Source organism: Elephantulus edwardii, unplaced genomic scaffold, assembly GCF_000299155.1.
Source record: "Elephantulus edwardii isolate Elephantulus edwardi_28Jun2011 unplaced genomic scaffold, EleEdw1.0 scaffold00133, whole genome shotgun sequence".
Classification (NCBI taxonomy): domain Eukaryota; kingdom Metazoa; phylum Chordata; class Mammalia; order Macroscelidea; family Macroscelididae; genus Elephantulus; species Elephantulus edwardii.
In genome coordinates, this window is record NW_006399883.1 from 6,841,332 (window position 1) to 6,970,298 (window position 128,967).

A 128,967-nucleotide genomic window follows, 5' to 3' on the forward strand; every position below is an offset into this window, starting at 1 on the left:
GCCGGGGTCCGGGCACCGCCACCCCGCGGCACCTGCTGCCCGGCGACGAGCGGGGACCTGGGCGCTAGTGCGCAGCGCCGCGCTCGCCAGAGCCGGGTGGAAGCGCCGTGCTCGCCGGAGCCGGAGTGGGGGCGCCGCGCTGTGAGCCGGGTGCACCCACTACCCCCAACACCCGCAAGGAGGGAACAGTCTTCTTTTCCTTGACGGAAGTACCTGAAATAAGGAGCTAGAAAATTAGCCTTTGGCGACAGCGCCCGGCATCCGCTCGCCCAGCCCAGCCTCCGGGGGTCTGAGGGGGCGGAGGCAGGGTGAGCCTAACTGCCCCGGCCGAGTCCCCGCCCGGCCGCGGGGATTGCGGGGGGAGGGGGCCCGGGAACCGGCGACAGGCCACCTCGCGCATTGTCTGCCTCGCGATGGGGCCGTGGGCGTTCCCGCTGAGCTCGCCTCCTCCCGGGTCCGGAGGGCCTGAAAGGAGCCAGCACAAACCCTCTCCAGCGGGTGCCAGCGCCAGCACCCTGGCTTCTGGGTGCTTTTTGGCTGAGCAGCTGGTTCCTGCGCCTGCGACCGTTCTGGCAAACTCGGAATGAGGGCTACCTCCGGGGTTTCTGAGGCTTAGAACGCTGGAAAGTCCCTTGGCTATTGGCCTCCGGCTTGTTTGCATCTTCATCCCACTTCTGGGCCTCGCTGCTGCGGAGGGAGGGCCGGGTTGCCTGAAGAGGTAGGGTCTGATGATTTGCCTTTGATAGAAGGACGCTGGGAAAGCCCCTCCCTCTTTCCTTACTCGGAAACTTCAATTGTGTGAAATCGTTTAATCGAGTTGCTAACTATATTAGATTAATCTCCCTTCAGGTCAAACTTTAAAAACCCAAGGTTGTATTTGTGTTCAACCATGTGTTTGTTGAACTTTGGGTCTTCTGTGGGTCTTGGGTGTTCTGGGTGACAGAAAGAGTACATTAAAATTCAGATCTGTTGTTACCTACGTGCCAAGAGAAAAGGAGGGCTATTTTTATTAATCTTTAATGACTTTTAAAGGTACAAAACTATAGGAAGTGTTTACCCAGGGACAGAAATTCTTGTCTCTACCTCTTGTTTAAAAAGAAAAACATATGAAAATGGTTCTTGGGAGGATGCATTTCCCACTCATTTTTGCCTTTAAAATGAGTCACACCTGAAACATTTTGTCTTTAAATGGATTACTTAAAATATACATGAGATTAATTTGATTATTTGTGGTAGTGGCTCAGACCTGCATGGACTTTTTCGGTATGACTTAATTGGTTGGTTTTAGTCTCATTACTTGAAAATATTCTAGGCCTACACATCACCCAGTTTAGTACCTGAGGGCTTGAAGGTTTATATTTGCTCAGGTTAATTTTTTTTTTTTTTAATAGTTGATTATTGCCGGATGGGCAGTCTCCTCCCATGCATTTAACTGCTTCTGAAAACCCTCTAGAGAGTCAACTGTAGGTTGGGTTCTGATTACACAGTATACAACAACAACATTGTTAGTTGCTAGCCATTTGGCCATTGACTCTTGGTGACCTCATGTGTTAAAACGGTGCTCTAGAGTTTTCTTAGCTGCAGTCATCATGGAAGCAGATTGCCAGACTTCTCTTCTGCAGCACCACTCGATGGGTTTATGCAGTCAACCTTTAGGTTATTGGTCAACTGCAGGCTCTTACACTACCCAGGGTCCTACAGATTGACCACTTTGAGCTCTTTCAGAAGATTGGGCTAGAGCTTATGCTTCACAGGCCTTTATGCAGATGCTCCAATAGGATATTTCTTGCCAGCTGCCTTGCCAGACAGTAGAGTGAAAGTAGGCTTACATTTGTCCCCTAGTGGGTTTATAAGTTCAAGTTACTGTTGTGCAGAGTACTGAAGAGCAATGATGTCAGTCTAGAGACTTAGTTGTGCCTGATCCAGGCTATGGTCTTCGCAATTAATTATGTGCTTGCTATATGAATCAGAAAGCTGGACAGTGACTAAGGGTGATAGAAGGAAAATTGATGCCTTCAAGTTATGGTGCTGGAGAAGAGTATTGAATATACAATGGACAGCTAGGAGAACAAACAGGAGAGGGTGAAACCAGGCTCCTTGGAGGCAAGAATTCTGATTCTGTCTGGCATTCTTTGGGCGTGTTGCAAGGAGGGACCAGTCCTTGGAGAGGGACATCATGTTTGGGAGCATTGGAGGGACAGCACAGGAGAGGAAGACCGTGGATGTGATGGATTGATTTACTTATTGGGCTAATGAGGGTAGGTGTAGCAGAAACAATAAGGTTGGCTCAGTCAGGGCAGAGCAGGGTTGAGAGCTGTTGTACATAGGATCGCTATGAGTCGTGCTGTGAACAACTGATGTGTACCTTTCCCTTTCCTGTGCCATCTTAATCATTTTCAATATAGTTGAGCCCATTGTTAAGTCACTGTTGTTGAGGGTCTTCCTTTCTTTCACTAACCCTCTAGTACTCTTCTTCAGCATCATAATTCAAAGGCATGTTTTTCTTTCATCCTTATAAATTGTCCAACTTTCAGATGCATAATAAGTAATTGAAAAGATCATGGCTTCTAGCAGATGTACCTTAGTCTTTAAACTGATATCATTTCTCCTTAATATTTAGAGAGGACCTTTGACAGCATATTCATATTCCCCAATGCAATATGTCTTTTAATTTCTTGACTGCTGGTCCCAAGGGTGTTGATTATGAATCAAAGCAATATGAAATAATTGAGAATTTCAATCTTTTCATCATCTATCCCTTGTCTGTGATTGTGGTAAGGATTTGTTTTTTTCCCCTTGATGCTGAGATTAATCCATAATGAAGGCTATAGTCTTTGATCTTCTGTATCAAGCAATTCAAACCCTCTTCACTTTCGGCAAGCAAGGGAAGGACATCTATAAAAATCAACCAAAAAAACCCTGAAACCCGCACACCTACAAAACCAACTTTGTGTTTGGCCAAAGATAAGTGGCTTGCTGTGATTTAACTGCCCTGGGGCAAAATCTTTTGGGGTCGAGCCCTGTAAACAGGGCTGGTGGGAGGTGTGGAATTCAGGAAACTGGACAAACAGGAATTTGCCTCACCATATCTACCTGACCCTGACTAAGCTGCCAACCTCCTTTTTTTCAATTAAAAAATATAGAGAATAGCTTTTCATCAGTGTGCAGTTAGAGGTCTCAGATGAGGTCACCTGAAGAAAATACACTTTAATAAAAAAAATATCATTATCTTAGGTTGGATGGTTGCTTTATAGTGAGAATCGTGGCCATGTTTATACAGTTAAAACCATGACAACCATAACGAAAAGAATTGAGCGATAATCAACATTTCAGGATGTAGTAAATGATCAAGAACCCAGAGGTATTAAAGAAGTCCAGACAACTCTAAAGATATTGGGTAAAAAAAAGAAAAACATTCTAGGGAACCAGTTCGGAAGTTTCAACAGATATACCAGTGAAAGTACTTACTTACATATACCACAAAATTTGGAAGACAGCTGCCTGCTCACTCAAATGGAAGGGATTGATGCCTTTTTTTTCTATTGTGAAGCTTAATAATCCAATATAATGCACACTCTATTGAACAATATTACTACTATGGGAATTCTGGTGGTCTTGTGGGTAGGAAATTGTCCTGACAACCCAAAGCTACATGGTTCAAGTCCATCAACTGCTCACTTATGGGAGAAAGATGGGCAGTCTCCTCCAGTGCGAGGCAGTGCCCCTGAAAACCCACTAAAGGCCAGATGTGAATCAGTTCCAACTCCACAGTACCTAGCAATAATATCATTAATATTTCATGCACATAAAATCTTGCTGAAGGTTATTAAAATACGGTTGGAGCAAGACATTGACAAGAACTGCCAGAAAGGTAATCTGGATTCAGAAGAGGCTGTGGAACAAGGGATATCATAGCTGATGTCAGATGGATCTTGGATGAAAGCAGAGAATACCAGTCATATTGTTATTTGTTTTACTCTCTGTGCAGAGGCATTGACTGTGTGGATCATAACAAATTATGAATATAGCATAAAAAAGAATGGGAATTCCAGAACATGTAACTGTGCTCGTGCAGAACCATAGAGCAAGAGGCTGTGTTTGGACAGAACAAAGGAATACTTCAAGGTTAGAATCAGAAAAACTGTGTGTCAGTGTTGTATCTTTTCCTTATACAAATTCAGTCAGTATGCTGAGCAACTAATGCTAGAAGCTGAGCTGTGTGAAGAACAATGTCAGGACAGAGGAAAGCTTCATTGATAATTTGTGATATGCAGATGACATAAGCTTGCTCTTTGAGTTTGAAGACGACTTAAGGCCCTTACTGACAAAGGTTGAAATGTGCAGCCTTCAGAATAGATTATACCTCGACTTAAATAAAACAGAAATCCTCCCAACGAGACCATAAGCAACATTATGAGAAAGAGAAAAAAGATTGAAGTTGTCAAAGATGCCATTTTACCTGAAACTACCATCGACACCCATGGACATAACAGTGAAGAAATTAACCAACATACGGCATTGGGTAGGCCTATTGCAGAAGATCTCTTTAAAGTGCTCAAGCCAAGTGGTCACTTGGTGAACTAAAGTATGCCTGATCCAAGCCAGATGTTTGAAGTAGCTTCCTATGGAGGCAAAAGCCAACAAAGGAGACTGAAGAAGAATTGTTGCCTTTGAATTATGATGTTGGTGAAAACTATTGAATAGACTGCCAGAAAAAAAAAATAAACAAACAAATTTAAGCTGGATTCTGAAGAGGCTGTGGAACAAAGGATGTAATTTCTAATGTCAGATGGATCTTGTCTGAAAGCAGACCATACCAGAAATATATTTGCTTGTGTTTTATTGATTATACAAAGGCATTTGACTCTGTGAATCATAACAAATCATAGCATTGAGTATTGCTGTGATTTGAGTATAGCATAGCAATGATAGCATTGAAAAGAGTTGGAGTCCCAGAACACTTAATTGTGTTCATGAGAAACCTAGCCATAATCAAGAAGTAGTGGCACGTACTAAACAGAGGGAAACTGCATAGCTTAAAATCAGGAAAGGTGTGTGTTTGGGTTGTATAATTTCTTCATATCCATTCAGTTGGTATGGTGAGCAAACAATTTGTACAGTCGGTCTGTATGAAGAGGAATGTGACATCAGGATTGGAAGAAGACCTATCTATCCTTGCTTACAAAAAGTTAAGAAGACTTTGAAGCATTTAGAGTAGAAGACCACAGACTACAGCCTTCAACGTAGATTACATATCAATATAAAAAAAACCAAAAATATCACCACTGAGCAAATAGCATCATGATAGATGGAGAAGGAAAGGATTGAAGTTGCAACGATTTCATTGATTTGGATCCACAGTCAACATCTATGGTAATAGGAGCTGTGATGTTTTGTTTTGGGGAACTCTGCCATGAAGGGCCTCTCCAGAGTGCCAAAAAGCAGTGATGTCACTTTAAAGACTAAGATGTGCCTGCTCCAAGCCGTGGAATCTTCATTTGTTTTTAAGGCATCTGAAAGTAGGACAATGAATAAGGAAGACTAAAAGAATTGATGCCTTTGAATTGTGATGCTGAGAAAGAATGCTCAATACCCCAAGATTGCCAAAAGAATAAACACAAAAATTGGGTTAAAATCAGAGAAGCTGGGGGTGGGGGGAAGGACTGTGATAGTTATATTTTAATTTTCATTTGCATCAAGGAATTTTTAATTATACATTTTATTGCCTTAAAAAATATAGGAAAAAAAGAACCAACAAGTTGGTCTTGAAGGAATCACAACCAGTATGCTCCTTAAAGTAAAAACAAGGAAACTTTTTCTCACCTACTTTGGACTTGCTGGGAAAGGTAGGAAGTCAGAGAAAGAGAGGAAGACCCTCAGTCAGACAGAGTGAAGACGTGACTACAATAGCGGGCTCAAAGATGGCAGAAGGACGGCACGCAGTAGTGTGGGGTTCAGATCTGTTGCTATGAGTGGCAGACAACTCAGACAAACAATAGATTTTAAGGAATAATTGGTGTTTAGTGAGGACTATCTGGGGAGAGCAAACTGTGGAGGGCTTGATTCCAGTGCTCGATTTTTCATTGCAAAGGGGGCTCTGGTGCTGTAGTTTGTAGCGAGCTGCACTGCTAACCCAGAGTCATTGTCTCTCTGGTGCCAGAAGATCTGAGTGAGAAAGATGGACCGTCTCCTCCCACTCAAGATTACAGCCGCTGAAACCCCACCGGAGGGTCACCGATTATGAGGCAATTCCCAGTAATTGAGAGGTTGATAGTTTGAATGTTGATATTTTGCAAGAAAGACTTGGCAATCAACTTGTGAAAAATGAGCAATTGAAAACCCTAGTGTGCACAGTTCTACTTTGCATGTGGAGTCCCCATGAGTTGCAATCTACTTGGACAGCTGTTGGTTTCCTTTTTCTCTGGTGCAGAGAGAAATAATATTTGAATGGAAGAAGAATTTATATTCTGAATGTCATACAGTAGCCAACCCATGGATGACCTTCCACTGGGATTCTGAGGCTGTAAATCACACAGGATGAGGTTACGCATCTTTCTCCTGCAGAGCTGCTGGTGGATTCAAACAAGCAGAGAGCTGTGGCCTTTGGTTTAGCAATATGATTCCCCATGGACTAGACCGCCAGACTGAACATTTTCAGATCTTGTAAATTTTATTTTGAAGCCGTACCAGAAGGAATTGGCTGACACAGAAGAAATTTCATGAAATAACGTATGAGCCAGAGCCTGTGGTGATGAAGGAGGAAGTTCAAGTTGTTCTGAAAGAATTGGCAAAAAACAAGGCTTCAGGAGTTGACGGCATACCAGTTGACATATTTCAACAAACAGACACTGCCCTGAATGTGCTCACTAAGCTGTGCCAAGATATCTGGAGGACAGCCAGCTGGCCAACTGACTGGAAGAGATTGATATTTATTCCCATTCCAAGGAAAGGTGACCCAACAGAGTGTGGAAATTATAGGACAATATCATTAGTATCACATGCTAGCAAGATTCTGCTGAAAATTATCCAAAAATGACTGGAGCAACATGCCAACAGAGAACTACCAGCTGTGCAGGCTAGATTTAAAAGAGGTTGTGGTACTAGGGATATTGCAGCTAATGTTAGATGGATCTTGGCAGAAAGAGAATACTAGAAGAATGTGTGTGTGTTCTTCATTGACTATGCAAAGGCTTTTGACTGTGTGGATCACAACAAGTTATGGCTGACTCTGAGAAGAATGGGAATCTCAGAACATTTGATTGTGCTTATGCGAAACCTATACTTGGACCAAGAGGCAGTCATCAGAACAGAGCAAGGAGACACTGCATGATTCAAAATTGGGAAGGGCATCTGCAAGGGATGTATTCTGTCTCCATACCTTTTCAATCTGTATGCAGAACAGACCATCTGGGACACTGGGCTGTATGAGGAGTAATGTGGCATCAGAATTGGTGGAAGATTCATCAACAACCTGCATTGTGCAGATGACACAACCTGAGGAGGACCTGAAGTACTTACTGCAGAAGGTCAAGGACTGCAGTCTTCAATATGGATTGAAGTTCAGCAGCAAGAAAACAGAGGTTCTTACAACTGGGCCAATTGGCAGCATCACATCAGTATGGGTGTGAAGAGATTGAGATAGTTAACAGTTTTAGTTTGCTTGAACATTCTTGGTAGCAGCAGCCAGGAAATCAAGAGATGAATTACATTGGGAAAGTCAGCTGTCAGGGACCTCTCCCCTGAACAGCAATGATGTCATGCAGGAGACTAAGGTGCGCCTGATCCAGGCTATAGTCTTTGCAATTGTGTTCTATGCATTGGAGAGCTGGACAGTGACTAGGGATGATAGAAAGAAAATTGATGCCTTTTGAGCTGTGGTGCTGGAAAAGAATGTTGAATATACCATGCACTGCTAGGAGAACAAACAGGTTGTCCTGGAGAGGGTGAAGCCGGGCTGCTCCTTGGAGTCAAGGAATCTGAAGCTTCATCTGACATACTTTGGGCATGTTGCAAGGAGCAACTGGTCCTTGGAGAGGGACATCATGTTTGGGAGAGTGGAGGGACGGCGCAGGAGAGGAAGACCCTCGATGAGATGGATTGATTCAGTGATTGGGGGAGTGTAAGTAGGTGTGTCAGAGACGGTGAGGTTGGCACAGGATAGAGCAGAGTTTAGCTCTCTTGTACATAGGGTTGCTATGAGTTGCAGGCGACTCGATGGTATATAACAACAACATTTAGGCTCTAGCAAGAACTAATGCATTTTGAACAAAATTTGAGTAAAACTCTTTCTTTTTCAATCTAGGGATTTGAGCAAAAGCAGTTTTGTAGTATCTGTGACCACCCAGTCAACACAAGGTTTCTGAGTACTTGTTATGTGCTGGTCCTGATCAAGGTATTGGACATACGGCACTTCCTTGCCTCCCAGCATTGCAGAGTTTATAACAAGGGTAGTCCCAGCCAATAAATAATGACCTGATAAATCTAACAGGTCCCGGGCTAACTGCTCTCTGTTTATTATCTTGTTTCAGTGATGGAATGTGGATATTTTCTTTCCCAATTTAGTCAGACAAAAGCAGGAAGGTTAAGTAACTTGTTTCTAGTTAGGAGGCCAAGGTCAGTTAGGAGGCACTGAGTCAAAATGAGTGGCATTTGCTGAGGCCTGGCCAGGGCTGAGGGCCTTTGTGGGGCACAGATAGGCTGTTTCACAGTTAGGGGCTCCCGTTCAGCTTGATAATGAGAGGCTATAATGTAAACTTGTCAAGGGTTGTGTTGTTGTTTTTTTCTAGAAGTCCTAATAGAGGAAAATCATGAATAAAGATGTTTCTTTTCAAAGCTCCTTCTGAAGGAAACAAGCATAAATGTACTGAGACCACTTCTGTTTTGCAAGATGCAAAGACTTCTGAAGAAGAGAGCCTCTTCTATTCCCTGTAGGGTTGCTGGGAGTGGTAAACAGGCTGGCCTGGTGAAGTGGCACCCTTTCCCCAACTCTGCCTTTGGTCCTAACTTTTTGATTTCCATGACCTTTGTGGTGACCTATAGGAATGAAAAGGCAGAAGGAAGAAATTAGCTCCCACCACATAACATAGATTTAGATTAAAATTGCAAAGCTGCAATGAAGTGGTTGACTTGACAACATGCCATCTTGGCAAGTTGCTCTTCTCTGTGGCTCACAGGTGGCCTGGCCCGCATGGGTGGGCTGGAGCATGTCCAGTTGCCCTGGCACACTCTGTAATTGAGCACATGGCATGACCATTGAGCATGTACTTGGTTTCGTGTGAATCATGACTCTCTTTCTTTACTGGTTCGCAGTTCACAGTGAGTGGGCTGATCTCTGGCTCCCTTCCAGGTGCAGCTGACTTTCATGGTCCCTCTAATACTTCATCAGAACATCATGTGAAGTTCTTCTCAATCCCCTTTGAACAAACTGCCTCAGGGATGGACACTGTCTCCTCTGGATAGTGCCGTGGAGGGAGTTCTGTGTCATATTGCCCCAACCCAGGCCAAGTAACAGTCATACTTGCAGTGACATCTTCCAGTGACACTTCTCTTTCTCTTTATAGAGTGCCAAAACACTGAAGAGGGGACACAAGACCCAACAGGATATTGTAACTGCATGTTCCTGGCCTGTGTGAGCTTTAGGGGTGAGAGAGGTAACTTGGAACAAAGATTAATCACCCGTGTATGAATCATCCTCTTTCATGAAGGAAGCTCCGTGGTCTGTGGTGACGTCAATGGCTCGGCTCCCTATTGGCATTCGTTTCCTTGTCTCATTCTCAAGAGATCAATGGTAAGTCCTGGTGTCCAGGGCCTCTGGTGTGGGGCTGTGTGCAGATGTGGGTGGACATACACAGGCCAGCTTTTGCTTTCTGATGTCATTGTAAAACACATGTTGACTTATTTCCCTGGTAACCGTTGAATTGCTTATCAATGGTAGAAGTAGGAACCACGAGCACTGAGTTGCCCATCTGTCTTCATTTCTGGAGGGGATAGGGAATGTCTGGACTTCCTCTGTGGTCTTTGGTGGTTTCTGTAATAATTATGGTCCCCACAGGAACATGATATGATTACTGTTGACCAGCAAGATTAGAAAGTGGCTGTAGATGAAGTGAGTGTATTAATGCTGAACGCAAATGAGTGGCCGTGGCCTGGTTTTCAGTAGTTGCAGAGACAAAATGAAATTTAAACAATGTCATATGCAGACTGGAACATCAGCTTTTCTGTTCAGGGAGCTCCTGTCTCAAATGTTCTGGAAATCCTTCTCTTGGGAGGATTCATTGACCTCCATGAAGAAAGCAAACAGTGGGGCGGAGGCTGAGCAGGTGCTGTGCTTTCCCATCAAGGCTGTTGGAAGTTTCTCCCCATTGATCCTTCCTGCCCCCAGCCCATTCCTGGGTTTCTGCACTTCACAGCTTCTAAGGCCCCTGCTGGTTGGAGATCCTGATCCAAGAGCACTCAGGTCTATCAGTCTGACTTGAAAACAAGCCTCTTTCTAATCAGAAGTTTCCCTTATTGACTTTCACTTCATTCCTGTTGCAAATCTAGCCACAAAGACATGGTTAGTTACATTTTATTTCCTGCTGTTTTATCATTGACTTCTTTACCTTTATAACTTTATATAATTTCACCCACACAGAGGAGGATTGTCAGAATGTTACAAAGAACTGTAGGATGTATGCTGTTAACATTTTACCTAATTTGTTTTTCCATTTTTCCTGCTATCCTCCCCCCATGCACTTTTTCTGTACTGTTGAAAGTAAATTGTAGATAACATATCTTTTCCTTCTACCCTCAGTCCTCTCCAAATTTTAAATCTAGGGGATTTTCTTTCTTTCTTTCTTTTTTTTATTTTGTTTCCTTTAAAAACAATAGTTGATTGTGATTTGAGTGAAAGTTTACAGAGAAAATTGGTTTTTCATGTAACTGTTTATATACTTTTGTTTTGTGACATGTGATGTAGATTATAATGCCCACAACGTAACAGCACTGTCCCCAGGCCCTGTCCTTGTTTCCTGCCTCCATTTAGCTTTCTTTCTTTTCTTTTCTTTGGGGGTGGGCAGGTTTAGGCAATTTTTAAATTAATATTCATATAATCATTCATATACAGGTGTTTCATGCATGCATATTATGTTTTATACAATCATTCAAATACATTAATTACTATCAACCTCTACCTGCTACCATCCTGTCTTTTCAAGTCTCTATTGAATCTTTCCTATTCCTTCAACTCCCCATCCACCCACTAACCTCTGCTAGCCTAGAATTCCCCCCATCCCTATTTCTGCCCTCTTCCTCCCCTTTAAACATTTATACACATCTTGCTCAGTTATCCTCCTCTTTTCACAATAGTAGTCTTATGCAGTATTTTTCCTATGTAACTGAGTTATTACACTTAGCATAATGCTTTTTAGTCTCTCACATGTTATACTTATGGAATCTTTCTTCCTTAGTGCTGCATAGTATTCCATTGTGTGATGTACCACAGTATCTCAGTCCATATGTTTGTTTATTTGGTTTTTTATTGGTTTGCTTAAACAGTTTATTATACATTGCATTTCACACTATTCTTCATCCACACTGTGTTTCATACAGTCATTCTTATGCATCATTTTCATAAAATCAATCGCCTTTGGACACTGCCCATCGTCTTTTCCCCCTTCCTCCACCCACCAAACTGTGCTTTCTTGATCCTCCCTGCCTTCTGAGTTTTATCTGTGGGTAAATGTAGTTTTTTGATCTTGCATTGTTGAGTGTTCCTCCCTGATGTTATCTGTCACCTCACAGGCATGTCAGTTATTTGGCTTAATGTTGAATCATGATTCAAAAAAAGTTGAAGATTATTTCAGTTTCAAGCTTGAAATGTGACTAATGTCCATAGTCTCAAGGATTCCATTAATTTCTCTTGGACCAGTAAACTCAATCATTTTTTTTTCTTTTTATGGTTTTAAGATGTTTTTTTTTTCACATTTCTCTCTCAATCTATTGTTGTTGTTAAGTGCTGTTGAGTATGACTCATAGTGACCCTATGCACAAAAGATCTGAACCCTGTTCTATCCTGCACCATCCTCACACTTCCTGACACACAAGACCCCATCGCAGTAGTCACCATATCAATCCATCTGGTTGAGGGTCTTCCTCTCCTTCATTGATCCTCCACCCTTCCCAGCATCATGTCCCTCTCCAAGGAATAGTCCCTCTTAGCAACATGCCCAAAGTATGTGGGACGTTCTTGCCTCCAAAGAGCAGTCTGGCTGCACCATCTCTAAGGCATCTGTTTCTGTTTGTTCTTTTGGAGACCTTCTATAGTGATCCCTAGGGAACTCTGGTGGCCTAGTGGTAAGGAATAGCATTGCCAACCAGTGGTGTTAAGGGTTTATTGTTCAAAATGGCCTCCCCAGCCATTGACTTACTTTGCTATGTGAATGGGTGGGGATATGTGAATTGGTTGTGCTAGCCTTTCCATAAGAATATTCTTATTCTATAAGAATAGTCTCACCACTAAATAGAGCAGATTCAGCAGCTGAAAGAGAGAACAAGACCACTAGCAAAGAAGCAGCAAGAAAATACAGTGCATCTTTTGAGGCCAAGATCTGTGCACCAGTCAGACCAAGGCCTACAGCAGCCATAGAATCCACAGCAGAGAATGAGAGACCTAATGTGAGACAGCGTGGACCTTGGTACTGCTATGCCATTGAACCAGAGCTAAGAGCCTTTTTTCCACATTTTATTGGAGAACTGGGCAGTGGGGAGAGCCATGATTGGCAGGACTGAGAACTTTGTAACACTGGCCTAAAGTCATGAGGCTCAAGGCTGAGGTGCCATTGAGTACATTTTGGAAGCTGTCCTAATTTTGTGATTATATACTGCTACTAACTCGAACTATAGCCTGTTGACTTTTCTAATATGCTTGGCTCCACAATTAACACTCTTGGTACCAGCAGCAAGAAAATTAAAAGATGAATTGCATTGGGAAAGTCTGCTGTCAGAGACCTCTCCAAAGTACTGAAAGAGCAACAGTGTTAGTCTGGAGACTAAGATGCGCCTGATTCAGGCCATAGTCTTTGCAGTTACTTGCTATACATCAGAAAGCTGGACAATGATTAGGGATAGATAGAAGGAGAATTGATGCATTTCAGCTGTGGTGCTGGTGAAGCGTATTAAATATACCTTGGACTGCTAGGAGAACAAATAGGTTTGTCCTAGAGAGTGTGAAGCCAGGCTGCTCTTTGGAGGCAAGGATTCTGAGGCCTCATTTGACATACTTTGGACATGTTGCAAGGAGGCACCAGTCCTTGGCGAGGGATGTCATTCTTAGGAGAGTGGAGGGAAAGTGCAAGAGAGGAAGACCCTAGATGAGATGGATTGATTTGGTGACTGGGGTGTATCAGAGATGATAAGATTGGCACAGGATAGAGCAGGGTTCAGAACTGTTGTACATAGAATTGCTATGAGTTGCAGGCAGCTTGGCGGCACATAACAACGAGACAACAACAACAGCAACAATATGGTTCTATGTGGTCTGTGAGATATCACAATGGATTTTGGACCCAGTAGAGTAGTAAAGAAAGAAGGACCCAGTAATAAGTAGTAAGCTGGAGATGAATGGACAGTCTCCTCCTGTTTTATTAACTGCCTCTGAAAACCTGTTGGAGAATTAGCTAGGAGTCAGTTCTCACTCTGTGGTACACAACTACAACAGAGAAGTAACAGGGGTGTTAGAATGAGTAAAAAGAGGTGTGGGAGCATGAGGGCCATGTCACACCTCATGAGAATTGGTTTTGTGTGGTTCATGTTGTTAATGGGGACAGTTTCTCATTGTGGAGTTGGTAAAAGTCAGATATGGCTGTCCTTATGTGACCCTTGCTCTTTTTACATACTCCAAAAGCATGTGAATTTAATCCACTAATTGCCCAACAGGAGAAAGATGGTCATTCTCCTCCTGTGTGATTTATTGCCCCTAAAAACCTACTGGATAGTCAGCTTTGAGTCAGTTCTAACTCAACAGTACTTAACTATAACAATAATATTATGATCCTGGAGTGGTAGGTGAGCACTGTCTATCTAGTGCTTCTCATGACATCATCACCATTGTTGTTGTTATGTGCCATCAAGTCACCCATGACTCAATATGACCTTATGTACAACAGCTCTGAAGCCTGCCCTGTCCTGAGCCAGTCTCACTGACTCTTGACACACCTACCCCCTTTGCGCTAGTTACTGTATCAGTCCATCTCATCCGGGATCTCTGTCTGTCCTTCCACCTTCCTGAGTATGATGTCTTTCTCTAAGGATTGGTCCCTCTTGGGCACATGCCCAAAGTATATGAGATGGAGCTTCAAAATGCTAGCCTCCAAGGAGAAAGTTCATTTCACCCTCTCCAAAACAGACTTGTTTGTTTTCTTGGTGGTCCATAGTATGTTCAAGACTCTTCTCCAGCACCACAACTAAAAGGCATCAATTATTTTTCTGTCATCCTTAGTCATTGTCCAGCTCTCTTATGCATAGAAAGTAATTGCATAGACCATGGCCTGGATTAGACGCACCTTGGTTTCTAGACTGAAATCGTTGGTTTTCAGTACTCTTGCGGCAGATTTACCTAATGCAATTCCTCTTTTGATTTCCTGATTGCTGGTGCCAAAAGTGTTGAGTGTGGAGCCAAGCAAGCTGTAACTTAACAACCTCAATCTCTTCTCCTTTCATCATGGTGTTGTCAGTGGCCCAGTTGTGAGAATCTTTGTCTTCTTGATGTTGAGCTTCAATTCATATTGTGGACTACATGGCATCATACTTTTTAATATCTAAGTACTTCAATGTGTGTTGTGTATTTCCCAGAAGCAAAGCATTCTCTTACAAAGTCATAGCACAGTCATAAAAATGAAAATAATTTGAAATTCTATTTCTTATCCACACTCTCTCTTCAAAATTATATCAAATGTCCAATAATAGCCCCAATGCATTCCCATCCCTGCCCAGGAACCCGTCCAGGACCACATGTTGGATTTAGTTGTCTTGTAGTGTTGGTCTCCTTTAATTTAGAAGAGTCCCTTGCCTTTCTTTATCTTTCATTTTTTAAAAGGCTAGGACGTTCATGTTATAAATGCCTCTTGTTTTGGTAATATCTGATAATTAGTCATGATCATATTCAGATTATGCTTTTTTTTGGCAGCAGTTTATGGTAGGAGAATTCACAGATAGAGAAGAAGTACTCATTCAAGTACTATTCCATTGGGTCAGAGCTGACTTCTTTTTTTTTTTTTTTAGTTTTTTTTTTAATTATTTTTGTGTGTTAGAGCTGACTTCTAGCTGACCCTCTAGAGGGTTTTCTGAGGCTGTAAATCACACAGGAAGAGACTACCCATCTTTCTACCCTGGAGCAACTGGTGGAGTCCAGCTTCTAGAAAGGTATCACCCTTGGGTTAGCAGTGCAGCTTCCTGTGGACCATGACAACAGAGCTCCCTAATATATAATTGAATAGATACAGCAAGAAATAGGAGATATGTTTGTATAAAAGTGAGAGATCCTGGGAACAATTCCCTAGTGGCACATTGTAAAAAGAACAAGGACCATGTGAGGACAGCCATGCCTGACCTTTGCCAACTTTACAAAGGGGAACTGTCCCGGCAACAACATCAGCAACACAAAATCAATTCCCATGAGGTCAGCCATGTCCATCATGCTCTCGTACTTCTTTTTATTCAACTCAACACCAATATTACTGCTTTACTGGACCCCAAATCCAAGGTGATAGCTTGTGCACCACATAGAACCTTGTTGGGGAAGGCAAGAGGTTATAATCCAGGTTTGTAGTAGAATACAGTCAGGACAGCTTCCAAAATGTGCTTGCAGGCACCTCAGCCTTGAGCCTCATGGCTTTAGGCCAGTGTTACAAAGTTCTTAGTCCCTTCAATATTGGCTCCCCACCTCCCACCCCGAAGTTGTCCAACAAGCTTGGACAAAGACTCTTAGCTTAGCTCTGGTTCTGTCCATGAGGGGTAGTGGTCCCATGGTCAATTCCACTTCATGTCAGGTCTCTGGTTCTCCATTGAGCTGCTATGGTTGTTGCTGTGGTCCTGAAGGATGAGCTGCATTCCCTTGCTTGTCCTTCTTTACTGGTGGTGAGTTTTCTTTCTTCTGCTGTTGGATATACTCAATTTAATGAAGTGACAAGCCAGTGCTCTTATGGATTGGTGAGCTAGCCAGTCCCCTTGTGGATAGAATAACATGCCCTATTCACATATTCCTGTCCAAACATATGACAAAGTCAGGCAAGGGCTAGAAAAGCCACTTTGAATATACTCTTAACTCCACACACATCTAGTGCCAGATATTAGTACCTTTCCAACTATAAAGAAGCACTGATGATGTAATCTGTAGGGAGTTGTGCTTCTAACCCAAATGGTAGCACCGCACTGGCAGTTCAAATCCACCAGTAGCTCCATGAAAGATAGATAAGCAGACTTATCCTGTGTGATCTATAGCCTCTCAAAACCCATTGGAGGGTCAACCATGAGTTGTTTACAATGAGTTTTCTTAGTGATCCCTGGAGACATAGAAGATGCCAGGAGTAAGGAGAGAAAATAAAAGATGAACTTGCAACGTCTTGTGACAGAAAATAAGGAAATAATTATGAAAGGACCTTCACTAGCCAGGTCTGGATTTAAACAAAATGATACTAACTCATTATAGTTGAGTCAAAACCAATCCCAGCAAGTTTCCAGTGGTTATAATTACTTAAGAGGAGATTGCTCATCTTTCCATCATGGAACACCTGGTAGATTCGAACCACTCACCTTTGGGTTGGCTATGCAATTCCCTACTGACTAGGCTACCAGAGCTCCCTACTAATAGGGTATAAGTAACATAAGAGCCTAGTGAATCTGTACTGACAGGAATAAATGACCAAATGAGAGAACGGGAAGCTCTTCCTTTTAGCAGAATGCTGGCTAATGAGTTGAGAAGGAATGCTGGAGTCAGAACATCACCATTCTGTAGCCATCAGAGTAGTAACTAGTCAGAGGGGAAAAAAATCAACAGATTCTAAGATTATTGATGAATGTTTGAGGGGCAGGACACCTGCAAAAACTCCAATTCCCACAAGTTCATTATTAATTGCTTGAAACATGATAGCAACAGACAGTGCTTTAGCTAAAGGATGAGCTAATATTATTAACTTAGGAACTTCCTGGTGTAGGATATTTGAAAATGATACTTTAGACGCTTCTGAGTTTCATGTCTGTCATTTTTTCTTTTTTTTAAATTGAGTTTGTCACTTTGGAATAATTTCTATGTCAAGCAGTCTTGCTCAGTAATTCCCACCAAAAAGTATATGATTATTCTTCATTGGTGCATGACTGAGATACACACCACTCAAACACATTGACAGATTTTCTTCCTGGATTCCCTGAAGTTGGAGCCAACTTGCATCTGAAAATATGCATGATATCCTAGAACGCTTTTAAGAAGGCTTAGAAAACAAACAAATTTATTCTGTGGTCTATTGCTAAGTCATGCTTTAGTTGCTGGAAACTTGGGGTTAACTCTTATTGTGTTTGTTGGCAGCTGTGGAGAATGCTGTAGTTTTATAGAAATAACAAAAGTACGTGGAGCACTGATGAATCGAAGCATTAAAGAGATTTCTAATTGTATTTGCTACAATATTCATAAGCCTAAATGGAACACAAAACCACAATAAAGATAGTGAGGGATAAAAGCAAACAAAAGTCTTCTCAAAGCCTTGCTTCATAAATAATGGAAGAAGAAAGAACAACATAAGGGTAGAATTACAAAATGGTAAAAAGGGTTTGGGTAGGTTGTTGGGAATGTTAGATGTGCCCCCAGGATTCAAGGTGTTCCTGCAGAAAGGAACGGTGTGCTCCCTCTCCAGGACAGGCTGTTAAGGTGGCCTCCAGTTGGCACCAGGCCCAGAACACTGTGTCTGTGATTTAAAAGGGCCTGGTGGGAAGCTGTGGTCAGACACTGTTTAAGGGAAACACACAACCTCAAGTTGCTGGCTCCCCCCCCCCTGCTTCCTATGTAAATAAGATGGAAAATGAGGGAGGAAGGAGGAATTTTGAAGTAAAGGAAGGAGGTTTGGTTGGTCTGATCCTAGCTAAAAGGTTTTCCTCATTAGGAGGCCTATCTTCTGTCTCTAGGAAAAGTCCAGAGTGCTGTGTCAGGGGGTCCTTTACCTGATCCTGCTGGACAGCTGCTCCCACAGAACCCGGGGAACCTGTTGGTGGTTTCTTCTCCCAGATGGGCTAAGTTCTCCTGGTACATTGGGACTAGCAGTCCAGAGGCCCTGGTCATGCTTTCTTATCCCCTGTGTTCACAGGGCAGCATCCGAGGGATGGGGGACAGCTCAGCTTCTCCCTTCTCCCACTTAAAGGCACGAGAACAGACCAGAGACCCACTAGGTCAGGGCTGCCAAAGCGGTGTGCAAACCTATCAGCTCGAGAAGAAGGAGGACCACTTTCAAACGACTGCTGGCACTGATGACCTTGCTGACCTAAGAACTCAGCACAGGGCTCCAGGACTCATGAAACCATATCTAGTCACTCAGAGGCTGTTCTTCCTGGGCTGTCTGGGTAGGGTGGAGAGCAGGGCCTAAGCTCAGAGTTAAGTAGAGATACTCTCTTGTTTCCTGTGGTAGAAAGATGGGGAATCTCTTCCTGTGTGATTTACAGCCTCTGAAAACTTGCTCAAGAGTCAGCTATGAGGTGGTTTGGTTCAGACTGTCTGGCAGTGAGTGACTCATTCTCTTTACCATCGGAATAAAACTTTAAACTAAAAAAAGGAGTAAATTCTGAAAAAATGTATCTGACACTTCCCCACTTGTTCTTGAGGCCAGTAAAGCAAACACCCTCTTTGGGAGCAGGAAAGCCTAGTGGTTGTGTTTTTTCTCTCATTGACCTTATTCTTACCTGGTCAGCATCACCAAGTTTTTCTCATTGAGGCCAGCCAAATATTTATATTTCTGTCTTGCTTGTGTGCTTCTGAAAGCTGGAGAGAAGTAAAAAGTTAAAAATAAATATGATCTTAAGTGCACAGAATAGCAGGCTGCCTAAGAAACTTGTGGTTGATTTCGTTGTAAAGTAAATAATCTCATTTGTCTCCTTTGTAAATAGGTATGCACATACTCTGAATCCCAAAATGACTATAGTTTTGTTTTTGTAAATAAAAGTTTAAGTGGTTTGGTTTCAAAAGCAAAAATAGTACATTTATTAATGTTGTAATCTTGTAGCAGTATTATAAATAGAATGGATACTGGCTGAATTATAAATAGCTTAGAAAGTTTTAGAATGCAGTTAAAGTCTATTTTTAATGTATCATGTATCATGCTCTTCCACTGTTTTGTGTTTCAGGTTCAGAGCCTTCATCTTTTTTTTGACATTTTTGCTGTATGCAAGTTTTCACTTATCTAGAAAGCCTATCAGCATTGTTAAGGTAAGATATCATGAAGCAAGCCCCTCAAACCGCAAGCTGTTTACATCATGCTTATAACCTGGGTAAGAAAACAGTTGCTTTACTGAGATCATTGGAGGAGAGGTGGTAGATAGAGAATTGAAGAAAACAGATTTGTTTGCAGGGAGAGCAGCAAATAACTTTGTTGCTTGCTGCTTGAATATTCAGTTTCCTTTTCCTGAAATTAAAAATATTTACATTTAAATCTTCTGTTGTAAATAGAATAACTGAGTTGGAGCCAACTCCATGGCACCTAACAAACTGGTGCAACACACTTTCTTTTAGAAGTTGTTGGATGGTGCAGATGGCCAAGTGATCCTCTGCTGGCTGAGAGGTTGACAGTTTCCCTAGAGGTGCCTTAGGGTGCTCTGGTGGCCTGATGGGTAAGGAGCTGTGCTGCTATCCCAGTGGCATGTGGCTCAAATCCACCAGCTGCTCCTTGGCAGAAAGATGAGCAGTTTCCTCCTGTGCTGTTTACAGCCTCTGAAAGCTCAACAGCATACAACAACAACAACAGAGGTGCCTCAGAAGACCTGGTGCTCTCCTTCTGAAGAGTCAGCTATTGAAAACCCTTTGGAGCACCATTTTATGCTGACATTCACAGAGTCTCCTTGAGTCAGTGTTGACCAGTGGCAACTAGAACAGGAAATACTTTCATTTACATTAGTTGATAGTCTCATAATCGGGAAGCTTAATGAAATACGTTCTTTTCCCTTGTGCCATTATCCCTCTGAAATAGATTCAAAGTTATATTGTTTCCTAAATTGTTTCAAATCTGATTACATTTTTACCCTGGTGGTGAGTCTCCATTATCCTTTACAGCACCACATTTCTTTTTTAATGATGGGGGAGCAGGAGATTGATAATTAGGTATTTAATTAATCTTTGAGAGGAGAAGATGAAAGTAGATAAAAACCAGAGTGGCTTGGAAAAAAGGCAGGATAATTTTCTTACCCTTTTGAAAATGACATTGTTTTGCTTATGGACCAGTGTGTAGACTTGAATGGCTTTTGACTATTTTAATGTACAAGGAACAAGGAAATTGTCCAGTGCCAAAGAAAGCTCATTTACTCTTACGTAGCCCCTTCCTTCACTTTCCTGCACTTGGCAGGGAACCAGAACCAGGTCTGTAATTGTGTTGACCTTTGTGTCCTGCTTCCTCCACGCCCACCCACCAGGCACTTGAGCTCTGAGCAGCTGCTGTGTCCTGGAGCCTGTGAGAGAGCCAGCATGGACATGTTGCTTCTGTGGACACCAGTGTGTTCCTTGTTTCCAGTAAGGTCCAGTGCATAGGAAGCATCACTCATTCACACACACCCCTCCGCTGCACCATATCTCCAAATTCTTCCTTGACCTCAAGGAAGCAGAAATTTTCTATGCCCTTCAAGTTGTATAGGTGACTGTACTATAAAAGCACAGAATGTTATTTTCAAAAGAGAGATAAGGGTGTTGAAAGAGGTGTGCTGACCTAATAAACTTGTCATTTAATGACAAACAGCTCTAAAATCCATCATCTTTTATGATGCTAAATATTCAGTTTTATTTCTTGGATAACCTGAGCCGCCAGTAGTAGTTAGCCGATAAGTTGTGTTCTTCCCATCATCTTGCTCAAGTGTTCTAGATTTTCTGTTCTCTTCTACAGATTCATGCCAGTACTGTAATAACTGGATTAAAACCAGTTGTCATGGAGTTGATGCCAACTCAGAATGACTCGATAGTCGTGGAGTAGAACTGTGCTCTGGCAGGTGTGGAGTAGACCTGTGCTCCGCGCAGTAAGGTTTTCAGTGGCTCGTCTTTTAGTAGATCACCGGGCACTTTTCTTTGGAGCAGCCTCTGGGTGAGCTGAAACCTCCACCCTTTCAGTTAGTTAACAGCTGAGAACATTTCACTGGTTACACTACCTAGGGATTCCAGTCATTTTATTATAATGACTTAAACTTTGTGTTGCCTTTTTCATACCTCTTAGATATTGTGTCATATAAATACGAAGATTTTTTCCCCATTTGGGCAAAATCTTGCTGAGTTTTTTCATTGGACAGCATTATACTTAGATAGTAATCAATATGGAGAACCCTGGAACATTCAAAATGGCAAATTTTATAACTCAGTATGTTGTTCTTGTTGTTGTTATGTGCCATCAAGTTGCCTATGACTCATAGTGACCCTAGGTACAACAGCTCAGCTCTGAATTGTGCTGTATCCTGAGCCAACCTGACACACCTACCCTCATTACCCCAGTCACTGAATCAATCCATCTCATCTATGGTCATCCTCTCTTGTGCTTTCCCTCCCCCTCCCAAGCATAATGACCTTCTCCAAGGATTGGCCCTTCCTTGCAACATGCCCAAAGTATGTCAGAAGAAGCCTCAGAATCCTTGCCTCCAAGGAGCAGCCTGGTTTTACCCTCTCTAGGATGAACTTGTTTATTCTTTTAGCAGTCCATGGTATATTCAGTGTTGTACTCCTCTCCAGCACCACAGCTCAAAGGCATCAATTCTCCTCTCATCCCTAGTCACTGTCCAGCTTTCTGATGAGGAGAACCTTGGAACTTTCAAAATGGCAAGTTTTCTAATACAAATTTAGATGTATTATCAGTGTATCAGATTTTATTTTCTGACGGCCACTGAGGGCTTTGTCATTGTGTGTGGCTGACAAGAGCTGGCCACACTGTCCCTGGTCCATGTCACCGTTTTCCTTGGTTCTAGCACATGATTTGAGACCCCAGTAGCCTAAGCTCTTCCCAAGAATCCTATCCTTCCTTGTAAAAAATGATTTGTAGATGGAGGAAAGGTTTAAATGTTTAAGAAAAAAAAATAGCCAGGGATAAAATAATAATCATTTTAGGAGTGTAAAGTTCAGAAACTCAGGAACAATAAACAAAGGCTATGACTAGGCAGTTCACAGACTTGGGATTCAAGTTTCCAAGAAATACACAAGCTATGTTCAAATTTATTAGCATTCAAAAATGCAAATTAGAACAAAAAAAGATTAACCACAGCACATATAGATCCTGAGGCCCACACTGTAGGGCAAAGTCCAACTGCCTCATGTGATTGTGGAGGCTGTGAATCCTGCCGGAAGCCGGAAGCCGTTCATCTCATCTGCCTCCCGCAGAGTGGCTGGTGGGTTCAAGCCACTGACCTTTCAGTTAATAGTCCAACATTTATCCCAATATTCCTTCACTTTATACCTATCACTGGGTAAAACATGTAGGAGAATGACAGTCCATTTTGTTGGCTATAATAGAGGAGCATTTTCGTCAAATCAGATCTGGCTGGTACAGGAGGAGATTGTCCCTCCTTTTCCCGGCAGAGCATCTGGTGGATTCGAACCATCTGCCTCTGGGATTTTAGTTAGAGGAGCATTTTCATGCATTGCTGATAAAAATGGGAAAGTGCCTTACCCTTTGGAAAGGGAACATCCATTGAAATTAAAAATTACACATGACCCTCAGCCCTACTCCTGAGAATTTCACCTATAAAAAGAAAATTGCCCATTGTTAGGGATATCTGCATAAACATCTTTATTGCCATGTTACTTGTAGTGACCAGAAAAAGCATAAAGGGGTGGGTGTGTGTATGTGTGTGTATGTGTGAGTGAGTGAGAGAGGTGGAACACCAAAACAACCTAGATATTAAGTGAGTTTAATTAGCAAGTGAGAAGTTGACTAAATGATGGTAAGTCCATCTTATGAAATGTCCAATTACTGAAAAGAATTAATTGACTCAGGAGGATTTCCAGGAAGTCTTTGAGGGAGAGGAGTTAAGATATACAGAAGTGTATGTGATGTGACCCATTTCTGAAGAATAATCCTCTTCCTTGTGTATTCTGTTTCCGTATACATTTGTGAGCAGGGTTTGTATTTGTATATACCTCTGTGTGTGAGAATTTCTTTTGTCTCCTGGAACTGACTTGAACAGAATCTGCCCACATTGAGGTACTTCTTTCTGTAAATCTGCCTGGTCTTCTGCTTTGAGAAACTTTTATTTCTTTCCCTTTTAGGATTTTTTCCTAGATGATTCTTTGGCGTGTTCTTTAACTCGGACCTTATTAAATAAAGTATTAACTAGAAAAATGAACCCACCTTGCCTTAGGAACCATACAGAGTTTACTAAACATGTCAGTTGTTCTTGACCTTCACACTGGAATTGACCTATAATAGCTGGGCCTCCAGAAGGTTTTCAGACACAGTAAATCACTTGGGAGGAGATTGTCCATCTTTCTCCCGTGGAGCAGCTGGTGGATTTGAACCACATTCTTTTGAGTTGACAGCACAATTTCTGACCCTTTCTCCAAGTATATAGAGAGACAGCTCTGGTGGCCTAGTGGCAAGAAGCTGCACTGCGATCTTGGAGGCTCACTGTTCCAGACACCAGCTGCTCCGTGGGAGAAGGATGGGCAGTCTCCTCTTACATGGTTATCTGCCCCTGAAAACCCACTCTGGTTTGGTATGGAGGGTCAGCTATGAGTTGGTTACAATTAAGTGGTACAACAATGACAACATATATATACCATCAGTTGAGTCAGAACCAACCCATAGCTGACTCTCCAGTGGGTTTTCAGAAGCAGTAAATAGCATGGGAGGAGATTGCCCATCCTTCTCCTACAGAGCAGTTGGTGGATTCAAACCTCTACCTTTGTGTTGGCTGTGGGATGAGGATGAGGATGGCACAGGATAGGACAGGGTTCAGATCTGTTGTTCATAGGGTCAATATGAATTATACTTGACTTGATGGCACGTAACAGCAACAAGAAGCCATGAGAGCGTGTGATCTGTCTATTTATAGATATGCAGACACATACACATACATCCCCATTGAACTCTTACTTTATGCATGATCTGAAGGCAGATTGAAACTTATAGCCCCCACCCCCAAGGGAGGAGGAGGAAAAGGAGGAGACTTAATGAGGCCTAAATCCACAATCTAACTATCCTCTTCCTCCTTCTGTTCGCCTTGAAACATCCTTGTCCCTTCTGTGTCAGGCCCAGTGACTTCCTGTTAGAGGGGTGGGGCTGCGTAGGAGAAGGAGCCTCCAAGGCTGCAGCCTCAAGGCCCAGGTGGTGCTGAGTGGAGTTGCTCAGTGGGAAGTTAGTTTCTCGAGTACAGATTCTGAAGACTAGTTTTCATTAGATATTTATTCATATAATTGATGTTTCTGCTTAAATGACTACACAGATCTGCTCAACAATAGAATGGAAAGGGGCTCATTGTTTTCTAGTTTATTCTTTGGGGAAAAAAATTGTCCATTGTATTTTCCTTGGAATCCCTGGAAGTGGTTTCTTTTCAATTCCTAGTAGTGGGGTGGGGTGTGGGGGAGGTGTATGTGTGTGTTTCAGGCAAGATATATCAGTTTGTGATCAGTAGGCAAAGCAAACCCCTTTTTGTGGAACTGACTACAGTCCATGGAAACCCCAAGTGTCAGAACGGAATTTTGCTCCCTAGAGTTGTCAGTGATTTTTCAAAAGCAGTTAGTTAGGTCTTTCTTCTGAGGCACCTCTGGGTGGGTTGTAGCCTCTGCTCCTTCAGTTAGCAGTCATTTACATTAATCATTTACATCAAGCAGGGACTCCACAGGTAAAAATAACATCCCACTGTCTCCCTAACAAACCCACAGCACCAGTACTACCATAGCACCAATACCTCCACAGCACCAACACCTCCACAGCACCAACACCTCCACGGCACCAACAGCTTCACGGCATCAACCGCTTCACAGCACCAACACCTCCACAGCACCAACATCTCCACGGCACCAACACCTCCACGGCACCAACACCTCCACGCACCAAACCTCCATGGCACCAACACCTCCATAGCACCAAACCTCCACAGCACCAACACCTCCACAGCACCAACACCTCCACGGCACCTACCAGGGAGCTCTGGGCATATGGTTAGTAGACAGCCCCACTAGTAACTCAAAGTCTTCACCTCTTCGAACCCACCAATGGCTTCACTGGAGAAAGCGGGGCAGTTTCCTCTTGTGTAGTGTAACACTTCAGATACCCGGTGGAAGGTCAGTTGAGTCAGTTCTCACTTGATGGTAATGAGTTTAATATCTCACTTCCCTGAGTATATACACGTTACATAGGACTTGAAGTTTATGTTGTGTATTCTGCCATGATGTAGTCCCCTTTTCTCTCCCATTCCCATCTAACCTTCTAAATTCTGGGTTTGACGAGGCTGTAAAACAAGGGATATCATTGCTGATGTCAGATGGGTCTTGACTGAAAGCAGACAATACCAGTTGAATGGTTATTTGTGGTTTGTTGACTGTTGAGCCATTTAACTGTGTGAGTCATAAGAAATCATGGATAACACTGAAAATAATTGGAATCTTTGAGCACTTAACTATGATCATGCAGAACCTGTATATAGACCAAGAAACAATTGATTGAACACAACAAAGGGATACTGCATGATTTAAGATCAGGAAATGTATATGCCATGGTTGTATCCTTTCACCATACTTAGTGAATCTGTATACTAAACAAATAATGAGAGAAACTGGACTATATGAAGAAGAATATCACATCACAATTGCAGGATGATTAATTCATCAACAAGCTGCAACATGCAGATGACACAACCTTGCTTGTGGAGAGGACTCACTTGAAGCATTTACAGAAGAAGGCTTCAGAATGGATACATATCAACATAATGAAAACAAAAAAATCCTCAAGACTAGACCAATAAACACATCATGATAAATGAAGTTGCCAATGATTTCATTTTCCTTGCATTCACAGTCAGTGCCATGGTAACAGTAGTCAAGAAATCAAACTATATGTTGCATTGGACCAGTCTGCTACCAGGGACTTATTTAAAGTGCTAACAAGCCAAGATACCAGTTTAATGACTAAGAAGCACCTGACTGAAATCATGTAATTTTTGGTTGCTTCATGTGCATGTGAAAGTTGGACCATAAACAAAGAGGACCATTGACAAGAGGTATTGATTGACACAGTGACTTCAAGAGTGGACTTAAGCACAGCTGAGATTGTGAGGATGTGGCAGGATCAGGCAAAATTTCGATATATAGAGAGGGTCAGTGAATTGGAACCAACTCCCCAGCACCAGCAACTCCACAGTATCAACTTACCGCACCAACAACTCCGCAACACCAACCAACAACTGCACAGCATCACTAACTCTGCAGCACCAACTGTACTATTGCACCAACAGCTCCACAGCACCAGCAACTCCACAGCACCAACATTGCCACAGCATGAACAAGTCTACAGCACCAACAACTCCACAGCACCAACAACATGATGCTAGGGCCTGCTGACAGTACTATATCCTTCTTTTCTTTCCTAAGCATAGCTTAATCATTTTTTCTACATTGTCATGTAGTCTGTGGTATTGTTGAAATAATTCAGATAGAATAATATTAATAATTCAACAGTTTGTGTGTGTACAAATAAGTTATTTTTACTACATTCTTAAAGTTATGCAGCTATTCTTACCCTCCTTTTCTGAGTTTTCCCTTCCCTATTAACATAAATTTACTGCCTCCTAAGATTTTTATTTAATCTTTATGCATTGTCAGTTTGATCCTGTAGAGATGAGATCTTGAATGAACACCCATAGCTTGGTTTTAAGATTTAGGGGATAGTTTTGGTTTAAGGTTTAAAGTGTATCTTAAGGCAGTGATTTCAAGGGTTCATCCAACCTCAGTGGCTCCAGAAAGTAAATTCCATGAGAGTTTACATGGAAATAATTTGCATAAATTCCGCTAATGCATTTCAATCCTTGCCAGGTAGTCTTTCAAATTATTTCATTTTCAATGAATATCTGATGTAACATGTTGTTTAATTTTATATATAAATTGACAGAAGTCACCTGTGTAAGAATTTTTTTGCAAAGAGAACGGCTGACTGTTATGAAAACTATCATTTCCTAGGGGAGTTGATGCCCTCACCACAGAGATTTTTCCAAAGATCTAGTGGCTGTGGAGAACTGATGTTATTTCACTGAAACATAATGAACACGGTGAGAATTCACTCACCTTGAGATCTTTATATGATCAGTTCATCTTAGTTTAAGTAAGTCTTAATTGTCCCCCAAACACCAGCGTTTTAGGATGAAACTTGTCAAAATACTGAAATTCAGTAAGATTGTTGAAGATTTATGTGTGGCTATTAAAAAACTCAAGATACTGTTTACAACAGTAACGTTAAATTTTTTTACTACTTTTGTGGCTGCCTTTAAGAAAGGAACACTTATGTTTTCTCTAATGCAGAGGAAAGTCTGGGAAGAGGTAGGTTGAGAGAGCAAATGAGAGCCGAGGTTCAGAGGAGGCCCTCCAGGGGCAAGTGTCTATGGGAACCATCCCGCTATGCTCAGAGCTGCAGTGCCTGAGCACTTTCCAGGAGGGGTAAACTCTCTTTCTGGGAAGAGAGTCTAAAAACACCTTTGAAAGCCCATAGGGCACAGGATTCCAGCTTGTGCCAAAGCTCACGTTCCTAACCGAGTACTAGACTGCCTCTCAACATGCAAGAAACCAAACCTAGAAAGCCTTCTTGCTTGTTTGTGAAACAAGAATCATTCCTTGGGTTTCAGTGGAAGGTTCCTTCCTGAGAACAGTTGATAATAAAAAGTGGTTGTGAAATTGCAATTTTAAGCAGCAGTTACAAACTTCCTTTGCCCCTTGCTTCCCTAAAAGGCTAAGTTAGAAGCCTCGGTGCTCGCATTTAGCCCTGCAAGCTCAGAGCCTGAGAGGACTTCCCATTCGTCCGTCCTTCAGCCCCTCGTGTCAGGGAATTATGGTCACAGCAGTAGCAGTGAGGCCTCATGACACAGCCAGATTGGCTTCTATAACAGCAGGGAAAGGTGGGCAGAAGTGACCTATACTGATAGAGGGGAGGCTAAGGTAACATGGCCCATGGATGGGGACATGCTGAGCGTGCTGCTATACAGAGAGGGAGGGTACTGGTCAGCTATTCTCACGTAGGCTGGGTGCAGGGACACAGATGGGACAGAAAGGGGCATGTGGCGACAGAGCAAGGGCATACGTGGGGAATAGAGTGAGGCATAAACAAGAACAGAGCAAGGACAGAGATGAGGACAGAAAAGAAGCAGAAGGCACAGGTGGGACAGAGAAGGGACGTAGGGAGAAACAGAGAAAGAGCAAACGAGGGGAACAAGTGGGAACAGAGAATGGGCTTATGTGCCTGGGAAGAGAATGATTGGTCTGTTTACCAAGGTAGAACACCTTGGGTCTCCAGGGAGGATGAGCTCTGGGGAGGGCAGCTGTCTGACAAATCACCATTTGACTGTAAAACTGAACCTATGCCAGCCGCTTAGTGTGAAGTGTAGATTTCAGCAGAATAGACCACTGGTAGATACTGTAGCATGACCGTGACCCGCCTGGCTGGCTCCCTGCCTGTTATACCAGGACATGTTTCTGTGTGGCCGTCTGCAAATTCAGACAGTGTCCAGTGGGCTTGATAGGAAGGCAGCCTTTCAGAGGTGGCTGGCTGCTTTTAGCTGCTTGCTGTGGAGAGGTGTGCTAGCCAGCAGCCCAGCAAAGACAGAGACAGAATCTGGCGGCTGCTGCCCTCAAGTGCAGTGTGGACCTCTTTGACTGTTGTTGTCTTGGGCCCTGACCCACAGGCATCTTCTGGTCCCCTCCTTATCTGGGCCAGCTTTGCTCACTGTCTGCTAGGTCTCCAGGCCTCTCTCACTAAAGGATAGGTCCTGTAGTCACTAAAGCACATCTGGGCCCCTTAGAGGGCATCTCCCTAGTCACAGGGGGACCCCTCCTTTATGCCCTCACTCCCATTTTGTGGATTATGTGATACAAAGTCTTTTTTTTTTTTGAGGAGGAAGATTTAATTTTAAACAAAACCCTTTGAGGTTGGTTTTCATGTACAGTGTAACAATGCTGAAAATCATGTTTTTAAGAGACCTGATGTTACCTCTCAGCTGTGTTATTTTAGACAAATAATTTGAGGTAACTTCAAAGTTTATCATCTGTGAATGCGTGATCACAATATCCATTAATTTTATAATATCTGTTCATTTTAGAATTATTTTAGTGTTTTTGGCTTATTTTAGTCTTTCTTAAAGAAAATGCCCAGCAGGAGGGAGGTAGCAGTGAGTGGAAACCCCTGGAGAAGACTTCACACTGGAAGGTGGAGTCTGGTCTGCGTCTTTGTATGTTACGGAGCTGGCCATCTGTCTGTTCAGCTAGCTGTTTCCCCTGCATCAGTTCTGGGCCCGGCTACCATCTGGGTGGCTGTTTCTCCTGCTTCAGTTCTGGGCCCAGCTACCATCTGGGTGGCTGTTTCTCCTGCATCAGTTCTGGCCCCTCAACCCTGTGGGTGTAAGTGGGTATGAGCAGCCCTCTCTGCACATGGGGGAACTGAGATGGGGCTGGTTACTTTCTCAAGCCTTTGCTGCAAGTGTCATTTCCTCTTCTGATGAATACATGGAGCACGAACCCTGCTCACGTCCTCTTGGTCTTTCCTGTTACAGTCCTGCTTCTACATCCACCTGTAATGACTGTCTTTTCTCAAATACTCCTTGTACTAGCACTGTGCTAATAATGACCTGCTAGTCACCATCACTGTAGTCAGAACCTGCTATACATAGAGAGTTGAGGCTGGAGTGGTGAGTAAGCTTCCTACAGCTCGTGCAGCTGATTCAGACATCACATTGGAGTTCCAAACCAGAGCTTTTGTAACCAAGGTCTTATAACTTTCATTCCACCTGCTGCCTCTCAGACGAGTGCCTAGGCCTGTAACACTGGATAACATGATGGACTAGTGACCTTGTCTCCCAAATATCCATTCTTATTAAAGTATGAGGTGGAAAGGAAGAAGTTCAAGCTTCACTGATGGTGCTAGCAAAAACAAAACAAACAAACAAACAAACAAAGCCCCAGGTGTTGATGGAAAAGCAGTTGAGGAGTTTTAACAATTAAATGTAGCCCTGGCTATGCTCATTAGTCTGTGTCAAGAAATTTGGGATGTGAACGTCTCTGACCCATCCTGCCAGCCTGTCTCTCTGTCTCTCTCTCTCTCTCTCCCTCCCCCCACCCCCTTCCCCAGCCTGGGTCAGAAAACTGAATCCGAAAGCCTAAAAGCAACAATAAAGGCTTCTTTGCTTAAAAAAAATAAATAACTTAATTACAAATAAAAAGAAATTTGGAAGACAAACTACTTGGCTAACTGACAGGAAGAGATCTCTATTTGTTCCCATTCAAAAAAGAAGGTTAATCCAGCAGAGTGCAGAAATTATTTAGCATTATCATGAATCATTATCATTAATATCACATGCAAATAAAATCGTCATAGAAATTATTGAATAGATAAAACTGCCAAATGTTCGACTAGATTCAGAGGAGGTTGTGGCACAAGGGGGCACAAGGAGTATCATTGCTGATGTCAGTGAGAACACTAGAAATAGGTTTGATTGACTATAAAAAAAAATTTGACTGTGTGGAGAATAAGAAATTATGAGGAGTGGGAATCTCAGAACACCTAACTGTGCTCATGAGAAAACTACACCTAGACCAAGAAGCTGTTCAGAGAGAACAAGGGAACACTGCATGCTTTAAAATCAGGAAAGCTGTGTGTCAAGACCGTATTCTTTCTCCACACTTGTTCAGTCTGCATACTGAGCAAATCGTTTGAGAAATTGGACTCTATGAAGAAAAATGTAGCATCAAAATTGGAGGGAATACTTAACAACCTGCATTATACAGATGAGACACTGTTGCTTGCAGAAAGTGAAGAAGACTTGAAATGCTTAGTGCAGAAGATCAAAGACAACATCCTTCAATATAGATTACATCTCAACACCAAGAAAACAAAACCCCTCAGCATTGAACCTAATCTATCAACATCATGATAGATGGAGAAAAGATTGAAGTTCTCAGTGATTTAATTTTACTTAGATCCGTAATCAGCCCAGCAGCACCAGTCAAGAAATCAAGACATATTGCTCTCGGAAAAATCTGCTGTGAGGGACCTTTCTAAAGTGCTTAAGAGAAAAGATAACAGTTTAAAGACTAAAGTGAACACTATCTAAGTGTGATATTTTCTATAGTGTTGCATCCATCTGAAACTTGGACAAGGAAGAAGAGAGACCGAAGAAGAACTGATGGCTTTGAATTGTGGTGGTGGTGAAAAATAATGGCTATACCGTAGACTGCCAAAGGAACAAATAGGTCTGTCTTGGAGGAAAGGGTAACCAGGATGCTCCTTTAAGATAAAGATGGTGAAACGTTGTCTCACATACTTTGGGCCTATTACCAGGAGAACCTGGTCCTTGGAAAAGATATCATATGGGAAAAGGTGACTGAAAGAGTGGAAGACTCTCAGTGAGGTGGATTGACACAGTGACAGATGCCTCCATTCTTGGCCTTCCCTCCATACTTCCTTTTGGGGGCAGAGGTGGGGGCGGAGGTCCATCCCATTTGGGATGTAACTTTCTAATAAATCTATTATTACTATTTTACCCTGAAAACAAAACAAAACAAAAATGTCTTCATTCTTCTGTTATGGACTTTCCAAAGATCATAGGCTATTAGCTCAAGACTCTTGGGAACAAAGCTGGTGCAAGCATTCATCTTGTGTAATGCGTGTTTTTGTTGTGTAAGTACTTGGGTTGACTTTCTCTATAGTCTCACCTACACTGTGACCTTAGCAGTAGGTGTTCTTGAAGGTCCCATGGCCTTTCCCCAGGGTCCCCTTCCTAAAATGCAGTGATCAGAGGAAGGCTGGCCAGAGGGGAAGAGTGGCAGTCTGCCCTGCATCTCATTCCAGTTCTCACTCGGGTACATGTTTTCTCTCCTCTTGGATGTTCTAGGGTGAGCTCCACAAGGACTGTGTCACCGTGACCGAGCATGAAGTCCAGCTCAACAGTCCAAGCAAACAAGCTGGTTACCTACTCTCTTCACAAGGACCCAACAATGGGACCGACTGTGGCTGGGCGCCGTTTGGTGAGTCCCATGTCAACAATCCTGCACTGGTCCTGCTACTGAAGCAGTTCGTCCCGGAGATACTGGGTAATGGCAGCGTCGCCAGGCTCTTGGGGCCTTGCTAATTTTAGCAGCAGTTCTGCTGTTCTGATGGGGAATGCGTCCCCAGTGACGGCTCCCTCCCATCAAACAATTACCGTTACTTCAGCTGCTAGAGCTCTGCATGACTCACTTAGCAGGCCTTGTCATGCAGCGGTGTTGCCTCCCGTAAGAAGACTCATGGATTGCCGGAGTCAGCCAAGGGTGATTTGCATTTTCTGTTTGTCAGAATTGGAAGTTTAGGCTGATAGAGCATGAGTCATGGGTGGAAAGAAGAGATCACAGGGCCGAGGTGTGGGGAGTCGAGGGAAATCCTGGTTCACGTTTAAGACAAAATCAGTCATATACCACTGTTAACAATGGGATTTTATGTAATCTAGATGATGCCTATTTAGTGATTATTTGACAGTATGGTGATTTTATTTTCCAAATGATTTGCCAAGAAGCCAAACAGAAGCTATTCTGCACTATCTTCTGTATTCTAACCACTCCACTGCACTTTGGGAGCGTCTCACACAAACGTTGAGAACAGATGTTTTGTATATCATTGCCCTGATCCAGGATGTAAAAATAAATAAATGACCTTTTCCTGTTGATTCTCCAATCAGACAAGGACAACTATCAGCAGCTGCTTGGGGCCCTGGATTACGCCTTCCTTTGTGCGTACGCCATCGGCATGTACCTGAGGTAGGTTGCCTGGGGTGTTCTAAGGCTCTTTCTTGACCTGTTACATAGTCTATGCCATTTAGAAGCACTGTGGTGCTAACAAGGAGGCCTGGCGTGGTACACAGGGTATTCAGCTATTGTACGAAAGGGAATCCAGCAGCCACTCTTTAGGGAAAGATGGGCAGTCTCATCCTGTAAGGAGGGAGCCTCTGAAACCTGATGGAGGGCTGATGTGAGTCAGAACTGACTTGGCTTGACAGCAGTGGGTGGGTGAGTGCTGTGAATAGTTAAACACTCCACAGCTGGCTGAAAGGTCAACAGTTCCAACTAATCCAAAGGTTCCTGGGAAGAAAGGCCTGGTAGTCCCTTAGGTAGTCTGCTTCCTCAGGATCAAAACCTTGCAAACCTATGGTCTCTGTACACAAAGTGTTGCCATGATTTGAAGTCAGTTTAATGACAAGTAACAAAAGCATGCACAGGACTGCACGGCTCCCCCCTCTCGCTTCCCAGCTAGCATCTTCTTCGAGGTGACGACAGAGATTGCAGGCAGGTCAGGCACCGTGTCGTCAACGTGAACCGCGAAGTTCACTTGTCCCTGGTGATCTGCCTGCTTGGCTGTGTGCTCATGATGCAGTGTGAATCTGCAGGGTAGTATCTCTCTGTGGTATCCCTCTGGTGCCCTTCCTGTCCTGTGGATTCAGTGGCCATCATCTGATTATGTATCTCAAGTCACAGATTCCAAATTACTATTAGCTCTAAGGAGCCCAGGTAGGTCAATGGTTCTAGTGAGTCAACTGCTCCATGAGAGAATGATGAAACTCTGTTCCCTTAAAAATTGTTGTTAGGTATGCTATTAAGCCAAGTACAACTCACAGCAACCCTGTGAACGAAAGATCTGAACTCTGCTCTTTCTTGTGCCATCCTCACACTCCATGACACACTAGAACCCATTGTGGCAGCGACTCCATCAATCCATCTGATTGAGAGTCTTCCTCTGCTGTGCCAACCCTCCACCCTTCCCAGCATCAGGTCCTTCTCCAAGTAATAGCCCCTCCCAGCAACATGTCCAAAGTATATGAGGCAAAACCTCATCATCCTTGTTTCCAAAGAGCACTCTGGCGGCACCTTCTCCAAGACATAATCTGTTCATTCTCTTGGCCAGTCAACACTCTTCTCCAACATCACAACTCAAAGGCATCAATTCATTTTCTGTCATCTTTATTCAGTGTCCAGCTCTCAGATGCATAGCAAGTGATTGGAAAGACTATGGTCTAAATCAGATGCACCTTAGCCCTCAAACTGACATCATTACTCCTCAATAATTTAGAGAGGTCCCTAACTGCAGATTTTCCCAGTGCAGTGCATTTCCTGATTTCATGACTGCTGGTACCAAGGATGTTAATTGTGGACCAAGCAAGATGAAGCTGTTGACAGTTACAGCCTTGGAAGCACCACAGAGAAGTTCTGCTCTGTCATCTAGGATCTCTGTGACTTGAGATTGACTCAGTGACCACGGTTTGATTTGGTTTGGGTTTGAATCAGATCGGTTTGCACTGCATGCACTGGGTATCTCCGTTTGCATGGCTTTTCAGTACCACACATGACCTTAAACAGACGTCGTCTTCTGCATGCAGTAGAAGGAACATGGCAAGGTGGTTAGGGGTGTAGACTCTAGGAACCCACTACTTGGGATTGAGTCCTGGTCCTGCCACTGGTTAGGGTATGATTTTGGAGGATGTACTAGATTTTTTTGTGCCTCAGTTTCCCCTTTGCAAAATGGAGGAAATGTTAGTTCTCACCTCATAGGGTGGCAGGGAGTTTTGGTAGCTAGTGAGTAGGAAATTACACTGCCAGCACAAAGGTGTGAGGTTCAAATCCACCAGCCACTTTGCAGGAGAAATATGAGCAGTCACTTCCTGTGTGGTATACAGCCAGCCTCTGAAAATGCGCTGGGGTCAGCTGTGATTAGGAGGTTCTGGTATTTAATTTGAAGGTTTTTTCATTGGGTTGCAGTGAGGTTAAAGTGAGTAAATACACATAAAGTGCTTAAATCAGGGCCCCATCCTCAGCTACTGTTAGGTGTAATTGTTACCCACAGACCCTGCTCTTGATCCCATTTTTGACAGTGACCTATGCAGGTTGCAAGGATGTGGTTGGTGGGGCATGTGGTTGGTGTATTTAAAATTGGGATGTTGAGGCATCTGGATCCCAGAGCTTTTATTCAGGGACTTTGAGATCTTTACAGTTTAGAGAATCACAGGGCTTTGCACCCAGAGGGTGGGATCACCGAGAGCTGGGCTCCTTGTGTGTGGTTCGTGCCCAGGCAGACAGGGCCCCGGGAAAATTGGAAGTTCCTTCTTCATGTTGGATTTATATATTTGCACAGTATTGCAGAGTCTGTCAGACAGAGTAAATGGGTGATAAAGGAGCCCAAATTCCAAAGCAGGTGGATATAGTGAAACAGGAGCCTGTCCGAAGAGAAGCCCCAGGGGGCATTACTGGAGCTTATGTCTTGATCAGGTGTTAGTAGGGCAGAGGCATGGCGCCTGCTGGCCTCTAGTGTGAAGAGGTCACAGATTTGGTTGGTCTCCTCTAATTCACAGGGCAGCCCCTCATCAGAGAATGTTCCCACCTAAAATGTCAATGTGCGGAGACTGAGAAAAGCTGGTGAAAGGAAAGGAAGTGGTTTTATTGTTGTTTCTTAATTGGCAAAGATAATTTTTGTGCCAGCTTGTCTATGAAAGACATTAAAACAAAATACTGCCTAATGTGAAATTTGTAAATAGACTCATTACCAAAGCAGGAACACAGCAGATGAGACTGTTAGCGTGGCAGAGCTGCTCCAGGCCTGGTGAAGCCGAGTGTGCAATTACTGCCCGAGCTCTCAGCAGTGAGCATGGCTTCACTTACCACAAAAGGTGCGTCAGGTTAATAGGGCACATCCGTTAGTCCAGGTCCTGCCTGCCAGGCCCCGCGTGGCATTAAATGTCCCATAAGTCTGAGGAAATGCCATGGTACTCATCCCATCCATCAATTCTTTTCTTTCAACAACCTTAATAGAAATAGAATTTGGGCCCATTATTGTATAGTGAGGCTTGGAGTGTTTCTGAGCCCCAGTTGATGACCTTTGTTCCTAACAGTAGCTCTCTGAAGCCCCAGAGACGTGACCTTTTTTTCTGTTGACCTTGCACAAGTCTGCCAGCCTCTTTCAGACACATTTCCTCATCCAGTATGGCTCTAGAATTTGTAATTCTCTGTGACTAGTTTCTGTGCAACCAAGAAAATTTGGTTAGTCCTCTAAGATTTGACCTGAATGTTGTGCATAGTCTTCAAGTATTTTCTTTTGTGCTAGTGGTTTTTAAAAAAGTTGGTTGTATATTTACTTATTCACTGTCACTGAGTCAGAACCAACTCCTAACTGACCCTCCATTGGATTTCCAAGACCGCAAATCACATGGGAAGAGATTGCCCAACTTTCTTGCTTGGAGCCACTGGTGGATTTGAACCACCATGGCCACTGGGTCAGCACCACAACTCCCTACTCCCTCCAGGCTATGCCGCCAGAGTTCCCTTGTATGATTCTATTGTTGTGTGCTGTTGACTTGGAACCAGCAGGTGTTCTGAGGCAGTTAGTCACACAGGAGATTGTCCATCCTCCCGTGGAACAGCTGGTGGATTTGAACTGGGTGCCTTTAGGATTGCAGCTATTTATACTAGGCCGCCAGGGCTTCCTTGTCTCATACTTGGCAGATCTTTTTCAACTCGTATATTCAGAAGGAAAAGCCCTATGGTGCATTAATTCTTTCTTTAGGTGAAATCCCAGCTTTCTAGGGAGAGAGATTCCAGAAGTGCTGCTCGTGGACAGGTGGGAGTCATTGTACATTTTGCTTTGTGTTTATCAGATAAATGATTTTAAAGATGGGCTTGAGGCACCTGTAGAACTTTTAGTAAATCCCAAAGATTCACAGTCGTCTATGGTTAATCTATAGCTTTTTTAAATCCAGTTCCGGCACCATGTTAAGTTGCTCCATAGAGACAGCCCGTCAGAAGCAGTGACGAGGGCATTTTATATGACACTAGGTAGTGTGTCCTGATTGTGGTAAAAGTCCGTCACATGTGTGCTGCTGTGTCACTGGGAGCCTTCCCTCGTCCTCACCACCATCAGAACTGTGTATGTGAGTCCTCATCGTGTACCAGGTACTAAACTCACTTGATCTCAGTAACTCTTTGAGAACAAGACTCCAAAGGCATTACTTTTCCTTGAGCCATGCTATTCTGAAGAACCTTAAAGATTCTGCTCCTGGATTTCAGACTTCATCCTGAAGAAAATCTTCTGTGTTTAATAGAGCAGAGAAAAGGAGCCATGGCCAGGCTGTTGTTACTGTGTACCGTAGTCAGTACTGATTCATAGCTGACTCTCCGGCAGATTTTGAGAGGCAGTAAATGACACGGGAGGATAGTCCATCTTTCTGTTGTGGAACAGCTGCTGGGTTTGAACCGTGTTTCTTTGGGTTGACAGTGCAGCTCCTTACTTAGGTGTCTCAGTGTAGGTGACTTAATTACTGGCCACCTTGCTTCTGGTGGGCTAGTGGGTAAGGAGTTGCTCTGTCATCCCAAAGGCAGGAGGTTCAAATGTATCAGCTGCTCCATGGGAAAAGGATGCGCCGTTTCCTCCCATGAGATTTACAACATCTGAAAAACTGCTGGAGGGTCAGCTGTGAGTTGGTTCCGACTCATTGGCGGAGAGTGTGTGTGTTTGTGTGTGTGTGAGTGTGATAAAAGCTAAGTTAGTTTCACTGTCTATCAGTGTGTTCTGTTGCCATCAAGTTGGACCTGATTGATAGCTGACCCTGAGCAGGTTTTTGGAAGGCTGTAAATCGCATGGGAGATTGCTCATCTTTCTCCGATGGAGCTCTTGGTGGATTTGAACAGCCAGAGAGGCGTCACCTTTTAGTTGGTAACTTAGATCTCTCTGGACTAAGCTACCAGAGCTCCCCAAGTTTCAGTGTAGGTGTGTTGAGCTGTGAGACGTATTCAGGATCATTAGTGATAATGACATTTATCCATTAGTTGGAATACTTGGCATTTAACAGTACTCTATACACTCACGAGGTGGTGTTTATACAACAGCAGGATTAACTAGCAGTACAAATTCTTGTTTTTGTTAATTGGCAGCCCTCTTAAATAAAGTCATGATGTTTTAGAGGTTTTGTTTGTTTGTTTGTTTGTTTAATTTGACAGCTGATGACTTTTACTAGAAACAGAACTCCTTGTACAATTCAGCAAGTTACCAAGTTCCAGTTAATAAGTGCTCAGTCAGGAAATAGTTGTGACTCAATCTTCCTGGAAATGCTTATGCTTTTGCGTTCTCACAACTCCAAGAACAGCCTCCGAATGTCCGGAGAGGAGCCGGCTGTGGACATTGTGGGTGGGAATATCTGCTCACGTGAGCCTTTCCCTCTTCTCCGTCCTCAGCGGCATCATAGGGGAACGCCTGCCAATTCGGTATTACCTGACCTTTGGGATGCTCGCCAGCGGAGCCTTCACGGCCTTGTTTGGGTTGGGCTATTTCTACAATATTCACAGTTTTGGATTCTACGTGGTGACTCAGGTAAGAGCTCACACTCGTGGCTTACCACATGTGGAGTTGCCATGATATATGGGACAGGTGTTTCTCTCATATGCCCCCACGTCTACGGAGAGAGAATGGAGTTGGACAGAGAACCTCAGCCTGTCAGGAGTCGGGGTCTGCCCTGGTGGGTAAAGCCCCCACTCTCTTGTCCTCTCTGACACTGCAGCAGCTGTGAAGTGCTCCTCGGCTTCACACTTGACTTCTGTCTGTCACTGCCTATCTCAAGGGTCTTGAACATGAAGCCCTAACTCATCATTTTTGCTTCATTTTGATGAGTTTGCATTATTCTACTATGTGATAGGAGTGGGTGGTATGTGGGCCTTTGGCACCGGTGGGAGGAAGGGATGACTTTAGAGCCATTAGCAGGGATGCAAGGTGGTCAGTGGCGAAGAAAGAAGCATCTCTTCCATCTGGCTTAGCCCTTCCAGCATAGGCTGGGTCAGCCCCTGCCAACAGCCCTGTGAGTGAAAACAACTTAAAATAAAGATGGGTTTGTGATGCTTCTCAGCCATTCCAAAGAGGCTAGGGAGTGTTACAAAATCAGCAAAAGAAATTTTCCTTAGCTCTGCTTTTAAGTAAAGAATCATTTACCATAATACTTAAAAAAAAAAAATAAAAAAGGATCTTGGCTTTTCAATTGCAAAACTGACTCCTGCTTGTATAGTGATATATGCAATTAGGAAGAAGGAAAAATAATTGCCCATAGTCCCTGCATGCTGTGGACGTGAAGACGCAGTCTAGGAGCTCAGCCTGGTGGACGTACAAGACAGCCACAGGCTGGATCAGAGGTTCCCAAAGTATGTTTTACTGGACTGGTCTTGTGCGAGTGGAGGTTGTAGGAAGAGCCAGACTTCACGTAAAGCCGTCCCTGATTTTCATTAGGCTGAAGTAGGCCTACTCACTGATGCATTTCTAAATCCCTTCTGAAAATTGAAGCTCAGGGTACTCTCTTTTCTCCAGGCACCAAGTCAAGGTTATGTTCATGTCAGAGAATATGTAAAAATAATACCTTGTTCATCGTATTGTAACAATCCCATGTATGTAAAAAAGAAGGGGAAATGAATGGAAATTAAAAGGTTAAGTACCATCGAGTCGGAACTGACCCATAGCTAACTCTTCAGCGGGTTTTCAGAGACAGTTAATCACACAGGAGGAGATTGTCCATCCTTCTCCCGTGGAGCAGCTGGTGGATTTGAACTGCAAGCCTCCAGGATTGCAGTGCAGTTTCTTACCACTAGGCCAGCAGAGCTCCATATTTAAAAAAAGGAAAAAAATAACTTATTAGGAAGCTGGTTAGCTTGACACTACCTCTCCTCTTTGAACCCCATTAGTCATCCCTTAGCAGTGGGAACTCAGCTGGGTGGTCTGTCTGGCCTTGTCTTTTTCCCTACTTATTCTAAATTTTATATAATAATACCACAGGTTTTAAAACCCATCTTTGTCTTTTGTGAGTCTTGAATGGTTTTGTCCCATTCTTTGATGAAGTCTAGCTGTGCCTAAACTTCAGACCGAAGGTAGGTAGCAGACTCTTAGGACCCTCCTGTGAAGAAGAGTGTGCGTGACTTCCCACAGTGAATTTCTGTCTTGTCCATTTTGCAGATCATCAATGGTCTGGTGCAGACCACCGGCTGGCCCAGTGTGGTCGCCTGCCTTGGGAATTGGTTTGGCAAAGGAAGGTGAGACAGTACTAGCCCTGTTCCCAGAAGCAATTATTTTTTTAAATGATGATGATGATGAAAGACCACTTTATTGTTAGCTTTTCCTTGGGTGAATTGTAGGAAAAAAGCAAACAAACAATAGCTTTTAAGTGATTGTTCTACTCTGTGGAATAGTGGTTGTAATCTCCAACATTTGAGGCTCTTTGTACTGGGAGGAAGTAGCACAACTCAGAGCCAGAGGTGTTGTGGGTGGAGTGAGGTCTGTGTCACACAGAGACTCCTGGACCAGAGTCTACTTTTTAACCAGACTCAATTGAGAAGTCCTGACCTGAGTCTTCCAGCTTGTAAGTCACAGAGCTGGTGCGTGGCATCTAGTCGCTTGACTAAAGGTCATAAATGTCTGAGTGAAAAATGAGACAGTTTAACCTGCCCAGCCAGGCCAAAGTTGAATAACAGGAAGGATACCACACAGGATGAGGAAATGAATTCATTATACCTGACGAATTCATTATTTGAGTACTTTACCCTCTAATGTGTCCTTGGCATACATTCTTATTACTAATATGACATTTTCCCTGATAATTTTATTTAGACGCACGTTGAGGCATACGTTGAAATTTGAAGAGTCTTCCACAGATTTTAGGAAAAGAACTCTTATGTTGGCCTTGGGTACAATGAAAGGTTGACATGCTCAACTGGTACCCCAAAGGTAGCGGATTTAAGTCTTCGCAGAGCTGCCTTCAAAGAGAGGCCTGTCCGTCTATGTCCGAGCATCAGCCACTGCAAGCCCTGAAGAGCATGGTTTACTCTGTCACATGTAGGGTCTCCGTGAATTGGAATGAACATGACTGCAGCTAGTTTTTGTGGAGTAGGAATAAGCTAAAAAAAAAAAAAAGACCAAGCTCCAAGAGCATGGCAGCTATGTAATTATAAATCCTAATGCAAAGGAAACATTTAGTCCTCTTGTAAGCATCCTGGCCCTACATCTTAGAGACAGTATCCATGTTGCTTGTTTATCTGCATCTACGCTGATTCTTCCAGGGACCAGCATCCCGTGGCCCCCATCACTCAGCTCGCTGCAGCTTCACCATGCTATTTGCTATTGCCATTTTGTTTTCTGTTGTGTTGCAGGCGAGGTTTGATTATGGGCATCTGGAATTCCCACACCTCTGTGGGCAACATTCTGGGGTCCTTAATTGCTGGCTATTGGGTGTCCACCTGCTGGGGCCTGTCCTTTGTCGTGCCGGGGGCCATCGTGGCAGCCATGGGGATAGTGTGCTTTCTCTTCCTCATTGAACGTGAGTACAAGCAGCCTTGGTGCGGGCCCACTAGCAGATGCAGTTAGCTTCTGTCGGTAGGAATGCTCTGGGGGGTGAATCATTTCGAAGGCTGCAGCATCATGCTGGGCGTACCTGTGGTTGGTTGGTTACATGGCCCCTGCCTTTGCTGCGCTGACTTCCTTGTCCAGGTATAACACTCACTCAAGCAGTTACCCTGAAGTCCGTTTTGGCACCTGGCAGCCTCAGGTGTAGAGAGTAGAACTGTGTTTCTTTGGGTTTTCAAGGCTGTGGCTTTTCAGAAGAAGATTGCTAGGCCTTTCTCTCAAGGTACTGCAGGGATTTCTAACAGCCAGCCTTTTGGTGGGTAGCCACAGACTTTATAACTATTTGTGCCACCTAGGGACTCCTTGTCAGGTCTGAGCTGTCATCAAGACAGCTCTGATATATGCTGGGCTGTGTATTACAGAATAGAGCTATTCTCTGGAGCTTTCTTGGCTGTAATCTTCATGGGATCAGATCATTAGACCTGGTTTCCATGATTTGAACCTCCAGCCTCTCTGTTGGCAGCCAGTCACGAGCCACTTACATCACCCAGGCTCTTTGTTGAAGTGCAGCACTGTTCAGTTTAGGTGCCGTCTAGACAACGCTGATGCACAGTGCCCGTGGCCAACAGAACAAACCCTGCCTGACCCTGCACCGTCCTCACAGTCTCTACTGATGCAGTCAGTGGGTCAGTCCATCTCACTCACGGTCTTCCTCTTTCTCACTGACCTTCTGCTTTACCAAGCATGATCTCCTTCTCCAGGGACAGGCTCCTTCTGATAACATGTCCAAAGTGTAAAAGACAAAAAACTCACCATCCTTGATTGTAAGTAGCAATCTGGCTCATCTCACTCCATTCATTCCACATTTTATTAATGGATGAGTGCAGCTCGTTCTTCCCATTTTGAGCCATACCACATAAGAAGAGGAAGTTCCCTCACTGAGCAAAAGCCTTACTCCATCCACATCAATGCAAACTCTAAGAAGACAGCGCTTTCCTAGTCATATTGCCTTCCAACCTTAGGACCTCATCTTCCAGAACTGAATTAGTACATTCGGCTGTTACTAATAGGGTTGTCATGGGCCCAGTATTTCAGAAGTGGATGACCAGTCCTGCTTTCTAGTCTCTCTGAGCCTGGACGTTCCACTGAAATCTGTCCACCATAAATGATTCTGTTGGTGTTTGAAATACTGATGATACAGCTTCCAGTCTCACAGCAACACGCAAGTTACCACCATATGACAAATTGTCAAAATGTGAAAATTCCATGCACTCTGCCTGCCTGGCTGCAGCTCTTATCCTCAGCTTCAAACTTGTATTCTTTTTCTCTTGTTGGAGAGTCTTATACCTCGAGTTTGAGTTATCCACGTTGCTCAACTCAGTGTGTAGTACTGCGCGGTGGGGTTGCACTTGCTCACCCCACTCTCGTTGCCACAGCCTCAAGTGTCTCTTGCTGGCCTGTCTGCTTTACAACAAGGTAGACTTCAGCCACTGTTATAAAACTAGAGCAGACCAAAGACCCAAGACCTTATTTATATTCTAACTAGATGAAAGAGTGTTTTACCAGAAAATAAAGATCCATGTTCCATTCCATATTTAATGCTAGAACTTTTAATTTCACCAATGTTTAAAATAATGTTTTAAAGTAGAGATAGCGCAAGAAAAGATCTCATGAAAATTAGATCAACCATCCAGCTGTCAGTCCTGCTTTGACCAGTATATGCCGGGGCTCTCTAAATTCACTGCCAGTCTCATGAATTATATTTGGCAGTTTACTTTTTTTTTTTTTAAATCTAGCTTAAAGTCAAGTCAAATCAAGAAAACTCCCTGCTGTTCCTTCCGGATAGGGTTCTCAGGAGTTAAATCGTTGGGCATTAATAGTGGCTTCACCTTTGCATTCAGAGCTGCCAGCTATATCATCCAAGAAATTAGTGTCATGTTCTATTTAATTTCTCATTTCTTTTTTTCTCATTGTTGAGCTAACCTTCTTACTGTTAAAGTGACCACCAAAAAAATCTATGCAGATAGGGGGCTTTGTGGCCACTTTCCTCTGTGTCTGAGGTGAGCAGGGGTCACAGACCGACTGCTGGAGTAGATGGAATGTGGGGTCCCTGCCATTTCCACTCTTTGTTTCAGAGACTGAGTAAACCTGGAGCAGTGTCTCAAAGTGACCACACAGGTGCCTCCCAGGGCAGGTGGGAGGTGTGTGGCTCCCTTTCCAGCTGAGCCCAGCGGATGTCAGTCTACTGGAATGTCCCCACATCCTGGGAAAGTGTTCCTTTCATGCTTGTCACATGGCCCCTGGGTGTTCCTTAGACATTGTCACTTGGGATGTAAGGCCTTTCTCTGCTATCTATTGTCATTGGCTCCCTAGTGCTCAGTTCTGGGCTATAAAATTCACTGCCAAGATCTGTCCTAGAGAAGGTGAAACCAGGTTGCTTCTTGTAGGCGAAGATTTTGAAACTCTGTCCCATATAGTTTGGGGACATGTTGCCAGGAGGAACCAACCCTTGCAGGGTAGAGGATCAGCTCAGGAGAGGAAGACCCAGATGAGATGGGTTGACACAGTAACTGGGGTCATGGGGTCAGGTGCATCAGAGACAGTGAGATTGGCTCAGGATAGGGTAAGGTTCAGAGCTATTGTGCATAAGGTTGCTGTGAACTGTAGTCAACTTGACAGGCACATAACAACAACAAGGGGATTGAACAGCCCACTAAGAATGTAGGTAAGGTGCATGGAACTGCTGTGCGGTTGTTGTTTGTGTAGACTCTGACTCCTAGTGACCCTCCCAGTGTACAACAGAAGGATGCACTGCCTGATCCCGTGTGGACCTCACAGGCATTGCTGTGTTTAATCCCCTGTTGCAGTTACTATGCAAATCCTCTTCATTGAGAATCTTCCCTTTTTTTCAGTGACTCTCTGCTTTACCAATCTCAAAGCACACCTTTCCTGATTTTAAAGCATGCAGTGTTACTATTCCCTTGTTCTTTTTGAACAACGCTCTTTGTCTGTGTATGGGTTCCAAATGAGCACAATGAAGTATTCTGGAATGCTCATTCTTTGCAGTGTTAGCTGTAATTTATTCTGATCCACACAGGTGAACGGCCTTGCACAGTCAGTAAAACCCAAGGAAACAGCTTTTGATACTCTATGCTTTCAGCCAAGATCCAGCTGGCATTGACAATGATATCCCTTGCTTTTCTTCTGAACCAGACTTGAATTTCTGGAAATTCCCTGTGAATGTAGTGATGGAATTCTTTTATTATCCTCAGCAATATTTTACTTGCATGTGATATTGATGATACAGTTTAATGATGATTGTATAGTTATGGTTGCTTTCTTTGAAGTGGGCACAAATATGTATCTCTCCCCATAAACATAAGTGGTAGCCATATTAACTATTCTTCCATATAGTCATATAAGTACTATTCCGTCCCTGACAGCATTGTATTTTAGGATAGATCTTTGAAATGTTCTTTCTGATGATTAATGAGATACCATTCCTCTTCAGCTTGTCATTCCTAATATAGGAGACCATATGATTGTTCAACATCCATCCATTTAACTCATCAGTGCTTTAGATATCGCTCTCTATGTGTTACATTTCATTATTGACAATGTTCCATTTTCCTAGATTCATACTTTGTACCTTCCGCATTCGAATTATTTGTGGATGGCTGTGGCTCCTTTTTCTCATTTTCAGTTATAACTGCATCAGCAAATGAAGGTCCCCCAAACTTTACTTCATCCACATCATTAAATCCAGCTCTTCTTTGAGGAAGCAGTTCTTTCCCGGTGGCATTTTGAGTGCCTTCCTGTCTGAGGGGCTCGTCTGGCACTATGTCAGACAGTGTTCGGCTAATTAGAAGGCTTTCACAGACCAGAGTTTTTATAAGTAGGTTTCCAGGACCTCCTTTCTAATCTATTTTCATCTGGAGGCTCTGTTGAGACCTGTCCATGATGAGTGACCTTGCTGGTGTTTGAAATACCAGTGACATAGCTTCCAGCATCACAGCAACACACAAACCACCACAGTGAGATTGACAGCCAGTGGTGATCGGAGTCTAGTTATTGGTCCCTAAGGTACCACTGTTGTGATTTTAAAAGTCAGGAAAGGAAGTTGAGCTTGATGGTGTGTTGCCTCTCACATTCCCTTCCTAACATGCATTTAACAGAAGACATTTCACCCTTTGTCTAGGTAATCATGTTGTTGTCACTAATATTTACCTCTAATCAATTACATAACATTCAGTAACTCATCTGTAGGTAGCCTCACTGCTCTCGGATGCTTGCTGTGTCTATTTTCTTCTGAGATTTGTGCTTTCCATGCATTTTATGTGTCTCCACAAGACAGTGGACATGCCATGGTTATTTTTCCTTGATGTACTGTATACTGTTGTCCAGGCTGCATAGTCTTTTTGGCAGTTTTTGCTGATGACCTTTTAGAGCCCTCTGAAGTATTATCAGCTGGTGGCCTTTCCAAGTGAATCCATACTGAACAGTTAAGCTATATGCCTCTGTGTGGCGGGAGGGCAGGGTGGGCTCTGGGTGGGCCCTTGGCATGGAGGCTGAGCTGCTCCCCCAAGGCAGAGTGCACCTCTCTTCATTCCCCCTTGCAATTTTTTTTTCTTACATTTTGGCTTTTTTTAAAATTTTAGTTTGCATTTATTAGTAGAAATGGATTTACAAATATTTTTGTTTGTTTTGACCTTTCAGATCCTAAAGACATCAAGTGCTCTTCCTCGCTGTCAGCGGTAAGGACCTGTTTTCTCTTTCTTGTCATCTGCTGGGACAGTGTACCTTTGGTGGGTGTTCTGATGGCTGGCCCACCTGTGTCAGTGGGATGCCGATGTGGCCTCCATCCTTAGGATACTGGCCCTGTTGGGAAAGGGCAGGTAACCGTTGCAGCACAAATGAAATGCAAGATTGCTGCCATCTACCCTGAGAACCACAGTGCCGCGGGAGCAATGTGCTGGTAGGCTGACAGAGCCTGGCGTGGGCAGGGACACCCTGGCTTACCTGTGAGGCGATAGAAATGTGACTGGAGAACACATGGCTGAGTAGACTTTAAATTGATCACTTTCAAACAGTGATCACAAATCTCTGGCCAGTAAAACCACTGGTTCTTGACCACAGTGTTCTGTTAGTTTAACTGTACACTGCACCTCTCTCCCCCAGTCTCTGGCTCACAGTCAGTTGACAGTGATCCCATGTTCTGCATTGCCAGGAAGAACAGAAACAAATTAAACAAATCAAAGAGCGCTTGCCCGTTTTGACTCCTCATCCTCCACATCCATGGGCATGCTTGCACCCTTCCTGGAAGCACTGGTGGGGATGCACCTGCCTCTCCTGACTCCTGGGACCCCAGCCAGGCTCCGCCCATACTCTGCCACTTCCTGTACTGCCATTCACCCAACATTGCCCACCATTCTCACCTGCCACCAGGTGTGGTACCGCTCATCTCAGAACAAATCCTCTCTTGCCCTCACTCATGTCCTACTCCAGGCATCTCCCTCACCTGTCTGTTGTTCTTACTTAGAGATCTCAGAGAACACTCTCTCTCCCTGCTGTCTTCACTCATACCTCCTTTGTCTCCTCCACCTGCTCCCACCGCCCATAGACGTACTTTAGTCAGCGTCATCCCACCTCATTGCGCCCCACCTATGAGCAGCGGGGGCACAGGTGTTCGCTCCTCTGAAGTGCTTCCTTCCTTTGGCGTCTGGGAGGCCTACTGCCCTGGTGTCCTTGTAACACACTAGCTGCTCCTGCCTGCAGTGTTTTGCTAGACCTCCAGACGTGGGGGCACTTCAGTCCAATCCTCGACCCATTCTCTCCTTGGTCCACTTTCTCCATTAGTGATCTCCCCTAGGCCCATGTGCATTGATTCTCCCAATTCTCTGCCTCACATTTCTCTGAGCTTCTTAATCCTAGATCAGATTCACCTACTTGCTATTCCCACTTACACAGCTGTATGATTATCGTCTTAGACTTTACATGACTGGAATAGACCTCTTAGTTAAACCCTCAGACTTGTGGTTAAACATCGGCATTTCCTGTTGTGGTTATGGACAAGCTATCCCAGCTTCTCCTTCCATCAGCCCCTTGCCCAGTCCATTGGCAAGTGCCATCAGCCAGCCCTGCTTTAGTTCATGTGTTGTGGGGTCTGTGGGTGTGTATATAGTGGAAGCACTCAGCATCATCTCCGCCACCATCCTTTTGACCACATCATCTTCAGAAAGATTTTCTGAAGTCCGCTCGGATCATTGCCTTGCTCACCACCCATTGGTAGCTCCCGCTTTGCTCTTCACACAGCCTCATCTTGTACAACCCATCAGGCTCTACACACAGAGACCTTCTCCCACCACAGGGAGTGTCACTTCTCTGCCACAGGACTTCTTATCTGTTGTTTCTTCTGCTGGAATGTTCTCCCCTAGATTGAACGTGGAGGATCTCAGTTCAAATGTCACATCTTCAGTGCATCTTTCTGGATCAGCCTGTGTAAAAGAGCCATGACCCCAGATTCAGGCACTGGTCCTCTTCAGACTCCTTGTCACCATGAGAAGTGAAATTGTTTCTGTTTCCTGGTTATCCTGTCTCTCCCATAAGAGTGTAAGGGACCCGAGAGTGTGCCCTTGTCCTCAGAACAGCATACAAAACATATACAAAATATACAAAAGTAGAACCATTGGTCTCCTTCATCCAACTGTGTATATATTGGGCTTTTTGAGTACAATTCATTTGTCAAGAAGGGTCCTGGTATTTGCTTTAGAAACAGATAAGGAAGCAAATGCAATCAGTTTTGAAACCACCACCTTTGTTTGGTAAAGTTAAATACCACATGAAGCCTTTGAAAGCTAGCATTGATTTCAGAAAGGCCTTCCTCCTGCCAGCAGCACACAGTTAAGTTTCACCCGGCACAGCATAGTGCCATTTTCAGCCGTGCACTATTCTACCTTAGAAGTATGGGTACCGCCAGCCTCTAGAACCGGGGAGGACTCTGGTACTCACCTGAGATGGTCTCCTGCTTGGCAACATTTCTGTCCCCTAACAAGGACTTGGCCTGCCCTGTGGGGGCCAGGCCTAAAGGGATGGGAAGCAGGCCCCACATGTACAATGGACTCTGTGTTGGAAGGAAGGATAACTTCCTGTTATCCAGTTTTTGAGAGATCAGGAGAGCATCCCTAATACGAGCCAGTTGTGCAGTTTTGTTTCTGTGGATTAGGGGCTGAGGGCTGGAGTTATTTTCTTGTGGCCCCCTCCTACCCAGGCAGCTCCTTGAACTGTGAATGCCCATCAGGCTGAACTACCCCAGGGTACTGTGTGCCAAGTGGCCCAGGAAGACAACTGCCCCTCACCCTGCCTCTCCTTGGAGGTTATGGAGGGAGAGCACTTTGGGGATGCATCTCATCCACTTCTGCAGAGTGGGAGCTCTGGGTAGAGGTTTTGCTCTTGTCCAGTAGCAAGATTGTATTGTGCCTTCTAAATCAGTTGTGGTGCAGGAAGGTCTTTTTTTGCTCACTTTTTAAGGAAAACTTTGGCCTACATTATTTATAAAGGTCACTTCATTTCACAGATATTATTTTTTTTTTAAAAAAATACATACTGGTTTATTTACAAAGCTCATATACATTGTTTTTCACACCAGATATTTCTCATTTCCTTCACCCTCCCTACACCCATCAAATTGTGCAGCCCTGTGATTCACCCCCTCTCCACCCATCCTCACCCCTCTTCTCCCACTCTCCCCTCCCTTGGATCCTCACACTCGTTCTACAATAATGGCCTTATGCAGTATTTGTCCTTGTGGAGCTGAGTTAGTTCACACAGCATAACGCTCTCCAGTTCTTCCCAAGTTAGGTAGTAATTTACAAAATCATTGCACCTGCGTGCGGTGTAGTATTCCATCGTGTGAATGTACCATCATTTCTCAAGCAATTCAGTTGTGGTTGGACATTTGGGCTGTTTCCATGTTTTTGTGATGGTGAATAACACTGCTGTGAACACGGGTGTACAAGTCTCCATTTGGGTTCTCTTTCTCTTAGGGTACATTCCAAACAGTGGAAAAGCACAGATATTCTTTTTTTAAAAATATCACGGCCTATGAGGAATGTCATTGTTGTTGAGTGAACCCTGACTTGTGGCAACCCCATGTATGTCATAGTAGAGTTATGCCCCATGGAGCTTTCACTGGGTGATTTTACCCAAAGTATCTTTGGGTGAATTCAAACCACTATTTGGTTTGCAGACAAGTGCATTGACTGTTCCCTAACCCAAGGACTGTGTAACCCACCATCATTGAGTCAGTTCTATCTATTGCTGTGTCCCTCTGAGTCCACTAGGATTTACAAGCAGCAAATTGAAACTGTGCCCTGTGCTGCTCTATCCTCATGATAAGGAGCGTTACAGTATTAACTGCCATTCTACAATGTCTGTAGACCCTGGCCTTGAAGTACACTTCAAGACAATTTTATTTTCACCCTTTATTATCTGATAGTCTAGAGCCTTGAGGTTAAAGCGTCTAGCTCGTTGTTTTGTTTTAATAATTTCTTTTCCACTGGTAGATTTTTCATGAGGACAACATCAATTACTGTTGATGTTGTTAGTTACTGTCGAGCTGACTATGACTCACAGTGACCCTGTGAACAACTGCCCTGAACCTACCCTATCATAAACCATCCTCATAATATGCTCGAGCCCCTTGTCACAGTCACTGTGTCAGTCCATCTTATAGGTTTAATTTCTCGATGTCACTTTGGCAATTGATCTGATCATACTGTTCTCTCCCAGCATTCCAAAGCCTGTGAGAACGGTACAAAATGGTTTAGACTCCCGAAGCAGATCCTAAACAACGACAAGAACAAGCCTCTGGTAAGTTATACCTGATGTCATCTTCAGTGACTGTACAAGTGCTAAGAACTCTGAGCCACAGACTCTGTCCTGTTCCTCTGCCTCCAGGGCATCCCCACAGACCTATGGGCTTGTTAGAAAACAGATCTCACTGTATTTATTCTCTAACGCATGAGTTTGCTTTTTCTTAGGTTTCTTTATTTGATTTAAAACAACAACAACAACACAAAACCCAAAATATAAAAGCAAACTTCATTGCTGTCAATTTTGAGCCAACTCAGACCTTCCCCTCCAGGGTTTTTCTAGGTCTGTAAATTACATGGAAGGATAGATATTACCTATCTTTCTCCCAAGGAGTTGCTGGTGGATTTGAACCACTAGAGAGGTGCTGCCTTTGGGATAACAGTGCAACTCTCTATGCCACCAGAGCACCTAAATTTATTTAAGCTTTTAAAATAAAATTTGGGGTTGTTTTAGTGATTCATTCATTCCACTTCTGTTAGCCCTGCTCCAGGGAGGTTCCAGCAGTGAGCAGCATTCCACCCATGACTTTGTGGAGCTGCCATTCTGAGAATTAGGCAGACAGACCGAAAGCAAGCAGGAATGCCAAGTCAAGTATGAGGAAGATAAATGCACTGAGAGGGATGATGGTGTTGTCATGTACAGCTGAGTAAGAACTGACTCATAGCTAACCCTTCAGCAGGTTTTCAGAGGCAGTAAATTCCATGGAATGAGACTGTCCATCTGTCACCCACGGAGCAGCTGATGAATTTGAACCTCATACCTTTGAGATTGCAGCACCTCTCACCACTAGGTCACCAGAAGACAGAGATAGTCAGACAAGGTGGGGTGGATGGATAGGTGGTGGTGACGGTTTAGGCCAGGCTTTCTCCAGGAGGGAGGTTTGAGTAAAGATGTGAAAGGAGTGAGGAAGCCCAAGGTGGGCCAGATGTGTGAGGTGCACACAGGGAGCTGAAGTCATGTGACAGGAGCAAGGATAACAGACAAGGAGATAAAGTAAAAAATTATCTTTCAGCCCTCCCTTCTTTGACCTCCTCCTCATTTTTCAGATGAGGAAACTGAGGCACAGAGATGCTAAATTGCCTGCCTGTCTTCCCTGGGAGCAGGGTTGTCAACACAAGATCAGCAGTCTCCGCCCAGCTTCTGACCCACCTCTCACGCACTGTGGACAGCTGATATTCTTAGATTTAAATCATATTACTTAAGTAATAATGACATTAAAATTTTTTGCACTTCCCCCTTCTTTTATGACTTTGGGAAAGTTGTGGCAGTTGAAATATTGGAGAGGGTAAAAATGATGTCTTGCCCATTTTTGGTCTTTAAAGTTTTGGGACAAGACAGGTGTAGGTAGATCAGTTCAACTGAATGTCTTCTACCCTCTTTTGAATCGGTCACAGCAGAGCCACGTCACATCAGAACTATGATGCCTTAAACTCCCAGAGGTCTCTTGGAACCCAGATTGAAAGCCGTTGGCTTGAGGTTAAAGAGAGGTGTCTCCTCACCTCAGCTCTTGTATCTTGGTCAACCCAGTGGTATGTTCACTGTGTGAGAAGGAGCCAGCAGCACATCTGTTGTTCTAGAAAGTGTACCATGACCTTATACTTGCCCTTCTCCTCCAAATTCAGCAAAAAGTTCAACTAGGTGGCTGCATGTTCCTCAATTATGTGACAGATCAGGTGGGCATCAGCCTCAACACCATACACCCAGAACATCCGCACTCTGCTTGGATGAAGAGTAGACAGACAGCTTGTGGCTTTGAGTAACTGCACAAAACAAACAAAGGGCAGGGTTCTGGTGCCCTGGATGAGTTGCAATCTATGTCTGGTTGTAATTCCCACTTTCCAAGTCAGGGAGCGCCCTGTTCCCAGCTATGTAGTATCTTTTTATCATTTTCTGTATCTAATGAATTTTATCTAATAGTTAACCTACTTACTTTTTTGGTGGTTTAAAAAAAAATCCATTAGCCCATCAGTTCTTCAATTTAGCTGTATGCTAATGTCGCCTGGGGAACTTCTAAAAATACTGGTGCCTGCAGCCTGCCCCAGATGCTAAGTAATTGGTCTGCATGCAACCAGAGCCCCCTGGAGATATTCATGCTTTATCAGAGTTGAGACTATTGATCCAGTCTCCCAACCTAGATAGCTAGCACAACTCATGAGAGAAAAATGTACACAGATATCAGATCACTGAATTGCATTCTCATGTGACTCATAGCAACCCCATGAACAAAAGATCTGAACCCTGTTCTTAACTATCATCATTTCTCTAATGTTCATAGAGATTCCAAAGGCATATGGTTTAGGAAGTCGATGCCAATCCTGTTTCCAAGCCTGTCTTAATTTGGGAGCTCCAAGAAACACTGTCTACCATGGGTAACCATTATGGCATTTGACACATCAGAACGGTGTTCAGTATTACAGCAACCCTGGGTTGTCTCAGTACAGCAGACTAACCAGTACTGTACCACGTAGAAGAATGCGCAACAATGAATGAATGGAAATGCAAGTTCTTGGTAAACTTTTCTTAAAATCTCAATAAAAAAAACTAATTTGAAAAAAAGAATATTCTACCCAGACCAATTAACACCAGGCCTGAGAGTCCCATCAACTTTTAAATACAAAGGCCCACCCATCAGATCCTGATTTACTTAAAGAAGAGTCTTTCAGCCAACAGCTGATTGTTAACTAAATCCAGGAAATTCAGGTGTCCAAATCAGTTCACACACATGATTGTGAATGGGGACGGTGGGGGGGGGGGGAAGACCAATATGTGCCTACTTTGAACTAAAAGTAATTTTCATGTAGCTTTATAAAATTGTCATTTGGAAGTATACTCTTGTGTTAGGTACTGACCATCTTTATTCTGAAACAGCCAAATATGGTTAAATGTAAAAGTGCTCATCAGTCCAGCTGTCCATGCAGAAGCCCTCACCTGGAAGGCAGCTTCTTGACGGATGTGACCCCAGGTGCTCAGCGTATGCATAGCTGCTGCCATCCACATTGCAGACTTCTCTTTCTCACTGGAATGTTGTTGTTGTTGTTGTTATGTGCCGTCGAGTCACTTGCGACTCATAGCGACCCTATGTACAACAGCCCTAAACTCCGCTCTGTCCTGTGCCAATCACACTGTCTCTGACACTCCCCTCCCGATTATCCCAGTCACTGAATCAATCCACCTCATAGAGGGCCTTTCTCTCCTGCGCCGTCCCTCCACCCTCCCAAGCATGGTGTCCTTCTCCAAGGACCGGTCTCTCCTCACAACATGTCCAAAGTATGTTAGACGGAGCCTCAGAATCCTTGCCTCCAAGGAGCTCACTGGAATAGTACTCTAAATACTGACAGAGAGAGATGACAGGGCATTATTCCTCTCTCCCTGCCTTACTTCTTTCCTTTCTAACTGCATTTTGAAACCATCTTGGTTTTCTAAGTGTTTTTTTTTTAAGGTTTACATAATTTACTGAGGGAAGCTGAATATAAAATTTAATAATAGTAGACCAAATGCTATATCAGGAAATGAGGGAGGCTTAATACAAGCTGAAGGTCACCCTGTGGCACTAAGGCATTCCCTAAGAGTCAACATTGTTCTTGGTTTGTATCAACTGAATCCCTCCCTCCTGAGATTAGCATAAAGAGGAACTTGGCCTTATCTGCAAAAGAATTCCCCATGATCCCTTGATTTTGTTTTGTACTTCCTTATGATTTTACTTTGTTTACCTTCCTAATGATTCTCAATAAATACGCAGAGAGGCCTGGCTTGAGGCCTTCAGTCATAGGAACTGTTGGCCCCCTGTTTTAAGTGTATTTTTAATCTATCTTGTTCACATTGTGGCTAAGTGAGTAAGTAGCTCTGCTTACAACTTTTAGGCAAACGGTTTGAATCCACCGTTGCTCTTTGGGTAAAAAAAGGACAGACAGTCTCCTTCCATCCAGTTTCCTGCCACTGAAAACCTGCTGGAAGGTCAGCTTTGAGTTGGTTCTGATTTCGAGGGCTGTGATTCAGTCTCTGGATAGGTGGCGGCAGTATTTTTTTAAAAAAGAAATGTTGTTGTAGAGCTAACACTACTCATGGTGACCCATGTGTCAGAGTAGAGCTGTTCTCCATAAGGTTTTTAAAGGCTGATATTTAAAGTTGTTTTATTATTACTTACATTCATAAATATTTTCCTGTATTATTAAAAGGTCATGTTCCTTTTACAACTGCAGTTGTGTCATGTTTATGGATATAATTGTTCTCATGCTGGTGTCACATCCATTCATTGCACATTTTGTTTTTCACATTTCCAAATTATTTTTACAAATCAGTTCTGACTTTTGAAGGATCTTGCATAGTTTCAGTTAGTACTTCTTAAGACATGTGAGCAGTAATGATGACTTGTAAGGAACTGCACTGCCAGCCCAGAGGCACACTGTTCAAATCCACCCACCGCTACATAGGAGACATATAGACAGTCTCCTCTTGTGCAATTAAGTGCCTCTGAAAACCTGCTGAAGGGTCAGCTATAAGCCTGCTCCCACTTGATGGCCATGAACAACAGTAAGCCTGCTCCCACTTGATGGCCATGAACAACAGTAAACAGGCTTTCAGTAGAGAGTAAAATTGTCAAGAAGAGTTAATTCTGATGAGCTCTGACCTCACTTCACCTATATGACCATCTTGTCCTTGTTTTTTACCTGGAATCCTCACAGGACCCAGAGACACAGTGCTTGATGCTGTCAGATGGGAGAGGCTCCGTCCATCCCAACCATTTCATCATCCTCCCTGCCGAAGGTGGGAATGCCATGGCGGCCATCAGCTTCACAGGCGCCTTGAGAATCCCAGTGAGTAAGCATGCCTGGGGACAGCTCTCAAAAGTGGCCTTTGTTGTGCTCAACTGAGGGTTGAGGACCGGTGTGGTGGGGAGAGAATCTTGCCTCTGTTGGCAATCAATCTTAAAAGGAATCCGAGATACTAACCATAAGCCAGGGTGTGGCAAACTGCTCCTCTGTGGAGTGGCTGCAGCAACATTTTCTTTGGCTTAATCTGTTCATCAACTCCTTGCTGATCAGCCCCACCCCTAGAGGCCCTCAGGGAGAGGCCTGTTGTGAGACCAGCACTGAGTACTGTTCTGTGGCCATATGTAAAGCACTTTCAAGTAAGCATGTCTGACTGACCACATGTGACGGCAGGGGAAAGGACGCCAAGGCCAAGAGAGAGGTAATCAGTGTCTGTGGAGAGAAACCCAAGGGCTTAGTTTACAAATAAATGGAAAAGATAAGTACAGGATACAATTTCTTATTACATTACGTTTTCCTTCCATTAAATCCATGGGTTACTTTGGCCAAAGATCTAAGAAGTTGGGCTGAGAGGGCCTTTAAACTGTGATCATCCCCATGATGACGCCCAGAGACCAGAGAGCCAAGAGCCACAGCAGGTGGATAGAGGCATCTCTGCTAATGGAGTGGACTGAGTGTGCAGGCCTTGCTCATTGGCCTGTGGCCCACACCCAGAAACATCTGGACCCTGGCCGTGGGTGACACCAAGAAGGGCAGATTTGGCTCTCTGGACAAGTCTGATCATTACTGCTGCCCTTTGGCGGAACCATGTAGACGTAGGAACCCCTTCGGGACCCTAGGGCTGAAGATCTAGATAGTACAACCCAGAATCACCCAGAATCTTAATATAGCATTCCACCCTGAGATCCTTGAGGAAATTCAGGACCTGGAAAACAAGTCATTAATTCGGCCCAGATGAACTGGGACTGCAGAGCAGGGTCCTGGGGCCACTTTGAGCCACCAGCTAACCCTTGAGAAAAAGTACTAGGGAGGGTGAGGTTTTAGAAATCACTAGGTTTTAATGCAGAGTTATTCCTAACACTATCTTCTTAGTAACAGCTAGCAACATTTCTATTGTAATTTAAATATTTTGTTGAAAGTAAGGTGCACACTAAAAAAAATGAAACGTTTCCCTGTGGAGCTGTCCAGAGAACAGGCTCTGGAGGCCTGACGACCCATACATGGCCACCAACTAAATATTTTGGTAATTACCCCAAACCTCTGTTTCCTCATTTCAGACTTAATACTCACCTGCATACTTGTTCTAAGGATTAAATGAAATAATGTAATTGCACTAAGCACTAGTACGCAGTGAATCACACGTATGCACGTCCACACTTACTCACACAGCCACCTCAGGCACGTACTCACATGCATACGTGCCCTACACACATACACATCCTGACCGGCATGTCAACTTGGAAAACGTAAGTTGTTTTTGCTTTAAAATAACACTAGGACTCTGAGCATGAATTTCCTCACCTGGTTTCAGTGGATGAACCTCCACACACACAGTGGGGGACAGGAGAGAGGAGAACCAAGGACTTTTGTGTGACGGGATTTCCAATTCACATTGCCCATGTGATGTATTTGTTATTTCACAAATGCACTCCTTAATGAAATAGACATAAAATGGATATGCTGTTTATGAAAAATGATCAGACATCTCAGAGTACCCAGCCCATGTCAGAGCCCCCACCTTCTATTAATAATCTGTTAATTTCTCTTTCTGTTGTTTCTCCAGTGTCGAGTGGTCTGTATTATTTGGGCAGGATGCACCAGCCTTACAGAATCATCCTGATGATTTGTCCTGTGCATTTCAGGGTCACTATTTAATTTGCAATAATTCCAGTTCCAGGGGGAAATGAAAGAGCCAGGGGGTATTCACTAACCACATCTCTCTCCATCAAACACATGCTCCGTGAGAAACCCCTCAGTAGCTGTTTTCAGAGCTGTGTGATGTGGGGGGACAACATCATGACAGATAGTCACATTCTATGGGTGAGTCTGTGCGGGTCAACTCCAAGTATTTTGCTTTCTGCTATTGCTCTGTGAGGCAGATGGTGTCCTCTCTTCCTGCCTGGAGCTAAAGATGCTATGAACAGGCTAGAGACATGGGATACTTTTTGAGAATGCTGCGTAGTTAAAGAAACTGCTGAGGATGCCTTTGCCGAGTACACATTGGCTTGCTTTCTCTTCCAGGGTGTAGTCGAGTTCTCTCTCTGTCTGCTGTTTGCCAAGTTGGTCAGCTACACTTTCCTGTTTTGGCTCCCACTATACATTACGAATGTGGGTGAGTACCTGCTGTTAGAAGCATGAATGTTAAGCTCTATGCAGTGACTAGGTACTGAATCCCCTTTATCTGCTGCTTCTATAAGTATGGAAAGAAAAAACCCCATACAGTGACTTGAGAGGCATCCTTCACATTGAACAATGTGATTGTTAGATATATATACACAAAAGAAGAATTGGGCTATGAGAGTTTTATTGCTATAATACTAGCTTTGTGGAATTGAAAGGGTTGAAATATCACGCTTACCTCTGGCCTCCAGTTCTATCAGATGCTTCATATTCTAGGGCAGCTTGCATTTACATTTGGACTCTGCCGGACTTTGGGAGGCAATGGCCAGGGAGCTGGGCGGGGGTGGGGGGGGGGTCTCTGTGGCTCTGAGGTAATAAGTCTTTAATGATTTGCCGTGGAAGTTGCTTCTTGGAGAAGAGTTCTAGTTTGTGGGAGGGCCGTGGTTTGTCTCATGTCTCTGAAACCCAGCAGAGGCTGACAATAGAGATTAAAACAGACCCTGTTAGGAGAATGCTGGGGTGCCCTCCCTTGTGTTGTGTGTGACCCCCAACAAGAAAGGAAAGAGGTGGGAATGGGCAGTCCTTCAGAGAAGAAGCTGACATGGATTAGTGTTGACAGCAAAGGATGGGGACTGTCGGGGAGTGCCTGAAGCCTCTGGCCCTGGGGATCAGGGCCACCAGGGGACATGAGGGTCATGGGGGAGATCCAGGCTCTGGCTGATGGGACAAGGAGGAGAGCAGGTGGGAGGGCTTGAAGAGGACAGACACACATGGAAGTTGAAGGACTGTCCCCTCAGTTCACTGGAGAACAAGGACAGAGGCTGAAGTGGTTGTATTGGTGACAGGGCTGTGTCGGTGGAAGCTGGCAGAGGCAGAAGGGCTGGAAGACGTGCCTCCCTGAGGTTCTGACGACCCCTCCCTTGTTACAGCGGTTGAGCTGCACCTGAGCTGTATTTGATGTAGACGTGGCAGCACCTGGTAGATGGGCTGGGTGCCTTCCTTCCTGCATCCCCCTGTCATTACACAAGGCATGCTATCATCAGGACAAAGGTCTCAAATTGTCTTGAATTGCTGTCACATCTAGTCTGAGTGATTGAAGAAAGCGAGTTCCCGTGTGTGCCAGAGCTTGATCAACCATTCCAAATGTTCCTTAGTCTCGTTCCTCCTTCACCAGTCAGCTGTAGTCACCTTCCATGTTCAGGCTGTGCAAAGCCCAGTGTGAGAACTGTGGGCCTCAGCTTCCTCATCTGTAATAGGAGACAGCACCAGTTCCTTGTAGGCAAAGTGTTACAGGAAACACTTGGAACACCACAGCTGCTGGAGGCTGTTTTCCCTGGTGCTTTTTCACAGGCTTCCCTCCTGTGAGGGATGAGCTCGTAGCATTGCAGGCAGGGCAGAGCTCAGATCTGTGTTCATAGGGCTGCTATAAGTCCGGCGACTCAGAAGCATCTAACAACAACATGTTGCTTCTAATGTTATGGTTACCACAGGGTGGCCCCAGAACACAAACTTGGGGTAGTAAATTAACTCAATGGTATAAACCCTTATGCATTTGTGAGAGTGTTTCATTTTCATCCCTTGAGTTTACACCTGTAGTGGACTGACTTTTTATTTATTTTTTTTTAAATAACACAAGTTATCTAATAATTACCTCAGGGTTTAAATCATGTGAGACAGGAGACTCTTGAGTGTGGATCTGAAACACTCTGACTTCCAGTGACACTGAAAAGAGGACCCTTCCCTTGATAACTGGATCCCATTGTTGCTTTCTAGATCACCTCGATGCGCAGAAAGCGGGCGAGCTCTCCACTTTGTTTGATGTGGGTGGAATCTTTGGTGAGTCCATTTCCGTTCGCTCCGCGTTGACACGTGATTTAACAATAATGCTGAGTCCCATTGGCCCAGGGTCTCTTGGGGTGTGATTACCCCTGAGAGCAGGTGTGTCCTCAGGTGTTAGCTCTTGTCACGGAGTGAATTTGCCCAGCAGTGCTGTGGCCATCAGTCAGGGAAGAGCCTCCTTCTCGTCCCCTTCCTCCAGGGCTCCGACTTTGAACTTGAACTAGCGCGCCCACAGAGACGGGAGTCTATGCACAGGGAGGTGATAGATGATGGTGAGGGTAGGGGATGGCCCAAGTCCATAGCCCTAAATGGCCCATGTGGTCTTTTGAGAAGAACCCTGCTGGGCTATTGCCATCTGACCTACAGCCAAGCAGGACTGGCAGTGGGTTAGGGGCTGCAGGATGGGGTTACCCAGTGGGTCCTGTATTCTGTATTCTCTTCAGCCCTGTGGGTCCTTCTTCTCTGTAGGTGGGATCCTGGCTGGCCTGGTCTCAGACCGCCTAGGGAAGAGGGCTTCCACCTGTGGAGTGATGCTGCTGCTCGCGGCCCCGACGGTAAGTGCACCTAGACATGAGCTGCCTGGGCCTTGTCTGAACTCAGGCTCCTTGACATGCCAGCACCACCCGGCCCAGCACCAAGACTGCCCTGTGAGGATAGCAGTTCTGGGCTGGTCCACGCTGGAGCTCCGGGTCTGGGAGACTCCCGTAAGACTATAAAGAAGAGCCTGGGAGTGAGCTGTCTTATTCTCTTTAAAGTGTTTGGGGTTAGATCACCCCAGCAGAGCCCTCCCCCTGGCCCAGGAGTGTCCTTCCAGAGCAATCTTGTGAAGGGCCCATTAAGCCTCCTGCTGGCTTTCAGGAAGGTCCACCCTCCTGACCCACTGCTGCCCAGTCCTTGCACCTTGCTGGACTCCAGCCTCTTGCATTCTTGACACCCAGCATGACTTCTGCCAAACCTTACTGTTCCTAGAATTTCCTGTTCCATTTCTCTTTGTTTTGGACCCAGTCTGTTCCTCAGGTGCCACCATGGCAGGCCCTTGGTCAAACGTGGCCTTTGCCTCTTACCAGTAAGCACAGTGCTGAGCTGCTGCCAACCCCTCACACCTGGTCCGTCAACATTTTTCAACTCTCAGGGACCTCACAGCCTCTGAGTTCTCTCCACCTTCTTTTCCTCCCTCATTTAAAGGCTCCTAATCTCTGTTGACCTAGTGGATAAGGTGTAGCACTGCCAAGACAAAGGCTGCTATTCAAATCCACCAGCTGCTCCGAGGGTCATTTATAGCCTCTGAAAAGCTGCTGAAGGGTCAGCTATGAGCCAATTCTGACTCCATGATATTGAGTTGTTTGTTATTTCTTAAAAATCCATTTTAGAGGGCCCTGGCGGCATGCTCCATCAAAAATTGTGCTGCTAACCCAAACGTGGTGTCTTTCTGCCAGTATGACTCTATCAGTGGCTCCTCGGGAGAAAGATGCTAGAAATATCTGACCCCAGAGGCCCAGGGGAGGATCAGCTGTATGTCAGTTTCAACTTGACAGCAATGTGCTAGAGCCTCCCACCCCCGAGCTCTCACATCTGCGCTTTCTTGGACTCCCACTGTTGCCTTTGTCTGGGCTCTAGCGTGTCTGAAAGCAGCCTCCTGGAAGCTTCCCATCAGCAGTCATTCTTCCTGCTGGCCCGTGTTGACTTCCTTGACCACGCGGCTCATTCGTGGCCCTGGTTTTGGGGTACTCATCGCTGTCTAGAATCTGCCTGGACTCCTCATGGTGCCCTGTGGGGTGTGCAGAGCCCGGCATCCCCCTCTGCTTACAGCAAATAAGCAGCTCTCGCAGACACCACAGCTGCTCTGCTGTGCTCCGTGCGGGCCTTCACCCCCTGCTACAGCCTCTTGCTCATTCCTTAGTATCCCACACTGGCCACCTCTTTCCTCTGGAAGTGTTGTTACCTTTCATCGGAACACTACCCGTGTAACTTTTGATGCCTGTGTTAGCGGGTGAATGTGAGCAGGTAACTTCATCTCACAGTGCCTCAGCTTCCTTGTCTGAAAAATGAGTGTGACAGTGTACTTACCTTGTGCCAATGCTGGCTAAGGTGGGGGGGGGGCCTGGCAAGCAGGATAAGTTCTTACCTTCCAAGACCTTGCACCAAAATGCTAGCAGATATCTTCGGACAATCTCGTTACTGCTTTTTGTAAACCATTGGGTTTTTTTTAATAAAGTGTTGTTTTCCCACTGTTTACAGCTCTACATATTCTCCACCATCAGTAAAATGGGTGTGGAAGCCACTATAGGTGAGTGAGTACAAGCAGTCTCTCTTCCTTTCTATAGATTGGTGAGATTAAGAAAAAAACCCAGGGGAGCTCTGGTGGCCTAGTGGCAAGAAGCTGCACTGCAATCCCAGAGAAACACGGTTCGAATCCACCAGATGCTCTGCCGGAGAAGGAGGCGCAATATCCTCCTGTACCAGTCAGATCTGATTTGACGGTACACGCACACAAAATAATTAAAAAAAAAAAAGAAAAAAACCCATAGAAGCATTCAACGAATATAACATAAACATAGAATGCATCTCAAATAGTCCCCAGCCCCTCCTCTCAGGTGGGGCCACCTCAGGAGAGAAGTCTCTGGGGATACTTACCTGGTCGTCGGGTATAAGACCTGACTGCCCACAGACTTAAGAGCATACATGGGGTGCAGGGACATGGACTGGAGCAAGGGTGTGTCTGGGTACACTCTGAAGGTCACCTCTGGCAGAGAAGGGTTATAAAGAGAAGACTGGTAGTTCTCCTCAGGGGTCCTCCCTCCCCTCCTGTGTCTCCCCAGCTAGCCGTGCCTCACCCGTGGCCTCCAAGTGAGCTTGCCTGAGTCTCTGGCAGCCTGGGCAGCAATTGCAGGTCCCAAGCTGGCTCTTAGACTCTAGCAAGTGCAGGGCTCCGGGCCATGGCCTCCCCACCCGCCCATCTCCTATCAACATTCTGGCTGTCCTGCCTCCATTCTGGGAGCAGTTATATAAGAGTAAGGGACTATTTTTAACTTCCTGCCAGCAGTGTTGTCAAATTAGGCTTCTGACACGTGGTCAACATGTTTTTTTCTCCTAATAAGCTAATGGTGGGAATTGGAAGGGAGGAGCTGTGTGCGAGGACACCTTAAGCAGGCAGCTCCCCTCTGTGCCAGGAGGTCATGAAGTTTTCACTAAGTTTCCCTGTCCCAGAAACATCGGCACAAAGTATATGAGTGCAGAGGATGGTGTGGGAAAGGGGCCACACTTTCTAAACTAGGCCTGCCAGTCAGTGTGACTGCTGGGATTATGAGTCCCTTCGGAGGCTGCCACCAGCCACTGTCAAGACGAGAGGAAGGCAGAAGAAGCTATGGCCGGGCAGCCTGGGTCCCTCTCATGGAGCCGCCTCCTCTCAGCATGCAGACAGCTGCTGCCCACAAGAGACTAGTCGGCTGGTTGCAATCTGGAGAGAAAGCCCAAGTCCTTAAGAAAAGATGACTGACTTACCAATGTGTTCTGTAGACAGGCTTCTGAGGAGAACGTTATGATAAATGCAGGTTTTCTGTTCACCCCAGGGGAGGTAGCTTACTGCCTTGTGCAGCAGCTTGCCCGTGGTTAGACACAGGTCAGGTGTGCGGATGCATCACACAGTAGTTGGCCATGTGCCCAGAGACTTTCTGAGAACTTGCCACTCTCCCAGAGCGAACTTTTCTGTTGTCTGAATCCTTCTTCTGGTTTCCACAGCGATGCTGCTGCTCAGCGGGGTGCTGGTGAGTGGACCGTACGCACTGATCACCACCGCCGTCTCTGCTGACCTGGTGAGTGGGCTGTGTGTCCCAGCGTGAGCTGTGACATGGTCACATGCTCCCCTCGTCCCCTCTGTTGCCATGGTGTTCAGTATTAGTAACTCCAATCCAAACTTAATGCCTTTGAATTGATTCTGACTCATAGCAGCTCCCCTGTGGGTTTCCCACGCTGTAAATCTAGGCAGGAGGTGATAGCCCATCTTTTTCCCAAGGAGTCACTGGCGGAATTGAACCACCAGACTCAACCTTTTGGTTAGTAGTAGAGCACACTATAGACTATTCCACCAGAGCCACGTGGCATTAGCAAAATACTGTTTATAGGCATCTCCTTTGATATATAGCCTGTATCTATGCTATGAAGAGATTACTGAAACAAATAAGGGAAGACAGCAAGTTGTGTTCTGCAGCTGTGTAGGTGAGATGAAGTGCTTCATCTGAGGCACCACAGGCAGGATCTGGCCCTGGGTTTGAAGCTGGCAGGGGGGCTTGGTCCTTTGTGCTATCTGTGTTAACACATGTGGTCTAGCTCAGCACTAGAGATTGATGACCTTCATGACAGCAGCAAAGCAAGTTTGGCCCCTCTCCCTGCATTCTACCTCCTCATGGTGCCTGCCCTCTGCCCTGTGTTGGACCCTCACTTGGTCTGTAGACACATGGAGTCCTTGCCGAGGAAGGCCACAGATTGGGGAAGATGTGGTCAAGGTGGTGAATGCTCGAGGGCCAGAGCCAGCCAGTGCTTTGGGATCCAAAGTAACCACTGACTAGTTCTTCTGAAGGTAAAAAGAACAGAGGGAGTTGTCTTGATAGGGTGGCATTTACATTGGTTATAAAGACTCCATTTCAAGGTGGGGGGGAGGTAGGGATACTCTCATCCCTATAGTATAAAAGACAGACATTGCTGTGTTGATCACAGGTCAACATCAACTATGATAAGTCGTCTTGAGAATATACACCTTGTTACAATATGGCGAAAAGGGTGTACTACTTCTGTGGTCCTCCTCCCCAAACCCATAACTCCAGGATAATTATGAGGAAGACATTAGTCAAGTCCTATTTGAGGGAATCAATGCCTTTGAATTGTGGTGCTCGAGAAGAGTATTGAATGGGACTGCCAAGAGAACAAATAGTTCTGTCCTGGAGACACACTTACCATCTTACACACTTCAGGCATGTTGCCAGGAGGGACCAGTCCTTGGAGGACATCATGCTTGGAAGGATAGAGGAACAGCATAGGAGTGGAAGATCCTGGGTGAGATGGATTGACATAGTAACTGAGGTCATGGGGTTAGGTGTGTTGGAGATAGTGAAACTAGCTCAGGACAGGACAGAGCTCAGAGCTTTGAGTATAGGTTCATTATAAGTTGCAGGCTATTTGAAGACACATAACCACAACAATTATCCTCAAAAAGAAGAAAAGTCTGAGACTCTGTGATAGATAAAAGCAAACTAAGGCATCCTGGCTACTAAATATAATGTAGTGTCCTGAGTGGGTCTTAGTACAGAAAGAGGACAGAAAAGAGAAACTAAAGAATAGTTTGTCAGTGTTAGTTTATTAATTTCAACAAATGTAGAAAAGCAATGTATAAAAACAGCATGTACAGGAACTCCATACTATCTTTGCACATTTCTTAGAAATAAAAAAACCTACTCAAAATGCAAAGTTACACCTAAAGTAGTTTTGTTGCCTCCTGGGCGGAGGCAGGGACCCCGTGGCCAGTGGTTTGGTACTTGAGTACGCCCCCATACTTGAGGTCTCTCTTCACACCAGACTGCTGGCACCAGGGCCCCCCACTCCCCTTCTCTAAAATCCCTTCGAGTGTCATAGCCCAGATCAAGATCACCAGGTTTGAGAAACCCATTCATTGTCCTGCTCAAAATCATAGCAGCCTGGCTCCTGCAGTTCTCCTGCACCGGTCCCCATGGCCACTCTCCTCTGGGGTTACAGATAGGTCACCCGGCCCAAGAAACTCAACCCTATTCAAAGCAACAGAAGGCTCTTGGGCACTGTCCTGATTTATTTCATTCCTGAGAGAACCAAAAGCTGACAGGCGAGAGGAAAGCAGCCCAGTGGGGGGGGGGAGGGGGGGAGTTCAACTTCTCCCATCTCTTTTCTCCCTCCCACCTCATTGACCCAGAGCTACAGGTCCAGCCTTGCCTTGGCCATCAGAGTGTTTGGAATGTACCTAAAAATGCCTTTACAACGTGTATATGTGAGTGTGTATATACTGGTGTCTACATGGGATAGAAAATTCCAGAAGGATAAAGTAACAGGTTGACCCTCACAGGATTAGAGAGTGGAGAAAGGACTGAGGCTTATTTTTTATAGGCTACATAAAGGTAAAGTTTTGTATACATGTTCTTTTCCTTAGTTTATATTGTGTGTGCGTGCACATTCATGCACACATGCGCCCCCAAGAGAGTGTTTGTGTTTCCAACTTCATTTTTAGAGGGTTAGTATTCTGTGCCCTATTTTTCCTGATTTGTCTTTTTCTTTAGTTTGGTGGCGGTGGTGGTGGTGGCTGACTTTTTAAAACCTGGAGCCCCAGTTTGTCTGGTAGGCCTTGTGCTCCTGTGATGGTCTTGGGGGCTCTTTCCTCGTACCCCCACATTCCTGGTGTTGCTGTTTATGTCGCTGAGTTATAGATAGGGCAGAGTTACCCAGCCTGTCACAACTCCAGAAGTCAGCAGCAGATACATAGAGGGGAATGCGAATGTCAGGGTGACAGATGCCATCTCTAGTGATGAATATTATTGTGCTCACTTACTTGTTCTTTATTTGAAGAAAATTCAAAGAATTTCACTAACTATAATACACTAGATCTTTCTAATAGGTTGGGTTTTTTTTTTAGTGAAGATCACATTACAAGTAAAAACTATTAAAAAAGGTAAACTATGTCTTTACCTTTTCTTTGGTGCCCAAGTGGGTAAGGAGTTGCACTGTCCACCTAAAGATAAGCAGTTTGAATCCACCAACTGCGTCAAGAGAGAAAAACGGACATTCTCTTCCTGTGTGAGTTAGAGCCTCTGAAAACCCATCGGAAGTTCAGCTATGAGTCAGTTCTGACTCGACAGCAATGAGTCGAAGTTACTTTGGGGTAGTGTTTACATTTTTTAATGGGACTATTCCATGACCAACTTGTTTTAAAGTTATTTCAGTAAGTTGTCATATGAAAGGCAGAAGTGTATTCCCCAGCTCTGACGCTGCTGAGATAGATTTCATGGTGATTTTATTCTCTTCTAGGGGACACATAAGAGTCTGAAAGGAAACGCCCATGCCCTCGCCACCGTGACCGCCATCATCGATGGAACTGGGTCTGTAGGTATGTGGAGAGTTCTAGTTCTAAGACTGTGACTGTAGTTCCAGGAAACCACATCGTCCCTTCCTCACAAGCAGTCATCCAGGGTTCCGACTGCCTTGGTAATAGTGTGATTCACCAACCTTCTTAAAATATGAGCAAAGGTTTTCTATAAATCTGAACTGACTCATCAAAAAAAAAAAATGAGCAAAGCAAAGTGTCAGAAGCCCAGGGGATGTCAGTATATCCCCGGCTTGACTGAGGGGTTCAGAAGAGGTACATGGAGTTCTGATTGGAGCTGGTTTTCTTCAGCTTGTGAGAGCTTGTGCCAGGTTTCAGTCTAAACAACAGATTGGCAAATTACATTCCATGCGCTAAATTTAGCCTATTTCAAGGACAGAGTCTTACTTAAATCGCAATTACAGGAAAACTAATGGTCTGAAAGCATGTGAGATGCTGAATGGTACTGGTGATTAAGGTTCTTGAAGAGCATCCAAGGTAGCATCTTCTGGAATGAAGAAAGATGACAAAATAAGCAACTCATCCCATTGTATAAAACAAAATCCAAGTCTGTTCTCATCAGCAAGCTAGTGCAGGTGACCTCCAGGTCCTTGTCCCCAGTCTGTGGAGTCCGAGCGAGCTGGGCCTTCCCTGCCGAGATGGCGAGGACTTCCTGGGTTAGAGCCTCACATCTGTCAGCGTCCTCGGCTGTCTCCTCTGTGTGCAGGAGATGAAGCCTGGGGAGATCAACTCAGGTGGACTCTGAGATTGAAACTGGCATTGCTCCTGCTGTTCCAGACTCCAGACCCGGTGAGAAGAGTGAGGGGCAAGGACGTTTGGGGAGCGGCCTGCTTACACCCTTACAGTGGTGAAATATGTGCCTGCCTGGTAGAAGGCGGTGCAAACGTGTCACATGTGAATTGGCAGAAGCACAGAGATCCCGCGTGAGGACTCAGGACTGCTGTTGTGCTCCACTGTAGGAAAGTTGAGGTTTCTCCGGCTGGCCCCACAGTTTTGTGCTCACTGTAGGGAGAATGCCCACCAGATGTTTCTCTGACTAAGGTGGAATCTGAAGACTTTTCCATCACTTTAGAGTGTAGAGTCCCTCCTCACTCTGCAGCCCCTTGGCCTTCCTGCTGCTCCCCCAAACCCCAGACACGATGCCGTGCAGGCTCTCTGTACGTACTGTGCCCCAAACCTGAGACACTCTTTGATCCGGTAGTCTCAGACCTTGCTCTTCTGTGTCACTGAAGCCCTGGCTTCTCAGTTAGACCATCCCAGGCCCCCTGATTTAGATTCTGTGAATCCCTCCTCATCCCTCCTCAAGGCCTGTCTTCTCAGTCTGTTTTTAGTTCCTTCCCAAATAGTTTTTTTTTTGCTAAGTTTTCGTCTTGCCTGCCCATGCTTAAATAGAAGTTCTATAAAGATAAGAATTCTGTGTGATTTGCTTTCTGCTGTATTCCTGCTGCTGAAACCGTGTCTGGAACATAGTTATGATTACTCACCATGAAGTTGGCTTCAGCTCATGTCAACCTTATGTATAACAGATCAAGGTGACTCCCTGTCCTGTACCATCTCCATCTTCCTTGGTATGTTTGAGTCCATTGTGTGGCTACTGTGTTTACCCACCTCATGGAGTGGTTCTCTCATTTTTGTTACCCCTCTACCAAAAATGATGGCCGTTTCTAGACATTAATCTTTCCTGATTGTTGTTGTTGTTGTTGTTGTTAAGTGCTGCAGAGTCGTAGGTGACTCATAGTGACCCTATGAAAGAAAGACCTGAATGCTTGTGTAACTTTCATCCTCTCTCCGGGTTCATAGGGTTTCTGGGGGCAAGTTATTTCAGAAGTAGATGCCACTCCTGCTTCCAAGCTTATTTCAACCAGGGAGCTCCACCAAACACTGTCCACCATGGGTCACCATTATCACATTTGACACATCAGTGTCACAGTGTTCAGCTTCACAGCAACCACGAGTTACCTCTGTATAGCAAGTGGACACACTAGAGCTATACGGCCTAGAAAAACATTTGATTGAAAACAGGCCTGAGGGCCATGGATTAGAGTCACCCACCTTTGGCTTGGTAGCATCACTTTCTCTCTGCTAGGCTAACTGATCTCTCTCTAACTTTCCTGATTATGTGTCAAACAAAAAAAAAAGAGCCAAAGTCTCACTTTCTCTGCGTCATAAAAGAATTCCGCTTGTATTTCTTCTAAGACCAATTTGTTCATTCTTCTAGCAGGACACATTTCAGTCAGTACCCTTCATCACCGCCACAGCTCAAAGACATCCTTTCTTCTTCTGTCTTCCCTTTCTTCATTGCTCAGCTTTCACATGCATATGAGGCGATTAAAGATACCATGTCTTGGGTCAAGCACAACTTAGTCACCAAATGAAATCTCTGCTTTTTAAAATTTTAAAGAGTTCTCGAAGCATATTTGCTCAATGCAATATGTGGTTTGATTTCTTCCACTTCCACAGCAGAATGAAATTCTTAGCACTTTTAGCTTTTCCTCCACTTATCATTTTGTTTATTAGCCCAATTGTCGGTTTTAATTTTCTTTGTGTATTGCTATAATCCTTATTACAGGCTGTGGCCTTTGACCTTCATCAGTAAATACTTCAATTCATCTTTGTTTTTGGCTGACAAGGTATCATGTGCATATTTCAAGTAGTTCTTTCAACAGTCCAGCTTCACAGAAACTCAGCAAACAGATTGACCAAGTAAGGTAAACATAGTGGGTACAACAGTCAATAAATGATTGTTAATTCATTGACTGGCTGATATAAATCACAGAGAAATGCGGATGGGGCCAGGCTGCTGTTCCCTGGGGCAGGGCCCACTGTTTCTGGGTCACAGTAACCTGAAGCTCCTGCTGCCGTTTCCAGAGAACCCGGAAGCTTGCCTCACATGAGAGACTCTGCCTGTTCCAGAATGACTGAGCAAGCTCCCAGTAAAGGCTGCTCCTGTATTTCAGAAGGAAGTCCATAGTTGTTCAGAAGGTTGGACTTTGGCTTCTGGCTTCACCACAGTCTTGCCAGCCCTCTTTTTTGTCCTCAGGGCTGGTTCCCTCATTTTGTTGGATCCAGAGATGGCCTTGAATTGTGAATGGTTTTGGTGGCCAGCAACCATCTGATATTTCAAGATGGACGGTTCTTTTATGAGGACTCCCTGGAGCGTGGGGTTGTGTCTAAGACAAGGGATGAAGACAGGCCAGCTCTGCATCTCGTGATGGATCTCAGCATGGGGCTCCCTGTGCAGAGCTCTCCCATGAACCCTGGTGCAGGCAGCACCCCAGACACGCTGTGTAGTCTCTCTGACACACTCACTGGGTGTCAGGAGACTCCTGGGTTGAGTGAGGTTCTAATTAGCCATGTGACTTTGAACAACCTTCTCTCTGCCTTCTGCCAACAGAGGTCTTTGTGAATCAGTCCAACTCCCACTGTGAAACTCTTTTTGGAAAGCTAATTTGGAACTCAGCTGGCAGCCCTGATTGCTATTTTAAAGTAGAAGATGGGAATAAAAAGAGAGAGGGAAATTATGAATTAGGTGAAAAGCACATTTTTCTTGATACTGTTCTCAAAATGACATGGAAGCACAAGTCCATGGCTAAGGGTGAAGGCCTTGCATCTGTAAACGGAGAGAGGCCTACTGCTCCCTGAGCTGTGGCAGAGGGCACCTGAGCACATATATAAGTAGCTTTTTAAGCCACACAGAGCCATAGCAGGGGGCAAATGGTGCCTTCTCTGACTTTTCCATTAATCTGCACAAAATACCTTCCTGAAGCTGTGATACTCACCTTGACTTCTGCAGCACTTATAGTCCGAGTTCCGATTAGGAGGACTGACTGAGAGCTGCCTGCCCGCTGCTGCCCACTCTGCTGCCTGAGTGCACAGAGGGCTGAGTAATGATCGCCATGGAAACGGCACTGAGCTCCGGTCATTCATTCTTTCCAGAAACGCTATCCAGTGGGACAAAAGCAAAGAGACGTGCAAGTGGAAATGCACTTAATTTCAGAAAAAGAGTAAAAATTCTATTCCCAAGAGGGTTTGTCCCAAGGTATTAGGTGCTGTAAAACCCTATTAGCTGGTTGTAGAGGAAGCAAAGCTTAACTAGTTGTCAATAAAGAGTGCTTTCTTCAAAATCACAGAAGTGCCTTATGGTTCCATGGCATACTTTTATCTGTTTGATGCATTATTGTGCTTAGAAATGCGTCGAAGTGTGATACAAAACTTACCACTTCTATATGGGTTTGTTATTTTTTTTTTATACATATGAAACAATTGAAAATATCATGGCTTGAGTCAGGAATACTTTGGTCTTTAAGGTGATACTACATTTTTCTTTGTATAGTCGAGTTTCCTGAATGATTTGATCAGCACACAGATTGACTTGCTAGGACTGAAAGATAAAACCTTGACACACATCTTTCCTGATTTTAAATCATTCAGCGTTTCCTTGTTTTGTTTGGATAACTGCTTTTGATCTATGCATAGGTTTCACATGGGTATGCTTAAGTGTTCTGGGATTCTCATTATTCTCAATCTTATCCATCTATATGTTTTATGAATAGAAATGAAATGAAATTGGATCATTTTAATTTTTATTTTGCCTAAAGTAAAACCTACATGTAACTTTAGAAGTCATACAGTTTTACAGGCTTATTCTAGTGAAAATAACACTCCCCTGTCCCACACTTGTTAGCCCTATTCTTTCTACAAAGAGTTAAACACTTTCTTCTTCTGTTATTATGGATGTGGTGTTGTTAAGTGCCGCTGACTCAAGTACAACTCATAGCTACCCTGTGAACAACAGATCTGAACCCTGTCCTATCTTGTGCCATCATCACAATCTCTGACACAGTTGAGCTCATTTGCTGCAGTCACTGTGTCAATCCATCTGGTTGAGGGTCTTTTGCAGCTGTTTCTCCCCATTTTGATTGACTTCAAATCTCGGCTTTACCTCTAATACTATAACTATCTGTGTTCCACTGTTACTCGTAGGGTTTTTAGAGGCCTGCTACTTAAGAAGTGGATGGCCAATCGTGTTTTAGTCTGTCTTAATCTGGGAGCTTCACTGAAACCTGTCTTCAGGGGTGACCCCCATGGCACCTGTCACACTGGTGGCATAGCTTTCAGCATCACAACAAACCTCATGTTACCTTAGTACAGTGAACTGACAGACAAGTGCTTTATTAATAAGAACAATTCATTCCTCCAGTATAACAAACTGATAGTGCTATACATTTAATAATAAGTCAGGCATTAGAATATCATGCTGCTAGAACTAGTGAAAGCCTGTGGTGTAGCAGAGTGTGCTGTCAGGTGGATATTGAAGTGTTTTGGTTAAGACTCATAGTTATTGTTCAGTGCTATCGAGTTGATAACAGTACATTGAAACCTTGTCTGATCCTGTCCCTTAATTATATAATTAGTGACTACATACTTTGGATATGTTATAAGGAGAGAGAGGTCCTTGGAGAAGGACATCATGCTTGGGAGGGTAGAGGGACAGCACAGGAGGGGAAGACTCTCTATGAGGTGGATTGATTCAGTGACTGGGGAAATGGGGATGGGTGTGTCAGAGGCAATGCAATTGGCACAGGATAGAGCAGGGTTTAGGGCTGTTGTACATAGGGTCACTATGAGTCGCAAACGACTCGACGACACATAACAACAACATATAATAATAAATAATATCATTACAATAATAATTAAAATAAATATACCAGTATATAATAACAAAAATTATTACTTAATCATTACAAACCATGATTGGGGGGCGGGTTGCCACCATGGGGTAACATCCTGGATGTGGGTATTACCATCACAGCAAAGTGTCAACATGCCTGAAGACTCAAAGGGGTGGTGTGATTAAAAAAGCCTGACTGCTAGGTCAAAGGTGCCCTAAAACAGAGGCCCAACCACCCTTGGGGTGGTGTGATAAAAAAAATGGTATTACTGACAAAGTTAAATGTTTCTCAGTTCTTGAATCCCCCTCCCCCCCACACACACACATTATCTATTGCCTTTCAATGAAAGAAAGTGGAGACTGAGCTCTTCCGTAACCTTCCTTCCTCTCATCATCAATAATATTGTCTACTTCTGAGCCAAGAAACAAACTTTATTTATCTTCTAATAGACACATTTTCATTCTTTCATTTGCTTTGGTGTGTCACAGCTGTTTTCCTCCTCTGTGTCAACATTAGACTTCTTCCCCAATGTTCTTTCCCCTTCCTATGGGGGACCTCTGTGACCACTGCTGCATGGCACTCTTCCAGACCTTGCTTTCACTACTAGCTTCCAAATCTCTTTTCTACACTGGACCCTTGTTTGCTGGGTCCCATGTTTACTCTTCTTCTATAGTGGATTGCATCTTCTAGAAGCTTCTTCTGTAGTGATTCACAGCTCAACAACAACTTATTGCTGTCAAGTTAGAGCTGACTCATGACCCTTCAGCAGGTTTTCTGAGGCTGTAAATCACAGAGAAGGTGATTGCCCATCTTTCTCCCATGAAGCAGCTGGTGAATTTGAACCCCCTGTCTTTGAGTTGGCAGTGCAACTCACTAGACCATCAGAGCCTGTTCACAGGAGATAAATTTTGAGAGCCTATAAGTTTGTGGTTTCTGCACTCTATTCTCTCACCTGATGGACAGTTTGTCCCGATATAGGATTATAGAGGGAAAATCTCCTTCCTTTGAATTCTAATGGCTTCCGACTTCCATTGCTACCATCGAGAATTCCATTGTTATTCTCAGCCCTGGTCTTTATTGATGATGTCTTGATGGCCGTCATGTAAGGGAAATTTTTGGGATTGTGTTTGATGTGTGTTTCTGGAGTTTCCTCCCCGCAAACAGGTGTCAGTTGAAATTTGACCAAGGGTGGAGGCCTGCTTAATGGTCTGTCTTTAAAATCTAAGAATGAATATTCTTTAAGTGATAGAGCAATTGTTTGTCTCTTTTCTCTGAATAACTTGGAGTTTCTGTGATGCTGAACACTGTGCCAGAGTCATGTCAATTACCATAATGATTACCCATCATGTGCAATGTTTGGATGTTTGGAGGAGCTTCCAGATTGATTCAGGTTGGGAAGCAGGACTGGCACCCACTTCCTAAACTCCATGCCTTTGGAAACTCTATAAACTCTATAAATGTGCAGACATGATGTTAGTTATAGAACAGATTTCAAGTCTTTTGTGCAAGGGTCGCTGAGCCTTATTCGACTTGGTGACACTTAACCACTGCTAAATGAGACTAGTTATATCTGGAGGTACTTTCTTCCACTTTGTACATCACTTTTTGTCAATGTTCTGTATGAAGTAACCTAGGTTTGCTGTGATGCTGAACCTTATACCATTGGGGTATCAAATACCCTAATAGTTTCCCAGTGTGGACAGTGTTTGGTGGAGCTCCCAGTTGAAAAACTGGTTTGGAAGTAGGAGTGACATCCACTTCCTAAACCATCTGGAAACTCTTAAGAACTTGGAGAAACGGTGATAATTATGGAAAGGCATTAGGTCTTTTGTTCATAGAGTCCCTGTGAGTCGTACTTAACTCGATGACAATCAACAACAGCAATCTCTTCTTAGAAATCATTTGGCATCGTTTGTTTATCCCTGGCGCCTTTGACTCATTTGTGTTTTGAGAACATGGTTCTACAGTCTACAAAGACATACCTCTAATTTCTGGGAAATGTATTGTTTCTGTACTATGTTTTCCCTGCCATCTTTTGTGTTTTCTTTCTGGGATACTTATCACTGAAGTGCTAGACTTCCTTGGTTAATCCTTTCATTTTTTTCCTCCCATCTTCCTGTCCATCTCTGTTCTCTTATTTCCTCAGAGAATTGTGTGATTTTGTTTTCCAATCTTTGTATTGAACTTTTTATTTCAGTCTTCATATTTTCTAAAGTTCATTAGATTTTTTTTTCTGCTCTTTTAGTGCATCTCATTATTATGTCTTAGATACAGTGTACGTTGAGTCATATGAAATACCAATATTAGACTGGTCTTCCATTTCAGAAATGGAAGTTTCATATGATTTAATCTGATTTTCTACAGTGTCTCTGAGGATATAATTCCTTAAAATTTTCTTCTCTCTGATTAGATTTGCTGCTCTCCTTCCTCACCACCTCTTCTCTTAGTTTATTTGTTTTCATATTAGGACTTTCCTGAGGCATAAGGTAAATCTTGGTCAACTGTCATATTTTCATATTTAAAGGTGAAACACTAAGCATGTATTAAAAGTTCTTTCTGCATGGGAGGATATGTTACTCACTGGTCATCACGGTGGTGGTATTTGGAATCTGAGATCAAGAGAAGACGCCTGTGCTTTCCTGAGGATGTGCTCCTCCCATCCCCAGCAACCTCCTCATCGTGGGAGAGAGAGTACATGGTACATGCAGAGAGCTTTTCCTGGCTATCTCTGTACTCAGTCAGGCATTTCACATCTGCCCTGTATTGAACTTAGTATGCACGAGGTCACATTAAAGGGAAGGAGGGGAAAATGGAGAGGCAGCTATAGCGGCAGACACAGTTGGCTTGGAGGCATTGCATATGTAAAAGTCCAAGTTCTATTAGGATTTACTGCCTGTGAAATTGAATTCTGTATACAGGTTGGATTCTTATGATGACACGTGGAAATGAAGAGGAAATCCTAAAAAAAAAAAAAAAAGAGTTTACTCAGTTTCTCTAAACCTAACTGGTTTAATAAATAAAGGATTTATGTCTACTCTCCATAAAGACGGCTAAGCAATCAGCAGTTTGAAAGAGAATGAAAAAAATGTAGAGAAGTTGACGATATCCACTGTCCTCAGAAATGAAAAGACATCCAATTGTCAACAAAGTGATAAATCAGAAGAGGGCTACAAAGACAAAAATGCATTCTTATCAACTGGTAATTGTAGATAACTTGATTGAAAAAAATGAATCTTTTGACTTCTAATGAAAGACTAAGGTGCACCTGATGCAAGCCTTGGTATTTCACATTACTTTCTATGTATGCCTCTGAAAGTTGGACAATGAGTCAGGGAGACTGAAGATGGATCGGTGCTGGTGAACTCTGTTGTTAGCGTCCTGGATATCCCGCGGAATGCCAAAAGAGCAAACAAGTCCGCCTTGGAGGAAGTGTGACAAAGGTGCTCCTTAACGGCTGGCAGGCGAAGCTTCATCTCACATATTATGGCATGTTGTCAAAGGGGCTCAGTACGTGGGAAAAGACACCAAGTTAAGAAAGGTGGAGCATCAGAGAAAGAGAGGAAGATCCTCAAAAGGATGGATTGACATATGACCACAGTGGGTTTGAGCGTATCAAAGATTGTGAGGATGGCACCAGGTAAGTCAAGGGTCAGATCAAGGTTCAGTCAGTCTTTCACACGGCTGCTGTGCGTTTTAGGTGACTCAGTGACATCTGATAATAACCTGATGACATCCAATAATAAAAGGGCCTGCTAGTCCATTTTCTTTTATGAGGTTCAGATTGAGGTGATCACTAGATTAATGAGTTTGAGTAGGAAAACCTGAGAAGTGAGAAGTAAAAGAAACATCTGAGGGACTCAGCGAACATCCCCCTTTTTCTGCCAAGACTTTCCCCAGTCTTCTCTTCCCCATCTGCCACGTGTTTGGGCAACTCTGGCTCTGAGCCGAGTCCCTACACCACCTTTCTTTGAGAATACTTTAATAGAGGAGGGAAAACTGGAACTTATGTCCAAAGGCATGTGCCTCTTTTTGTGGACTGATAATTTTAAAAATTCAACTTATGATCCATTTCATGATGTCTGGGAGGTATAGAGATCAACACTTATCAGTAGTCTACCGTGTTTGTCTGAAAGTTCTTCTGAGGCACACATGCACACACATATTATAAAAGTAATTAAGTACTTTGGTAAAATTCTGAAAAACCCAGAATGTATAAATTATGAAGGCTCTAATAATCTTATGCCTTAGAAATTAAACCTCAGTTAATAATTTGGTATAGAAATTCTTCCTTCACACGTATTATTACACATCTGCCAAACCAAAAAACCATCTACAAATACATTATCATTTAAGCAAACCTTATGAGGGGAAAAAAATAACCAAACCACTGCAATGAACATTCTTATTAGCTACTTTTGAGGGATTCCCCCCCCCAGAGTATTTTGTTTCTTCTAGTTTTAGTTATTAAAAAGTTAGTCAGATATAATTTCAGACTTCTAACAGGGTTAAGACAGTACAAAGAATTCAGAAAATTCATTGTACAAAGTATTCATATTCTTCTCTTCTTCTTTCATCCTCACTTTGTTCTTTCCCTCTTCCTCCTATATATTCTCTCTCTCTTTCTGTCTCTCTCTCATCATAATTTATCAAAGTTCATAGAGTTTCCGGAGGCATGTTGTTTAGGAAGTGGATGCCACTCTTGCATCCAAAACAATATTAATAACACACTCAATATGAAAACATACACAAATTTTGGAGACTATCTCTTAATAATAAATTTATTCCTTTATAATAATTTGTTAAGGAATTGAAATAGATCAAAAGAGTGAATAGTTTAATGTCATTCATTGAATCTCTTTTTGATTTAGTCCAGAAAATATTTGTAGATTTGGTTGCAGAATAGGGTTGAACTAATTATAACCCTGACTAATACCAAGCAGTTTTACTCCTTTTAACCCCTAGAATCTGATAGTTGAGAATGGAACTTAACGTTTTCTTTCCTTAAAAGTTATATGTTTAGCATCTTTTAGGTCTTTGCTGGGGTTGGATACTTTAAACACCATGTGCTGTATTTTCCTTTGACACCACATATGTCCATTTACCACATTTTAGGAGCAGCCTTAGGACCTTTGCTGGCTGGGCTCATATCCCCCTCTGGATGGAACAATGTATTTTACATGTTGATGTTTGCAGATGCTTGTGCCTTATTGGTAAGTAATGTTCTTTTTAATCAAAGCAGCACTTAAGGAGCATCTCTAGGGTGGTTGGCCAAATACTCCTGTGGACTATTTTTTACTTTTTCCTAGTAATGCTCCCAACAGATGGTCCCTCCCTGAATATTCATGGTAGATGACCCTTTGTCTGGTTAAAATAATGTTGAAAACAGATTGTAGGTCAATCTGTCAGCTCTGTAGTTTTAGGCAGAATGATGTAGATACTAAGAACATGTAGCTCCTTTGTTTTGAATCTTGGCTGTGTCAACTAGCATATGCTTGTGAATTGAAGTTACTTCTCTGTTCTGCTATTTTTTTTTAAATGGATGTACCAATGGTATCTGAAAACAGGACTATTGTGAGAATGAAAGGGGTTCATGTTCAGGGGCTAGTGGCCGTTATGGTTCTAACAACTTTCTTCACATCAGGTCCCCTCAGTCCTGGAAGACCCTGACTGAGACACCCATGGGTAGGGGGAAAACTGAGATTAATTATAATTAAAAATCCTAAAAGAATTTTCCACTCTATCAATTAAATGTGGGAGCTCTGATAGCTTAGTGGCTAGGAGTTATGCTGCCAACCCAAAGGCAGGTGGTTTGAACCCACTAGCCGCTCCGTGGAAGAAAGATGGTCAGTCTCCTCCCATGCAGTTTACAGCCTCTGAAAACCAGCTCTGAGTAATTTACAACTAAATGATATATAACAATATCAATGAGATGAAAATTTTACATTTTAATCCCAGAGATCCCTAAAACAGCTCCCTCCCTCATTGTATACGGAATCACATGCCATCTCTCAGCTTATAAACCTGTTAAATTTACAAAGACTACTCAGGCTGTTTGTTTTTTAAATGCATAAGCGTTTTAGTTATTTCCCCAGATGTATTTGCACAAGCAGCAGAAAAATCTCCATTATTGTGGCTGTTAGACCCCCTGGGAATTCTTCAACTTCAGAAATAACAGGGCAATATATTTTGAAAATTCTTTCCACTGTATTACTGAACTCATAAAGAAGTAAGGAAATCTCAAGAGCCAAATATGTAGAGGCAACATAAAACTAGTTCGTTCGCATGTTGGTAGAGGAGCAGCCCTGAGTTATCAAACTTAGGAATTTAGCACCGAGATGGCTTTGTCCGCAGGGAGTAAGAAATGAGATGCTGGGCTGGCTGTAGATGGGGAGTTGGATCTGAAGCCAATACACTAAAGGACAGTGTTTCTAGTAGTTAGAACTGACTTATAGTTTCTCTAGCAGGTTTTCAAACTGCATGGGAGGAGGTTGCTCATCTTTTTCATACAGAGCAGCTGGTGGATTCAAACTGCCTACCTTTGGGTTGGCAGAGAAACCCCTTTTTCACTAGGCCACCAGAGCTCCCTGCTTACAGTACAAGGGTGTACTAACTCGTATCTGCACATTGACACAGGAAAGTGACAGGACTTGTGACCATCCTAGGTTGGTCACCAGATGTGGAAAAATATCCCATGGCCTTTAGTTTTGTTTTACATGGTATTGCAGTTGAGTGAAAGTTTACAGAATAGAGTACACCAGTTTCCCATTTGGTAATATATGCATACTTTTTGTTACAATATTTCTTGCAGTTTCTTCACTGTGACAGCACTTTTACTATATCCATCCTAGATTCTATGTTCCCTTTCATCCTTCTTTCCTTCTGAGCTTTGTTTTGGGGCAGACGTTGCCCGTTTGGTTTCATATGGTTGATTATCTGAGGAGTACAATGCTCATGGGTATTAATGTTTAAATCCATAAGCTTCCCTGAAGAAGAAAGATGAGCAATCTCTTCCCATGCAATGTCAGCCTCAGAATACCTGCCGTGAGTTGGTTTCGACTTGATGGTACACATCATAGCAACAATTGTGAATACTGTAATTAATAGCATAAAACAGAATAGGTATGTATGCTTGAATGGAAAAGTCAGTTGCTCTGTGAACATTTACTCAAATCGCAGTTTTAAAAAACAAACAAGAAAACTTGGTAGAAAATTGTTGCTCTTAGAAATCATCCAGTCAACTCCAAGTCCAAGAAACGCTGTGTACAACATAACAAAACCTTGTCCCATCCTGCACTGTCCTCACAGTTCACAGTGTGTTTAAGCCCATTGTTGAAGTCACTGTGTCAGACCATCTCATTGAGGGTTTTGCTCTTCCTCACTGATTTCTTCGTTTTTCCAAGGACTGACCGCTTCAAATAACATGTCCAGAGCGTGTGAGTTACAGTTTCATCAGCCCTGCATGTTTGGGATGTAGAAAACAGATGTATTTGTTCTTTTGGCAGTCCGAGGATATTCACTACTCTTCACTACCACCACAATTCAAAGGCATCACATCTTCAGAATTCTTTGTTTATTGTCCAACTTGCACATTCGTCTGAAGCAATTAAAAATACCATGGCCTGGGTCAAGCACATGTTAGTTGTTAAACTGACATTTTGCCTTTCTCCCTTTGCTATGATCCTTGTTGGTAGATTTGCCGATTTGAGTTTCCATGGATGTTTATTGTGGACCCAAGTAAAATTAAATCCTTTGCAACTTCAATCTTTTGTCCTTTATCATGATTTTCCTTGGAGGCAAGGATTCTAAAGCTCCATCTGACATACTTTGAACATGTTGCAAGGAAGGACCAGTCCTTGGAGAGGGACATCGTGCTTGGGTGGAGGGACAGCACAAGAGAGAAAGACCCTCTCTGACTGTGATGGAGATAGGTGTGTCAGAGTCAGTAAAGTTGGCACAGGATAGAGCAGGGTTCAGGGCTGTAGTACATAGAGTTACTATGAGTCACAGGTGACTTGACAGCAACAACAGTGACTTAACAACAACAGTATCTCTTGTTCTGTTCAAACAATTACTTGGTCAGTGTACAAGTTCCACATGAACACAATTCAGATACAAGGAAATTGTCTAGAATGCAGTACAAAAAGATGCAGAGGTGAAAAATATGAAAAACAAATTCAATATTAAATGTAGAACCAAATCAGATGGCCCAATACTGAACAACATTTATTGTTTTCTTCTTTTCAATTTCTCTTACTGACCTACTTTTCATAATCACAGACCTTTTTCTACTAACGCTTGGCGCACATTGCCCTTGATGGAACACAGAGTGTTGGTAAGGTACTGGATCAAACTCAACAAACATATTGCAGTAGTTGGAGCTTCGGTTTCAAATTCAGTGATCACATTATTTAAGAGAATTATTCCTGCCCTTTATTCTCTTGTCGCCAGTACTGTCTACAGCATCTAAAATGTTCCCACTGTCTTTACTCCAGTGACAGCAATAAAAACTGAGCAGTAAATCAAGCAAAGGTATACTTTATCTGTAGAGATAACTGTTCTTTTTAATCTGACTCAAATTATATGTAAGTTACTAAGCTCCTACTTGAAAAGAATCATCTAACAAAACAAAAATGTACCCCTTTCTGGTTTTTGGCCTGAGACTTGATGGTGGAGCTGTGTGCTCGTAAGCACACATGAGCCCACATTTGTGGTGTGTGTACACACACACACACATAGGAAGTATCCCTGAAGACTCTTCTCCAGCACCTCTACTGCCAGACCACCCACATCTTGGGGCCGTGCTCCATCCTTGGTCAGTGGGAGCTTCTGTCTAAGAAGTAGCAGCACTTACTTCAGCGATGTGTCTGCTCGCTCTGGCTGGGTAACACTGGAGGAAAGACTAGACTGTATTCTCAACTGCAGAGAAAACCAGTTACGTTTTCCATGACACTTCTGGACTTCTAAATGGCTTTCAGCCCTTTTAACATTTAACATTTAAAGAACCACGATGGGAAGGCGCTGGGTCAGGAGCAGAGCTGAGAAGAGAGCGGGGCTGGGCTTGTGCAAGGGTCAGGCAGCTGAGCTCTCCAATGGCACTGTTAATGGAGGCTTGAGACGTCGTGAGGCTCCTGGTGAAGACAGCTGTTCCTCAGAGTGCGTTCTGACTGAGCTCCAGCACCAGGCTGGGGAGAAGGCCCTCCGAGGGTCCAGTGTGACCCCATACTCTCCAGTCATCCCAGCATTCCCACAATCTTTGTGTCACCTCCTCTGCTTTCCATCTTTTGCCTTGTTGGACCTTTTACTCTCTAATTTTATTTTAACTGTTACTTGATTCAGAAGTAATTCAGGCTGCTGATAGCTATCTTCAGTACTTGACATTCAGGAGTGGGGCCTTGAAACTTCACTGGTTTACCAGAAAACGTCCCTACCTCAAATTGAGCGCTTGACAAGAAGCTGCCCACGTCTCCCATTTTAGGCTTTTTCATTTATCTGTTCCTCTTCAGATAAAGCATCTGTTGTTGTTGTGTATCATCAAGTCGTAACTGACCCATAGCTGGCCCCCTAGCAGGTTTTCAGAGGCAATAATTGCATGAGAGAAGACTGCCCATCCTTCTCCCACGAAAAGCATATAGATCTATCTATCTGTCTGTCTGTCTTTCTATCTCTATCATCTATCAATCAAGTGATCTATAGTGGCTGTAGCATTTTTACACTCCACCAAAAGCGAATAAGGATTCCAATTTCTCCACAACCTTGCCAGTATTTGTTGTTTGCTGCTCTGTTGAACTTTGCTATTGTTATATATATATTTAGAAATATATGTATACAAATATTATATATAAAGAGGTAGAGATGTACTGTGTCAGGTATGAGGAGGGGGATAATTCAGGCCTACGGGCAACCAAGGGAGCTCTAGTGGTAAGGAATTGCACTGCCAACCCAAGGGCAGGTTTAAATCCATCAGCTGCTCTGCAGGAGAAGGATGGACAGTCTCCTCCCGTGCAAATCACTTTTCTGAAAACCCACGGTAGAGTCAGTTATGGGTCGGTTCAGATTTGATACAACAAAGACAACAGGCAGGGGTCCTGTCTTAAAGAAGAAAAAAAAACGCCATGAGAGTCAAAGTAGGAAAGTAAAGTATTTTTTAATTCAGTGCACTGTGTAAAGAGGAAAAGAAAGTGGGAAATAGAGTTTGCAATCAAAGCAATTGCTACCAAAGTCTAATGATTACTAGAAATAGAACAGTATTCCTAATGCAGAAAATCAGTTAAGGTTTCTGCTTTCTTATGGATTGCTAAAGAACTATACACTCACACTGACAGTTTACAGTTTTTTTTGACACAAGGTGACCACTGGTCGTTAAGATCTTTATTGATACAGAGACTCTAGAAGAGATTGCAAAGCGATTTTAAACAGAAGGTGAAAACTTCCAGAAAGTGTTTGAGGAATAAAAGGTATCTCTCTCTTTACCACTGAGGAGGAATAAATGCATAGCTGACCCTCCAGGCTTTCAGAGGCTGTGAATAACATGGACTGCTCATCTTTCTCCTGCAGAGCAACTAGTGGATTCGAACCTCCTGCCTTTGAGTTGGCAGTGTGACTCCTTACCTACTAGGTCATCAGAGCTCCCTTATCAAAGATCGTTTCTGACAATCAGGGGAGGAGATTTTGTTTGTCCTTGGTGATTCTGGAAGTGTTCTAGCTACTCTGGCAGTTCTCACAGTGCAGAGAAAAGAATGAAAGGGTTTTAAGATAGTATCTGGACTTATGCCAAGGCTTCAGATACAGGCAGACAGGAGTTTCTGGCACTCCTATCTGCTCTGTGTTTCAAGCTCTAAGGTGGGCTCTGGGGCTCCGGGACCTCTCAGGGCCTCACAGCACTGACTGCCTCCTCTCCCTCTGTTCTGGGTGCAGTGCCTGATCCGCCTCATCCACAAGGAGCTGAGCTGCGGGGGGACTCCCACGGGGGACCAAGTTCCGTAAGTTCATCGCTGGTTTCTGCTGCCGTGGGGTTAAGGCACAGCCTTAGACTGTCTCTCTGGCTTATCTGCCTTTCACACCTGGCTTTTCTTGAAAACAAGAAAGCAAAGAAAAATCAGTGCTCCTCCTTTTCATAGCAGGCCCTCTCTTTCTTTGCTAATGAAACCCCCCTCTTGCGTACATGATCCTGGCAATCACTCCCCAGATCTGACTGAAAAGGCGTGAAGGGAAATTGCCTCCTTTGTCCTTGCTGAGCTGCAGCTTTCCTGCAGCAGTGGCAGCTCCCTGCACCACCCCCTCTGTCCCCCCTCACCCCACCACCCGCCCCTAACTTTCCTCTCCCTCCTCCCTCCTTGCCCACAATTAAGCTGTGGCACCATCAAATTCCACTTCTGGAAAAAGCCCTGGAGAAAGGAAACAGACACATACTCTCTTGGGCTGTGTGCATTTTGTATGAAATTAAGCATCTGCTGTGTAACAGTGACTAGCAGTTTAACCAGCTGTTCTTTTGTTCTGTCTTTCAGGTTTAAGGAACACTGACTGCATCACTCTTGTCCTCTACAAACCATCATTCAAGACAAGCGTCAAACAAAGGCTCCTGGTTGAGAAGAGTGATGTATTGCATTTTGCACAAGTACCAAGATGAAACACAGATGTGTGAATTCCTGGTACCACTGTAGCTACGCACAGCACCAAGGACAGCAGTGTGGGCGTCGGGCAGCGTTTGTGGGGGCTGTTGCCTGGCTACTTTCCTCACTCCAGGAAAACACAGGCTCTGACAACCAAGTGCCTCACAGTGGGTTTCACTCCATTGCTCGACCGGATGGTGAAAACCGATGGTGATGCTCTGGGTTCTTAGACGCACGCCCATCTCTCTCAGGTATTTAGGTATAGGATTTTAAAGGGACGTGTCTGCAGGAGCCCTGACCACGAGCGTGTCTGTTACTTCCAGGGACCATGAACGTGCCACCTAAAACAAGCAACACATACAAAAAATACCAGCCAGCCAAGAGGTTGGTGTTATGAAGCAAATAACAACTCAGTCTTAAAAATGACAGAGAAAAGCCGACTACTGATTCAGAAAGCAAGATGGAACACAGACCCTTCAGGTCTTCCCAGTGTTTCCTATCGCTTTGTAATGACCCAAACCCAGCCCAGTGGATTAGCCCAGGCTGGCGATGGGACCCAGGCATGCTGGGAAGCACCAGACACAGCTGTGCCCACCTGAGCCCTCTCAGAGGGGCATGGCGCGGGGTGAGGACGGGCTGGTGAGCAGCTCACAGGCTCTCGGGCTCACAGATCTGTTTCTGAGACACACGCGTCCACACTGGAGCAGGTTTTAGGTACACAGCAGCAGAGTGGACATTAGTTATTTAAAGTATGTATTACATTATATGAAGCTTAGGAATTGTAAATGGCATTTCATTATTTATTGAGACAAATAGCAACTGTTTGCGGACTGTTTGTTTTTGCGGTTGTGGCCTAGCAAAATCCTTACCTGCCCTTTGAAATAAATGTTTGGGAAAAAATAAAAAACCTCCAGCTGAATGCTCAGAGAGTGTTGATTGTTCTGCACACGTCCCATTGAGCTATAAAAAGAGAACTACAGAGCAGAGTGTGTGCTCTGGGATTTCCCCAGACTGGGCATGCTCAGTGGTTGCTCACGGATTTGAGCTTCCCAGGAGACAGGAAAAGGCCCCAATACTCAGAAGGTCGCTCCCCGGCTGCTGCAGACACGGCCGGCTGGATGTTTTCTAAATTGTACAATTTATAAAGAATGTGGAAAAGTTCAACCTTCACTGTGACAGGTTGCACACTTAATCGGGTCATTTGAAAATCGTACAGTGGAGTTCTGGCTTCAAGGCTTTCTTCTTAGAAATGGGCTCTTTCCCCAGGTTTACATGGTGCCCATTTTGCTCAGAGGTATTTGAGCAAAGATAAGGATAGGGAGAAAAATCCCAAACCAATGGGAACAGAATGGCTAATATATATGTAAATAGTTAAATGTCCTTGAAGAACAATTTGGTGCATGTTGTTTGCCTAAAAAAGCCACCCCCTTTGCTGCCCTTTGGTGAGGGGGGCATCCACCTCTCCAGAGACGGCCATAGGGAACAGAAGGCAAAGGAGGCAGCCTCCTCCATATGCCCCTTGTCCACTAGGTAAAGGGCCAGTTGCTGTGAGATTGGCTGCAGCTCCGGGCAGCCTCACGGGTGTCACAGAACTGTTCTCCACAGGTTTTCCATCAGGGTTTTCCCCTAATTTTGGAGGAAGTAGAGCACCAGGCATTTCTTTGAAGGTAGAGTATACTTTTCTTCTAAACAAAAGTTATTTAAACGCTTTTCTGCTACTAAAATTAAAAGCCACCTCAACTCTAAGTAGAGTGTCTCAGATAAACATAGTCTAAACATGAGTCTAAGCAGATTCATCCTGGAGAGGATTAAACCAGGCTACTCCTTGGAGGCAAGGATTCTGGGGCTTCGTCTGACATACTTTGGACATGTTGTAAGGAGAGGCAGGTCCTTGGAGAGGGACATCATGCTGGGTAGAGTAGAGGGACAGCGCAGGAGGGGAAGGCCCTCTATGAGGTGGATTGATTCAGTGACTGGGGTAATCGGGATGGGTGTGTTAGAGGCAATGCGATTGGCACAGGATAGAGCAGGGTTTAGGGCTGTTGTACATGGGGTTGCTATGAGTTGCGAACGACTCGACAGCACATAACAACAACACAACAAGGAGCATGTCTCAGATAAACACAGCTCTCTCTGGTTGTTGTTTTCAGATGCTGTCGAGTCGCAGGCTACTCATAGTGACCTTATGAATGAAAGGCCTGGACACATGTATAACTTTTGTCCTTTCTCCAGGTTCATAGATTTCCAGAGGCAAGCTGTTATGGAAGTGGATGCCATTCGTGCTTCCAGGCTTGTTTTAATCGGGGAGCTCCACCAATTAAAACACAGCTCTTAGAGTTCTTTTTTCTCTCCTGCTCTCATCCTTTGTGGGTGTCCTCTTCAGCATTACCTCACAATCTGAACCTGGCTCTTTTTTATCCACATTTCCTCCTCCAGAGAGTTCTGGTGGTGTAGTCACCAGGGAGTTGAGTGACTAAGCAGGAAGTAGCACCTCTCTGGCAGTTTGAAACCCCCACCAGCAGCTCCCCAGGAGAAAGATGTGCAGTCTCCTCTTGTGTGGAGGGTCAGCCGGGATTCGGTTTTGACTCAACAGCAATGAACTTGAGTTTTTAATTTCTCTCCCCCTGGACTTCTGTCTCCTCACCTCTCAGGTATTGCGGTGGCCTGCTGAGCCTACCTGTCCTAGGTGTTCAGTTTTAACATTATGTTAAATACTATCAAATGAGGGTGGAAATGACCCTCTAGACTGACATCGCTGCTCTTCCGCATTCTAGGGAGTTCACTAACAGAGAGCCGGAATTCTACAGGACTTCCTTGTTGGGGGTCTGACAAATTGACCCAGTCTCATGAAATTGGGAGTCAGTATAAGCAGTACCCACCTGAGGATTGCTTGCTTTCTCTCCTGCTGACAGGATGCTGTGTATGGTTTGGTTTCAACCCTGTCTCTCCAGAAATCTTTCCCCATTTTTTTCTTTCTTTTTCATTTTAACTCTTGCAATGGCTTACCTACCATTCACTAGGTACACCTCTTATTTTTTCACTAAAGTGGAAAAAAAATGTGCTACAGAAAAGCTTATGAAAGATGAAACCTCTGTAGGACACAAACTTACTAGAGAAAGAAAACTTAACTGTTTTCCCCCCGTGGAGAGCCACAGGAAAGTGGTTAAGACTGCAAAGGCCAACAATTTGTCAGATCCCCAAATGAGGCAGTCTTGTAGAATTCCGGCTCTCTGTTAGGGATCTCTGCAGAATGCTGTGTCAGTCTGGAGACTGACATCTCCAAGCCGTGGTCTTGTAGTTACTTGCTATGCTGGATAATGACTAAGGATGACAGAAGAATTGATGTCTTTGAGCTGTGATGTTGGAGAAGACTACTGAGTGCACTAGGGACTGCAAAGAGGACAAACAAGTATGTCCTGGAGAAGGTAAAACCAGACTGTTCCTTGGCAGCAAGGAGTTTGAAGCCCCATCTCACATATACTTACTTTGGGCATGTTGCCAAGAAGGACCAGTCTTTGGAAAAAGACATCATGTTTGGAAGGGTGGAGGGATAGTGCAGGAGAGGAAGACCCTGGATGAGATGGATTGACACAGTAACTGTGGTAGGTAATGGAGGCAGGTATGTTGGAGACAGATTGGCCCAGGAGAGGGCAGCGTTCAGAGCTGCTGTTCCCAGGGTCACTATGAGTCATTGTCAACTCGATGGCACATAACAACAACAAAAATAACACTGATGGCTTAGTCCACAGAGAGTTGTGCCACCAACTCAAAGACCACACCTCTCTGGCAGTTCAAATCCACAAATGGCTGTAGGGGAGAAAGATGGGCAGTTTCCTCCTGTGTGATTTACAGTCTCAGAAGTCAAATGGGTGTGCTATGAGTCAGTTCAGACTCGACAGCAATGAGTGAGTGAGTGGCATGGGCAATCTGCTTTGCGAAGGGGGTTCAGTGCTATTGAGACAACTCCTAACTCATAGTCACCTTACGTAGAACAATTTGAAACCTTGTTCAATCCTGTGGTGTCCTCAAAATTTCTGCTGTGCTTAAGTCCATTGTTGCAGCCACTGTATCCATCCGTCTTGGTGACAAACCTTCCTGTTCCGCTGATGTTCCACTTTTCTAAGCGTGCTGCTTTTTCCCAAGGATTAGTCCTCCTGACTGCAGGCCCAAAGTATGTGTGATGAAGTCTCACCTTTCTTGCTTCTTATAAGGACCACTTTGGCTTCATGTCTTTTCAAGACAGATTTGTTTGTTCTTTTGTCAATCCATGGCATAGTCAATATTTTTTGCAACACCACAACTCCAAAGCATCACTTCTGTGGTTTTCCTTATTCCTTGTCCAGTGCTCACATGTCCTGTGTGAACCCTATAGAATACTTCCATTCTGTATGCATGGGATCACCCCACGTCTAGAGCTGACTTGCTGGCTGGCAGCTAGCAACAATAGTTTTAGCCAACAGTTGAGTCAGAACACTTACATCTTCAGTCCATAAATGGAAGATTTCATCATAACTGTTGAGAGGAAGCATATATGATTTCAATATACAAATGTCTTAATTTTATCCAGAGCCTAGCTGAGCTCACTTCTCTCTGCACACAGCCAACTGGGAGCTGCATGCTGGCATTCCAATGGAAATGCAGCTCTGAGCTCATAAATGTGCACAGCCCTGAGAGGGTCCTGCCCACATCAGCAAGAATGTCCCGGGTGTTTGAAATGCACACTGAGACATGGCCTGTGGAAAGAGCCAACGATGGGATCCCAGCTTCCCCATCACAGAGGACAGGAAGGCCACTCCAGGGAGCTGTCTTAATAGAAACCACTCGGCAGCTTCAGCCCCTTCCTTGTGCCCAGATGCGGAGCAGCCTTCGTCCCTTCTTGATAGGAGGCTGTTGATTTCTCTTTTCAGCCTGACTGGGAGCCAGAGCCAGGCCCTCCTTCCACTCACTGATTTGAGAAAGGTAATAAAGATAAATGACTAGAAGTGAATTACTAGGTGAATAAGTCAATGACTAAAGCATAAAAAATTACAATCTCTAATATTTCACTCTTAGATTCATAGGATATAAAATCTCCATCAAATTGCTAAAGAAGTTTGTAAATGCTGACTTTAAATGCTGGCTGTGCTCGTCTCAGTGTAGACTGTAGCCTCGTGGCTCACAGACCATACTTTGTTGTATTCCTGTGTGCAATCAGGTGGGCTCATAGCAACCCTATGAACAATGGATCTGAACCCTGCTCTCTCCTGTGCCCGCCTCATAATCTCAGATATGCACTAACCCAGTCACTGTGTCAGTTAATCTTGTGACGGGTCTTTCTCTCTTTCTCTGACCCTCCACTTTCCAAACATGATGTCTTTTCCCAAGAACCGACCTCTCCTGACAATGTGCCAAAAAAAGGATGTGAGATGCAGTTTCACCATCCTTGCCTTAAGGAGCAGTCTGCTTGCACTTCCTCCAAGATATACTGTTTATTATTTTGACAGACCATGGGACAGTCAGCATTCTTAACCAACAGCGCCATTCAAAGGCACTGACTATTTTCCTCTCATTCGTTGTCTACCTTTAAGATGCACAGGAAGTAATTGAAAATATGACGACCCACTATGGAAACCCAGTGGAGGACCAGCTATAAATCTATTCCAGGTCAGTTACAATGAGTTGAGTTGACCCCACTGGAGGGTCATCAGGAGTTGGAACTGATGCACAGCAGTGGGTTTGGCTTTATGTTTTAGTGGTCACATTATAAGTTGCCCTGAAGTCCATTTAAAAGACAGAGACAGTAATATTGGGTAGGAAAAGAGGATTCTTACATGATGTGTGAAAGAAACCCAGATAAGTTAAAAGGAAAAGGATGGAAAAGAATGTGTAACATTAATCAAAAGAAAGGATGATTTACACACACAAACACACCCCGCCCCCGCAACCAACTAGATTTCAGAACATGGGGCACTGCAAGAGGCAAAGACATTTTTATTATATAAAAGGAGACTTAGGAAAAAAAAATACTGTGACTTGGATCAGAGACACCCTTGTTTTGTAGCACTTTGGAGGGTCCTGGACAACAGATCTTCCCAATGCAACATGTCTTGATTTCTTGACTGCTGTTAGGATGCATATTGATTGTGGATCCAAGTAAGGCATCAACAACTTCAATTTTCCTTCTATCAAGAGGTTGCCTATTGGTCCATTGGCAACAGTTTATGGGTGAGAAATGAGCCAGGGAGCTGAGCTGTATAGAGAGAGGAATCTCATGTCTTGGTAGACACAGCCTCGGCTGGCACGAAGAGAGAAAGCAGCTGCATCACCAGTGAGCAGCTGGTGGCAGCTGTGGGCGTGGATGGCTCAGCAGCCCAGCACGGGTAGGTGGGATGAGTCTGAATTGCATACTCTAGCAGGTATCACACTTCCACTGGAAGTATGCTGGGAGTGTCCCGCACGTGCCTCTGCCATCCGACTCTAGGTTGCCAGAGGCCTTCCAGGTGGGACCTTTCACGGTGGGCAGCTCAGGTGTAGAGGCCCAGCTTCCCAGCCTGCCTCCTGGGCTGGTGCTAAGATCCCACACCTTCCCCTTTCCCTCCCTGCTGAATTCTGGGCTGCTCCAGGCACCAGTGCTCTAGGGCAAACTCTCAGACAACACCACCCACAGAATGGAGGGGTTTGCTAAAGTGGCTCATACTTCAGGGAATAGACGATAAATACTATGAATGAAAACTGTTTACAGACCAGTTTGGCTGAAGAAAAACTGCCTGTATCCTCTCTCACTTGCTTCCTTGATTTGTTCGACACCAAGTATGCTCTGTTCTTCTGTATTTTAACACAACATAAATTGGATATGATTCATAACCTCATCTCCTCTCTCCCCTCCCCAGTAAAAAAACCTCACACCAAAAGCTCACAGCCATCAAGTCAATTTTGACTTACAGCAACCTCATGCCTTCCAGAATAGATCTTCTTCCTAGGCTTTTCTGGGCTGTAATGTTAATGAAGGCAGATCACTGGGATTTCTTCCACAGTGCCGCTGGGATCTTAATTGGGAATCTTAACCTTTAGCTCAGCGAGGTTGGCACAGGATAGAGCGGCTTTTAGGGCTCTTATACATAGGGTCACTGTGAGTCACAAGCGACTTGATGGCACATAACAACAACTACAACCTTTAGCTCAGTCTTATTCGTTGCTGCCAAGTTGATTTTGACTCATAAAGACCCTGCATTGGTTCGTAAGGCTGTAAATTTTTACGGGAGGAGATCGCCCATCACTTACTGTCCTGCAGAGCAGTTGGTATTCTGGTGAGCAGCTCAACACATTTGCACTGTGCCACCAGTGCAAATTGTTGGCACCACCCACGGACCTTACTTCACATCCCATCCCTGCTAAATGGTACTTGTCTGTGCTGAGCAGAAACCATTTGCACGTGTTTTTGTGGATCCCTGAGCCCTGTTGCCTGAAGAGGTTCAGGGTCCTGGGACATGACACCAACTCCCTAGAGTCTGCAGGCCCAGCACAAGAAGTTGGGGACCGTAAGGGTCAAGTTTGGCTCTAAGGCTCCTTGTCTTTAATGATTTAAAAGAGATGAGTTCTGGGTTCCTTTGCTGTTAGAGTCAAAGGACATAAAATCTGTCAATTTGCTATAAACTCAAATTCACTGCCACCAGGTGGGAAGTAACTCATAGCTGCTCCTCCGGTAGGGTGTTGGAGGCTGTACACTGCGTTGGAAGAGATGCCCATCTTTCTTCTGCAGGGCTGCTGGTGGATTTGAACTGCCAGAGAGGTGCTATCTTTGTGTAAGCAGCACAGCCCCCTGTGGACTGTGCCACCAGAACTCCAGTGAAGTCACTGCAGAAGTTTGTAAATTCATGCTCATCTGTGCTCACCTCAGCGTGATGGTAACCTGGAGGCCCATGGACCACCCTTCCATAGGACCCTTCCATAGGCAGGAACTGGGAGCTGGGCTGGTGGGAGGCAGGAAGCTCATGTAGCTGCCTGGCCAGGGGGTGGCCACACATTCTAGAGCTACATGTCTGCACAACAGTGCTACTTCCCACTCGAGTCCACTCATTCACTGAACACTGCCCAGGGCTCGGTGCACATTATTAGCATGTCTCAAGTCAACACATGGGCATTGCAATTACAGGGTCATTTATTTACTGGCTAGGGATCAGGTCTCCTGATCTTTCTGAGCTGTATCCCAGGAAAGGATAGCCTCGGATCTACTGCTGGCCCTGGGGTGGCCCTCCCTTCTGCAGTCATCGCATGTGGTGTCCAGCAGAGCCGCTACCAAGGCCAACCCTATCTTCCAGGCCTCACCAGGCTCCACGTGGGTGGCTCTGTGGGCCTCGTGGGCTTTCATTTTTTATTTCACCTTCTCTTTGCCTCTCACTCTTCCCTCTTGCTCCATTTCCCCTTCTCCTGCCAGCTGCTGGTGGTGGTGAGACCTCACACAGGTGGGGGAGGACCAGTGAGTCCCCACAATTGCGCAGGTTGACTTGTGCTGCTTCTGTCTTCCTTGGGGAGAAGGGCACCCTGTGCTGGTTCTCACCAGCCTTCAGGTCTCAGCACATTACAAGAAGTTGTTTGCAAGGGTTCCTGTAAGAACGCAAATTTTCGCTAAAGTCTTGGCTGCATTCAAAGAAATGGTAAGAACCCACACATTTAAATGTCACAATGGAGGCACTGGCTGCAGAACAGAAGACACTGCTGTCTAGATAAGCTGAGGATGAGCCTGAACACTTCTGAAGTCCTGTCTTCTTCCGCACCAGCAATAGCGTCTAGCACATGGTCCATTTATTTCTATGCAAATTGGTTGACCTGAATCACCTCATAAGGTGATTTCTGTCCCTATTGAAAAGTTCTCTCTGGTTCTATGACTATTCAAGAAGTGGAACAGACCTCACAGAGGCCAGTGTGGTACTCAGTGTAGGGACACACACACACACACACACACACACACACACGCGCGCGCGCACACACACACACACACACACACAGAAAGCAGAATGCAGACACCCGCCTCAAATCTCTCACTGTGTCAATTCTGGCTTACTCGGTTTTCTCCCTGCCCCTTTCTATGCAACCACCTCAACAGATTTGTCCTAAACAATGTTTGTTCTCCTCTTCTCTTTGGATTTCACGTAGCACCCACCACAGGTGACACCAGTGACACATCCATGTAATTAAAAATGGGCCAATTTGGATCAATTTTTTGACAACTTCAAGTAAAAATAACAAGATAGTCTCAAACATGAAGAGAATTGTGACCAAAATATAGTTTTGTTCTCACAACAGGTGCTCTTTGCCTGGCCAGTAGGAGTGGACAGCAGTCGGGGGAGGTCACTGACGCTGAGCCCCTGTCTGCATCAACAGAGGTCACCAATGATGATGGGCTCCCTGTGGCCACCAGCCGAGCTCACAGATACTCCTGCAGCCCCGGTCAAGTCCATCCGCAGGAGCAGGGATCACCAATGACACTGAGGTCTGGGTCAGCTCTGTGGCAGCCAGCAGCAGTCACTGACAATGTTTGTTGTTCAGGCCTGACAAGCTTGAGCAAGTTCCGAGGAAGAGGCAGCCTAAGTGTGAACACTGGAGTGTTCTTAATATGTCTTAGTTTCATTCCCAAAATTTGAGTGCTATCATTGCACGTTCTCCACCCCATTATTCAGTAAGAACTCAGTCTCTGGGGAGCTCTCCTCACGCCACCACTCAGAAACCAGATGGTGCTGGAGGTGTGCAGGGGTAGGTCTCCCCAGAGGCGTACCCAGCATTCCCCGCCAACTATACTTCACTGAGAGATGCCAACAGCTAACATACTCGGCTCTAATGGAAAGGTTGGAGGTCCCAGTGTGCCCAGAAACACCTTAGAAGGAAGTTGTGCCTGTACTTGCTTCTGGACGGACACAGCCATGAAGACCCTCCAGAGCACAGTTCAGTTCTGACACATGTGAGGTCACATGAGTTGGAGTCAGGGGCATCTGGTTTTACGTCCCACCTCACCCACACCCTTACAGGCAGCCTGCCTGCCATCGTTACTTTGAAAATGTTATGATCAGATCAGAATAAACACCTCCCAGGCTTCTCAGCTGGGTGCACTGCCCAGGTCGGCCACAGTGGGCACCTTGAAGCCCCAGCCTGGGACAGCAGGAGCCATGTGCCCACTGAAGACCACCAAGAGGACAGAGGCCTCGGGGCTGAGGGAATTTAGAAGGAAGAGGGCCTTCGGCGCCCACAGCTGCCATCTGTTTATGGGGCCCGGAGCTGCAGCCACTGTGTCCACAACGGAGGAGCGGTCTCCCTTGTGGAACAAGAGAGATCCAACATGCATGGAGTTTTCTGTTTCACAGAGGTGTGGGAAAGATGTGTGGGCACGTGTGTGAATATGAATGTGTGTCTTGATACACTCATAGGAGCTCTTTCCTGTCAGAAACCAGTCCTAGGTACTATTTGGCATGCATTTTCTCTCACAAAAGGGATCAAATTTTTTTTTTGTATAAAGAAAATATATATCCATTATGTTGTTCTTGTTAGAAGCTATCAAATCAAGTGAAACCGTTCCCATAAAGTTTGCTGGCTTAGCCCTTTGAGAAGCTTCACTGCCAACCCTAAAGTGGTGCCTCTTTGCTGGTTCACATTGTTGTGTCCAATGAATTAGAAGGATTATAAGTGAGGTCTTTCATTCACTGCACAGCGGGGGTCCCAGCAACATGGCAGGATCCCCCCTCCCCTAGCTTCAGCTAGGTGCTTTTATGTCCTTACGCCCCCCAACCCCCAGATGCTGGGCTCCGTGGGCCCACGCTACAAAATCCTGCTGTTAATCCTGTTGTTTCTAAGGATACAGTGATGTAGTCACAGGTACAGTGAGAAACGTTTACATCTTGAGTTTATCAAGGGTACAATGCAAAACATTTGCATAAACAATAGCAACTACTATTTCAGGAAATGGGTCAAGACAAAACTTGAGGGCTTGAGACAGGAATTTTCCACACACAGGGTTTGGTTACTCAAATGGAATGAGTGCTCATAAAATGGAGTTTATCAGCCTTCTCAAAATCCACCAGCAGTTCTTTGAGAGAAAGATATATAATCCCCTTTCATGAGACTTAAAGCCACAGAAATCCAACAGAGGGTCAGCTATGAGTCAGTTCTGACTTGCCAGCAATGAGTTTTTTCGCTTAATCTTTGTGAAAGCAAATCACCAGGCCTTTCTCCTGGGAAGCCACTGGGCATGTTCAAACCACCAACTTTTTGATTAGCAGACAAGCACTTAACCATTGGGCCACATCATTCCCAAGTTTGTGTCCATTTTGACTAAGCAAGTCTGGACCCAGGAATTGATCCCAAGGGAGTGATCCCAATCCCACTGCCACCAAGTTAACTCTGACTCCCAGTGACCTGTAGGACAGAGTGGAAATGGGGTTCCCCAGGTGCACGTCTAAGGAAGCAGAGTTCCACATCTTCCTCCACTGGGCTTTTGATTAGTAACTGAGTCCTCTAACCACTGACCCTCCAGGGCTTCTTAGGGAATAATCAGACACATAGAAGAATAAACAAACAAAAAAACATGACAAAACTGGTAGAATGACACTGCAAGACTGTTTCTAAAAAAAAATCCTAAACAACCTGAAAGTCCATTAATCCAACCAGAAAATAAAAATAAAAGTCATTGCTCTCAAGTCAATTCTCCCTCCTGGCTCCCCTCCATTAACTTTTCAAGACCGTAAATCTCAGTGGAAGCAGAGTGTCCATCTGTCTCCAGAGGAGCCGCTGGTGGGTCTGACCCACTACCACTGACCTTTTGGTTACCTGACCAACATGTAACTAGGACACCAAGGCCCCTCATAGCCCATCAGTGGGACCTGTTACTATAGTAGAGGATTTTAAAAGTGATAATATGCTACCACTAAAGAAGGGATGTGGAATTTTTGTTTCCTTTGAAGATTTTTAACTAAAAATTGAACTTTACACATAGAACAGTATGTTCTTGTTGATTGCCTTCGAGTAGAGCATGACTCATAGCAACCCTATGAACAAAAGGCTTGAAGCCCCTCTACAACCATTGACATTTATCAAAGTTTATAGTTTCCAGAGGCATGTTATTTAGGAAGTGGATGCCACTCCTGCCTCCAACCTGTCATAGTATGTTTTTGTTATCTACCGTTGAGTAGCTTGAGATGCATAGCGAACCTATGTACAGCAGCTCTGAACCCTTCCTTCTCCTGAGCCAGTCTCACTAACACTGACACACCAACCCCCATTACCCCAGTTACTGTGTCAATACTTCTCATCCTGGGTCTTCCTCTCTTATGCTGTCCCTCCATCCTTCTAAGTATGATGTCCTTCTCCAAGGACCAATCTCTCCTGGCCACGTGCCCAAAGTAAGTGAGACAGAGTTTCAAAATCCTAATCTCCACAGAAAGACTTGGCTTCACCCTCTCCAGGACAGACCTATTTGTTTTCTTGCAGTCCATGGTATGTTCAAGACTCTTCTCCAACACCATAACTCGAAGGCATCTATTCTTCTTCTGTCATCCCTAGTCATTGTCCAACTCTCTGAAGCATAACAAATAATTGAGAAGACCATGGCCTGGATTAGGTGCACTTTTGTCTCTAGACTGACATCATTGCTCTTCAGCACTCTGGAGAGTCCATGACAGCAGATTTTCCCAAGATAATTTGTCTTTTAATTTCCTGACTGCTGGTATTAAGAGTGTTGATTGTGCATCCTGTTGTTGTTGTCTACAACAGCCCGAAACTCTGCTCTGTCCTGTGCCAATCGCACTGTCTCCGATATACCCATCCCGATTATCCCAGTCACTGAATCAATCTACCTCATGGAGGGCCTTCCTCTCCTGCGCGGTCTGTCCACTCTAGCATGATGTCCCTCCACTTGTCCCTCCACTAAGCATGATGTCCCTCTCCAAGAACGGGTCCCTCCTTACATGTCCAAAGTATGTTAGACGGAGCCTCAGAATCCTTGCCTCCAAGGAGCCACCCGGTTTAACCCTTTCCAGGATGAATCTGTTTGTTTTCCTAGCAGTCCAGCCAGGGTATATCCAATACTCTTCTCCAGCACCACAGCTCAAAGGCATCAATTCCCCTTCTGTCCTCCCTAGGCATTGTCCAACCCTCTGATGCATAACAAGTGATAACAAAGACCATGGCCCGTATCAGATGCACCTTAGTCTCCAGGGAGACACCATTGCTCTTCAGTACTTTAGAGAGGTCCTTAACAGCAGACTTTCCCATAACAATATGTCTTCTAATTTCCTGGCTACTGGTGCCAAGAGTGTTGACTGTGGAGCCAAGCAAACTAAAGCTGTGCACAATCTCAGTCACTTCACCATCCAACCTGATCACCAACCTGATGTTGTCAATTGGTCCAGTGGTGAGAATCTTTGTCTTCTTGACATTGAGCCTTAATCCATATAGAAGGCTGTAGTCCTTGACCCTCTGCAACAAGTGCTTCAGGTCCTCCTCAGTTTCAGCAAGCAGGGTTGTGTCATCTGCATAACATAGATTGTTGATAGATCTTCCACCAATCCTGACGCCACATTTTTCCTCAGAGAGCCCAGCCTCCTGGATAATCTGTTCTGCACACAGGTTGAAAAGATATGGAAACAGGACACATCCCTGTGTACGTCCTTCCCAATTTTGAACCATGCAGTGTTTCCTTGCTCCGTTCTGATGACTGCCTCTTGGTTCAAGTATAGATTTCGCATTAGCACCATCAAGTGTTCTGGGATTCCCATTCTTCTCAGAGTCAGCCACAGTTTGTTATGATCCACATAGACAAACACCTTTGCATAATCAATGAAACACAGATAGACATTTCTCTGGTACTCCCTGCTTTCAGCCAAGATCCATCTAACATTAGCTACAATATCCCTAGTACCACGACCCCTTCTAAACCTAGCCTCTGCTGATGTGCTGTTCCAGTTGTTTTTGGATAATCTTCGGTAGAATCTTGCTTGCATGTGAAATCAATGATATTGAACATGCAACCAAGATGCATTGATAATAATAGGTGACTGGCATGCACAATTTTGGAACAGAAATGAAGCTGGAGAGAGAAAGATTGAATTTTGCACCATCAATGGCTTATTCATAGCAAATACTTTTTAAAGAGACGTAAACGCAGGTTATACACATGGATTTCACCTGATGGTATGTATAGGAATCAGATAGATAACATCTGTGGAAAGAACCTCTGAAGAAGGTCAATATCAGCTGTGAAAACTAGGCCAGGAGCTGATTGTGGAACAGACCACCAACTACTTATATGAAAGTTCAAGCTGAAGCTGAGGAAAATTAAACCAAATCCATGGGAACCAAAATATGATTTTGAGTCTATCCCACCTGAATTTCAGAACCATCTCAGGAACAGGTTTGAGGCCCTGAACACTAATGAGTGAAGACAAGATGAACTGTGGGAGGATGTCAAGGGTATCATGCAGGAAGAGTGCAAACAGTCATTGCAAAGACAAAAGAAGAAGAAAAGACCAAAATGGATATCAGAAGAGACTCTGAATATTGTACTGGAGTGCAGAGAAGCCAAAGCAGAAGGAAGAATTCAAGATACTAAAGAGCTGAACAGAAGATTTCAAAGGCAGCACGGGATGACAAGTAAAATATTACAATGAAATGTGCAAGGAGTTGGAGTTGGAAAATCAAAAAGGCCGAACTCGCTCAGCATTTCTTAAGCTCAAGGAGCTGAAGAACAAATTCAATCCTTGAGTTGCTATAATCAAGGATGCTTTAGGTAGAATATTAAATTATCCAGGAAGTATTAAAAGAAGATGGGGAAAAAATATACTGAGTCACTGTATTGGAAGGAATTGGCAGACACAGAAGAATTTAATAAAACAACATATGAGCAAGAGCCTATGGTGATGAAGGAAGAAGTTCAAGCTGCTTTGAAGGAAATAGCAAAAAATAAAGCCCCAGGAATAGTTGGTATACCAATTGACATATTTCAACTAACAGATGCTGCTCTGGACGTGCTCACCAGGTTGTGCCAAGTAATCTGGAGAACAACCACTTGGCCAACTGACTGGAAGAGATCTATATTTGTTCCCATTCCAGAGAAGGGTGACCCAACAGAGTGTGGAAACTATAGAACAATTTGTTTTGTGCATCCTAGCAAGCTGTAATTGTTAACAACCTCAATCTCTTCTTCATCTAATATGCTGCTGACAATTGGCTCAGTGGTGAAAATCTTTGTTTTCTTGATGTTGAGTTTAATCCTTGTTGAAGACTACAGTCCTTGACCTTTTGCAACAAGTACTTCAGGTCTTCTTCAGTTTCAGCAAGCAAGGTTGTGTCATCTGCACATCGTAGGTTATTAATGAGTCTTCCTCCAGTCCTGACGCCACACTCCTCCTCATAAAGCCCTGCTTCCCAAACGGGAACAGGATGCATCCCTGACACAGTCCTTTCCTGATTTTGAACTATGTAGTATTTCCTTGCTCTGTTCTGAGAACTGCTTCCTGTTCCAAGTATAGGTTTCATGTAAACATTAAATACTCATAGAGTCCCATTTTCCTCAAGGTTAGCCACAGTTTATTGTGATCCATACAGTCAAACACCTTTGTAAAGTCCATGAAACACATTTTTCTGGTACTCTTTGTATAGAACCATATACACACCATTTAAGTCTGGTTTAATAGGAATTATACATTAAATTGTCAGCCATAAAAACCACGACCTAGACCAGAAATAGGTGATTACTTCATGCCAGAAGGAGCTGCTGGATCTTCCTTGATTTTCACTCACTCTCTCTCTCTGTCTCACCAACATTAGTGTGGCCTCAGGGGTCTTCATTTGCTGACTGACGAGGCTGAGTATCTTCTCACACTCTTCTGTGATAAACTCCTTTATGCCCTTCGCCTGTTTTCCCATTGGCTAGTTTGTCATTCCCTCACCAGCTTGAAAGAATAACTTCCACAGTGTGACTCTAGGTCTCTCATTTCTTTGAAGCAGAGACTGTCTTTTCACATTATGGTATTTTTTGCCTGCTTCAGTAGGTCCACCTGCAACTGTGCTGGCTCTGTCACCAATTATCATCTCATAATTATTTCCTTAGTCATTAAATCTTAATAAATGATGCCATAGCAGCTTTAGCTCCATGTTTACAGCTTCCCTCCTTCCAGAATGATTGGTCTGTCTTTGTCCTGCTTTTATGTCTCAATAAGAGGATATCTGTAGGATAAGCTTGAATCTGGGGTATCTTTTTCACTAGAACAAACAAGTAACCAAATACCACTAATACACCAAAGAAATAGCCTAATTCTCCATGTGGTTGAATGTGCAGTGTGGATTCATTGCCCCCAATTGTCTCATAAATATTTCTCTATTTTGTTCAAATTACATTCGTAGAGGCCTACTTATTGCATTGGGTTTTGCGGCTTGTACATCTCCTTTTCCTATGAATTCTTTTCTTTTTCTTTCTATTGTGTGTGAGCTATTTTTCTGGTGGAACTGCTCACATTCTGATGGTGGCATTTGACACCTCCTCCATGCCCTGATTTTCTGGTCATTGAAGACTGGGGTCAGAGACCTCGTTTGACTGGAGTTGCATTTTGGGACAACTCTCCAACAATGGAGCATGCACTTCTTTCAACATTACGTGATGCCTCTCTTCCTTTCTCTTTGATGTTAAGACTGATTAGCATGTTCTACTCATTATGAAGTTCTCCGATAGCTGTTCACACAATGGCTTCAGCAGCCACTAACAATCACCACTTAGACTTGCTACTTCATTGTGGAGAATCTGATGTTTCTTGATATTATAGGGTGTTTCTTGATATAGGAAAAAAATGTATAAATTACAGTGCCAAGTGAAAAAAAGGGACTTGGTAGAAAACATCTTATCAGGCACTAGTGTTCCGTGTTGCTCTAATCTGGACCCACTGATATTTCAAACATCATTAAGGTGACCCAAGGAGGACAGGTTTCAGTGGATCTTCCAAACAGAAGCAGATTATTTCCATCTGCTTCCAAAAGTCAGTCAGTGGAAACATTCTAGATTATAAGGGAACAGTGCATCATAGAGTGCTGGACAACCAGTCTCCCAGGTTGGAAGGCACTCAAAGCATTGACAGCAACAACGGACTGGAGCATATCAACAATAGGGAAGATGGCGCAAGGCTGGGCACATGTTGTTCGGCTACACTACTTCCTGCCACAAGAGGTCCTCGCAGCGCTGATTCACAGAAGCAGCCTCTTCCAGCAGGTCTGACAAGGCTTTGCTTAGAGTGGAAAGACAGAGCTCTGAAAGGTCAGAAGGGCTTTCCGGGCAGCGACCTGTGTACGCCTATTTCAGCCCAGCTCTCCCTGTGCCTGGCCCTTTGGAACCAGCTTCATGGCAATCCTGAGCTCACAGTCTTGCCGGCTGCAGCGCACCTGCCAGCCAGGGAGTCACCTTCTCACACCCAGCTGTCACCTCTGCCTGTTCCTTGGCAAGTCCCTACTGGAGTGCCAGCAGGGTTCAGGGTGCCAGAGCGCTCCATTGACGTAGTTGGTCTCAGGATTTTAAAGGAAATCCAAATGACCAGCCAGGGGGCCAATGAACCCAATGAGGGAACTGAGCAGGCAGAAAGAGGGAAAGGAGGCTGGGGGGACAGGATCACTTGGGAGAGGATGAACAAAGGAAGAGAGGAAGGGATGGAGGGGAAAGATGGGCAATCTCCTCTGTGTCATTTACAGCCTCTGGAACCCCACGGGAAGGTAAAGAGTCTGTTCCTACTTAACAGCAATGAGGTTAGAGTTCGAGTTTTATATGAGAAAAGGAAGAGATTGATTCCAATAAACTAACACATTTCAGCTCACTGAGTCATTCTGAGCCTGATCCAGGTAACATTATGATTCCGGTGCTTAAATATAGCACATCCTCCTGACCCAGGCCAGACTCACCCACTTCGGACTCCAAAGAAGACCAAACAAATTAATTTTCCTTGAGATTTTGTTTGGTGGGGTTTCTTTATATTATGGAATTTCCTTCAGTTCACAAAAACATACAAAATAACGCACAAGCCTCCTGTAATGTACCACCAAACCTCAACAGTTATCAACAGCCCACAGTAATTGTTTCGTCTCTATGCAGCCATTTTACTCTGTATTTTATAATTTCTTGTGTATTTAAGCAAATTCTAGACTCCCATCGCTTTCTCTCTAAACTTTAATATCTTAAAAAGCCATTTTGTCCTGGTTCTTGCTCTCCAGAAGAGATAAGACACTTGTGTTCCTTACTTCTCAAAAGAAGTGGAAAGACCAAAAAGGACATCGCAGGGCTGCCTGAGCATGAGAGGGATTGAGGTGCACTCTGCCCATGAGACCATCGTGCACCAGCCCTGCATCCGTCGTGTACCCTACCCCTGGACCACAATGCACCTGGTCCCTGCGTCTGGCTCAAAATGAAATCAATCTGATGCTGGTGCACCAGGGGCTGCTTACACTCCTCAATCTTGTTGTTGTTGTTGTGTACCATGGGGTCAGAACTGACTCATAGCTGATCCTTCAGCAGGTTTTCAGAGGCGGTAAAACACATGGGAGGAGATTGCCCATCTTTCTCCCAGGGAGCAAGTTGACGGATTTGAACTTCTTGCCTTTGGGATGGCAGCATATCTTCTCACCACTGGGCCGCTAGAGCTCCCTCTCTTTAATGTTGGGGGGAGGAAAGTTTGCCTGAGTGGTGTCTGTTGTGATCAGATGGGATGAGCCCTCAGGGTCACTGGTCTTCCCTTGTTATCCCCATGGATCAGATGGGGAGGGAATGAGCCCCTTGGGTCAATCCTTGCCCCTTGTAAGAGGCCACACCTGTTTGCAAGAGACCATGTATGTGCCCTCAACTGAAACAGTGGGGTTGGCCTCAGTGAAAATAACAAGTCAAGAGACTCACTGCCCCCACCTTCCATTTCCTCAGCTGCAGGATTTTACAAATCTGATTGCCTTGTTAAAAGGGAAGAGAAATGAGTAAAAGACTGAAGTTACCACTAATTTTATTTTTAGAAGTATGCAATGAAAAATGAACATCTCAAGAATACCAAGTGGGGGAAATGGTAAATCCATGCCTCCAGAATGTAAGAAGGCTCCTTCCCTCCTGCAAACTCAGCGGAGCCCCACCCCTCAGGGGGTTTCATCAGAGGCCAGTGCCCACAGGAAGGCTGTGAACAATTGCTGTGTTGATGGCACCCTCCAGGGAAAATACAGTGTCTTTCCAAAACACTGGGGGAAACAGTGTGGAGAACAGAGAGGTTTTGCTGTTTAGGGTTCAGAACTAAGGCAGAAGGCAAAACCAGCATCTGCTCCCTCAGCTATGGGGCTTGAAGGTGGTGCTGGGGTCATTCCCTGCTGCAAAGTCCTCTCAACTCTGAGCCATGACCGTGTCTCGAGGGTACCACCAGGTGTGCATTCACAAAACAGCAGAGCAGGGTAGGGCTGGAAATACCCATGGTAGAGCAAGGTAGGGCCGGAAATAACATGTACATTCACTCCTGATTGCCTCTCAAGCCTGCTCTGGATTCATTTCACCCAATAATACAACAAGCAGATCCTGCAATGCACCCATTCTCCCTTTAGTCCTCCAAGGCATCTCTGTATGGTACAAATCTTTAACCTACCTGGCTGCTAACAGAAAGATTGGGAGTTCAAGTTCAACCACAGGTAGCTTGGAAGAAAAAGCTGGCAGTCCACATTTTAAAAATCAACCATCAAAACTCCCTGGAGCATAGCTCTTGTCGAACACACAATGGATCGCTACAAGTCAGAACTGTCAGTAATTGTTTTTTCTTTGCTTTTATTGTTTTTAAATCTTCTAAAACCCCTTTTAAGGCTTTAGTCCTCCATAACATCATTAGTGTTTTCTGTTAAGCATTCACGATTGTTAGCCCATCTGAGCACATATTTCCAGAGCCCTTTATTCAGTTAACAGGTGCGTGTGGAAGAGCCACATAACCCTTCTGACCAGGATCTTTCACCCAGGGTGTGTAGCCCCACGCAGCTCTTTCCCTCTCTTGTGGTGATTGGTGGTGGTGGGGAAGTTGCTGTTCTAGAAGCGTGGCCCAGAGAGGGGTGGTGTAGGGCAGAGGGCTGCAACACAGCAGTGGTTAAACTGGCCCCAGAGGCAGGACGATGGGAATTCTTTTGAGTGACAGGATGCACTTAGTGGCAGTGGTGACTCATTTCATGAGCAGACACCTGTGAGTCCGTGGGAGGCAGGTTTTACACCCGAGGAAATTGCAGCTCTGGGGGAGGCAGTTGGAAAACAGCTTCAGTAGCATGTGCAGGTTGAAAAGATATTACAGGAAAAAGTTGAGCTCAGAGGGTAATTATCTTGTTTGTAGGCAGAACTGAAAGAAGCAAAGATATAACAAATTTGGGAGCTTGGAGGATTGAAAAATGTTCTAGACAGAAAAAGAGATCTCAGATGCAGACCTATTCTACAGAGATCTTTTATTAAAGCCTCGACAGACAGGACAAAGACAAGCAGATAAATCATGGAATGAGGGAAGTCACCAGCATGATGTTCCGCTGAGTCATGGCCATGACTTTCATTTATGAGGTTCAGAGTACTATTGAAGAAGGGATTGTCAAAAAAGAGTAAAAGACCATGATTGGGATATGCACGTGATTTCAAGGGGCGGGGGGTGGGGGGAAGCTTTCAGGGTTGGTTCTGGCATTTCTGCCACCTGCCTATGCAGTTATCAGCACTACGACGCATGGACATTATTTAAGACATGTCCAAGCAAGTTCTTTGTATCGTTCCCATGTGAATTGCCTCTCCCTTAAATATGGATTGCAGCTCAACATCAACAAAACAAGGATTCTCAACACTAGGCTGATTGGCAGCATCATGAGAGATGGAGAAGAGATCAAGATTGTTAATTGCTTTAGTTTGCTTGACTCCACAATCAACACTCTTGGTGCCAGTTGCCAGCAAATAAAAAGACAAATTTCACTGGGAAGGTGTCCTGTCAGAGACCTCTCCAAAGTACTGAAGAGCAACAATGTCAGTCTGGAGACCAAGGTGCGCCTGATCGAGGCCATGATCTTTGCAATTGCTTACTATGCATTGGAAAGCTGGACAATGACTAGGGATGATAGCAGAAGAATTGATGCCATTGAGCTGTGATGCTGGAGAAGAGTATTGAATATACCATGGACTGCTAGGAGAACAAACAAGTTCATCCTAGAGAGGATAAGACCAGTCTGCTCCTTGGAGGGAAGGATTCTGAAGCTTCATCTGACATATTTTGGACATGTTTCAAGGCAGGATCAGTCCTTGGAGAGGGATGTCATGCTTGGGAGGGTGGAGGGACAGCACAGGAGAGGAAGACCCTCAATGAGAAGTCTTGATTCAGTCACTGGGATAATAAGGGTAGGTGTGTCAGAGACAGTAAGATTGGCACAGGATAGAGAAAGTTTTAGGGCTGTTGTACATAGGGTCGCTATGAGTTGCAGGCGACTCAGCAGCACATAACAATAACAACAGGCATGTCTTAAAGTTTGCCATAACATGTTACAATACACACAAACAAATGTCATTGCATAGTCAATAAAGTATAAATAGATATTCTGGTATTCTTTACTTTTGGCCAGGATCCATCTGACATCAGCAATGATATCCCTGGGGCCACAACCTCTTCTAAATTCTGCTTAAACTTCTGGCAGGTCCCTATCTATGTACTAGTCTAGCCGTTTTGGTATTATCTTCAGCAGTGTTTTGCTTGCTGTGATATTATTGATATTGTTCAACAGTTTCCACGTTCTGTTGGATCACCTTTGTTGGGAATGGGAACAAATATGGATCTCTTCAGTTATCCTCCAAACTTCCTGGCATAGAGTAGTGAGCACATCTAGGCCTGTATTTGTTAATTGAAACCAGTCAGTTGGTACCCCATGAATTTCTGGGGCTCTATTTTTTGCCAATGCCTTCAATGCATTATCTTTTAAAAAATTAATCACCATTAGACCTTGCCAACCACAACAGAGTGGATTGAGAAATTGTAGTACATTCACATGATGGAATACTACGCAGCACTCAGGAGCAATGATTTTGAATAATACTACATAACTTGGGAGAGAATGGAGAGCATTATGCTGAGTGAACAAACACAGTCTCGTATTTTAATTTTCTTCAGTCTTAATTTGAAATTTCAAAAGAGTAATTGATGATCTGACCCCCAGTCCACCCCTGGCGTAGTTTTGACTGCTGATATTAAGCTTCTCCATTGATTTCTTCCAAAATATGTAGTCAATCTGATTCCTATGCAGCCCATCAGGTGAGTCCCATATATAAAGTCACTATTTGTGTCTTCTAAAAAAATATTTGCAATATGTAATCATTGAAAATACCAAAGTCAATCATTCTCTTTCCAGCCTCATTTTTATCACCAAGCCCATATTTTTCTAACTACTTAAACAACATGCCTCTGGAAGCTCTATGAACTTTGATAAATGTCGATAGTTGTAGAGAGGCTTCAGACCCTTTGTTCATAGGGTCACTACGAGTCGTGCTCAACTCAAAGGCAATCAACAACATTCCTTCTTCATTGTTTTCAATTTTCTCCTTCCAGTTACTAATTATCATTACTACATCTTGATTGCATGCATGTTTGGCCAATTTTGGAATGCAAGACTTTGTAAAAATGTTCAATTTCTTCCTCTTTGTATCTAGATGTAAAAGTGTATATTTGAATAATAATCAGATTATCAGGTCTTCCTTGTATGCATAAGGATAGTACCCCATCACTCACAACATTGGATACAAATTGAAATTGACTTTTACTATGAATGCAACACCATTCTTCTTCTGTTTTTTATTTCCAGCATAGTACACCATATGTTTATCTGATTCAAAGTGGCCAAAGCTAGTTCATCTCACCTCATTAGTATCTGGAATACTAGTATCCCAGAGCACTTGATTGTGCTCATGTGAAACCTATACCTAGACCAGGAAGCTGTTGTATGAGTAGAGCAAGGGAACACTTACAATTAAGAAGGGAGTATGTCAGGGTTGTATTAACTCTCAATACCTATTCAATCTATAATTTGCTGAGCAAATTATTTGAGAAGCTGCACTCTATGAAGAGGAGTATGGCGTCAGGATTATGCTGAGTTATGCTGATGATATAACCTTACTTGCTGAAAGTGAGGAGAACTCAAAGCCCTTGTTGCAGAAGATCAAAGAACACTATTTTCAATATGGATTGCATCTCAGTGTCAAGAAAAAGATTTTTTATCTCTGGACCAATAGGCAGCATCATGATAAATGGAGAAAAGACTGAAGCTGTCAACAATGTAATCATACTTGTATCCACAATTAACACCCTTGGTATCAGCAGTCAGGAAATTAGGAGACTGGGAAAGTACAGTTAGGGACCTCTCGAAATTATTGAGGAGTCATGATGTCAGTTTGAGGACTAATGTGTGCCTGATTCAGGCCATGGTCTTTCTGATCACTTGCTATGCATCTGAGAGTTGGACAATGACTAAGGATGACAGAAGAAGAATTGATGCCTTTGATCTGTGGTGTTGAAGAAGAGCACTAAATATCCCATGAACCGTCAAAAGAACAAATAGATAAGTCTTGGAGATGGAGGGTGCAGCCAAAGTGCTCTTTGGAGGCAAAAATGATGAGGCTTTGCCTCACATACTTTGAGCATGTTACTAGGAGGGGCTATTCCTTGGAAAGGGACATGATGCTTGGAAAGATAGAGCATCTACAAAGAAAAGGAAGACTCTTGACCAGATGGATTGACACAATGACTGCTGCAATGGGTTTTAATGTGTCAGGAAGTATAAGGATGACACAGAATAGGACATGGTTCAGATCTGCTGTTCATGGCTCCTCTATGGGTGGTACTTGACTTGACACCTAACCACAAAAGCAACAGGCGTGCCTTGAGGAGCTCTGCTGGCCACATCCACCAGGTATTCCAAGGAAGAAAGACAGCAACATCTTCCCATGTGATTCATTGGCTCTGAAAGCTGAGTCAGCTGGGACTCAATAGCACATAACCATAATAACAAGGGGCACACCTTACAGCCACTCTGATCTGCTGATCCAAAGGCCGCATCTTTTCAGCAGTTCAAATCCACCAGCAGCTGAACAGAAGAAAAATGGACAGTCTTTCCTGGGTGGCTCACAGGCACAGAAACCTGATGGAGGGCCAGCTCCGAGTCAGCTCTGACTCCACTGCTGTGAGCTGAGTTCAGTAGGTACGTCCCCTTCACAGGAGCCCTGGGGGTACAGTCTGTGGTGCTCCAAAGGCTGCCAGTCTCTCCTCGTTTGAATCCACCAGTGGCCCATTTGCACAAAGACAGGAAGTCTCCTCCCACTAAGATTTACAGCCTCAGAAACCTGATGGAGGACACTGTATGTTGGAACTGACTCGGCGGCAGTGAATTGAATGAGCTGGACTGAACTGAATGGAGGCAGATTGTGGGCATGTTATCAGGAGGGGCCAGTCTTTGGAGCAAGGCATCATTCTTGGAAAAGTACAGAGTCACTGAAGGAAAAATTATTTCTTTAGAGTCAGAACCAATGTATAGCTGACACTACAGCACGTTTGCAGAGGCTGCAAATTGCACCAGAGAAGATAGGTCATCCTTCTTTCTTGAAGTGGCAGCCGGATTTGAACCATTTGTTTTGCGTTTGCAGCACAACTTTCTACCCACTAGGCTACAAGAACTTGAAAGAGAAGAATACCCTTAATAAAATTAACTGACAGCTGACTGCAACAATAGGCTTAGCAGAGATTACGAGGTTTCCTTCTGTTATACACTGTGGGGGCAGGCGTCGGGTCTATGTGCTGGACAGGATGTTTGGTGGCTCAGTGGTAAGGAGTCCAACTGCCAAACCCAAATGCACACAGTTCAAATACACACCAGCTGTCCTGAGGGAGAAAAAAACACATTAAAAACAATCTTCCCCCTGTGTTTTACTGCCTCTGAAAGTTTACTGGAGAGGCAGCTATGAGTAGGTCTGACTTGATAATATATAACAATAGCAACATGAGTTGAAACTGACTTGCTGTCACCGAACAGCTGGCTCACCTGGTGGTAGACTCCACTTTCAGTAGCACCCTTCCTGAAGGCAAAGCCACACGGCTGGTCAGAAAGACTCAAGTAGCGTCTCACTGTTTGGTTAAGAATCAAAATGAAGTTAGGGCTCCACTACAGAGCTGAGCCTTCCTCCACAGCCAAAGTCTCCAGATGTTAATGTCTAAGACAAAAGAAGCTACTGCTTCTGAAACAAAGAGTGAATTGATAATATTGCTAAATGCCTGCCTGAGGCAACAGGTGCTGACCACAAGAAGAGTCCATTTGTCGAGTGTTAAATCCCTGTCAGTTCCGTGAATCTATAAGAGGCTCAAGGTGGAACGCAGGGAACAGTCTCAATGGACCCACTGGCTCAGGGAAAGAGCTTACAGCTGTGTCTCTTATAACTTCTCATAATTACAAGGGAAAGCCAGGACAAATTCAATTCTGTCCCCCAAAGTGATTTAGAATTTCTAATCCCTCTACCTGTAAATGCAACCCTGTTTGAAAAGGAGGCTTGCTTTTATGTGTTAGGTTAATAAGTTCATACCAGGTGAGCCAGAGTCCTAAAGTTAATCTCTTCCGAGCTACATATACAAAGAGCGGGACAGACTCAAGCACACAGGGTGAAGACCTTATGTGAAGACAGACACGCAGCAAAAGAATCTACAAGCCCAAGGATTGCAGCAGCTTCTAGAAGAGGAATTGGACAAAGAAGAACCTTTCCCTGGAACTATGCCCTGAATTCTAGCTGCTGTCATCCTGGGCTGTGAGACCATGAACTTTTTCTTCTCTAAAGCTACCACCTTGTGGCTTTTTGTTGTTGTTGTTACAACACGAGGTAACTAAGATGGAATTCTATTACAATTTTAAGAGAGTGGTCTTGCCAAAGAAGCAACAAAACTGGGGAGAAATACTTGTGACTGGAGAAGTTTAAAACCTAGCCTTTGGGCCCCTATTCTCTTAGGAAGTGAACTCGGAAAGCACCTCAACCATCTAGAAGGACAAACCTCAGTTCAGTTAGGACACTCGAGGGTAGTAGAAAGGGCCTCAAAACTAGTCCCACTGGCATCTAGTCACAGACTAGACTTGTCATTGACTCACAGACAGAATAAAACTGCCCCATAGGATTTCAAGAGTGTAGTTCAATACACCCCGTACCAATAATCAGGAGATCAGAAGACATATTGCACTGGGAAAGTTGGCTGTCAGAGACCTCTCTAAATTATGAGTAATAATATCAGCTAGAGGACCAAGGTGCACCTGATTCAGGCCATGGTCTTTTCAGTCACTTGCTATGTATCTGAGATCTGTACAATGACTAAGGATGAGGAAGAAGAATTGATGCCTTTGAGCTATGGTATTGGAGAAGAGTACGGAATATCTCATGGACTGTCAAAAGAACAAACAGGTGTGTCTTGCAGAAGGTGCAGCCAGAGTGCTCCTTGAAGGCAAAGATGAGAAAGCTTTGCCTCACATACTTTAAGCATCTTGTTAAGAGGAACTGACTCAATGACAATTGGTTCCTATTGTTTTTCACAGGCCTGCATTTATGGTACATCTACAGTTCCAGATCAAGAAGAGGCTTATCCTGACCCAGGGGAGACCCCCGGATGTCACTCCTTCATGCAGAAACAAGAATGAGCATTAGAGCTTGCTAGGAGGAAAGAATGGAAACCTGGGGCAGGAGATTTATGCTGTTTTAAGTGATATCAAGTCAAAAGAGTTTTCAGAGATTGTAAAATGAGGGGATTGCCCATCAAAAGAGACATTGGTGAATCTGAACTGCCAGAGAAGGATCAGCTTTGGATTAGTAGCACAGCTTTTTATGGACTATGTCACCACATTTCCCTGTTGTCATTCTTATGTGCCATGTAGTCATCTGTGACTCATAGCGATCCTATGTATAATATCTCTGAACGCTGTCCTATCCTGAGCCAGTCTCACTGTCTCTAACACATCAATCTCCCTTTCCCCAGTTACTGTATCAATCCATCTCATCTGGGGTTCTCCTCTCCTGCACTGTCTTTCCACCCTTCCAAGTATGATGTCCTTCTCCAGGGACGTATCCCTCCTGGCCACATGTGCAAAGTATGTGAGACAAAGCTTCAAAATCCTTACCTCCAAGAAGTATCTTGGTTTCACCCTCTCCAGGACAGAACTGTTTGTTCTGTTGGCAGCCCCTGGTATGTTCAGTACTCTTCTCCAGCACCACAGCTCAAAGGCATGATTATTCTTCTATCATTCTTAGTGAATGTCCAACTCTCTGATACATCTCCCTAGTGAAAAAACAAACGAACCAATTCTTTTCCCAGATAGTGATGATCAGTTATATAAGTTTCCTGGGGCTGTTGTAACAAACTATCACACACTGGGCAGCTTGAAACAACAAAAATGTATTCTGTCACGGCTCTGGAGGCTGGGAATCCACACTCACAATGTCAGCATGGCAAAGCTCTCTTCAAAAACTCTAGGAGAGGACTCTCTCTTTTCCCTTCCTGCTTCTGCTTATTCCTGACAATCTTTAGCACTTCTTGGATTGTTGAGACATTACTCCAGTCTCTGCCTCTATCATTGTACAAATGTCTTTCTTCTTTGTGTCGATGTCTCTTCTCATCTTTGACAATGATACCAGTCATATTAGAATCCACTCTATCCCAGTAAAGGAGATATCCAATGGAGGAGGACTGCTTTGAAGTGGAACTGACTCTGTGACGGTGAATTTGATTTGGTGATGTAGTGTTATGTGTTGCGTTATTGACTGAAAGAAAGATTAGTGGTTCAAATTCACCCGCTGTCCTCTGGAAGAGGGATGGACTACCTTCTCCTGAAAAGATTTACAGCCTCAGAAACTCAATGGAGAACTACTATGAGTCAGAATCGACTTAACAGCAGTGGGATTCTTGGTCTACCACAATAAGACCTCATATGAACTTGAGCAATAATATCTTCAAAGATCTTATTTTCAAACGAGATCATATTCACAGGAACCAGGGTTAGTAGATTCAACATATATTTCTGAGGGATACAATTTAACTCACAGCCCCAGGTAAATTCAAAACTGCTCATCAAGAGTTTTCCTTCTCATCCAGGAGCCCAGTCTGTGTGCAGCTGCAGTGCATTTTGGGTTGACCCCTTAGCCCCACCCTTAGAACAAGACCCAATCTTTTCCTCTAGAGTGCGTCGTCAGGGCTCCTTATTAGGGTTCAGGATGAGCTTAGGGGTCCACTGCAACACTGGGGGGTGTTGGAGTGCTGGTGACACTCATGCCACTTGCCCACACTCTCAACTCATCTGATTGGGGTCATTCCTGAGCCTGCTGACCTTATTGTGACTTGCGGATGTGACAGACTTCGGCACATTCTGAGCAGATTTAGATGCACAGATGAAAGTAAATCTTCATCGGAGCCCAGTAGCTCACCAGGAGTTGTTTTTCCTGGGCTCACCAGGAGTTGTTTTTCAAAAGGCATAAAATTTTCTGTTGCAGATGGCATGTAATTTTATTGTAGAATCCCAAGAGCTTACATTGGGACTTACCATAAATCCATGCATCACTTTCCCCCATCATTGTCACCTCTCAACATAGCATGTCTGTCAGGTCATATGGCCTTGGAGGCAGGGCTTCCTGCATTGCAGCATAGACCCACCGCAGAGCTGCCTCCTGCTCTGGGTTCACTCAAAACTGGAAGCTTTCCAAATCAACAGCCTATGAGCTGGAGCAATATTCCCAGGGGTGGAATAGGCTGCCTTCAGAATCCATTGACACCTGTCATGCACTGTGCCTCTCTCTGTGGTGAGAGACTCAAGATGCAGTAGCTAGACCTTCACTCTGGATGGGAGGTCCCAGCATGCTCCTGGTATGTAACCCATAAAAATGTCAATATCATGGAAGTCCTGTGAATGTCCTTAGGATTTATCTCCTGCTTACTGCAGCTAATATATCTTAGCAAGATTTTTAAAATTTCAACCATGTTGTATCATTTTCTTTTTTTATATAAAGTATCTTCAGGTTTCAAACACTAAAATTCACTTTTTCTGGTGCACAATTAACCAAGATTTCATATATGCATAGATTCTCCTAACAATACCACCACCAGGATGCAGAAAAAAGAAGCATCCAAAATTTCCTTTTGCTGCCCCTTTACATCCAGATTCTTCCCTCAACCCCTAATAACAACTGGCCTGCTCTTTTTCTGTATGTTTTCCTTTTCTAGAATGTCAAACAAATAAACAAGTGGAATTATACAGTATGGAGCCTTTTGAGACTCCTGGGTTCTTTCCCTTAGCACAGAGGATTTGAGCTTCCTCTGTGTGGTTATATGAATCTACTGTTGATCCTTTTTGTGTACTACAGCTTTGTTGTTGTTACTTTAGCTTTTTTAAAAAAATGCTGAGTAAGTAGATTATTGTGTAAATGCACTATAGTTTCTTTATCCATTCACTCATCAAAGGACTCATGGGTCCTTTCCAGACTTTCCTAGTTATAAATAGACCATTATTTTCTTGTTCAGGTCTTTGTGTGAACTTAAGTTTTAATTTCCCTGGGTAAGTATCTATATGCATAGAATTTCAGGATCATGCAGGTGTTTCAGGTCATGTGTTTTTGGTTTTTTGGTTAATTGGTTGGGTTTTATTTTTGCAAGAATTAATAGCCACTTTGTGTTTATCACCCAATTAGCACAAGTCATCAACATAGTAGATCATTGTTTTCTTTGGGAAGTTCAGAAAATGGGACACAAGGGCAGAAGGCCACAAGCATCTCTCTGGAAGGGCAGAGGAAGTGAGAATAGCACAGCCCCTCAGCACCTCAGAGCAGAAAGCAGATAAAGAGACAATGGCCCAGACACATGGTGCCTCTAAAACTACATCAGCAGCAAGAGGTTCATTTATTCATTCATTGATTGTTGATTTACAGACTTTGCTCCCAGTTGTGGTACTGACAGAGACTTTATTAGGGAAGTAAATTGGAGAGTGGGGGGAGAATATCTCACAATTCAAGTCCAGATTTAGTTCAGCAGTTTCAAGTCAGATTAGCAACATAACACAATTCCTTACATAGTGGAAATTCAAATCATCCACCAACATTTGTCTCAAGACAATTATGTCGGCTTCTCCTTTATTACCCAGCAAGCACAGCAAAACCTTTAACTGTAGACTATCTCAGGGTTCCTTTGGCTACACCTTGCTACAGTTACTCTACAGCCTTGTCACAGTCTCCCCACCACTATTACTGGGGTCTTGCCATCAGGATCTCATTCTCACTAGGGTCTTGCTCTCACCAGGGTCTTGCTCCAGTCTCCCTCAAGTATTGCTGCCCCGTGTGGGAAGCATTTTCTTATCTTAGTCCCACAGCTGTTGATGATTTCCAAGACCATGTGCCTGCATTTAAGGGAGATCGAAACCAGAGAGGGCTAAAATAATTGCTAAAATAGCCACCTTTAGGCTAACATCACACCAGGCCATCCAGATCTCTTTGAAGTACATTATGACACATAGTAGGTGTGTTCACATAGTTCAGGGACCAATAACAACAAAAAATGTATATCATTATTCATTTCATGTGCATGTAAATTTTTTGGTCCTCCTCACAGGGATAAAACACAATGCATTAAATAAATAGGAGAGTTTCAGATATCTGAGACTGTGCTAGTCTCCCCTCACAAAGACAGCATCTATGGCAGGTGAGGCACAAGGGAGGCCACTTCTTGGGCTAGCTCACCATAGTTTTCTGTCATCTTCTAAGATTCTTCTGATTTCTCCAGGAGGCTAACATGTTAAAAAGATGATAGATACCATTACCACTGCATCTTCTACACCTGTAAGGGTAGTACTAACATCTACTGCCAAACCCCACCTGGGATTGCAATAATGTAGGGTTTTCCCCCTTTACTATCTGTGGGGGGATAGAGGAGATTTCATAAGCTTCCATTAGTTGTTCTCCACTACAATTGCTTATTCTTACCCCATTGGCCAAATATCCAAGTTTGTCTTGGTATACTATCATTAATTATAGAGGGTTAATGTATCAAGTAGTTCTATTATAAGCCAGTTAGTTGGCCCACATGTACTTAGTAGAGAGACCATTATGAAATTCTGGGACTAGTAGCAATGTCAAATGCAAGCTTATGTCCTCAAAATATTTAGATAGTCTTTTTCTCCAGTGAATAATATTAAAGCAGAGCACAGTAACTGTCTTTCAAGAAAGAATGGAAAAATGATCAGGTTTACTTGCCATTGTATTGCATTGTTCTCTCTATCATGGACCCTATTTTCTCTCCAGTCTAGAACACACTCACATGCAAAAGCCATGCAAAAGGTCATAAATTACTTTTTAAATTGGTTTGGGGGAGGGGCGGGAGAAAAAAAGAAAATTGGTTTTCGTTTTTATATTGGCTTTCACACAAATTTGTATATATTATATTTTGTTCATATACATTGTGTTTCAAACATTTCTCTGTTCACATAGTGTTTAATATGATAATTCCCATAAATTGTATTTTATACAATTAACCATCATTTATCCATGACCACAATTACCCCAAGTTTTCACGTCCCTACTGCATCTTTCCTAATTCTTCTACCCCCTACCTCTTCTCACCAAACTCTGCAGAGTCACAAATTCTTAAGAGGACAGATACCCTTAGCATCCTGGTCGTCCACTCTTAGTTTCTCCTGTTGGTACAAGATGAGTAGTACTCTTGTGTAGTTGCACATATATTTTACCCCCAGGGATGCTGTGTTCTGTTAACCAGCTTCATATTTCTGATTCCTTGCTACTACTCATCAGCTCTGAATCTCAAAAAACAATTTTTTTTTTCACAATTACGTTGGTTCAAGAGATTTTGGCATTATATCAAAAGGACATCAATGATGAAGAAGACAAGGTCATGTAAGAAAGCAGAAACTGCACTGCAGCCTCAGGGACTACTGGTGCTTGTGAGTGTTTATAAATGGGGTAACCAGTATGATTCACTCACTCACTTATTGCCATTGAGTTTGAACCAATGACTCAATGGCACATAACAACAACAACAACAACAACAACAACAGCAGCAGCAGCAGCAGTTTTCTTGAGAATGTATGTCTGGAGACTAAGCTGCACCTGATCCAGACCATAGTCTTTGCAATTACTTGCTATGCATCAGAAAGCTTGACAATGACTAGGGATAATAGAAGGAGAATTGATGCCTTTGTGCTGCAGAAGAGTATTGAATATAGCATGGACTGCTAAGAGAACAGGTTTTTCCTAGAGAGGGTGAGACCAGGCTGTTCCGTGGAGGCAAGGATTCTGAAGCTTCGTCTGACATACTTTGGACATGTTGCAAGGAGGGACCAGTCCTTGGAGAGAGACATCGTGCTTTAGGAGGGTGAAGGGACAGCGCAAGAGAGGAAGACCCTTGATGAGATGGATTAATTCAGTGACTGGGGTAATGGGATAGGTGTGTCAGAGCCAATAAGATTGACATAGGATAGAGCAGGATTCAGGGCTGTTGTACATAGGGTTGCTTTGAGTTGTAGCCAACTTAACAGCCCATAACAACAACAACAATGTTGCATGAGAGGAGATTGCCCATATTCCTCCCGAAGAATTGCTGGTGAGTTTGAACCACTAAAAAGACATCAACTTTGGATTATCAACACAACTCCTTGCCAAGAAGGACACCAAAACTCCCTGCCCGTTTGATTGGGACAGAAAATAATGTTTTTAAGAGTTTTCTTTCAGATTAAACAAATACCTTCAGATCTTACAACTATTATTCTTTCTTTGTATTATTAGTTTACAACTAAATCAGGTCAAGTTTTCATTCCTGATTGCTTTTGATTGCTTACATTTTACTATGGATGATTTAGGTACACTTCATTATTCTATCAAATGTAAAAATGTAAAAGATTAGTAAAATACATTAGTGCTAAAGAGCAGCGTTGCCAGTCTAGAGACTAAGTGTGCCTGATCCAGGCCCTGGTCTTCACAATTATTTGTTTTGTGTAAGAAAGCTGGAAAATGACTAAAGATGACAGAAGAAGGTCTCCAAAAGAACAAACAGATCTACCCTGCAGAAAATTGTTGCTTCGAGGTAAAGATTTTGAAGGTCTGTCTAACACACTTTGGGCATGTTTTAAGGATGGACCAGGCCTTGGAAAAGGACATCATGCTTGGAAAGGTGGAAGGGCAGTGTAAAACAGAAAGACCCCCGATGAGATAGACTGACACAGTAACTCAGGTAATGGGGGGATAGGCGTGTCAGAGACAGTGAGACTGATTCAGGATAGAGCAGAGTTTGGAACTATGGTGCATAAAGACGCTATGAGTCTCAGTTGACTTAATGGCATGTTACAACAGTACAAGTTTTTACTGTCGGCCAAGCTTGATTCTACAGATTTGCCATCCAGTTAACTCCCATTCATGCTGATCCAGTATATAATACTTCAAAAACATAACCAGGTCTTTTACTATCTACACTCTCTACCTGCATACTCTGGTGACTTAATAGTAAGGAACTGAGCTTACCAAAAGTATGTGGTTCAAATCCACCAGCTGCTTTGTAGGAGAAAGAGGGACAATCTCCTCACAATTAATGCCACTGGAGGCTCAGCTATGAAAGGTCAGCCGTGGATTGGCTCTGACTTGATGGTACACAAGAACAGCAACCAACAATAACAACACTATCTTCATAATCACTGATGTGCTCAAATGCATTGTTTCATTTACTGTGTTTTAAGTAACTTCCAATCTAGTGGTCTCATCTTGCATCACGTTTTGGGCTGTATTTTGTTGTGGTCCATTGAGTTTTCATTTGCTAATTTTTGGAAGCAAGGTTTGTCCCCCTAGGTTGTCTCAGTCTGCAAGCTGTGCTAAGACCTCTTCAACATGAGTGATCCTATAGGACTTGAAATAGTGGTGGTATAGCTTCCAGCACCATAATGCCATGACATTCACCCTGGTATGACGCACTGACAGAAGATCCCTTTTAGTCCAAGCAACAACTTTACACAGTAAATGTCCTTCCTCTTTTACTGACAAGGTGTAAGACCAAAATTCCCTGTATAGAACATAGTATTGACCAGCCCAAGGCTATGGACACCTAGTTTGGTAGCCTCGATGTAGTCCCCTCCTCCCGTTTCTGTGTAAAACATCATGCTCCTGATTTACAAAGGTCAAAGTATATTTGATAGAAAACTATACTTACCATGGAGCTACTAAAGGTTGAATTGTGATATTCCAAAAGTCCTAACACCTGTACCTGTGAAAATGGCTTTATCTTGGGAAAAAGGATTTTCTTTTTTTTTTTTTTTTTTGCTTTTTACTTTACAGATGTTGTTGTTAATCATATTATGATAGGTATGATTGGTCCTCCGTGACTGGTACCTTATAAAAGAGAAAAATAGACATGAAAACAGTCATACACAGAGGAAGACACCAACTACCAGCCAAGGAACACCAAGCTGTGCCTGGAGACACCAGAAGATGGAGAGGATCTCCTCCTGCAGAGAATGAGCATAGTCCTGCTGACACTCTGAACTGGGATTTCTAGTCTCTAGAACGATGCAAAGTAAGTATCTTTTCTTTCTTTTTTTTTTTAACCATTGCCTAATACTCTAATAGTGGTGACATTCAGACTGCATTTCTCCAATACTACCCTCAACAGTCAAATTACATTTTTTTCAATCCTGTTTTTGGTAGAATGATTTTGTTTTAGTAAAATGAATTTGTTCTTAACTCACCTAAGTATAGTCCTTCAAGGTAAACTCACCACAGTTTATGACATTTTTTTCCCTTCCTCCTTCCTCCACCCTCAGGCCCCTACCCTCTGAACTTTGTAAGTAAACTAGTATAATTTTTTTAAAAAAACTCCAAGGGAGAAGAAGTAATTATCTATTTTTTTAAAAACCACTCACTCCTTGGTATTTTGTTATGGCAGCTCTGGGAAATGAAAATAAACTCTTTATATTTTTTCTTATAAATAACTTCTCTAGGATTTACAGAGATGAGATGATATTTGACATTAATTATTCATTGTAGGTCTGGAGTGCAGATTCTGAGTGTAACTGGGCAAACTCAGCAGTGTGTCCAGGAGAAAGGAAAGATCTTGTTTATGGGTGAGAGAGGACCTCATATGTAGATCAATCCCCATAAAGGCAGTTCCAGTGTCTGTCTTCCCAGCTGGCTACAGTCTTCAGACCAGGACTTAATCAGGGACTTCAGGTGTTAGCCTAGGGAGTCATTGGTGAATTGTGTCGACATGGGGTAGGGTCCATATGCATTCCAAAACCAGTCCTTGCATTGGAAAAATGTGTCCCATTGTGCTTCTATCTCTATTGTTATTGTGTGCCTTTGAGTCAGAACTGACCCATAGCTGACCCTCCAGCAGGTTTGCAGAGACAATCACATGGGAGGAGACCACCCATTCTTCTCCCACAGAGTAGCTGGCAGATTCAAACCTCATCCCTTTGGGATTGCAACTCAAATTTCTTACCATTAAGCCACCAGAGCTTCCTGTGGAGATAGTATATTCTGCACTTGGAAATACTACTCTAACCCAGAGTAAATAAAGGCTCCTCAAACCTCTACAGGTATCAGTGCAAATAGACCCACCACTTGGGCCATATGACTGTGAAAATTGTAGGGTAAGTAACAATACTATTGGAAGCTCTGGTAAATCCCAGTAAGTGAATTGAAATTTAAACTATTTGGTTCTATAGTTAAGACATTACATCTGTACACCCATTGGAAGTCAATTCCCATGCTCTGGTTCTTAGTAGAACTGACCATGGAGCATCAAATTATTATATGGCTGGAACTGACATTATGAACTGAGTGTTTTCATAGGCATCAAGTCAAGTCCAGCAGCCATCTTTCTATCATAACATGGCACCTGTAGAAAGAGCAAGGACTGCATGGGGACGGCCATATCTGACCTTACCAACTCCACAATGGGGAACTATACCTGTCATCAGCATCCACAACTCAAAATCAATTCCCATGAGGTCAAACTTGGCTCCAGGCTCCCACACCTCTTTCTACTCATCCCAACATCAATCTGCTCTACTGGGTCAAAAATCTGTTGCAATTGCTTATAGACCACACAGAACAATAATAAGGAAGTCAAAGGCTATAATTCAGATTGGCAGCAAGATACAATCACTCAGTTAGAAAAGCCCCTAAAATGTGCTCTCAGGCTCGTAGCCTTTAGGCCAGTGTTGCAAATCTCTTAGTCCTGGCAATTATGGACCTACCCATCCCCCACACTACTTGTCCTCCAACAAACTCAAGAACAAAGACTCTTAGTTCTGGTTTGGAGTAGCAGTCCCAAGGTCAGCCCTGTCTTACATCAGGTCTCTGGCTCTCTGCTGCATCTGCTACTGATCTTCTGTAGGTCTGGCTGGTGCAAGTACCTCTGGCCCAGGATGGTGCACATTGTTCTCTGCTTCTTCTTTGTTGGTGGTGAGATTATAAAAATCTGCTGAATCTACTTCACTGAGAGGCAAGACTGGCCAATTCCCTTGTGCATAGGTTAACATATCCTCTCCATCTATTCTCATGACATATTGTCTCATGACAAAGTCAAAGTCAAAAGCTAGGAAGGCCATTTTGAACGATAAACTCCTGACACCACAGCACTATATAAGGTACAGACTCAAACAGATCCAGAGCAAGCAGCACAAACATGTCCAGACCCTTACGTTGCACACCAATATCTTTGGCTCACACCTGTGAGCTCTTTGAGGAGGGAGTGTTCTCTAACTACCTGACAAAGGAAAAACAGCCTGAATGAGCAGGATTCATGGGTGGGCTCGTTCAGTGTGACTGTAAATAAAAATGGACGACTATTTCACTAAAACCTTACTCAGGTATGACCTTGAAAACAGTGACAAGACAAGCACCAAGCAATTAGGCCAATAGGCTAGTAGATTTTAGCTAACATCCTATTTGTATCCAGAAACTTCTGGCTCAATACAACAATTAAATATCCTTTTTAAGGCACGTCTGAGTGATAACGTAGAGATGACAATCTACTAGGTAACCCCCCAAATTTTGCTCAGCTCCAATGCTCCTGTAGCAAATCAAAAGCAACATCACCTACGCGAGAATGGCTGGGATCTGTGCTCTTGTAGATGTAAAGGATACAAGTATAGTTACTATACTTTAGAACACATCATATGCTTTGAACAGTCCAGAGGTCCTGCTTTCCATGAATGCTTCCACCAGAGAACACAGTAAGTGTTCTTCTAAACTCAACTCCACAGTTTCCATATGGCCGCAGGGCCATAGACCAGTAGACGTAAAAAAAAAAAAAAAGGCAGGAAAGAATATGTTTAGCACCCATTTGATCACCTGGGGTCTCTTCTTTCTCCTATGGCCAGTTTTAACAGAAAATATATATAAAAAAAAAAAAACCCTAGCAAACATGACCTGATAAGCCTCCCACACTGGCAGAAATACCAAGAAAGGGTAAAGGGAACTTAACTAAGGAAGGAGATAATTAATATCACCTGGAGTCTCAGGACAAACAGCAACAGTAGAACCTATAGTTTGTCATTTTAACTCTCTTATTTTAAGTTTTCCCAAATATTTTGATCAAATTTAAACCCTGGAAAATCTCCCTGGATGGAGTGAACTTAATATGAGATGCAAATATATTTGGGTAGTGTGTTCCACTACTGTGTTCCGCTCAGATACCTCTTGCCAGTTGACCCACCAACAGTGACTCTTAGTGTTTCCCCGACTGTACCCTGGGACAGTACCCTCAACCCTTCATAAGGCTGGTACCCTCACTTGAACACTAGGCCAGTACCCCTAACTGTACACCATGCTGGTACCTCTGATAGCACACTGGGGCAATACACATGACCAGAATATTGAACTTATACCTTAAATTGGAATACTTTTTCTCATAGCTACAATCTTTTTGACATGTTGAAATAATTCATTCTGGTTTTATTCCTAGATTTCAGACCAGCCCCACAGTCATGATCAGTTATGAAGATGGCACAGAACTAAGCAGTATTTAGTTCTTTAGACATACAATTTATAGTAAAGATTGTTCATTGGATAGTAACTAACAACCACATCCAGACTGGATTTCATGGAGAATTCATAACTTTTCTTAAACAAAATCTTCATCAGTCCTCAATGGCTGTGTTGTTGTTATACCCGAGTTGGAACAGACCCATAGCTGACCCTCCGGCGGGTTTTCAGAAGCAGTTAATTGCACAAGAGGAGATTGCCCATCTTCTTCCCTTGGAGCAGCTGGTGGCCTCGAACCATGTGTCTTCAGGATTGCAGCACAGCTTCACATAGAGGTCTTCCTGCAATGGACTATTACTATCAGAAAGAGGTAACCTGCTGCTGAAAAGAGGAAAAGCAGACTATGTCTGGAGTTGCTTCCTAGATACAAATTATGCTTGTTTCACAACACAATGCACAATGCCCTGTTCTAATGGCTCCCGTGCAGCACATAACTGCCATAGTCTTAGTACACAAGCTTGCATATTTCCCACCAAGCACTACCTCTTGAGAAACTTTCACAAAGAAGACTTAAGGATTTAAGTGGCAATTTAAAGCAGGCTCCACCACTGTAAGTCTATTTGTAAAGATGCCTAGAGACTTCCAAGTGTCTCTCCCTCAGTAAGTAATTTATACTTTACAACACCCCCGTAGACAGCAAGGATCCTTCTGAGTGAATCCACTTCTTGATATGTTCAGGCAAAACAAACATTTTAACGTATTGCTAGTCTTCTGCAAACTGGTGGTACTGCAGTCTCTGGGTGATGCAGAGTTAAGCACTCAACTGCCAACTGAAATGTTGACTGTTCAAACCCACTCAGCACTATTGCAGAATGGCCACAGCCTGCAGAACCCCTGAGAAGCCAAGTGTGCTGAGTCAATTTGCTGATAGTGCGTTCGAGCTAAAATACTGACGCACTTCATATTGAAGTCTGTAATGGAGCCCCAACTACACTTTGCTCTTTTAAAAAAATTTTGCTTTTGTTGTTGAGCATAGACCAATCCAGCAGTTTATATATGTTTAATTCAATGACGTGGATGACAGTCTTGGGTTGAGCAATCTATCTCACCTGTTTTTTGCTGAATTATTCCTCCTGCATTAACATAAATTCCCTACACCTCCTCCTAAATTCCCCAGTTAATCTTTCCAATTTCTGTTGTTCATAAGGTTTTCAAGGTTACGATGTTTTTGAAAACGTATCACTAGGCCTTTTTTCCCCAAGTGTCTCTGAATGAGTTCAAGTCATCAACCACCCAGTCAAGTGCTTAACTCTGCACAGCATCCAACAACTCAGTTTTAGCTAATAGAAGCTAGTTAGAAAAAAAAATCAATCAATCAATCACATCCTAGGATAACCACTGTTAACATTTTGTCAGGAAGCTTTTAAGTGAATTCTTTGAAATGTATTCTTTTACATACTAGCCTGGAAGAAGTTGCCTCATGAAGAAAAACAGGGTCAGGGAATACACAGCCAAACCTCCCAGGAAGAGTTGCACTCTACTCCTCAAGCGTCATAACTCATTGGTGAAGTTAGGAATTTTCAGAGTAACCCCTACAGTACAGTTTGGAAAACACTATTTCAAGGTCTTTCCCATTAGTTGATTGCATATAATGTTAGATATTGTCACATTGACTGCGATTTAGAGTGACTATGAACAACAGACCCAACCCTTGCCATATCCTGCACCATCTTCAAGATATCTGACATGCTCCACGGCACTGTTACAGTCACTGTGTCAATCCATCTTGTGGAGGGTCTTCCTCTCTTTCACGCTCTGACTTTGCAGTATGGTCTTTTTCCGAGGACTGGTGCCTCCTGACAACATGTCCCCAGGTAAGTGAGACAAAGTCTCACCATCATTGCCTCCAAAGAGCACCTGGTTGCATTTCCTCCAAGACAGACCTGTTAATTCTTTTGACAGTCCATGCTATGTTTAATACTCTCCAACACTGCAATTCAAGGGCATTGATTCTTCTTCCATCCTTATTTATCTTCCAACTTTCAGATGCGTAAGAAACGATACAAATGACCATGACTTAGATCAGGCACATTTTAGTCTTTAAACTAATATTCTTGTTCTTTAGCACTTTGGAGAGGCCTGTGACAGCAGATTTTCCTGGTGCAAAACATCTTTTGATTTCTTGACTGCTACTACTGTGGAGTTAACAGAGGTTAACTCGTGGTTGCTGTGATGCTAAACACTGTGATACTGGTGTATCAAATACAAGAATGGTTACCCACGGTGGACAGTGTTTGGTGGAGCTCCTTGATTAAACAAACTTGGAAGCAGGAGTGGCATTCACTTCCGAAACAGCTTGCCTCTGGAAACTCTATGAACTTAGAGAAATGATGAAAGTAATACCAGTGTTCAGGTCTTTTGTTCATAGGGTTGTTACGAGTCGTCTATGACTAGACAGCACTTAACAACTACTGTGGATGCTGATTGTGGATCCGAGTAAAATGATGTAGTTGACAACTTGAATCTTTTCTCCAACTACTATGTTGCTGCCTATAGGGCTAATGGTGAAGACTTTTGTTTTCTTATGTTGAAATGTAATCCATATTGAAGGCTGTAGTCTTTCATTTTCTTTAGTAAGTACTTCAAGTCTTCTCCACCTTCAGCAAGCAAGTTTGTGCCTCTTGTGTCACAACTCAGGTTGTTGATGAGTCTTCCAATCCTGATGCCACATCCTTCTTCATAAAGTCTAACTTCTCAAAATATTTGCTTAGCTTCCAGATTGAACAGGTATGGAGAAAGAATACAACCTGGAAGTGCATCCTTATTTTGTTCAGACAACCACTTCTTGGTTTATGTATAGGCTTCACATGAACACAATTAAGTATTCTAGGATTCTCATTCTCAAAGCTATCCTTAGAACAACACAGTTAAATGCGTTTGCATAGTCAATAATGTGTAAGTAAACATCTATCTGGTAGTCTCCGCTTTCAGTCAAGATCCATTTAACATCAAGAAGGATGTTAATGGCTACATGGTAGAGTGGATTGGGGGGATTGTATAATAATGAAAGTTTTTTGTTGTTGGGTTTTTGTGGTTTTTTTTGTTTGTTTTTTTACTTTTCAAAGAGAAAAGCCAATGGGGGGAGGGGTGGGCAGGGAGGAAAATGTACAACAATGAATGAATGAATGGAAATCCAAAGTCTCTATAAACTCTCATTAACATTTCAATTAAAAAAAGAGTGATGTTAATGGCTTCTTGTACATATACCTTGAATTTCTGACACTTTTCTGTCAATATACTGTTCCAGTTATTTTCCAAGGTTTGACTCCTACTGACAACGTGACCCAAGAATGTGAGACAAAATTTCATCACTCTTGCCTCCAAGAAACACCCTGGTTCCATTTCCTCTAAGACAGATTTGATTGTTCTTTTGGCAGTCCGTAGTAGACTCAATAATCCTCAACACAATTCAAAGGCAGCGATCCATCTTTGGCTTTCCTTGCTACAACCTATGGTGTTACAAAGCAATACTAATAAATATCCAAACCACTACTAATATGTCAGTTTGTTACACTGTGATAGCTAGTGGGTTGCTTTGCCACTGATATTTCTGATACTAGCAGTATTAGAAAAACTCTCCATGGCAGAAAGGTTTCAGAAGAGCTATCAGACTAAAGGAGATTAGGAAGAAAAACCAATTCCCTAGTTCTGAAAAGAATCCAATGAAAACCATATATATAAACTGAACATTGATATAGCACTGGAAGATGAACTCCCAAAGTTGGAAGGCACTCAAAACACAGGAGGCTGCAATAAGAAATTGAAGCTTACCAGTGATTATGAAGGTTGTGCCGAATTATACACTGTTTCATTTGTATGTGGGGTTTCAATGAGTCAACAGCAGGCTGATTCCACAGTAACAAAAACTATACTCAGAGCTTCATAGAGCTTTTGAGAGTACAGTGTACTTACAACATTCTCAGATGAGCTTCTTTACCTATGTAGACTTCTCAAATGAGAAAGAGAAACAATCAACCCATAAACTTTATAAAGAATAACCTTTTAATTTGTCCCATTGCTGGCTGGGTTCTCTATCCAGTGTTATCTACGGAAAAGCCCTCGGCTTTTACTTTTTGTCACAGTGAATTGACCTGCTAGGAAGACATCCATTGGGGAGGTAATTCCTATAACACAGACACTCTAGAAGGCCCTCATCATTTTCAAAGTCATCTAAAGGTGAAGGTTGATTTGGCATGACTAACTAGAACAATTGTCAACAAAGGCTAATGTCAGATCTTCCTGAAAATGAGTCCATTATTACAGTTCTGCCCCTTTGAGTCAAATAATCCTCTTTCTCTTCAGTACTTTTATATCCTTTGTAATATTGATGAAAAATGTGGTATGCATTCTTGCTTCAGAAAGATTACAAGATGTCCTTTGTAATATTGATGAAAAATATGGTGTGCATTCCTGCTTGAGAAAGATTAGGAGGCACTGGATTTGGAAGCAGAAAACTGGCAGAAATAGCAGATTTCAGCAATACATGTAAACATCTGTTCCAAGGCAGATGATTGTCCATATGGACGAGTTAAAGCACGTCCAAAAATTTAAGCTATCTTCTTTTGTATCAGTTTCCTAATGAAATGCAATTAAAGGCTAAAAATAAGAAAATGTCTACCATTAAAAACACAAAGACATTTAAAAAAAGCAGCTGTGACTGCCACAGTTTAGGGCTTACACATGCTTGAATATAAAGTGTGTCAGATGATCATCAGCCATTTATTGTGAACTTACTGTAAACAAGATCTGGGGTAGATACTCAAGAAGGCGAAAATTGATCCTGTGAGTCATATGATCTCCATACTCAAGCAGCTTATAATATAGTAAAATGTCAACAAACACAATTCATTGCCAAGAACTGGAACAAACTCATAGCTGACCCTTCAGTGGGTTTTCAGAGGCTGCAATTGCATTAGATGAGATTGCCCATCCTTCTCCCAAAGTGCAACTGGGCAACTGGTGTATTTGCCACTTGTTATCCATGGCTTGCTAAGTACTTCTGTAGATGCTATATTCCCTAATCTACTCTTTTCATCTACTTGTAGCCCAGTACTCTTGCTTAACAAATCTGTGGCTCTATATAAATGCCCTGTTCGTATTGATTGTCAGCATCAAGTTGATTTTGACTCACAGTGATGCCATGTAACAGAGTAGTACTGCCCTATCCTGTTACCTCGGCTGTAATAATTACAGAAAGAGCTCACCATACCTTACTCCTATAGAAAGGGTGGCTGGATTTCAAGCACAAACTTTTCAATTAACAACTGAGCATTTCATTATCGTACCACCATGATTCATTCTCCTTCTCTCTCATTACTGTCAAGTCAGGTCCAATGTCACAGGAAAAGACTGCTTATATTTCTCCTGTAAAGTGGCTGGTAGTTTCAAACCTTCAGAGAAGCTCAGCCTTTGGGCTAGCACCCCAATTCTTCAGATTATACCACTTCTAAAAGAAAGTATATACACTTCTTCATTCCAGGCCGTTTATGAACTAGCTCCTGAAAATCATTAACAAAATGCTCAATGATTGGATATCAGGAAAAATCACTCCTGCCCTCACCCTAATTCCATCAGAAAGGCTCACCAGTGGTGGCTGCATGCTTTCTTGAACAGGGTTCATGCTTCTCCTACACCATCTAAACCATTCCCATCAGGTTGGAATATCTGTGAATCTATGTGCACACTAGATGATGTGTTCTATGAGTGTGAGTTGTGGTTAGCTCACCTATCATGGGGACCCAGCTCAGTGCCAAGCACTTTGAAAAAAGCACTGCCGAATAAGCGGATAAACTACACTTTCAATTGTTTTCTATCACCCTTCATGAGACCACTACATAGTGAGATCAGATTCACTATTTAGCCGCTATAACACACCTACTCCTGTTCAAGAAATTTATCTCTTGTTCTTAACTGTCAGTGGCTGAACTTAATATAAGACCATTATCATTCTGAAAATGTCAATTGCACATATCTCTCTCCTGAGTTGTTATGTGGGCGAAAAGACTCTATCAGTATCCAGTGAGATGTGCCTCCCACTAACCTTGTGGAAGCTTATTTTATCTTCTATTTCTCAGGTATTACTGGCTTTATTTGATTGTATTTTTTTAAAAAAAAAAAGGAAAGAAGGGAGAGACTAACTTCTACCTGGCACTATGATAAGTGCTATTAGATTAATGAAATGAGTAAGACATAGTTCCAGGCCTCAGGGAGATTTTAGTCTTGTTGTTAGGGACTGTCCAGTCAAGTTCAACTCCTAGCAACTCTATGAATAACAAATCCTACCCTGTCCTATCCTGTACCATCTTCATCATCTATGACATTTTTGAGCCATTGCTGCAGTCATTATGTGAATCCATATCCTTGAGGATTTTCTTTTCTTTTGCTGATTCTCCACCTTTTCCAAGCAATAACCTCTCATAGCAACATGCCAAAAGTATGTGAGACAAATATTTGTCATCCTTTCCTCCAAGGAGCAGGCTCACTGTACTTTTCCTAAAACAATCTCTTTCTTCTTTTAGTAATTATCCCAAGAGTGAGATATTCAGCACTCTTCTCCAACACCACAACTCAAAGGCATTAATTCCTCTGTCATCCTTATTCATTGTACAGCTCTCAGATGCATAGCAAATGACTGAAAAGACCACGGTCTGAATCAGGCACACTTTAGTCTTCAAACTGACATTATTGTTCTTTAGGAATTTGAAGAGATTCCTGATAGTTAACTCTCCCAATATAATACGTCTCCTGGCCTCCTGACTGGTACCAAGGATTTTTTTTATTTTATTAAATTTTATTAGTTTCAATGAACATTCACAGGGATTCTGGGCTTTCACTCCTTCATTGCCGCACCATTCTCTCCACCCTCCTCCCCAGTTTGTTCTTCTTCCCCGCCATCCGAATGTCTGTTTTAATTGTCCAATTGC

At 43.7% G+C, this 128,967-nt stretch overlaps 1 protein-coding gene across 1 annotated transcript; it reads left to right on the plus strand.

The window, feature by feature from the left end:
* The first annotated feature begins 9,731 nt into the window (after positions 1 to 9,731).
* Positions 9,732 to 90,605, plus strand: SLC37A1 (solute carrier family 37 (glucose-6-phosphate transporter), member 1). Its single transcript, XM_006894048.1, has 19 exons — positions 9,732 to 9,787; positions 19,360 to 19,441; positions 32,281 to 32,413; positions 33,100 to 33,178; positions 38,633 to 38,768; positions 40,389 to 40,465; positions 41,579 to 41,745; positions 46,488 to 46,525; positions 50,559 to 50,639; positions 55,325 to 55,456; positions 57,653 to 57,743; positions 59,525 to 59,587; positions 60,059 to 60,144; positions 61,829 to 61,877; positions 63,329 to 63,402; positions 66,632 to 66,710; positions 77,492 to 77,589; positions 83,294 to 83,358; positions 90,449 to 90,605. The coding sequence occupies exons 1-19, from the start codon at positions 9,732 to 9,734 to the stop codon at positions 90,603 to 90,605; spliced, it is 1,743 nt and encodes a 580-aa protein (XP_006894110.1).
* The last annotated feature ends 38,362 nt before the right edge of the window (positions 90,606 to 128,967 follow it).

Bases quoted from the DNA above. Each gene is read 5' to 3' on its own strand.
- SLC37A1 (XM_006894048.1), top strand. From the start codon at position 9,732: ATGGCTCGGCTCCCTATTGGCATTCGTTTCCTTGTCTCATTCTCAAGA. The intron at 40,466-41,578 runs GTGAGACAGTAC...GTTGTGTTGCAG, and splicing joins AATTGGTTTGGCAAAGGAAG to GCGAGGTTTGATTATGGGCA. The intron at 61,878-63,328 runs GTGAGTGAGTAC...TGGTTTCCACAG, and splicing joins GGGTGTGGAAGCCACTATAG to CGATGCTGCTGCTCAGCGGG.